Genomic DNA, 130,635 nt, shown 5'->3' with positions numbered 1-130,635 from the left:
TGTGCTAGAATATACAAGTCTGGAACTTCTCACGGACAAGTGTTTTTCCGTAATCTTGATTTTTTTCTTTGAGTTAAAGTACATCGGTATGGGGCAGTATCACATGCAATGCCAAACAAAACACAAATGGTCTATTTCTGCTCTATCCCAGATTAACTTGTGAAGGTATTTTGGCGGATGTTTCGGAAATACACGTTCATTCCGGCGTAATAGAAATTTTCATAATGATGCATGTATCAGTGAAGCTTTATGTGTCAGTCCTGAAAAACAATTGTTTATGGAGCCGGTGAATAACTATGAAAACCTAAATTATGAACCCATTTAGTGCATGTTAGATGCAGGCTTTTAGTAATAGTTGTTAGTGACTTTAAACGAGTTGTCAATTAATGGCGAGTACGCGCAGATCTGTTCCTTGTGTCTTTTTGTTGTTGGGATGTACATGTACCCAGCCACGTCCACTTATATTTTTGTCTATCTGATGAGTTAAGCCTTTTTCAATTTAATTTTATAGTTCGTTCTTATGGTGTACTATTATACCACTGTCCCAACTAATATGTTTAACCCCGCCACATTATGTATGTATGTATGTGCCTGTCCCAAGTTAGGAGCCTGTAATTCAGTTGTTGTTGTTTGTTTATGTTTCACTCATTTGTTTTTCGCTAATTTTTTTTAATAAATAAGGCCGATTGTTTTCTCGTTTAAATTGTTTTACATTGTCATTTCGGGGACTTTTATAGCTGACTATGCGATATGGGCCTTGCTCATTGTTGAAGGCCGTACGGTGACCTATAATTGACAATTACTGTGTCATGTTGGTCTCTTGTGGAGAGTTGTCTTATTGGCAATCATATCACATCTTCTTTTTTATACCTACTAGTTCAAATAACTATCACGTCTTGAAAGGCTTTCTTTGACGCCTTACATCGTCGCACTAGGGCGTCAAAGCAAGCATTTAGAATAGCCTTCTCAGACGTCATAATTATTTTGACTAGAACCCTTCGTGCTATGAGGCCGAGATACTGATAGAATCCCACACATTTGCTTGTGGACTAATAAAGTATATCATTCTGTGATGTGTGATTAATGTACAAAGTAAGGAGAGTTGAACAACCATGCAGGCGGAGTAAACACATAGACTGATTGAGAAGATATGAGTTTCCATATATGTATTTGCGCACAAAAAGTCCGGTGCTAAAAACACAAAGAGTCCGGTGCCACAAATTTTCCAAATTAACCATCATTTAAGACCTTAATAGTGCATTAAACAGTTCTGAAAGGGAAATTGTCTACATTTAATGAATAATAACCAAATATTTACTTGGAGAAGAAAACAACAAGCTTAAAACACGCTTCAATTGGACATCTTTCCATGACAAATGTTTGTTTTTAAGTTGGGGTACCACATTGGTGGAAACAATTTAAAATAAATCGTAGCTTCCCATGAATATATGACTAGATATCCAGCAAAATAAATAATTTCCTCATTCCGTGGCATCAAGCTTATTTGGAAATATTGATTCTGCTTTAATACAAATTGAAAAAAATAACCACTTACGCACAATGTCGTCACCTGAAAACACGATAAGTCCGTTGCTGAACCCGATTAGTGCGGAAACGCCGAAAAACCCCCGATAAGTCCGTTACCATTCTACACCGTGAAACATGACCTTATTCAATTTCAAAATACAGGTATCGACAGATCGTAGAACCGTGAATGTGCATATGTATATGCATATATTAACAATAACATGAGTTTGGCGAGTTGTTAAATATATATAAACGCCGTTAGCTGGTTCAAATGAACACCACCATCCAAAAACAGGAATATTAACACTTGAAGACAATATATGAGTGAGAAAAATGCTGCAAAATATACTGAGCAATATGTCAAATTTGAAAGTACCCCAAAATATCATCCTGTCATTTAATTCATTACAGTAACTGGCAATGCAGATAAATAACGAAAATAAATTGTTACTGCTCAGCTGGTGCTAATCAAAGAGAAACAAGAACGTTTGACGCTTGATGGTTAAGATCCTTCAAATCAAAACAATTAAAATATTCGGTTAACTAGACGTGATTGGTTAAGGGTATCTTTCTCTTGGAATATAGCTTATAATTGGGTTTATCTTAAGACAGTTTCCTTGGGTTAGTTCTTTAAGTATATTTAAACAATTAACCAAGAATATCATAAATGTAAAGTGCATACTATCAACCGAGTGGTTGGTAAACTATAAGGATATATTGCACGAATTATTCGGCAAAATGAATTCTCATATTTGTCTTTCAGCACTGCAGTCATAAGGGAATGGTGATTAAGTACCTACAGAACAAATATATTTTATCCTGCACAATGACGATCAGTAAGACGCTTGATGAACGTTTATAGTGCAGGGATACAGGCGATCCCCTCTATATGGTAAATGACGTCATAAAGGCGCGCACAATTGACGAGTTTTTTTCGGGTGACGGACAAACCCGAAAGTGGTCTATTCATTTCAAATTGAAGAATGACGCGATATTGCTGTTAGCCAAGCAAAATAACATACATCTAATGTAATCATTTCGAAATGAAGGTTATTTTTAGAATTATTGCTGTTACCCAATAAAAATGACGTATCATAATGTAACATACATTTAATGTTATTATTCAAAAATCATTCCAGGCTCCATATTTTTATTCATCGTCTATTCTGCTAAAAATCAACATATATGTTTACATTGGATTCTTCTGCCAATGTTTACAAAATTTTAAACAAAAAAGCACCTATAAGGGTTTAAATTACAAACACGACGAAAATAATAATGTAAATCTTTTTCATTAATAAGTTGCACACGTAAATTTGGACTTTGTGTATTAAACATTGACAAACATTGTCTGAAAAATGTAAAACTGGTACCGTAAAACTCGTCCCATCCTTGAACAATATGATGCACTGTACCCCCCTTAGTGCTCACGTGATCTACGTCCGCGTTTCCATCGTATTTCCACGTGGTCACAAGAGTGGCAAACGGATATTCATTAGGGTTCCTTGTAGTTATAATGTCTTTAAAAATAACTTCAATTTGTTGCCATATAGACTTTATTATAATAGTACTTGAACCATTATCTTCAAATGTGACGAATAACTTTTTTGCCTGAGGTGCATTGTCTATCTTTGATATTGAAGCCACTGGAAAGTTTTTACTTGGATCATTTTGACTAATTATTATTGAGGAACCGTATGGAATTTCAGTTAGACGGTGCGGAGGAATCGGCAAAATATGCATTTCTCCTTGCCTTGATAGTTTGACAATTGGGCTATAGATGTTGATCCATTGAGATATATGTGATATTACTATTTCCGAAACATTTAGAATTTCCTGACTAGTATCTACATTCCTGACTGTCATTGTTTTTTGTTTTATATCTATCCTTCCGAATACGTCCGTAAAAACTTCAATTTTCAATTCAGGATCTATATATAGAACCTCACGATGCTTTGTATCTATCGCTTGATAATCCAACTTTATATATTCGATAGATGTTATAGATGTTATTTCAGAAGGATCAGTAAAAATATAAAACATAATTTCATTCTGAACCGACCAACTCTGTTTTGATATTATCCATTCATGCTTAGTTTTTTGTCGACTAAAGTATGTACTGTTCAGTGCCATCCATACTCCTTCAGCATTATAGGAACCTGATACAAGAAATATGTCTACCACTTCTAAAAATTTAAGAACAAGTCTGTAGTTAACATCATACTCCTTTATATTGTTAAATGATACGTTAATGAAATGAGACCTGGATGTACTTGATTGGTTGGCCGTGTTTAATACAAACACCAGAGTACATATCGTTAGTCGAAGTCTTATTTTGTGATTTGAGTTTGATATTTGATAATTTCCATACTGTCATATTGACCTTATTACAAAATATCTCTTCATTGTTAAAATTATTTTCAAAAGATTTGTACTTTGTGTTCATTGCAGTGACGACAAACATGCGCACACTTTTATGGTAGATTGGTAGGAATACATTTTTGGTACTCTGACATGACGATCGCAATGTTTTTCTTGTCAGCACTGCAGGTGGAATATCGTGACGGTTCTTTCCATTTGAATACATGATATTTCTGTCACAGTAAGACGAACATTTAAATGATTCTTCTATTAGATAATTGTCCGTCGTACTAATTGTAAGTTCGTCTGATTCAATTCCATAATAATCAGTGTAAATGATATTAACGGATAAAACATGTTTACCAGAAGATAGGGTCAAAGCTGGGCCAATTTGTCCAGTATAAACAAAATTGTTCCATCCGTGACCACCATTTCTATACAATTTCGTCGTTAATAGGCCTAGTTGTTTCCCATCTACGCTAAATGACACAGAGCCCCCTCCTTTGTCGTTCGAATATCTCACACTCTGTAGTCGCACCTCAGTTGTGTTGCGTAGACACAAATATATGGAAAAAGAATCTCCTGTTTTAAAGAGCGCCGATTTATATGCAGATGCTCGGCTCCTGCTCATAATAAACTTATCCACCACGAAATTTTCAATTTCAAATGTGAAATGTGAACATTCACATAAGTAACACAACTGTTGAACCAACATCAAAGAGATACTTACAAATACATACATCTCCACAGATATTTATAATTAACTAAATATTTCAATATTACCTGATCAAAATTAAAGTTTTATTGATAAAATACAGGTGAATATTTTTCTGTAAAAAATGAAATAAATGATTCGTATGATTCTTTCTACTTGTAAGGACATAAAAGATGTAAATAAAATAAAAAACGATATAAAGTTAAAAATGAAAAATAGATATGAAGATTTAATTCAAAATAAATTTCAAAACATCGATGATAAAAGTAAATTTTTTCTCTATAAAAAACTTAAAAAAGATTACAAACTAGAATATTATCTAAATACATCTAATTTTCAGATAAGGAGATTAATCACTAAATTTAGAATAAGTGATCACTCCCTCTTGATTGAAAAGGGGAGATATTTTAAAATCCCAAGAGAGGAACGTCTTTGCCATAAATGTAAAATACTAGAGGATGAGAAACATTTTTTACTATATTGTGAGTATAATAAAACTCTAAGAAATGACTTTTTCCATCACATATGTTCAGAAAATAATAACTTTAATAATTTAAATGAAGAAGAAAAAATTCATTATTTACTAAATCCATCATCGCCTTTACAAACAAATAAGTTAGGATCCTTCTTGAAAAAGTCATTAGAACTGAGGGCAGGGGACTCTTAACAACTTGTTTGTTGTTATAAATTTTAATGCTGTTGATATTTTGTATGTTTAATATGTATGTATATATGTTTATTGTGTTTATTGTATTAATATATGTTGGTCACAAACTGTAAAGTTTATATGACAATAAAATATTTGATTTGATTTGATTTGAATGTGTGGTATATTTGACATTTCAATTTAAGGCCGAGAAGATTTAGTTTCTTTCTTGTTGTTACTTACGATAAAACAACGAATGACAATTTAAACACATTATTTCGCTAAAAGCAACTCCTTTAGAATTAGTAGCAATAATGTTTACCATCAAAATCATATTTAGAATGTTAGTTGTTATTTTTCTGTTGGAATATTAGTAGAGGAAGTCTACTTCTATTTTGCGTTCTACACTATTGATACATATTTATTCGGTGGATACCGATTTTCATTTATTTCATGGGTACATGTGAACAACGAATTCGAATGTTCAACAAGTTTCAAATTTTCTAAAGGTATGTATGCAAATATCGTCAAAACCACGAAATCAAATATCCACGAAAATGCAAGTTTCCTCAATCAACGAAAATTGATACCCACGTAAATTAATGAATCCGCAGTATTTGAATCAAAAGACGGGCGACAGTTGCCATATGAAAATTCAAACCCATACATTAAAAGTAAAAGAGGAACGAAAGATACCAAAGGTACAGCCAAACTCATAAATCGAAAATAAACTGACAACGCCATGGCTATAAATGAAAGAGACAAACAGACAAACAACAGTACACATGACACAACATAGAAAACTAAAGAATAAACAACACGAACACTACCAAAAACTACAGGTGATCTCAGGTGCTCCAGAAGGGTAAGAAGATCCTGCTCCACATTTGGCACCCGTCGTGTTGCTTATGTTATCCGGTAAATTGTCTAATTCGGTAGGTCACATTCATGAAAGAGAAGGGGATTGTAGTTACGACGTAAGGAACATATTCGATATCATTGGTAAAACGGTTATTCGATAACGGTCAACCAACTCGTGATGGCGTCCGTAAAATTTACGAAGGGATGATTTCAACTTCACCATTTGGAACTCTTGGTTTAATAGCTTCCGTGTGAGCAGCAACCTCTATCAAGGAAATCATGGTAGGAAATGCAAGCATGGGAATATCGTATCAATTGGAAGATATATACCCCGTATGCAGGTGCTGCTGGAATGTTGCTACTTAGAAATGGAAAGTTCACAATTGGAAAGCTGAAATCATCTCTTTTGTCGTAAAGTTTTGTTTTCAACCGACCCTCATTGTCAATTTCTAGATGTAAGTCAAAATATGAGGCCGACTTAACTGTATCTGTAGTATCCTTTATCTTTTGTTCGATGGGATAGATGCGTTCCACATATAAACAATAAACTGACAACGCCATGGATAAAAGAGTAAAAGACAAACAGACAAATATTAGTATACAAGACACAACATAGAAAAATAACGACTATGTAACACGAACCCCACCAAAAACTGGAGGTTATCTCAGGTGCTCCGGAAGGGTTAGCAGATTCTGTTCCATTTGTGGAACCTGTCGTGTTTAATATCATGTTATTTCAAATCTGTTAAATAGTATAATTCGCTATGTCACATGCGTGGTAACGGAACGGGATGGTAGTTCCGATAAAAGGAACATATCCAATAGCATTGGTAAAACGGTTATTCCATAACGGTCAACCAACTCGAGATGACGTCCGTCTTGGTTTAGTAGCTTCCGTGTGAGCAGCAACACTCTATCATGAAATCTTGAAATACAAGCCCGGAAATATCGTATCAATTGGGATATATATATACTCCGTATGCATGCGCATAGTTTGGTTTGTAAAGTAAAGGATAGAATTTAAAAAAAATGTTAACACATTTTCCTGACCTTATGAAGTTTTTGCTTGTTTACCGTTTGCAACACCCTTCAATTCTATATCTTGTAGGGACTCGCATAAGAATGAACCATTTTCTTATTTCTCTTTCATTGAAGCCCAATTAAAGGTATATAATTATGGAAACCAACGGACTGATTTATGTATCACACTATAAACGAACTTTTGTCTTTCTTTTACAACGGTTTGGTCACAGAACACGTAGTATATTAATCATGTATTACTCCTTAACGACATGATACATTGTTCATGACCACATTACAAAGTGAACGCCTACCCTTTTTTTAAATCAATATTCACTATAAATGCTGACAGTAAATAATAATTATATATGAAGATTTATGTATCAAATTTATTGATGATAGAGAAGACCAAAAAAGGATAGATACACCAACTGCCTTCTTCTCAGATGTAAATATCTTTACAATTTCCCTTTAAACAAACTGTAATACTACATCGAAATTTAACATATCAAAGTATTTTCCATAAAATTTGAATCCGTTAGGATGTTGAGCTGATCCTGTTCAATTCCGTAATAATCTGTGTGACTCACATTGACAGAAATAAGATGTTTACCAGGTGATAAGGTTAAACTTGGGTCTTGAGGATAGTAATGCATGAACTCGTCCCATCCATGACCATAATTGCTATGATACGTTGTCGTTAGGTTGCCAAACATTATGCCATCTAAACGAAACTCTACATCGTCATCTGCCCCGTCGTTAGAATATACAACACTCCGTAGTTTCACCTTTGTCAAGTTTTGTAGACAAAAGTTGATGTTGAAATAATCCCCTTCTTTGAAGTGAGGTGATTTTTGTCCATTAGCTGAATCTCTTTTCATAACGAATCTATCAGCAACGTAATCTTCAATTTCAAATGATACAAGAGAATCTCCATATGAAAATGATAATTGATATAGCAGTATATAAGCACATTTCATAGATACGTACATCTCTTAAGTGAAAATAGTTTTACTCAAACTACAACGAATTGCATTTCAAATTATGGGGATAAATGTTATGTTCATTTGTCTAATTAGGTAAATACACGTGAATCACCGCTTCTTTGAAATCGACCAACCAGCTAAATGACATTTCAAAATTAGGCCAACGATAATATTTTCCTCGTTTTCTGCTCTTAAAAGGCTAGTATCAACAAAGTGCAGCTATATGCATCGCGTTTTTCTCTTTACTAATTAAGTTGCAAAAAACCTGTACCAAGTCAGGATTCATATGCCGTTTGTTATCCATTCGTTGAACTTTTTTGAGCTTTTGACTTTGCCATATGATAACGGACTTTCCGTTTTAAATTTTCCTAGAAGTTAAGTATTTTTGTTATTTCATCTTTATCTAATTAATACCAAAAAAATTGAAAGCATACACATCTAGTATCTTTTTGACAATTGTTTCGAAATGATACGGGTTAATGTTGTTTTCTTTTAGGAATGTTAAGTCTTTTTTTTTTTTTTTTTTTCCGATTTTTTTTTTGTAAAATCAAAATGTAATCCTTCATTTGTTGTAAAACCACAAATACAATGTACCAACTTTACTCCTTTTTAAAATTAAGTCGTGTGCACTCGTGACGAAACTTCAATGCTTGAAGCTAACGGTACATATATATTGACATGCAAATCTAAATTGTTCTTTTCGGAAGCTATCCTGTAAAATCTTATAGGAGTTATTTCCCTTCACAATTTTATTTTGTGTTATTCATAAACTCATCATAATATCAGGCGTAGTATTTTGTACTCCAGATTAACGTTTCGTCTACAAAAGACTTATCAGTTACATTCGATGCAACAAAGTTAAAAAGGGAAAACAAATACAAAGAAGAAATCTTTCAAAAATTCCGAAAGAATTTTCCAAATACAGCTAAGGTAATTGTTCGTGGGTAGAAAATCCTTCGAATTTAAAAAAAATCAAACTTTATTTCAATTTATAGTCAAACCCTTAGCCAGTAAAATTGCACTATGTCTTACACATTTATATTGGTCATTACACAATACGTTGAGTCTTGTATAGAAATAACGCACGTCAGGATTTCAAACCATAAGCCTGTCATCCTTGGTGAGATTTTACAGTTACTGAGTCGATGCCACTGCTGGTGGACGTTTCGTAACCGAGGGTCACTATATCACTTTTCAGCACTTTTGTGTTTACATGAAATATTATTGCTATGTTATATTCTAAACACGAAGGTTTTGTACCCAAACTTAAGGTTATGTGTTATGTATATGAAAAGATCGTCTGGCGTACAAATCATAAGCCTTGTATCTTTGATGATTTTTCACCCCAACTGTTTCGTAATTATCCTTTAAGTATATTAATAGCTATAAGGTTAACGTTAGGTTAACTTTTTTTAATTTTTCTGATAAGCAGCTATATAGTTAAATGTTCAAAAATCGTCATTTAAGGCCAAAAATCCTTGAAGGAAAAGCCTTAAATGACGATTTTTGAATCATTTTAATATTGCTGCTACAAATATAGTTCTTACAGGTTATATGAAAATATGAAGATATGGAAAGATTGCCAATGAGACATTTTACTGTTCACAACAAAGTAAATGACGTAGATTTGAGTCCCTCGAGTACCAGGTAGTTCTTAGTTATTAGGATTGTGTCACCAAATAAGCATACATACTTTAGATATGACGGTATCTCTCTAACCATAACATTTGTATTTCTGGTATTTACACATATTCTTGGTGTTTGTCTGGTGTTATTTCGTAAAGCTTTGATTATATAGTCGGGAGTAAAAATGCCAAACTTGCAAATAATCATCCTACGTAACAGAAAAAAGTAAAATCATAAAAATACTGAACTCCGATAAAAATTCAAAACGGAAAGTCCCTTATCAAATGACAAAATCAAAAGCTCAAACACATCAAACGAAAGGATAACATCTGTCATATTCCTGACTTGGAACAGACATTTTCTTATATACAAAATTGTGGATTGAACCTGGTTTAATAGCTATCTAAACTTCTTACTTGTATGAGAGTCGCATCAAATTCCATAATGTGAAAGTTAAAATTCGTATATTGTTTATTTGTTGTAGCGGTATTTTGATTTTTAAATTATTCATTATGTTTCAAATCATTCAATCTAATTAAAATATAGATCTCTGATTAAGTAATACTACACATGTAGTATAACGTAATCAGAGATCTATATTTTAATAAGATAGCAAATCATTAAGGTTTTTCTCTTTTTCTTAGCCCCGATACCTTTGATTAATATCAGGTAGAAAATAGCATGAAGACTTGAACCTGCATAGATGTAAGTGAGGTTGAACAAATTTTCGTGATTTGCTCTTCTTTTTTAAGCGTTGTTTGCTGTTACTTTGTAAAAAAAACCCATTCATATGAAACAATTTTGTGACATACTAGGAAAACAACTATTTAGTTATCGATGCATTTTTTTCTTTTATTTTTTTTTTTATGCTTTATCGCATTGTGTCCTTTATTTGTCTTTGTACTATCATGTTCCTGTTGGTCGTATACTAGTAAGTTAGGAATATGGCAGTTGTTATCAAATACATGTAGTCCGTTTCTATGTATGTTAGCGTTTGTTTCAGTGTTTCTGATGTTCCATTGTTTTCCTCTTATAGATGATGTGTATTTCTCGATTTTGGTTTAGGACCAGGATTTGTTTTCGCCTAATCGATTTATGACTATTACAGTTCAGTATGAATTTGGGTTGCGGTCGCATATGATTTGTATAGTGTTTTTTTTTCTTCTGTTGTATACCATTGTACACTGTATTTAGATTTTAGTACTAGTTCAGTGAAAAAGAACGTCACACTTAACTCAAAAACATATAAATGAACTTAAATTAAAAACAAACATACAAGACTAATAAAGACCAGAGGCTTCTGTCTTGGGACAGGCGCAAAAATGCGTTGGGGTTAAACAAATTTGTGAGCTTTCAACAATTCCCCTCTATTAAATATGGAATTAAAAAAAGGCATAGCAATACGCAAATTAAAACTCAGTTTAAAAAATCAAGTCCGATAACAAAAGAAACTACGCAAAATGCCAATGATACATACATTAACAAAGGACTCCTAGCAGTTACTGACATGCCAACTCCAGGCCTCAATTAACCTGATTAAAAGATTATGTTTTTCCGACGTAGTCGGTATAGTTTCGGTTTGTGCCCTTTGAACTTAGGGACGCTTAACTATGGCAACAGAATACGCATGCTCGAACATCCTTTCTGTGATTGGACAAAATGCTGTCATGGTGGGCTATTTGGTTGTGTTTGAAAACACGTCTCGTTAATTATATCGTGATGGAAAGCAAGTGAAAAACTATAAATATTTGAACTAGATCTTACAAAGATTTATATTTTTATTAAAATAATTGTTTCTCCAATAGCTCTTTGCATCCGTGACAGCTGTTTATTCGGGAAAATTATATAATTTTTAATGTAAACTTTCTTGTACGAACGTACATGACTTTTAGAACGCACTTACGCATGCGAGATTTCAGCGGGGTTTTGGTGAATGTAAACAGAAAGATACGAGGACCGAGAATACTAAACACAAACAGAGAAAACGTTATTTAAATGGTAGATCACTTATTTAAATATAATCGAAATATTCACAAAACAATTTGTAATATAACCAGACTCGGTAAAGAATTTCTTGTAGTTACATTCAGATGGAGATTTAATTAAAGAGGTCCTGCATCATTAAGTCATTGTGCTTTTGAAGGTTATCGAAATGATAGTTTTAAACATATACTCAAATTTAAATACGTTGGATATCTTTTTAAAGGTAGTTCTTGTTTATCATATGAAAATCAAGTACAATCCCTCCCGTTAGGGGTTTAGTATCATACCATCATAAAATACACATTTTATATTCTTTATATTTTTAATATACAAAACCCGTATCACATGCGAACAACTTGTTTTAGAATAAATGTGTTTATTTCCAAAAAAAAGATCCTATGAGTAAATCAATATTAATACCAAAATATGCAATCATTAATGACCTGACAACAGTAATGTTACTATGTAACCCACCGAAGTCCTGTACCAAGTAAAAAATACGATAGCTGTTTGTCAGTCGTTCCGAAAGTTGATATATTGAAGTATTTTGTTTTACCTTGATGTTAGATATTTTTATTGAACATTTTTGTATCAAATTGACAGAAGATCTTCTCAAATCTCTTTTTATCTTTTATTATTCGACTCAAAAAAGTCGTCTGAATAATCTTCATGTTATGTATGTGGGAAACAAATATGTTAGCTTCCGGGATATGGGTATATTTGTCTAAAACACCAATAAATTATGACTTCAATATGAAAATCCAAACAGAGACCACTAATATTTGTATACTACAGCAATGTAAGATACGTTTATACCTTCATGAAAGCCATTGAAAGGATACAAAAATTTGCCCACTCTATAATTTAGAATGGAAATTCTATATGCTCAATAGTCAATTTTCTTCTTATTTTATGCCCCACCTACGATAGTAGAGGGGCATTATGTTTTCTGGTCTGTGCGTCCGTCCGTCCGTCCTTCCGTCTGTCTGTCCGTTCGTTCAGGTTAAAGTTTTTGGTCAAGGTAGTTTTTGATGAAGTTAAAGTCCAATCAACTTCAAACTTAGTACACATGTTCCCTATGATATGATCTTTGTAATTTAATTGCGAAATTAGACTTTTGACCCAAATTTCACGGTCCACTGAACATTGAAAATAATAGTGCAAGTTTCAGGTTAAAGTTTTTGGTCAAGGTAGTTTTTGATGAAGTTGAAGTCTAATCAACTTCAAACTTAGTACACATGTTCCCTATGATATGATCTTTCTAATTTAATTGCTAAATTAGAGTTTTGACCCCAGTTTCACGGTCTACTGAACATAGAAAATGATAATGCGAGTGGGGCGTCCGTGTACTATGGACACATTCTTGTTAAATATATGAATTAAGTACGTATTTTATCATTCGCTATTTCAAATTCATAAAAAAAAGGTGTGAATCAATTCGTATGATATGTTTTCCCTTTTTTCAGTTGGTTTCGACAGTATGCATCATTGGAAAATTATAACAATATGATGATGTAGTACAAGTAAACATAGCAGTCAAATAAGGGATTCGGAAACAAGTCTAGAAAAACTTTAATAAATCAGTCTCTCAAATAACAACAATCATATAATACTATTAATCACTGTTTCAATTGTTATTTCCGGGGAGATACATTTCAAATTTCTCGCTGACTTGTATGTGTATTACTCAGTTGATTTCAATAAATATTATTGGATTGATGTGACCTAAAATAAGCAAAGAAGTCATTTAACAAAATTTACAAGTGAAACAAGACAGACAGCATAACTTATATGATTACAAATCCTTGCCTGATAACAGTTCATATTCCTGTCAATAGTATGTTCACAATGATAGTTTACTATTGGATAACAGATTAAAACAAACTTTCTGGTCATTCAAAAATTCGAAATTCCACTAACGTGTGTATATAACAAAACTATAAAATGTGCATACATAATATCCTTGTATATTATTCATTCGTCTGACTGTCTTCCCATTTAACTCGTCGAAACGCTTTGGCAAGTTCAGATTGAGGTTCAACGCTATTTACAGGGTTTGACGACTGAGGTCCACATTTTGTTTTTGATTTCTTCAGAACAAATGCTTTGGCAAGTTCTGATTCCGGTTCTATACTATTTACAGGACGTGACGACAAAGTTCCACTTTTTCTTTGCGTATTTTTAAACCGATTGAGTACACTGTGTAGCTCTAGCATGGCACCGGGGTTTTCACCGTCTTTTGATTCTGGCTTTTCTTTAATTATGCGCGAATTTTCCTTCAGTATTGGCTTTCCAGAGTTGATCCTCTTCATCATTTCTTCCAGTGCTTTGCCGTACCCCTTTTCATCTACACCTGCTTGCTGACCAGGTGCCGGTTTCTTCTTTTTGTTTCCCCTTATTCTTGCTAAGAATCCCTTTGACGTCGAAGTCGATGGCGGTGGTGGCAGAGGTGGCGGTGGCGGTATTGGTGGACTTAACGCCTCTTCGAGTTTCTTTTCCAGCTCTTTATACTGTCTTTCTAGGTTAGAATAAAGTTGTTCATAGTTTGACACTTTCTTTGTCAAATCCTCAATCTCGATAGACAGTTTATCCTTTTCCTCCTCAAGTTGTGTCAGAGCTTCTTCATTTGTTTCATTAGACATCTGTTCTTTTAAATCGCCCACATCCTTTTCTAAATTGGTTTTGTCCTCCTCCAACTCCTCAATTTTACAAAGAGCAAGAATCAGATGTTGGTCATTAGCAACTTTTGACATTAAAATTGTACTCTGTGTTTTCATTGCTTCATTTTGTGCTTTGATCTTTTGCATTTTATTCTCTGCTTCAGTCCTCTGTTGAGCTTCGATCTCATACTTGCTTTTCAAATGTTCATATTCTTCATACGCTGACTCTGACATTGTAGATAACTCCGTCATAGCATTTTGGTACTGCGTTAAAGTGTTCTCAGTTTGATTGAGGCTTTGTTTTAAATGTTCATTTTTCTGTTGAAGTCGAAAGTTGTTTTCACGTTCTGTAGACAACTCCTCTGTAGCTGTAGTGAGAGAGGTGACATAGAAAGAAACTTTTTCTTCTAGATCTTTGATTGTGTTGTTAAGCTTGTCTGTATATTCCTTGTACCCTGCGGTCTCCTCTTCCTCTTCTGGTTCCTCGAGAATTTCTTCTGGTATTTGTGTTATATCAATCTTTTCCAAATGGCAAAGTAAAGCCTGCGATTGACGTTTTAACGTAATGTTTTGTGAGGTCACTTTTCGGGCAATATTTTCAGCCTCATTTCTGCAGTTTACTTCAATGTCATATTTTACCATCAGTCGTTCATGTTCAGAAACGGCAGGTTCGATCAGACCTTTCATGTCATCCAACATGGCCTCCCTTTCTTTGAGTGTTTTGACAACTTCATCGTACTGCTGTTCGTTTTGCTTATACTTTTCCAGCAGTTCATCGTACTTTTTCAATACCTGTCTTGCAATAGCTTTAATCTCTTTTAACTCCCGACAATTAGCACAGTCATTTGTAGCCATCATTTTTTATTCTAACACGGAAACATATGTATTTTGCGGAAGAAACTTTTTCTATTTTCACTTGCTCTAATTAAAAATTTCAATTTGTTTGACGACAAGGAAGTGTCCTCTTGAAAGGTTTAGGTAAAGGGTGGATCACTGGGAACAAAATGATAATGATTTATAATTTTATAAATCTCCACTTGAATTAAATATAATATATATACAATAAGATGTTATAACATTAAAAAGTGATCGTTAAACTTTGCTTCACACCCTTCCCTTTTAAGACTGGGGATTGAAATAAAATCTTGACTTGAAGTGCCCCTTAACATATATTTACATTCATAAGGGTTCAATCACTGTTTTTGAAAGTGTTGAATTCTATTATTATTGAATTTTACATATACATTTTGATAGGAATACACAAAAAAATATCCAGGTGAATGCTTCGGCTAAATTAACCGTAATGAATACGTGTATTATATAATCAAAGAATTGAAAAATAATTTGAGGCTTTCGACAAAGAATATCAATTGACTCCACTCATTTGAAAATAAATAATATGATTAGTGAAAGAAAAAATAATAAACGTCATGGAATATCGGTAAATTCTCTGTAAAAAAAGAAAGAAACGCATAATAATTGTATTCCAAAATGATATTCTGTATCCTTTAAATCTATTTTTCACAGAACAAATTCACACATGAAAGTAATTACAGGATAATGGACAATAATTTGATAAAAACAGTCACAAACGATAAATTGTGTCAATTTCCGGTAACATCGATTGTAACCACCACTTGCGACTAACACTATTCCGCATCTCTGGCATGAATTGTATAAAATTTCGTTTGTTTGTGTATGTTAGTATCCTTGCGTTGTCCTACCAAAACATTTGCCTTTTTATGATTGTTTCCATAATGTTGAACCGTTAATTTCTTTCTCTGTTGCTTTTGTTGTTTTCCTCTTATAGTTGATGCGTTTCCTTCGGTTTTAGTTTGTAACCCGGATTTGTTTTCTCTCAATCGATTTAAGACTTTTTAACAGCGGTATACTACTGTTGCGTTTATTTGGTATGCACTAAGATTGTTTTGCGGTTGTTAGATATTGTTGTCCATATGGTGTTTAAAATCCAATAAGCTGTATTTGCTTACGGAAATAAAGTAGTATTATTAATCCATAGCTAAATATGAAAACTTCCGTACACAGACGGTGTGAAACCCTCATCTCGGGACAGTAGAAGCGGTTTCTGTTTCTCCATTTTTTTTTTAGAAAGATTCGTGACTCATCACTTACGAAATTTGGCACGGTTTATTTAATGTATGACACCAACGAACACGTGCACATACAGATCTGTACCTGATCAAAACTTGTTTATAACTTATACGAGGATTTCATGGCCATATTTCACAATCATCAATGCGACAATCTGTGTTTGAACTCTTCGTCGGTTAATCTTGAATACCTACTGCAGGTTTTGTAGCAATGGATGTGCGTTTATGTATATGAAACACACAAATCGAACTTGGGCTTGATAAGTGAGGCATGAAATACCACTGCTACTATGGCAATCTTATACTGAAGTCCGCCTCTGGATGCAGAATTTCCTCACTGCTGCATGTTTTTGGTCGGTTTGTTGTCTCTTTTGCAGATTTCCCGTCTCGTTCTCTGTTCTAATCTCTGTCAAAGGTTTAATGTAGCAAGGTGCATAGCGGCATTTTTTAGTCGTAGCGACAATCGCATTTTTGATACACAGGTTTATTACACAATGGTTTTAAAGGTGGCTTCGTTCTATAATTCTGCATTAATATATGAATGTTTTAACTCCTTGATTAAATACTTTGATATTCACTTATTAATTGTAACCGGTTTTTTTTAAACTAGTCGGACCTCTGTGTTTGGTTTATGTAGAGTGTAGAGTATCGACTTTTCTAAATTGTTTTTTTTTCTAAAATGATGTTTCGCTTAAGAGCTATAGATGAGGTACCGAAAGAAGCATATAAAAAAATAACAAACATATGAATGGTTGTATCATAAGAAGTCGTGATAAGTTATAATGAACTGACCATATCCAAACTATATAACAAGACTAAAAACAGCGAAAAATTTCGAGATATATTATTTATCCTATGCTGTAAATTCACATTCGCATTGTCCTGCCACAACATTTGCCTCCTTAGGATTGTTTCCTTAATGTTAAACCGTTAATTTGTTTCTCTGTTGTTTTCATTGTTTTTCTCTTATAGTTGATGTGTTTCATTCGGTTTTAGTTTGCAATCCGGATTTGTTTTCTCTCAATCGATTTATGTCTTTTGAACAGCGGTATACTACCGGACGCGTTGCGTTTATTTGGTGTAACAAAGTTTGTTTTCCTGTTGTAAGACATTGATGTCCATATGATGGTGCTTAATCCATCGCTAAATCTAAAAACTTCGGTACACAGATAGTGTGAAACCCTCATCTCGGGACTGTAGAAATGGTTTCCGATTCTCCTTTTTTAGCTCACCTGGCCCGAAGGGCCAAGTGAGCTTTTCTCATCACTTGGCGTCCGTCGTCCGTCGTCGTCTTCGTTGTCCGACGTCCGTCGTCGTTAAATTTTACAAAAATCTTCTGCTCTAAAACTATTTGGTCAAATTTAACCAAACTTGGCAATGATCATCATTGGGATATTTAGTTTAAAAAATGTGTCCGGTGACCCGGCCAACCAACCAAGATGGCCGCCATGGCTAAAAATAGAACATAGGGTTTAAATGCAGTGTTTTGCCTATAACTCAAAAACCAAAGCATTTAGAGCAAATCTGACATGGGGAAAATTGTTTATCAGGTCAAAATCTATCTGCCCGAAATTTTCAGATGAATCGGAAAACCCGTTGTTAGGTTGCTGCCCCTGAATTGGTAATTTTAAGGAATTTTTGCTGTTTTCGGTTATTATCTTGAATGTTATTATAGATAGAGATAAACTGTAAACAGCAATAATGTTCAGCAAAGTAAGATTTACAAAGAAGTCAAATTACCAAAAAGGTCAGTTGATCCCTTTAGGAGTTATTGCCCTTTATAGTCAATTTTTTACCATTTTTGAAATCTTAGTAATCTTTTAGAAAAATCTTCTTCTCTGAAACTACTAGGCCGAATTAAACCAAACTTGGCCATAATCATCATTGGGGTATCTAGTTTAAAACATGTGTCCGGTAATTCGGCCAACCAACCAAGATGGCCGCCATGGCTAAAAATAGAACATAGGGGTAAAATGCAGTTTTTGGCTTATAACTCAAAAACCAAAGCATTTAGAGCAAATCCGACAGGAAGTGAAATTGTTTATCATGTAAAGATCTATCTGCCATGGAATTTTCAGATGAACCGGATAACCAATTGTTAGGTTGCTGCCCCTGAATTGGTAATTTTAAGGAAATTTTGCTTTTTTTTGTTATTACCTTGAATACTATAATAGATTAAGATAAACTGTAAACAGCAATAATGTACAGCAAAGTAAGACCTAAAAATAAGTCAACACGACCAAAATGGTCAATTGATCCCATACGGAGTTATTGCCCTTCATAGTAAATTTTTAACAATTTTCATAAAATTTTTCGATTTTCACTAACATTTTCCACTGAACCTACTGGGCCGAGTTCATTATAGATAGAGATAATTGTAAGCAACAAGAATGGTAAGTAAAATAAGATCTAAAAACACATCACCATCACCAAAACACAATTTTGTCATGAATCCATATGTGTCCTGTGTTGACCAAGGTAAGCGACACAGGCTCTTTAGAGCCTCTAGTTTGAAACAGATACGTGACTCATCACTTACTAAATTTGCCACCTGTTTATTTGATATATGACACCAACAAACACGTGCACATACAGATGTCTTAATTACAGTCTGTGTTTAAACTCTTCTTCGGTAAACCTGGAACACCCTCTGCAGGTTTTGTAGCAATGGATGACAATGGATGTGCGATTATGTATATGAAACACTCGAACCGAAATTTGGCTTAATTAGTGATGATGACATACCACTGCTACTATGGTAATTTTGTACTGAACCAACGAAAGCCCGCCTCCGGATGCAGAATTTCCTCACTGCTGCATGTTTTTGGTCGGTTTGTTGTCTCTTTTGCATATTTCCCGTCTCATTATCTGTTCTAATCTCTGCCAAATGTTTAATGTAGCAAGGTGCATAGCGGCATTTTTTAGTCGTAGTGACAATCGCATTTTTGATACACAGATTTAATACACAATGGTTTTAAAGGTGGCTTAGCCCTGTAAGTTTAAATTACTTTTCCTTAACACAATAACTGTATTTTTCTTGCCATGCAATTTGTTCTTTCTATAATTCTGCATTAATGTATGAATGTTTTAACTCATTGCTTTAAAAATACTTTGATATTCACTTATTAATTGTCAACGGTTTTTTTTTTTTAATTAGTCGGACCTCTGGGTTTGGTTTATGTATCTCTAGTGCAGTGTATCGACTTTTCTAAATTGTTTTATTTCTAAAATGTTTCGCTAAAGAGCTATAGATGAGGTGCCGAAAGGAGCATAGAAAACAATATATACGAACATATGAATGGTTATATCAAAAGAAGTCGTGGTAAGTTATAATGAACTGACCATATCCAAACTATGAAACAAGACAAAAAAAAAGCGAAAATATCGAGATGTATTATTTATTCTATGCTGTAAATTGGCGATAACAATTGTATCTACACATCTAGATATGTATAATTTTTCAACAGATTACCTGTCTGCTTTGTGGTAGGACATTCTGGTAAATGGTTTAACATAGATTAAACAAATGATTGAACATAACTTTTTTTCCATTATTTTCAATTATGAAAAACTAAAATCAATTTGAAACTTGAAAAAAAAACAATTAAAAAATGACAAGTCTTGTAAGAAGGAAGTTAATAAAATATTTATTTTTTAAATGGAAAGAAAGTACATGTATATTGATTCACGATATGACACACTAACGCGTACTTCCCTGTTACAAAAGAAAGGATTTTTTTTATTGTTTTAAATAGTCAAAGATATTAAAGATTACTATAAATAAAAATAGCAAAACACTTGTTTGTAAGATATCTTCCTGCTCTTCCAATTTAAAAACAGTTTTTTTTTCTTCTATTCCTACATACAAAGTACAATAGTCGTTGTTATAATTTAATTTGTTGCTTTTGCGATTTATATTTTAAATAAGTGCAAAAATACACCCTTTTACTTATTTGTGAAGATTTATGATGATAAAGATAAAAACATGGATTTCAGAGTATTTTTTTTTTTTTTAGAAATGTACTTTATTTTTCAAATTTATTTTAAAAAAAATCAGAATATTTCAAATACGAAAAGTTATGATTGATTGTTGGTTGCTTTACGCCGCATTAGCATGTTGTAACAAGGCGAAAAGTTATGAGGCTTAATTAAAATAAAAATATTCAAATTGAATTACAGTACATGTAACACTGACATAGTAGAATAGGCAAAGACAAATTTAAATCATATATTACATTCATAACACTCAAAAGTGAAATTATGCACAGTACCAGAGCATCGCAACTACGACCCATAAATAGGACCAAGTCATGTACGTATTAGTCCTAGATCACAATGACTTTATATATACCCTGATTTTTTTTTATAAATATTCGGCATTTTTATTAATTTTCTAATGGTTCATGTTAAAAGAATACTTTTCCTATTTGGATTTTATGGATAATACTCAAAATATCAAAAGACATCAAATTGAATGTAGTTTTTTTAAGGCGTTTATTAATTGGTAAATTGCTCAAAAATAAGTTCACTTGCCATATATATGTTATTTAAAAAAAAAAAAAAGCAAGAATGTGTCCATAGTCATGACACAGATGCCCCACTTGCACTTTCATTTTCTAAGTTCAGTGGACCGTGAAATTGGAGTAAAACATCTATTTTGACATTAAAATAAAAAGATCATAGCATAGTGAACATAGGTTGATTGGACTTTAACTTCATTAAAAACTACCTTGACCAAAAACGTAAACCTGAAGCGGGACAGGCGGACACACAAACAAACGGACACACAGACCGAAAACATAACACAAATGAAACTGTGATAATATAAGGCATATTGTAAAAATTGAAAGATTTAAAAAAAATATGGCCGCGGCGTTCAATAGAGAGAGAGAGAGAAGAAAATCCTACCTTTTATGGTAAAAGTTTATTGGTTATAATCCTTTAGAATTAGTTTCGGTTAGATAGAAACTGTCATCTTTGTAATACTGGTAGCATTGGAGACGAATTTCATTATCTGCTAGCATGTCCATCGTTAACGCATTAACGCGAGCCAAAAATGTATTTGCTTTTGGATATTTAGTTCTCATTTTACCCTTATTTTAGCTCGAATGTTGCTTCATTGCAACATTACAGGTCAACCTAAATAATTCAAACGATAATGTTAGGCTGCATAAATGGTATTCATCTTCAATAGCCAAGGGTTACGATCCAGTCCCTTCCTCGTAACCCTTGGCTATTGAAGATGACGGGTATTATTCATGGACATTTGCTTTAAGTACTAATATATATGCTGGTAAACCGGATTGTATATAAAAAAAACAATATGATGATATACTAGTTTATAAAGATAACATATGTCAATGAGACAACTCTCCATAAGATACCAATTGACACCAACTATTGGTCACCGTACGGCCTACGACAATGAGCAAAACCCATACCGCATAATCAGCCGTATAAAAGGCTTCCAAAATGACAAATGTAACACAATATTCAATGAGAAAACTAACCGCATAATGTATATACAAAACAATTAACGAAAAACAAATATGATATACAGCAACAAACGAAATCCGCTGAATTACAGGCTCCAGATTTGTGACATACACATATGGAATATGACGGGGTTAAACTAGTCAAGTTGAAGCCGAGTCAACCCTCCTCTAACCTGGGACAGTGGTGTAACAATACAACATGAGAAAAAACTAAAAGTATCAGTCGTCAGATCGATACAAAGCAGAAATATATCTAAAAAAGACAGAGTGGACATGGCAGGGTACTTAACGTGGGTATACTATACAGATCAAACCATTTATGGAGGAAATTGAAATTTTAGGTGAAAGTTTGAAATCTAAGGAAGTACAAAATGAATATAATTATATGTGTAAGTGAAACTTATTTTTTTCCCATTAAATATATATGAACTCTAGCTTCCCTGCTAAAACAATTAATTTTGCTAAATTTAATTTAAAGTGAATTCTATCTGGCTTTTCAATAAAATAATTGGTAAAATCCAAATTCTGGCAACAACCGTAAATCTTGTGATATTCCGAACGGAATAATGACAAAAATACGCGGTGTATCATATCATCAAAAGGCTATTTTTAATCTCCGGTTTCCTGAGATTTCAAGGGAAATCCCACATAGTTCATAATTGATGTATCAACACTCATATCAATTTTAAACTGGAAAGAAAAACTTTGCATTAATTTCGTAGATTAGACAATTTAAAGACGATCTAATTAAAGATGTAAAAGATTTTGTCTGATTGCCAAGAGACAAGTCTTCGCAAATAATTCTTCAAATTTTAAGAACGGTTTATCATCGTTTATATAATGTAAAATTTGAACTGCAGAATATTCAGATCTCAGATTCAGACTGTGGTGTGATGATCGGCGTGAAAAGGTATGTTAGTCCGTAATGTGTCTTTAATAGGTTTGCATATACATACTTTCGACATGTACAGACTGCTTTAAGAATATAATGTTACAGTAAGACATTTCATCAGAGACATATATATAATACAATCTCGAGAATACAATAAAATGTATATTTGTCTCTGATTACACTAAATTGCCCAAAAAAAAGTGTGTAATAGATTTATTTTGGTCGACATATTGATATATAATTGCCGCTTGGATTGAGAAGTTAAAAGGTACCAATTCTACTTTAACTAAATAAATTTGTAATTTTGTAATCATTTCATTTTACAGTGATGTTTTGTAACAATAAAATGCAATTTATAGGGGGAAAAATACCACTTCGCTTTTCAATAAATATTTTACAGTGTAGTGAACTACATTTTGGAAAAAAAATATAGATTTTTTTTATATAGAAATATAACCGTTAGTTGCCGCTGTATATAAAAACATTTGCCATTTGGACATCTTCTAACGTAAAAAATTGTGGATGCCAGGGTAAATTAAAGTAAACTAGCAAATTCGCCATAAAGTAAAATATATACATAATCTCATTTCTGGCCATATTGAGCAATTTCATTAAATTTTAAATACTATACTTCCATGAAAATGGCACACTTAAAAGTACAAATGTGCATTACAATGGTTTTGTAAATGTAAAAAACAAACCATCTGACATAGATAAATAGAGTGTGTCAACCCCTTATTTCTTTTGACTGGTCATACTTTCTGTTACTTCATTTACATATTCAACTGGCGAGTGTCTTTGCATATGATAACATTTTAGCGATGAATGGTCTAAAGATCAAAGGAAACGAACCCGTTACACTGGATCAAATAGATTATAATAAATCCAATTATAACCGCCCAATTTCATATTTTTTTTCACATCCCAATAAATCGCGGGCATTACTCGAGAACATACATTCATTGCAAGTAGTCTAGTTTGTGTTAGGTTTGTAGCTTCTGAGACGATGCAGAGTGTCCACCAGTCCAAATAATTATGACGTCTGGCAAGGCTATTTTAATTTGGACTAAGTGTCGACCATATTTACCTTCAAGAAAACATGACTGTGTGTACATCGGTCCTTTTCATGGTGATTCAATAGTTTAACTACCCAGATAAAAATTTCACGACAAAGGAAAAAATATCAATAGGGAAATATTTTCCTCCGGATAAAAAATTGGCACTGGCTACGGTTACATGGAAATGTAACAATAATAAAAATATTATTGTTACATTGGAGACTAAATGCTGGAATGCGTGGTTGGGTAAGGACCTGTTTAATTACGAATGTAACAATAATTATTGAGGCTACGGTTACATTGCGTTATTGTTACATGAAAAAAGCAATGTACGATGGGACTAGTAATATGTACTAAATAATAAAACTTGAGGACATTTATTACATACATTTATAACATACAATTTATTTACTGTAATTTTTTATTTACAATGACAATTTCTACAAATCCAGTAAGTTGTTTTTAAAGTCCGATTTTTTTGATGAACGAAATTACGTCCTCCACGGATACGTGTACATACAGAATTTCTTAGTATTTAAGTTACAGTTAGCAAACTTTGCTTTTGATTATCAATTTGCGTCAAGTTATAAAGCTGTATGAAATGTAATGTCTTGATATTGTTTCAGTTTCGTTTAAAACGCATCACAAGTTTTATTTTTTTCACCATAAACAAAATTGGTCCAAAGTATAATGACAGTAATAAGAGAAGGTGTGCAGTTAAATACTTTAAGAAAGTGAAACCATTGAACTATATTTTTCGCCTTTGACAGTCACACTCCTAATCTTGAGTAGTATCTTTAAGAACATCAAACCCATTAATACGTAGTAAAACTATTCAAGTTGTACACCATTTGTTGAATAATAATATTTTATTATTTATCAGTATTAAATTACAAGTATTGTTTAGTACATATGAAAGAATGATGAAGCAATACAACTATAGAAGATTTAAGTTTAATCAATCTAGCGTACATTGCTGTTTTTCATGTAACAATAACGTAATGTAACCGTAGCCTCAGTAATTATTGTTACATTTCGGTTCCTCACCCAACTTTGCATTCCGGCAATTAGTCTCCAATGTAACAATAATATTTTTATTATTGTTACATTTCCATGTAACCGTAGCCAGTGCCTAAAAAATTACAACATCTACTGTGACATTTTTTCCACCGGATCAAATTTCTCCCGGATATAATTTTGCTTTACACTACTACATTATCTTTTATCAGTTTGGTTAGTGTGATCAGTGACATATGGCACAAAGTATTGTATGTCTCTGGTGCGACATAATTATATGATGATATTGGACTGGTGCAATTTTAGTTTTTCTCCACTAATAGTTGGTTACGTTGTCCGTTGTTGCCGTTCTCATTGAGTCAACGCTTTGTTTTCTTTAGATACACCCATAGATGGCGCGCTGAAAGTGAAAGAAGAACAAGATGTGAATGCATCAAAACAAACCTATTAAACTGAACTTTTCTGTTTGAATTATAAATCAAAGTCAGCATGAGTCGTTTAAGGGGCGAAATAACTATTGAGGAAATAGACGATTGGTTTGCGATAGGTGCCAAGTCCGTAAAGAACACAAAATCGGTTCCCAGAACAGCAACAGGAGGAAGATTTTTCAATACAGAAACACAGAGTGCACGTGTTCCACAAGAAAAAGTCTATGTTCCATCATATAATCAGTATGTTGCTTATATATGATTTTGAATTTGAAATAGGCTGTGACTAAACCGTGTGTTCAGGCCTAGGATAATATGATTTTCTAATTACGAGAATCTCAGATTTTCCCCAGTTTGTATTCACCATTTAAATTTAGTCTAAACGGAACAGTGGGTCTCATTGGGGTCTAAGCATGACATGTGAAAGTCAAATTATTGTGACGTGAAAATGGGAAATGAAGTCTAGCGGGACATGGGAAATTACAAAACAATGAGAATTGCTTACGTACATTTGTACATAGAGTAAGCAGGAAATGGGAACCTGACAAAACAGTAAGCAGGATCTGGGATCAGAACCTTCAATGAGACCCCCCAAATATGAGGCCCGTTCATGGTTTTTGCAGCCATAATTGAGGAATAAAAATATGTATTTATTAATACCCTAATCAGGCTTGTAATGTTAGCACAGGAAGACTGGTAATTGTCTGCACTGCCACCTTTTCAAGGCAAGAATCGTGTGTGATCGTATGCGGCCTTTTCATTGAATATTATAACCTGTTTTCATTTATGAAGAAGAATTTGAAATGCTTGTGAATGATTCTAGAACACTCCTCAAGTGTTATAAACAAGTCAAAATCACAAATAAATAATTGAGAAAGTTGTATTTCCTTTTCACCAAAAGGTGGATAGTTGGGATCTGTCTAACATGTTTATCTCTGCCACATTCTGTTCGTATGTGCCTGTCCCAAGTCAGGAATCTGTGATTCATTGGTTGTAGTTTGTTGCTGTGTATAATATTTGTTTTTCGTTCATTTTTGGTGATCCTGTGACTTTTGTTGCAAAAGCGAGACATATAAAAAAGAAGATGTGGTATGATTGCCAATGAGACAACTATCCACAAAAGACCAAAATGACACAGATATTAACAACTATAGGTCACTGTACGGCCTTCAACAATGAGCAAAGCCATTCTTTTTTCCGACGTTTATATCGTCATCGGCGTCCCCTAATATTCATTTTGTGAATTCAAAATTTTAATAACTTTCTTAAACTACATGTATCCTGGATTTCTACCTAATTTAGACAGAAGCTAATTATACCCCCGCTTTAAAAAAGGGGGGGTATACTGTTTTACCTCTGTCTGTCCGTCCGTCAGTCAGTCCGTCCCATGAAACTTTCGTCACATTTTTCTCAGGAACTACACATCCACCCTTTCTGTAATTTGGTATCAACATTTATATATGTCAGCCATACCGTGTGATGTGTTTTCAGATTCATCACTTGACAACTTCCTGTTTACCGAACACTTGTCTGATTTTACACATGATAGCCAAGTTGAAAATTTTCGTCACATTTTTCTCAGGAACTACAATACAAGGATTTCTGAAATTTGGTTTCAGGATTTATATAAGTCAGCTATACCGTGTGATGCGTTTTCAGATTCATCACTCGACAACTTCCTGTTTACCGAACACTTGCATGATTTAACACATGATAACCAAGTTGAAAATTTTCGTCACATTTTTCTCAGGAACTACAATACAAGGATTTCTGAAATTTGGTTTCAGGATTTATATAAGTCAGCTATACCGTGTGATGCGTTTTCAGATTCATCACTCGACAACTTCCTGTTTACCGAACACTTGTATGATTTAACACATGATAACCAAGTTGAAAATTTTCGTCACATTTTTCTCAGGAACTACAATACAAGGATTTCTGAAATTTGGTTTCAGGATTTATATAATTCAGCTATACCGTGTGATGCGTTTTCAGATTCATCACTCGACAACTTCCTGTTTACCGAACACTTGTATGATTTTACACATGATAACCAGGTTAAAAATTTTCGTCACATTTTTCTCAGGAACTACAATACAAGGATTTCTGAAATTTGGTTTCAGGATTTTTATAAGTCAGCTATACCGTGTGATGCGTTTTCAGATTCATCACTTGACAACTTCCTGTTTACCGAACACTTGCATATTTTTACACTATTAATATTATCCACTTGCGGCGGGGGTATCATCAGTGAGCAGTAGCTCGCAGTTTCACTTGTTTATAAATGTTTATCATATTTATGATCATAAGACACTGTTCAGAAGTAAATTTTGTAAAAAAAAAAATCCTGCTTATCTCTATTTTACTTATACAAAATGTACATTTTAAATGGACTTAGTTTTTCTGCCAGTCAACATTACATTCACTCTGTGGTTACAGATTTAATTTTTTTTTTAAAACTTTCTTGAAATAACCTTGATTTTTACCAAACTTGGACAAAGCATAAAATAGCAATCCTATATTCAGAATGACAAATTGATTACCTTTTGTAGTTCATACATTGTAATGCATAAGCTGACCAGCTGATTTATTTACTTTTTTCAAATTGGTAAAGTAGTAAATACATGTATCAGATAGATTCCAGTTCATGCTATGCAATGCTATGAAAAGTGATGAGTAACTTGTAATGAAGCATTTGATTTCAATATTTATCAGTTTATATTGGATTTTGAATTCAAATTGCATATTAATATGGATAAGGTAAATTATAAGTTTGGAAAATTAAAAGGATGTCCTTTGCACATTCAAAAATAAAGAATAGGGGAAAGTAAAATAAGCAAAACAAAGAACCGTAAACAAACCTTGCAAAATCAAGTTTTTCTTTAATTTCTTGCTTATGGTCGGTCCTCTGTGTGGCAATACTCATTTTTGGTATATATATAAATATAAAAAAAGACTACAATGTACAAATGTATGCAAACGTCAATTATTGACTTCAATTGTTACTGTTATATTATAAGAAATAGAGAGTCCCTTTATGAATTATTTTTCTGACCCAAGTGAAAATATAAGAATTAAAGTAAACACTTTTTTATCATTGATAAAAGTTCGATTTTAATGTTTAAAAAGTTCATTCATATATATTAATGTCCTGTCATCTTTAACCAGAAAGCAAATCATAGAAAAACCAAATTATAAGTGTACATATAACATTGTACAGCATCCAATGGAATTTGAAAGTTTATTAGTATAGACATTGTGGGGTGTTCAGTGCAATTTTGTATGGTGCAAATGTACATGGGTTGTATAGTCATTGTTATTTAAATTCGCTCAGACTGTAATCTTTGAACAAAGTTTGAAATCCAATCCTTAATTAACACACTTGGTCATGTTATAACAATACTACATGTACAAAAATGTACCAGCTGTTAGACATATTTATGAGCTGCAGGCCTGATATTACATGTAACATGGGAAACATATCTGCATATCATGTTATTGAGAAAAAACAAATTAATAAATTAAAGAAGAAAAAACTGTTTCAAACTTAATTTAAACAATATACCGGGTACTCAAAAGTGATCATAAAATGAAAAACAAGATTAAGAATGTGCAGGCAAGAACAATGTTAAAAAAATATGAAATTGTGACTTCCCGTAATAATTTTATCAGCTAGGCATCACAAAAATCACAAGGCAGCATTGATTAATTCACAGAAAATCTAGGGTGAAATTATTTTTTTACACTTATTTTAAACAAAATCATGAATGCTAGCTATAGGGTGATAATAAAGCTTTTGTCACAAGAATATATATAAATATATGTTACAGTGAATTTGTATAATCAGGGATTATGTAGAATCACTGGCTAGTTTAGGGATTCTATATAATCACTAAAATTTTCAGGGATTATGTAAATTCACTGTAACATATATATGTATATTGTGTAATGAGGAATGTGGTTATTGACTTCTCCAGAAATTTTCTAGGTTTTGTATCCCTGTAAAAATCTTCCTTTTCCAAAAGATCTTAAAGCAATAGGGAATCTTGAGTTGCCAACACAAATTTGTTGCATTTCAACTGCATTTGTAGTTAGGGTACACAAAAAAAAACTAATTCTTATTTGGATTGTAGTAGAACCACTTACGATAAGTCAATGATATTTGGTATGAAGTTATATACATTTTTGTAAGTATTAGCAATCCTGTGGAGGTTATTTGACCCTGCCACTTAAGTTATTGTTCATTGACTTTGAATGTGTTAGCATAGATTACTTGTTAACTTTCATCATTTGCATTTTACTGTCAATATTACAAAAAGCATGATATGTCTTTGTCTACAGTTTATTTCTATGATTATATTTTCAGACCAAGTTACAATGCTACAGCCTATGCAGAAGCTTACAAGATTGAAGAAGAGCAGGACCTTTTTAATAGCCAGTCACAAGTGAGCTTACAGTATATACTACTCTATTGGTCAAGATTTAAAAGCATCGACTCATTCAAACCCACATATCATTAATTAAAACAAGACATTGCTATTGTGGGAATTTCTCGCTGCATTGAAGACCTATCGGTGACCTTCTGCTGTTGTCTGTTTCATGGTCAGGTTGTTGTCTCATTTGACACGTTCCCCATTTCCATTCTCAATTTTATATATTGACTTGAGATGCCATATCCCTACTTACCCAGAAAGTATCTGTCTACTCAAAATCTTTTACTGTCCTGATGTGATTTTTTTAAAATCAGTTAGGCATGAAGAAAAAAGAAAATGCCTACCTAAAAGTACCTTCCCTCTGTCTCCATCTTTGGAAGGGGTTTTAGTAAACCAAAATATTTGTGGCCTAAGGTCATGTTTTATATTTTAAGTATGTTTTCATCTTTGTATTGTAGACAAATAATGATTTTGCTGGACTTAGTGGTAAAATGGAGCATCTTGACCTTGAGTCCATAGTATCAGGATCTGTGGCAGTGCCTGATGATTTAGTCCCAGAAAATGCCACAGATGTCTATAACAGTTACAACTTTGACCATAGATATGATCAGAAGCTACCAATTACACAGTACAGGGATCAGGTAAGTGGAAAATGGCTACTGTTAATCAAACATTGCCTTTAACACAAACACCAAAAGGTACTGATACACAATTCAGAAATAAATGTGTACATTTATGATTTACATGTATTTTTGTAATTCATTGATTACTGGTAAAACTATGAGAATACATGTAATAATGGGATTGCAAGAATTCTGGGAGGGAAAATATAGCTGAAATAACAAATGAAAGTTATTATTTTGGTAATCTGGTACTGTCATATATTGGCTTAAATAAAAATGCATAGCAATGATTTCTAAATTTACCCTAAGCACAATACAGGGGCCAGGTTGTGTTAATACTTGGTAAACAATAATCAGAAGGAAAAAACAACATTCATACAGAGTAAGAGAACAGGTAAGGAGGACATTGCTATTGTTGAGTTGTCCGGTACATAGTATAGGGACCATTTGAATATGACATGGTAACTTAAAAGTTGCTGATTACAAAGAAGCGATACCAGATAAGTAAGACTTTGTTTCTGTTGATCAGAAGTTGCCCACAATGCATACAGGAACCATGTAAAAAGGACTTGAACTAACTACACAAACTTTAGAAAAGATTAATCAAGCTAGAAGTCAATTATATTTCTCATAAGATGTTGAGCACAAAGGTTAAAGTGTGTAACTGATTTTATAGACACAATGTAAGTTAAAAATAATGTTGACATCTACATCTATTTTATTTTCTTATAGGTGTTGGCCACAATTGAAAGTAACCAAGTGACAGTTATTCAGGGGTCAACAGGATCAGGAAAGACAACTCAGGTCCCACAGTATATACTAGACCACTATGCTAGCATGGGGAAATACTGTAACATTATAGTCACCCAGCCTCGTAGAATAGCTGCTATGAGTATTGCCAGGAGAGTTTGTAGTGAGAGGAACTGGGATGTTGGAACCATATGTGGTTATCAAGTATGTAGAACTTGGATTTTATAAGAAACTGCTTAATTATGTTATAAATATTGGGGAAGATCCAGCCATTTTTATACGCCTGTCAAATTTTGACAGGACATATTATGGTATACAAATGACCATCGTCCGTCCGTCTTTCTATCTGTCCGTCTGTCCGGCTTCAATATTTTGCACCGTAACTTGAGAACCGCTTATCCAAATTTCATGAAACTTAACATAGTTGTTTCTTATGGTGGTCAAACAATCTGTAAACTTTTTGGTGAAAATAGGATTGAGTTACGGGACTTTAAAACTAAAACAGGGGGGTGTATTTTTCACATATTGCGCTGTATCTCAAAAATGGTTTCTGATTATTGCTTTAAACTTCACACACTTCTTAATTATATTAATCCAGAAATCTGTATACTTTTTGGTGATGATTGAAAATTTTATTTTAGAGTTATTGAGTTTTTTGTAAAAAAAAAAGAAGGAGGGGTTCACATGTCGCACCATATTTCATAAACAATTTATGATTATCGCTTAAAACTTTACACACTTCATAGTCATATTAATCTGAAGATCTGTATACTTTTTGGTGATGATTCAAAATTTTATTTTGATGTTATTGAGGGCTTTGTAAAAAGGGGGTGGGGTTGTTCACATGTTGCATGGTATCTTAAAAACCATTAATGACTATTGCTTAAAGCTTTACACTCTTCTTAGTTATATGAATCTTAAGATCTGTATACTTTTTGGTGATAATTTAAAATTTTATTTTAGAGTTGTTGAGTTTTTTGTAAAGAAAATAATTCACATGTCGTGCCGTATCTCAGAAACTATTTATGATTATTGCATAAAACTTCTCACACAAGACGTGTATTATGCGCTTATGGCGCAGCTGTTTATTAAAGGGGGTGGGGGTTATAACTGTATGTTCTTATTCAAAAGCATTGATCTTCAAATAAAAAGGGGGGTTCCAACCCCTGAATTCCCCCTGGATCCACCACTACATTTTATAATTTATAATTGAAAAAGAGAAAACATTTGATGAAGTATTAATTATTTAGTTCTGCAGAATCAAATGAACAAATGTTGGGTTGTGTCACTTTCATTGTTTTTGAGTTATGTCCTTTAACAAATGGGAAAATTGCTGAATTTGTGGTTTCCTCACTTAACTTTGCCTCGAAACTTATACACAATGCTTAATACCATTAGAAGTTCAAATTTAGGTGACAAAACTTTCTGTTTTTGAGTAATGTACTTTTATAAATGGATAATTTACTGTCAGAATTTGTGATTTCCACTCTAACATTACTTCTTCTGAACTTACTGTTATGAAATTTGATTTTCACTACCTAAATCAGATCCAGTTTGAATTAAGGTAGCGTCATTTCCACTCTTCTGCAGCCCCTTTACAAATGAAAAACTGCTGAACCTGCCATATATTTACAAGTGGTGGGGGGGGGGGGGGGGCAGGGCATCTGTGTCCCATGACACATTTTTCTTCCATTTCAGGTCTATTTTTATTGTGATATGTGTGATATATTTTTTTTAACAATAATCATAAGCTTGGTGTAAGTTCTAAAAATTATTTCTTAACTGTTATTTGTAGGTTGGTATGGACAGGACTGCTAATGAAGATACACGTTTACTGTATGTGACAACTGGAGTTCTTTTACGTAAACTTATCAAAACAAAAAATATGTTACAGTTTACACATGTCATACTAGATGAGGTAAGCATGCAGGTTTTAAGGTTGTACATAACATTACAGGGAGGTAACTCTGTAAAAATTAGCTGTACGTTTAATCATGTTCTATTGTTAAAGAAATATTAAGCTCCTCAGTGATCAAAATTAGTGTAAGTCAAACTGCTATATATCCAGCAAAATTTTTCCGATATAGTTTGATAATTTAATTTTGGATGTAACACGTCTTCTGATTGACTGACGTCGTTTTGTTTATCATCCCATAGACATAATTTTGTCATGTGACTGTGACGTCATCAACATTTTTTCATGATTTACTCGGGTTAAAATGGAATTAAGAATTAAATTATAAGAAATGACTACATGTATAATATTTTTTCTGCCTATTCGAAATAACATAAAGAATGTGGTGCACACTTTAAATAACCCACATAGGTTATTCAGTGTGCACCACATTTTTTATGTTATTTCTTCATAGACAGAAAAATATTACAGTCATTCCTTAATTGTTACATTTTTGGAAATTTTTATATTATTGTCAAAAGGTCAAAGTTTTATGAAAATAAAACTAGCCAAATTAATTTTTGTCAAGGTGTTTGGTACCATGTGAATGAAATTTAAGACAATGAATTTAAAGATGAAGATATAAGTGTTTGGAAAAGTACAAGATCAATTTCAAAATCTTTTAATGAATAGATATTGAACAACAGATTTTATCTATGATATAATAATATTAGCATTGCCGCAAAAGAAATTGCTGGGAAGTTTACAAAATGTGAAAGTCATCCATGCATGAAAGAGTTAGAAATTAAATGATATAATCAAATTATGTTAATGTTATGTTATTTATAATCAGGATGATAAATATCCTTGACATTATGTTAATTTAATATAAACTAGATATTGTTAGCGAAATTGCAGTACAATTGGGCAAAAGTTTTAAATTTTGCGGGCCCAAATATTTCTAACTTTGTATGGATTATGGAGAGTTTCGTCTTAATGAAATGTTCTCTTCCTTTAGTAGTATAGGTTTCTGTAATTTTTCTGTTTTTCTTGTAGGTTCACGAGCGAGATCAAGAAACAGACTTCTCATTGTTGATTGTCAGAAAGTTACTCAGGTCAAATTCTCGTCATGTAAAGGTTGTGATGATGTCTGCTACATTTGACTCTGACATGTTTGGCCAGTACTTTGCAGTACCCATAAGAGATAGGTTAGAACCAGCACCTGTTGTCTGCGTTGAAGGAAAGGCTTACAATGTATCAGAATATTACGCTGATGATCTTACTCAGCTGGGAGAGGTAGGTCTGGCTTTAATTCACCATTTCCGAATCTAATTGCATTTTGAGTAATATCATCAAAATGTTGTGATTGGTTAAAAACAACATAAACAATGGAAACTCAACTGATGATTTAACATTGTTTTCCTTTTGGTGTATGGACAATGAGATTCGAAAAAAAAGGTAAATTCCCAGAAACAAAGATGATGTAATTATGGTTCATTATACATACCACAGATAAGGCTCAATAAGAGGGTATATTTATATCATTTGGGAACTACTAACCCCTTTTTTTCTGCATTGCTATTATAGACCATCAAAACTAGACCAGGATTTCTCAAAACAAAAAAAACAAAAAAACTATGGTAAGAATTTAAACCAAAAAAAATCAAATTAGAAATTTGTGAAGAAAAATGTCCAACATATATAATCAAAATTCTACAAGAAAACTATGTTAAACAAGAATTTTTAATATATTGAGAAATTTGTATTGAACTTTCTTGTAGCTCATGCATAGAGGACAGTCATTAAACATTGTAAGCTTCATGTTTCATATGTTTATGAAATTTATCATTCAATTTTTTACCTTAGATACCCCCATTAGATGAAACAAGACCAGAAATATCAGAGCTGGCATACATTCTGGCATGCAGACTTATACAGGAGTTCGATAATCTGGACATTAAAAAGCAAGGGTAGGTAAAAACTTTCATGGTAGGTTTTTGATGACAACTGATAGCAGATACATATTTAAAATGAGACATCTCTATGAGTTTGTGATTACAATATAAAAATATGGAGATGTGGTATGATTGCTATTTAGACAACTGTCCACCAAGGTTTAAATAAAGTAGATGTAAGCAATTAAAGGTAACCATACAGCCTTCAACAATGAGAGACCCCATACCATATAGACACCTTTAAAAGGCCCAAACATGAAAATTTGAAACTATTCAATTGAGAAAACTAATGGCCTACTTCTTAACAAAACATCATAAAAGAACAGAAATGACAGAAGTGAACCAACGAGGACCACTGAACCACAGGCTATGGACTTTGGACAGGCACACAAGGTCATTTGTGATTTAGAGGTCAACATGTCTATGCAAACCTGCAATGTTCTATGAATACATTTTTTTTTTTTTTTGTATGTGACTGTTTGAAAATTGCAAATATGATGGTATTTTCTTGATTGAGCCTTTATTTTATAAGAATAGAAGAGTCTTAAACAAATATATTTTCCTGTATAATATATAATTTTTCATGCCTGCATCGATTTAATCTTGATTGTTATTTTCTATTGCTATATTTTCATTTCAGAATAGTTAAAGGAAATAAGTTTGCTCCCTACAGAGGTACAGTGTTAGTGTTCTTACCTGGTAAGTAGAAATAGGATAATAATGTGATATATAGCTTGCACTTCTGTAAATAAAGACAATTCAATTTCTCATGGAACATCCTTTAGGGCTAAAACTGTGCCACTATAACTATGAAGTTTCATAATAAATTTATATCCTAGGCTGGAAATTTCATATACACTACTATTTTATTTAAAGGTCAAAACATAGGGCTGTGTGGCATATTTTCTACATTTATATGCCCTGACTTTTAAGAGTTTAAACTGATACTGAAATTCTGTACTACTCTGTCCCTTCACTTTGAGTCTTCCTTGGAATTCAATTTTCGGCGCTACCATGTCTTATTATAGTACTGTTAACATTCCCAAGTTGTGTCTATGAAATAACACATAGAAATCATATTTGGGAACAGGTATGTATAAACAAAACAAAATATCTATGAATATTTTAGATCTCCCCAAAAGAGGTGTGGTTTGTGTAATAGCTGTATTTACAAACTTCAACCTATTGGAATTATGATTACATAGTCTGTAGATTTTTCTGAAGAGAAAAAATACTCTCCTACTGTTTGTTCCACAATATATATCTGTTTAGGCCTTCTGAAATACTCTGGACATTTTCTGGAGACAGTGAATTTGAAATTTTGATAACAGTTAAAAATAAAACCTACCAGTTTCATAGCGAAAAAACAACCAACATTATTAGTACAAACGCAGTAATAGAATGCTGTTACTAGAAACAAAAGCTATGCTTACAATTTTAATGAATAAAGGATTTTTCAGATTTACGATATATATCAGTGTTTGTAAGTTGATAATTATAATGTATCTTAAGTGTTTTGGAAAATCATAAAAATTGCATATAAAACAGACATTTTACATCTATTAAGTTCAGTACCTATAAGTCCATTCATTTACACTTTTTTGTAATATTATTTATCTCAGGTTATGCTGAAATAGAAAATATGCAGAAACTACTGAAACAGGTTGAAGATATCCATAAGTAAGTTTATCTACCTTGATTAGCATAGAAAGATAGATCCTATCATTGCATCAAGTGTGATACCATAATTTTGCACTGTTGAGAGTTAAATTTTCAAATTTTAAACTAGAGGCTTTCAGAGGAAACTAGGAAAATGAGACATTATAGTCGAATTTTGACCAATAGCCATCTGAGATCAACCGAACCACACTTTGTTTAAATAAAGATAATCAACAGGTCAGAAAAGTATAAATCGCGTAAGAATTAGAGAAATATATTTATATAACTAAGCTTACATCTTCGAAACTATATCTGTGAAAAAAGTTCTGTGATTTCAGATGGGTACTCCTATTCAGCCTTTTATGCATACATATTGAAATATAGTTCTATAGCAATTATACAAATCACACATAAATAATATTACTTTTGTATTTTCAGTCTTGTCATATACCCACTGCATTCGTCAATTACTTTAGAGGAACAGTCTAGAGTATTCAGAATGCCAGAAGAAGGTGAAAGAAAGGTATAAAGATGTTGTCTAAGGAATTATTGTAGGAATTGATATATTATAAAAGGGATTAGAACATTTTATTATAAATCTTTGATGCAACAAGTAAGATTCATATATAGATACACTCCTTCTTTTTGAGATACATCAGTTTTATGCTTTTAATAGAGTCTTAAGACAGGAAATTGCCAGTGGGATTCCAAGTTCTTTTAGAATTGTGCATAGATTCTTGTCGTTGCAGTCACATTGTCATTTTAAGTTTTTGTATTCTTAAATGATAGGGGCCTTGGTGGCCGAGTGGTCTAAGTAGTTACTACTGTAATAACTAGCCAGTCAACACTGAGTTTGTGAGTTCGAATCCCCCTCGTACTGGTGCACTCTACTCCAATCTTAATTGATTAGGATTGTCAGTTTTCCTATCAAAGGTCGGTGGTTTTCTCCAGTGGTTTTCTCCAGTGGCTTTCTCCACCAATAAAAACTGGACGCATTGTTTAAAAGTGGTGTTAAAACACCAAAAAAATCAATCAATCAATCTTAAATGATAAAATGATTTGTTACCAAATATTCTGTAACAATGTACGGTAGAATATTCTTTGTCCAAATAAGTATTAACTGACATAATGTTTTTATATTTTCCATTTCAGATTATTTTATCTACAAACATTGCAGAAAGTTCCATCACAGTTCCTGATATTAAATATGGTAAGTAGCTAATGAAAATTATAGATATGAATCACATAATAAAATTTAAAGTAATATGATATTTTATGTCTTTACACTTACATGACATAGTTAAATACATTAACAATATGAAGGTTGAATTCCCGTTTTAAGGTAGAAAGGTTTGAATAACATTAATATTTTATAATTTTTATTTGGTAGTCTTTTTCACCAAACAATTTTTAAAGTTACTTTCAGTTTTAAAGCCATATCATTTTGTGGTAGTGTAATTTGAATATTTTGTTAATATGACCACAGTAAATAAATTTCTAAAGATTTACAGTGTAGTTCTTTGAAAAATAAAATACATGTATGAAACTATGCATTCTTTAATATTTGTTGGATACTAATTTTTGCAGATTTTGTGGGAACAGAGAACAACAAATTTAAATGTTCAATGAATTGCAAATGTTCTAAAGGAATGTATGCAGACTTTGCTAAAGCCATAAATTAACATCCATAAAAATACAAGTTTTCCTGAATCCAGTAAAATTGGTACCCATGAAAAAAAATATGAATCCAGTCTATTGTATTATCTTGTCACTTGATTAACAGTTTTACATGTTTTTCAGTGATTGATTTTTGTCTGACAAAGTGCTTAGTAAGTGATCCAGATACAAACTATACTAGTCTACAGTTGGAATGGGCTTCTAGAGCTAACTGTACCCAGAGAAAAGGTAAACCGGTAACAAGTCTATCACAAAAACTTCATGTTGAATATGTATCATAGTTGAAATAGCCTATTTTGAACAGGGATGTATTTCTTTCTGATTTGAACAGATTGTTTCTTTAATGTAAGATTAATGTTAAAAGTAGACATTTTCATTGCTAGAATGGTAAAAGTGCCCTTGGTTTCCTGTTTTAAATATAAAATATAAACTTGAGCCACATCATAAGGAACCAGTTTTTTGTACCAATTATTTGATACACATATTTTAGTCCCCAACCCAATGTATTGCTGGAGACATATGAATACCGGCTGATGTTCAGAACTTTTTTTTTTTTATCTTTTAACTAATATTTAGCCAAGTTTTATTAACGCAATACCATTAAAACAAAACTTTTATTTTTATTTATTTAATTAATAGAGAGAACCAAAGAGACTCTAGGAAAATAATTTTACTGTGATTTTTTTTTTTGCACTTATAATAATATATTATTTTCAGGAAGAGCTGGTCGAGTGTCAGATGGTAGAGTATACAGAATGATAACAAGTTTTTTCTGGGAGACTTACATACCGGATTATGGAATACCAGAGATGCAGGTACCCAAAAATAACAACTAGGACATTTCTATTAAATGACCAAGAATTTTAAAAATTGATATGGATCTAACATTGATGATAATATAGATAAATCTAGGCATTAAGCCACCAACAACATTATACAGAATCTGTAATTAGTTTTGAGAAAAGGTTTAATGTACTTAATTTTAAAGATTATTTTATAAATGCCTGAAATATTTGCAACTGAACATAAGGAGTTGTGGCCTGATTTCCAATGAGACTATTATCAACCAGATCCTGATGATGTGAACAACTGCAGTATAGCACAAAAACAATTAACTTGAGCCAACTATTTTAAAAGATTTACTGAAAATAACTGTTTATTGTGGACACAAAGTATTAAACAAAATATATTATTCTATTCCCCATTTGACTAAGTAATGCTTTCTTTTACTTCAGAGATGTCCTTTGGAGCAGTTGATATTACAAGTGAAGCTGTTGGATCTTGGTCAGCCTAAGGCTATATTGGCTTTAGCTCTGACACCACCAAACCTCAATGACATTGAGAAAACCATACTTCTATTGAAAGAGGTAAGTAGTTTTGAATTACCTGAAGAATTTCTTCAAAAATAGATGGATAAAGAATCATTCTATAGTTTAGTGATAAATCTTGTCAGAACCTTTGATTTCCAAAAGAAGTTAAAAAGAGATAGAGGGCATGCATACTCTAGAAAAGATTAATAGTTCGATAAAAAAAAAGAATTACTTAAAATTCAGCAGAATTTTACTAATAGTTCATGGCCAGTTGGAGAGGGACTTTTATAATCACAATTATTTAAATTAGAATTTGAATAATTTTGTTGTCCATTTTCACACATTCAGATGAATTTATTGAGATATTATATTAGATTAACACACAAACCTATGTTATATTTTTATAATTTAAATGAATTTAATCTGTATTTAGGTTGGTGCATTATCCGCCCCATCTACAGGTGTTAAGAACCCATATGATGGTCAGCTGACATTTGTAGGGCGTGTCTTAGCAGAACTTCCTGTTGACATACGAATTGGTAAACTCTTGATGTTAGGTCATGTGTTTGGACTACTGGAAGAATGCTTGATCATTGGTTAGTTTATATATCAAGAATATATTTGATATTCCACACTCAGTCACCAGAGTCAATAGTAAATATTCTAACAGCTTAAATTTATACAAGAAATGAAATGCAAAGATCTTGAATAAGAATTTTGTTATTTTGATCATAATTATACCACATGTCACAGAATAGGCGGTACAATGTAATCACCTTGTTGTTCAATATGACACTTTATTCATCTTTGACTTTGTTACATATCTCTAAGCTGCTTTTGTATTCATAAAGAAGGATCAATGATTTGATGAAATTGAACTGAGTTAGCAATTTTTAGATTTGCCAGACTGTCATGATACTGTGAGTTTTAATAAAACACCAAAAGAATAAAGTTTGTCATCATTAAAGCAGCAAGTAAGGGTAAAATATGCACATCAGCACATACAACTTGTGTCGAGATAAATTGACCATCATTTTATAAACAGTTATTCCTTTATAGGTGCAGCTCTGTCTCTAAAGTCTTTGTTTTCCAAGCCATTCAGGGAACATCTGAATTCTTTCAAGTAAGTTCACAATTCCATTCATCATTTCAGAGAATCATAAGAATCTCTGCTTTCATGATCTGCAAGTTTATCAAATCTTGAAAAAATAGTAAACTTGATATAAAATGTCTAAATCCTTTGTTTAATTAGTTCGAATGTAATCCATGTTTCCGTTTGCAGTTCTTTCTTGGTTTAAACATGAAGTAATATTCTATTTTACAATCTTTCAAGGTCATTTAAATGCTTAAAAACTCTGTATAGTTTTGATAATAGAATAATGTGTATATTTTGATTTTTGTTGTTGTTAGTTTGCTGTCTAGTATAATTGACTCTTACATTTTCTGTTCAAAAGTGTGTATATTTTAATTTTTTTATTTTTGTTATCGTTAGTTTGCTGTCTGGTATATTTTGACTCTTACATTTTCATTTTTACATAGAAATGACAATAAGTTAACGATTTTTTTTCAGACATAAACTAGATTGGTCCCATGGTTCACTCAGTGATCAGCTGACCATACTCAATGCTTACCAGGTATGTTCCCCCTCAAAGGTGGTAAATTCTTTTAAAAAGTTTGAAATTTTGGCTAGTTTTGGAAGTTACAATTACATTAAAATTGTAAATTATCTTCTCTTACAAATTTTATCTTATTAAAGTTAATCTAGAAATGGGGACTAGTAAAACATAAAAGTAAAACCGGGAACTGGCTTATCCAATATCAAATTTTAACCTCACCTAAAATATACCGTTTTACAGAATGCTGCTTGAGTAGTAGATATAATGAACAGTTTTATTTCTACAAACCAAATAGATGCAATCCAGTATGTTAGCGATTTGATATTTTAGAATTAATAGATTTAGTGTATATCATAAAATGTCGTTATATTGGTCTGAAGATAAGGGAATATGTACAATAAGTTGTTCTGAAAAGAGCTTTTAAAAGTGTTTAATATAAAAAGTACCATAATGAAATTAGCAGAGACTTTGTTATATCAAAAACAAAAAAACAATCATGCTATCATCAGAAGGTCAGAGTACAATTGTAACTATGACCAACAAGTGAACACATTTAGAATTCATACTGTTTAATGTTATTTGTTATTTGGAAAACTTTTTTTTATGCCCCACCTACGATAGTAGAGGGGCATTATGTTTTCTGGTCTGTGCGTCCGTTCGTTCGTCCGTCCATCCGTTCGTCCGTCCGTCCGTCTGTCCCGCCTCAGGTTAAAGTTTTTGGTCAAGGTAGTTTTTGATGAAGTTGAAGTCCAATCGACTTCAAACTTGGTACACATGTTCCCTATGATATGATCTTTCTAATTTTAATGCCAAATTAGAGTTTTGACCCCAATTTCACGGTCCACTGAACATAGAAAATGATAGTGCGAGTGGGGCATCCGTGTACTATGGACACATTCTTGTTAGTTAGACTATTACTCTTCAGTTTTTCCTGCCCACATTAAACACATGTTTTCACAGTAAAACTTTATAAATGCAGGAATGGGAAAGACTAACTAACATGAATGGATTTAGATCTGGACAGAATGAAGTTAAATGGGGTAAAATGCATTACCTACAGGTCAGACGTCTCAAAGATGTGAGATTACTAAGTATATGACTGTAAACCTATAAATATATCAGTAAAAAATTCTGAAAATGAAGTATGTAAATATTGTTCATCATGATATTCTTATATGATAATCATTATATCAGTGAAATTTCCATTTGGCAAAAAAATACTTATATTATATTTTGAAATATTTCTTTATTAATTCTTCAAAAATTTAATCATCATGTTAATTGTGCATGTTAGGCAGCTACACATTCTGAGTTTAATTATTGATTCTTGCTATACTTACTATACTTGAATGTTTGTAACATTTCTCAGTCACTTATTAATGAATTCTGAATCAGCTTCATATATTAACTTACAGACAAGGGAGTTGATAAAGGACCTTGAAATGAGGCTGAATAATTTCAACATACAGAAACACAGGACAACTCCTAATTATAAGAAAAAGTACAAACCAGATCAGGAGAGACTATTGTTAAAGGTACTATTTTTTCTGGTTATTAATATATTCATCAAAGATGGTCATTTGGAAAAGTAATTTTCATTGAATATTTAGTTGTTAAAACTTAAACAAAGTGTCATGACAATGTTTAGCAATTTAAAAATGAAGAGAGTAAAGCTTGTTAATTTAACCAAACACTACTGAAAACTTGTAAAAGATAAAAATGAACAATTAAAGACAACATCTTCTTAACCTTGTATCAGATATCTTGTACTAACTTTATGTGTCAGGCCAAATAAAAACATATGTGTGGTTCCAGTAACCCTACCGTCCCTACTTTTTCGGCTTAAAAATAGCCTAGCCTAAATATTTTATGGTCATTTTATGTTAAGCACTGTTAAAGTCAGAATGTTGCTCCCATAGACTCAATGTAAAAAAAAAAACATAAAATAAAAAAAAATCCCTACCTACCTACCCTAACTTTTTTTCAGATGTAACTGGAACCACATATACTTTTTTATTTGGCCTCATTAATAATATTCTTCTGATAATCTGATGTGAATGTAAGGTGAAGACACTTCACAATAGAATTACTAAAACAGACCTCAGTATGTCATCCTAAGGCTTTTAACGATGAACAAATTGCAAATCATATCCCAAGCTCCAAATTTTCCACAATCAATATGTTACCTGTTATTTCAAATATCCTTTTATTTTATAGCTGGTAATGTGTGGAGCCTTTTATCCTAATTATTTCTTGAAAGGAGAAATAGATGAAGAGGATGCTGTTCGTATGATGTCTGGTCACGATCCATTGGAAACAGTCATGGTAATGCTTACATCACAGTATCATAGCAAAACAGAAATAACACCTATCTTGCAGACTTATTTTGAAAATATAAAAGATCTTATTTTTTTTCTCAAAAGTTGCAAAAGAAAGATTTAGTTTTAGAGGAACCACTTTTGATTAGAAAATATAGCTAATAGCATCTGAAATCACCTGAATGGCTTTTATAACTAATAAAATAGCGCTATCTTACATTTTGTTGATTTATGTATCATGCATAATTGCACATGTTTATTTTTATGTGAATGTATTTTTGACTGACTTTGGATTAAATACACTTTTGGCATTCAGTTTTGATCTTTTTATAAAACATTTGTTCATCTACAGGTGAAAGGTTTACCAGCTAACCAGGGTAGTTTGTACAAGCAAGCATTGGAAGACCAGTTTAGATCTATTTCTCCTCACCCTACTGCTTATTTTGAGGAAACCAGGTAAAATATAAGCCAGTATGTAGAGATTATTAAGTTGAAGCCATATTGATACTGTTAAGCAACATATATATAACTTGTAAATGACTTAACATTGATCATCACATTAATATAAACTTTTTATACCCCCACTTTAAAAAAGGGGGGTATACTGTTTTACCTCTGTCTGTCAGTCCGTCCGTCCGTCCATCAGTCCGTCCATCAGTCCGTCCCATGAAACTTTCGTCACATTTTTCTCAGGAACTACACATCCACCCTTTCTGTAATTTGGTATCAACATTTATATATGTCAGCCATACCGTGTGATGCGTTTTCAGATTCATCACTTGACAACTTCCTGTTTACTGAACACTTGTCTGATTTTACACATGATAGCCAAGTTGAAAATTTTTGTCACATTTTTCTCAGGAACTACAATACAAGGATTTCTGAAATTTGGTTTCAGGATTTATATAAGTCAGCTATACCGTGTGATGCGTTTTCAGATTCATCACTCGACAACTCCCTGTTTACCGAACACTTGTATGATTTTACACATGATAACCAAGTTGAAAATTTTCGTCACATTTTTCTCAGGAACTACAATACAAGGATTTCTGAAATTTGGTTTCAGGATTTATATAAGTCAGCTATATCGTGTGATGCGTTTTCAGATTCATCACTCGACAACTTCCTGTTTACCGAACACTTGTATGATTTTACACATGATAACCAAGTTGAAAATTTTCGTCACATTTTTCTCAGGAACTACAATACAAGGATTTCTGAAATTTGGTTTCAGGATTTATATAAGTCAGCTATACCGTGTGATGTGTTTTCAGATTCATCACTCGACAACTTCCTGTTTACCGAACACTTGCATATTTTTACACTATTAATATTATCCACTTGCGGCGGGGGTATCATCAGTGAGCAGTAGCTCGCAGTTTCACTTGTTAATCCTATTGTATGAAAAATATTTGTGGTTGCTCTAAACCTTTTAGTTTTACTGAAACAGTTTATGCTTATAGTCACAAGCCCCATATGAAAATTTTTAAAAATAAATTTTGATTAAAATCTGTAAACCACCAATTATTTTATGATACATTTTATAGTAATCATTATATACCTCTGTCAGCATACAACTTATTTGTTTTGTCAATCCTGATATAATCCTTCCAAAGGAGTATCTGATATTATTGCTTATGTATAAATTTGTTCATTTGTAATTCTTTTTTTTTATTTCAGAGCATACATAAAATTCCCAAGAAAGCAGGAAAACCGACAGACAGTACATCCTGGTGTTTATCTTTCTGTGAAGCACAGGTAGGAGATCTTAATTGGCAATAATAGATCAGTATACCAAAGTTCAAATATCTAATACAAAATTTAACCTTTATACAAAAAGCTTCTCTAAAAAATCATATGATTCTTCTTGACATCTGTTTTTTCGCACCGTAAATAGGCCTATTTTTGGCCTCAAATCTAGTGCAGATTTTAAAGTAACCATACATAATCTTGAATTTGCTCTACTATGAGTTCAGTAATACAAATTATTGTGATTATTTCATGTAACATTTTATGTACAACTAAATATAAGTATCAACAGTTTGTGAATGTGTTGAAGGGTTTAATTTTACAATTACTAGGTCCAAACCTGTTTCTAAAGATTTTATATTCACTGTTTCATATCCTTAATCAGGCTGATAAGGGAATATTTGTGCAGTTCTATCAAATCACAAAACTAACCAGCCCCCCCAAAAAAACTCTATAATTTTTTGTCTCTCACTTTACACTAATGATATACATTCAACTGATGAAATCATTTCAATGTGTCCTAAATGTTATCTGTTCTGGTCAAAGGTAAGGTGTACTCTCTATATCAATATATTGGAAAGGTGCACTTCATTGAAAACTTCTGCAATGAAATTTGTATGAATTTATTTTCCTCATAGAAATTTATCAAACACTTTTTTATATTGCTTTTTCAGACTACTCAATCAGAAGATAGAAATTACATTGTATTCTCCAGAGGACGCAAATGAAAAAATGGATGAAATAAGGAAGCAACAAGAGAATGCCAAGGGAAGACTCAGAAGTAACAGGTATGAATATTCATGTAGGAAAATCATCATTCTGTTATTTCTGTAAGCCAACTAATTTTTGCAAGTATTGTATTTTTCGTGACCTTCACGGACAGAAGAATAATGTGAATATTAGTTCTTCCGTTATTTGAAAACTAGAAAGTCACTACTAGATTACAATGAATTGTTTAGAAAGGACTAAATGTCCACAAATATGTCTGCCAAATATGTCTGCCAAATAAGTTGGTTTATGAAATACCAGGTTATCAGATCTACTTATCTTATACAATCTTTTAAAAAACTTATTATTTGAAAGACCGGTGTACTGTCCAACCTCAAGTTTGTGCGTTTCCCATTTTGATACATGGCATAAGTGACCTAATGTGAGGTAGAATTAAGTCAACCAATTTTGCAAAACCTACCTGTATGAAATTTACTTTATTCAAATTTTCTAAAATATTTTCACTGAGAAAAAAAAGAAAAAAAGAAAATACTTTTTAAATGTAAAGTTTGTATTCTTTACCACTGTTTGTTACTTTGTGGATTTTAGAATTGTGTTATGATCATACATGTCAACCTCTGACAATGGGAAATCATGTAGATTTCCATTAGATAAACATGTTAAATTCTTATTCAAATAGCTACATTGTATTTCTCCTCTCACATGCATTCTTTTTTTTATCATTGCAACATAGAATGCACAAATTATGCGTAACTTGTCACTTGATCATTTAAACTCAAACTCCAAAATATAATTTATAAATCTTGAATCTTGCCGTACACATCGTTTTGGCTTAACAATCGGCACTTTAGACGACGGTACAGGCCCTGAAAGTGACCTCTTTCTCTGCACATTTCCCCTATAAAGTGAATTTGAAAGAAAGTCACAAAATTGTTAAATAAATCACAAACTACTTACCTTTTACTGTTTGTTCATATAGAAAAATAAACAATTTTTTTATGATTGCAGCCAAACAATTACTTCGAATTTTTCGGTATTTATTGTCGAATAAGGAAAAAACCCGAGAATAGAGATATCACTAATGACCAAAAAATGAAAAGAACGAAAAAGCGTGTAATTGTGTGTAAAATGGTGAAAAGCGTGTACACGCCATGTGACAAAATCCTCGCGTGTAAATCGTTAAAAAAGCGTGTATTACACGCGAATATCTTGTCACTTGACATGTATGGTTATGATATTGAATGGATACAGTTGGTCAGTATGGTTGCTTAGGACAAAAATTCTATATCTCTCTTTATTTCAGGTTTACTGTAGGTGATGTTGGTTTTTCAGAACAAAAATTACAGAGGGAGCCACCACCTGCAGAAACTACTATGGTTGTACTCCATGTTACTGAGGTAATTATGTCGGCTTGCATTATCCTGTAGTCATCTGTTCTCGATAGTAATCAGTTCTCGATAGCAATACACGTGGTTAAAATAAAAGTAGTTCGTGAAATCGCACATGTTTTGTATTTGTCAGGAATTTCAAGGACAGAACAAAAACTCGGTTTAAGCAAGCAATAATTTCAACATTTCAAGTTTTCCGACATTTTACAACAGTAAAAATAATATTTTCCCATTTTAGCCTACTTTCCTTATTCCCAAAACAACCCCAACTCATAAATAGCATGTTTTCAAATGTAAACAAAACTTAGCTTGAAAAGAAGGTCAAGTCCACATACGTAATACACAATTGTAAGATGTGATGTGACATCTATGGAATGCAGTTTGGGCCATATCTTATCAACTATAAAAATTAATTCAATTAAATTATCGGAAAAGTAATGCCCTTAAGTATTTTCACTGTGACAGAAAAATATTCATTAAAGCTGTGACAACATCTTCTAACATATAAGAATTGGTTCAATAATTTAAAATCATCTCAAATTAATATTCAATGCATATTTTTGTCCTTGAGTGATAATTCCAAGGATATCAGTTAAAGATGCCTTAATTGATCGATAATGCTAAAATTCATAAAAAAAATATGTTCTCTAGAGACAAATGGTAGTTAATTGATACTTTTTTACAATTTGTGTAATTTTAAATCTTCTATTAATATCAAACATGCTTACCATACTATACTTTTCACAACTATCAAGAACTGATGACGTATTGCACATAATTTCAAATTTGAGCACAACAACAGATGTTTTGATTTTTCTTGATTTACGTAAGAGAACATCGTGAGGATAATAAAGAAATGAATAAAAGTATCTTCTTAATTAACACAATCAGCTTTGACCACATTTATTTGAAGAACTGGCCATAAGGAGAAAAAGTTTGATACACTATCGAGAACCGATAACACTAGGATATAGAAGGTTATATTCGTTTTTTAGCTCACCTGGCCCGAAGGGCCAAGTGAGCTTTTCTCACCACTTGGCGTCCGTCGTCCGTCATCGTCGTCCGGCGTCGTCCGTCGTCGTCGTCGTCGTTAACAATTTACATTTTGAACTTCTTCTAGAGAACCACTGAATGGAATAAAACCAAACATGGCATGAATGTTCCTTATGAGGTGCTGACCAAGTGTTGTTACTTTGTAGCCGATCCATCATCCAAGATGGCCGCCAGCGGGGGACTTAGTTTAACATAGGACGCTATGGGAAATGCATACAAATGACTTCTTTTAGAGACCCATTGAATGGAATGAAACCAAACATGGCATGAATGTTCCTTATGAGGTGCTGACCAAGTGTTGTTACTTTGTTGCTGATCCATCATCCAAGATGGCCGCCAGCCGGGGACTTAGTTTAACATAGGACCCTATGGGAAATGCATACAAATGACTTCTTTTAGAGAACCACTGAATGGAATAAAACCAAACATAGCATGAATTATCCTTATGTGGTGCTGACCAAGTGTTGTTACTTTGTAGCCGATCCATCATCCAATATGGCCGCCAGCGGGGGACTTAGTTTAACATAGGACCCTATGGGAAATGCATACAAATGACTTCTTCTAGAGAACCACTAAATGGAATGAAACCAAACATAGCATGAATGTTCCTTATGGAGTGCTGACCAAGTGTTGTTACTTTGTAGCCGATCCATCATCCAAGATGGCCACCAGCGGGGACTTAGTTTAACATAGGACCCTATTGGAAATGCATACAAATGACTTCTTCTAGTGAACCACTGAATGGAATGAAACCAAACATGGCATGAATGTTCCTTATGTGGTGCTGACCAAGTGTTGTTACTTTGTAGCCGATCCATCATCAAAGATGGCCACCAGCAGGGGACTTAGTTTAACATAGGACCCTATGGGAAATGCATACAAATGACTTCTTTTAGAGAACCACTGAATGGAATAAAACCAAAAATAGCATGAATGTTCCTTATGGGGTGCTGACCAAGTGTTGTTACTTTGTAGCCGATCCATCATCCAAGATGGCCGCCAGCGGGGGACTTAGTTTAACATAGGACCCTATGGGAAATGCATACATTAATGACTTCTTTTAGAGAACCACTGAATGGAATGAAACCAAACTGGCATGAATGTTCCTTATGAGGTGCTGACCAAGTGTTGTTACTTTGTTGCTGATCCATCATCCAAGATGGCTGCCAGCCGGGGACTTAGTTTAACATAGGACCCTATGGGAAATGCATACAAATGACTTTTTTTAGAGAACCACTGAATGGAATAAAACCAAACATAGCATGAATGTTCCTTATGGGATGCTGACCAAGTGTTGTTACTTTGTAGCCGATCCATCATCCAATATGGCCGCCAGCGTGGGACTTAGTTTAACATAGGACCCTATGGGAAATGCATACAAATGACTTCTTCTAGAGAACCACTAAATGGAATGAAACCAAACATAGCATGAGTGTTCCTTATGGAGTGCTGACCAAGTGTTGTTACTTTGTAGCTGATATATTATCCAAGAAGGCCGCCAGCGGGGGACTTAGTTTAACATAGGACCCTACTGGAAATGCATACAAATCACTTCTTCTAGTGAACCACTGAATGGAATGAAACCAAACATGGCATGAATTTTCCTTATGTGGTGCTGACCAAGTGTTGTTACTTTGTAGCTGATCCATAATCCAAGATGGCCGCCAGCGTGGGACTTAGTTTAACATAGGACCCTATGGGAAATGCATACAAATGACTTCTTTAAGGGAACCACTGAATGGAATGAAATCAAACATGGCATGAATGTTTCTAATGTGGTGCTGACCAAGTGTTGTTACTTTGTAGCCGATCCATTATCCAAGATTGCCGCCAGCGGGGGACTTAGTTTAACATAGGACCCTATGGGAAATGCATACAAATGACTTCTTTTAGAGAACCACTGAATGGAATAAAACCAAACATTGCATGAATGTTCCTTATGAGGTGCTGACCAAGTGTTGTTACTTTGTAGCCGATCCATCATCCAAGATGGCCGCCAGCAGGGGACTTAGTTTAACATAGGACCCTATGGGAAATGCATACAAATGACTTCTTTTAGAGAACCACTAAATGGAATACAACCAAACATGGCATGAATGTTCCTTATGAGGTGCTGACCAAGTGTTGTTACTTTGTAGCCGATCCGTCATCCAAGATGGCCGCCAGTGGGGGACTTTTGAATGAAATTAAACATGTTCCTTTCCTTATAAATGAGGTTGTGTTGTCACTTTTAGCCAAATTTTATATTTTTTTATATGATTTCAAAAACCCAAGTAGAATCAGGTGAGCGATACAGGCTCTTGAGAGCCTCTAGTTATTCATATATGGTTAGTGTTGCAGTTCAAATAAGTAGATTCTCATTTTTTATTATTTAGAAAAAATTAAATGCATTATCTTCTGACATCAGACTCGGACTTCTCTTGAACTGAATTTTAAATGTGCGTATTGTTATGCGTTTACTTTTCTACATTGGCTAGAGGTATAGGGGGAGCGTTGAGATCTCATAAACATGTTTAACCTGGCCGCATTTTTACGCCTGTCCCAAGTCAGGAGCCTCTGGCCTTTGTTCGTCTTGTATTATTTTAATTTTAGTTTCTTGTGTACAATTTGGAAATTAGTATGGCGTTCATTATCACTGAACTGGTATATATGTGTTTAGGGGCCACCTGAGGGACGCCTCCGGGTGCGGGAGTTTCTCGCTTCTTTGAAGACCTGTTGGTGACCTTCTGCTATTGTTTTTTCTATGGTCAGGTCATTGTCTCTTTGACACATTCCACATTTTCATTCTCAATTTTATCTTGAAATAGTTTGCAGTTAAAAAGCCATTTCAGTTTTGAACTGTAAGGTGAGTCATGTCAAAGCTCAGTTCAGTGATTCATTTGTGTTTTTGTTTTTTCAGTTTCAGATCAGAGATTCAAATTTAAGGGTTTAATTGAAATTAGAATAAAAGATTGTTGATTAAAACTGAATTTATAACATAAAAAGTTGTATGATTCATTATACCTAGTTCAGGCCTTGCGGTCATAACACTTTCAAGTCAGTTTTTATGTACTCCTCGAAAAATCAACCAATCAAAATTGTGGATTTCATGTTTCGAGCATGATTTATGTGCTCTAAGCACTGAGCAAATTTTTTTTATGACTTCAATCACTGTACTTCTGGCTGTTTAATTGTAGTGTACTATGGATTCATTTATTATAATAGGTACATTTTATTTTTACATTTTGCCAAATTCTGCTTGCAAGCCTATTGAAAAAAATTATTGAATATTGGTTCACTAATACTTTATATGATACAATCATATTTAAATCACTATCCTATTAATAATAACGAATTCATAGTAATATGTGAAAGTATAAAAATTTGAATTTCCTAATTTTCTCAGAAAAAATAACCCAATTTATAGCAAATAAAACATGTAGATAGATCTAGAGTATGTCATAAAATACTTGACCATCCTGTTTTCAAGTTGGACTCCAATTTTAATAAAATGGGTCTTGCCAAGTCATTCATAATAATTTAAGATCTTTTTCCTTAAGGTAGATGGGGTGTCTAAATTATAATCCATAGAATCTTTTAATAATTTGCCAAAATGTAGTTCATATCCTGCTTGTTTAAAAACATTAATAAAAAGAATGGGTCACCGGACTTATTTTCACGCTACAGGTTGTTCAAAATTGTCAAGATTTTGTATAGTTTATGCATGGAAAACCCATTTTTCCGCCATAAAACGCAAACCACAGCATAGAATTTTGAGATAAAATATGAGAAGATAGCTTCAATATTATGCTTTCAGAAAGATAGCTTCAATATTATGCTTTCAGATAAGAAAAAGAAAAAATGGGGTCACCGGACTCGTTTTCTTGCTACATGTAAAAATGGGTAAATTCCTAACACATTCTATCGTAAAAGTAACACTATCTGAATTATCTGCCCTTGCATTTGAGTTGCCTCCCCTTATTTGACAAAGTTGGAAAAAAATGAATCAAACAAAAGAATTCTTTATTTTGTAAAATACAATCATATATATGATCAAACATGGCATTTTCTATATTATAATGAAAATTCTTATACATGAATTACCTACTCCTATAAAAATTTGCACATTTCATCAAAGATCTAGACCTTGTTTTCTAGTATTTCAAAATCCAAGATGGAGGAAGACACCCTATCTACCTTAAACGATTTTTTTCAGGGCTGTTGCCAGTAGTAAATGTGACAAATGTTTACCAGCAGTGCAATTAGATTAGATTATTCAATCTAGTTATAGACAATATTACTTTATAATTATAGGTTGTTGATTGTGGACATTTTTGGGCACAATATGCTGAAGAAAAGACACAACATGATTTGTTTTGTGTACAAAATGCCCTGAACAATGAAAATGTTTTGCCAGTAAGTACAAGTGAAAATTATTGACTGATTATCTCTCAGTTGTCTGTTCTTACTGCTGTTTTTCAAATGCTCCATACATTTTTAACCAAAAGATATTTAACACCACTTTTATTTTTAAGTTCTTTCTCTATATATTTGACTAGTCTCATGATTTTTCTATGGTCTTGCTGTTCATTATATTAGTACAAAGATGGTAAGTTAATTAGTACTTATAAATTGACAGTTGTTTATTTGGATTTTTTGTTCAATCTGATATTTTTTTTAAATGTGTTTACTGACTATTTCACTTATACAGAGATGGAATCAAGATGTCAGTGGCTAAAAAGTACAAAGTATGAAATCTGCTAATGCTATATCATTATAAGAGTTTATTTTTTAAATTTCCCAATGTGAATGATCAACAATATATATCAACCTAAGTCATTTAACTTGTATACATGGAAACTTATTTTTTTTTAGCAAATTAAGCCTGACCCATATCTACGTCGGGGAATGTTCTGTGCAGCACCTTTTGAAGGAGAACTTTACAGAGCCAGAGTAGAAAGTGTGGAAAGAGAGAGGGATGGTCGTAGTAACCAGTGGATTGAAATTGTAGAGGTAGGGTTTAACATACAAAAATTAGACAAAAATAAAATAGTAATTCCAAAAAATAGCAAAAAGTATAATATCAAAAATACCAAACTCTTAGGAAAATTCAAAACAGAAAGTCTGTAATCAAAGGCAAAATTAAAAGAACAAACACATCTAACAAACGGATAACAACTGTCATATTCCTGACTTGGTACAGGCATTTTATTAGGTAGAAAATAGTGGATTAAACCAGGTATTATAGCTCTCTAAACCTCTCCCTTGTATGACAGTCGCATCAAATTACATTATATTGACAATGATGTGTGAACAAAACAAACAGACATTATAGGTTAAATAAATTTGAGGTCTCCATGTACATGTACTGCATAGCCCAACATAAAAAATTAGCTTTTTTATTACCAGGTTTTCTTTGTGGATTATGGGAACACTGAAAAGATGAGAAAAGAAGCTTTGAGAGAAATGCCAAGTGAATTCTTATCAATTCCCTTCCAGGTATGTCAAATAGAGATATCATCTTGTTCACAGGTTTGTTGTAATTATTTCATCACACACACCACTTGGAAGACAATTTACTTTTAAAGAGACCCATTACCAACAGATATAAATTAAGTACTGTGGATTCATTAATTTTGGTTAGATACTTATTTTTGTGGATTTCGTGGGTACAGGAGAGCCACAAATTTAAATGTTCAACAAATTGGAAATTTTCAATTGGCTTGTATACAGACTTTGGCAAAACCATGAAATTAAGTTTTCCTCAATTCGTGAAAATTGATACCCACGAAAATAAATGAATACACAGTATTATAGACTCAGAAATTTTTCAAATGTTTGTGTTATAGGGAAAATTGTAACAGGATAGGTTAAGAAACAACAAAAAAGTTGAAATCTTAATTTTGATGGCATTATTTGTATGCAGCATTTCATAAAATTTCAATAAATACTCTGGCATGTTTCTTCATTGTTAAACAATAGCAATACTAATACACATGAAAATAATTTTGAATTTCTCTGGAAATATGTAAAAGATTCAGTAACCAAAATAATGTATCTTTGTATTCTTACAGGCTGTTGAATGTAAGCTTTGTGAAATCCGTCCTTCACCAATTAAATGTCCTGATGGAACCTGGACAGTGGAAGCTAAGGAACAGTTTAAACATCTAGTTATAAACAAGAATTTCATTGGTCAGGTAAGTTGATGAAAATACTTTGGAACCAGTTAAATGTCTTGATGGAACCTGGACAGTGGAAGCTAATGAACAATTTAAACACCTAGTTATAAACAAGAATTTCATTGGTCAGGTAAGTTGAGGAAAATGATTTGAAACCAATTAAATTTCCTGATGGAACCTGGACAGTCAGAGCTATAGAACAGTTTAAACACCTAGTTATAAACAAGAATTTCATTGGTCAGTTGAGTTGTTAAAAAACCTTTAGAACCATTTGAATATCAGGATAAAGTTGAATAACTGTATTAATTGGTCAGGAAACATCTTGTTTATGTGCTTATGGAAGAGACTTTGTCCTTGTGCATTGATAGTTGACCAATCACTTATTTGAGATTTAGCTCAAAATTAATTTTATGAAATAATCAATTAGTAATTTGTGTAGTTCATTGCTAGATATATGTTGTTAGTATAAGACAGCTGCAATGTAATGATAAAATTCTGCAAGTTCTCCAGTTAATTAGAAGATAACTGTATTTTGTATTTTAAGCTCTGATGGCATCAATTGGTGATTTGATGATCGCAAATTAATTTTACTGGCGTCGCTTTAGCCCTTTTACAAAGAAAGCTTTGAAGGTAAACAGGAATCATTCTACAGGCGCATATTGATGTGTCTTCACCTCCTCCTAGACAATACAGATGGTGGATATTGATGAAACTTTACCCACAGGAATATAATAAAATTGAGAATGGAAAAGGGGAATGTGTCAAAGAGACAACACCGACCATAGAGCAGACAACAAACCTGGTTCATTTTGTACCAAGGGAGATAATCGAATTTGCAAGCTGGGCATAACATTTTTAAAGTTTTTGTTCTCTTTTTTTACCCAACAACGGCTTAATTTTTGTAGAACTTTGCAACCTAATGTTTTATGAAATAGTGCCTAGTATATTACTTTTCGTAATCAAGTCACCTTTTAGTAACTAGAACTTCAAGTGAATCTACAAAAGGTCATCCTGTCCAAATTGCTTTTCTGGATTTACCTTCATCAGGTGTTTTTCCTAGAAAAATTTGCAGTGTCAAGATTTAAAAGTCATATCCCTTTCATCAGGTTAAACTTTGAACCTTTTGGTGGTTTGAATTTACCTTGACAGTTTTATTAGCTATTTATATAGAAATCTGTGTTGGTAGCAGATCTTTGGTAGTTTCTGCTCAATTTATTCACTACTTTTCTACATTAGGTAAATTAGAACTTGACATATTGTTAAGAAAGCTGGCTATTGTTGAAGATCATATGTTGACCTAAAATTTTGTTGTTGGGTAGCTGTCACATAGACTATACCAAACACCACTTTTTATTGATGCATGTGTACACCTTTCATTTTGAAGGGAAGACATGTATATACTACTTATCTTGATAAAATAAAAATAACCTGTTTCTTCAGCTGTACACGTCACCTGACAACATGGATTTTATAAGATAAAAGGCATTACAAATATTGTTTTATATTTTATTCAGAGATAAGGAAGCCAGAAAACATGGTATATTGATTGCTATCACTGTAGATTACTTGTGTGTAGTTATGATGTTTAACATATACACGGTCTCCTTTCTTTAAATTGAGAACAATGCTAGCAGAACCTGTTTTATGACCTTGTCCAGCGTATAACCCTACATTTTTTTCATCATTTTTCCATATAGATGCATGAAACCATTTCCCACTCTGAGACATTATTGTTGCAGTTATTTGATAGTACCCTTTCTTTGCTGCAGTAAAAATTCCAGAATTTGGGTCATATCCTGTACCAGCATTTGTCCAAACTTTGTTGAATTTAATTGTTTCTAGAGGTCCAATGGATTTAGTAGCCGTCAGAGAAGCTGTGAAAGCAATTGCTGGTACTTTCTTCTGGCATTTACATGTAGACAGTTCTGCAAAGAAAAATGATGGCATTATTGTCATAAAACTGTGATATTAGATTAGTTTTGACTTTTTATTATTTGAAGAGATGTAGACACTATAATGAGTTGTGATGAAAACATTTTCTGAAAGGTTAAAGGGACATAATTATGAATGAACTAAAAAGATTATATTGAATCCGCATACAGTTTGTAACATACTGTCAACTCTTATTTGGCCCAAATATAAGTGCAAATTTAAAAGTTATCATACCGCATCTGTTTCCACAGCAACAAAACATGGCAAGATTTGAATACATTGTTTTTTGTTAAAAAAAAATTGGATATACTGCGTTTACAACAATTTTTAATAGAGAACATATTAGTTTTTCAAAGTTTGACATGCAACAAACAACTGCATGTTTGGTGAGATAATGATGAAAACTGAAAAAATTCTGCAGTTTTATTGTTTTCATGAAAACAGTGCATATTATAACATCCTCAGATCAAGTTTTTCTTTGTTGTGATGTTATGCTATTGTTTCAGAAAAAGGGAGAAGGTTTGGATCCATTAAAACGTTTAATCCCGCTGCAAATGTTTGCACCTGTCCTAAGTCAGGAATCTGATGTACAGTAGTTGTCGTTTGTTTATGTAATATATACGTGTTTCTCGTTTTGTTTATATAGATTAGACCGTTGGATTTCCCGTTTGAATGGTTTTACACTAGTAATTTTGGGGCCCTTTATAGCTTGTTGTTCGGTGTGAGCCAAGGCTCCGTGTTGAAGGCCGTACTTTAACCTATAATGGTTTACTTTTTAAATTGTTATTTGTATGGAGAGTTGTCTCATTGGCACTCGCACCACATCTTCCTATATCTATATATGTTATTTATTAAAATTTCTTGACTTTCTGCATTTCCAAGCATTTATGTGCAAATTTTAAATAAATCACAATAATTTTATTTTCTGATGCTTAAATCAAGCTTAAATGCTTCTAGTCCTTTCTCTGATTTGTAATTCCTGACAAATTGAAACAAAAACTTTGTGCATGGCTAGTATGGCTAAGAATATATACATGTATTGATATTCAGTAAACAGAAAGTCCTTGAGACATGAATATGAAAACTCAATCACACAGTACAGTGTGCTCACATGAAGCTCTATATATATTCCAAATTTCATGAAATTCTGATTTTTAATTCCTGAGATAAATCAAAGCACATAAAAATGTGATCTCAAAAATTTCATGGGATGGAATGTAGGACATACTGAAGGATAGACTGAGTTCAGTTAATAGACCTTTCTGTTAGAGTTTGGGTCTTCCAAAAAGTAAATAAAGAAATCAGAATGTAAACTGCTGTTCAAGTGTTGAAAGTTCAAAATAAGTTTATCAAATGCTGTTAAGAACATACCTTGATTGGAACCTTTAAGTTTCATCATCATGTTAAGAAGATCTTGAAAGAGGCCATTCTCTGCAAATGAAAAAAATATATGCTTTATATACAAGGTGTTACAGAATATATACAGTCATACTTTGAAATGAGTCATTTCCTTTGATGTGTATGCTGCTACCATAGTGGGGGGGGGGGGGGGGGGGGGGGTAATTCAGTTTTATCCTTGTTCGTCTTGACGTAGATACGTCCATACATCCCAAAATTGGTTCGAGTTTCCTAACTTGATTTTGCCTTAACCAAATGTTATGAAGAGTATTCATTATGCTAATTACCACAAAGAATTTAGCAACGAAAAATTTGGCATGTCAATACATAAATTGAAACTGATGGGGTGTATATGCAAACCCTGACAAAACATAAGGGTGTAAACTATTAAGCAATAGAGATACAGCGCAAAATGTGATAAAAAAAAAGACTATATTTTTTACCAACAAGCTCAATAAAAAATTCAATAACACTAAATGTAATAAAAAATCATCACAAAAAGTATACAACTGTTCAGATTCATTAGATAACAAGTGTGTGAAGTTTTATACAATAATCATATCATAAATAGTTTCTGAGATATGACGAAACATGTGAGACTCCCCCCCCCCCTCTTTTTTTTTTTTACAAAAAACTGAAGTACTCTAAAAGGAAAATTTTTTGAATCATCATCAAAAAGTATTCATATCTTTAATTTAATATAACTAAGAAGTGTGTTAAGTTTTAAGCAATAATCATTATTATCGCTATTTTGTGCATTTTTCCTTTGATCTTTTTTTGTGATAATTTTCATATCATGCTTCTCGCTTGAGATGGAAAAATTATCGCTAGAAACTAAGGAGGCCACGTGGCGTTGCTAACGAAATTGACATGAAATTGACAACGTCGTCATAGGTAAAATAGCGATAAACAGATTATCATTGGTCATCTCAACTCGATTGCTTTTCTCGCTTTCACATTACCAGCTCAAGCGAGAAAATCAATCTTGTTTGTATAAATCTTTTTTGTAATACGGCACAAATATGAAAAAAACACACCGCTATTTTTAGTTACAAAGTCCCATTACTCAAAAAAGTTTAATCTTATTTTCACTAAAAATTATACAGATCGTTTGACCATCATAAGAAATAGCTATGTAAAGTTTCATGAAAGGAGTAGGTTCAGTAAGAGCCCTTTTTGGCCCCAAAATATGGCAGTTTTACAAAATTGTTAAAATGTAAACCTTTAGTTATTTATTGGACAGTAGAATGCTTCTGCTACATAAATATGGGCTGTTTTTGACAATACAATGCACATATATCCGGTACTAGCACCATTAAGTCATGCTAAATTACTGAAATCCTCATAATTCTAGCATTTTAGTTAAATTTTAGACGGTTTTCGTGTAAAACAAAAGTGGCCGCATTCGTGTTCATCCTTAATATTGAAATGTAAGTTGTATTTTATGATAATACATAACATATATAAAGGTTGAGGATGAACACGGATGCGGCCACTTTCATTTTTACCAAAAACCATCTGAAAAGTGACATTTTTCGGCATATTAGGTAGATTTTTCATATTTGAGCTTGAATCGGATCGTTTTTAATGACTAAATCTGTTAAAATCTTTCACATAAAGTAATTAATTCAAATAAAATAGACACTTAAGTGTTTAAAAAGTGGTCAAAATCTTTTGTCAGATGAACCTGAAATTTGAGGCCAAAATCGGTCCTTACCGGACCTACTCCTTTGGATAAGTTGTTCTCAAGTTACGGTGCGAAAAGTTCATGACAAACAGAGGGACCCAGGACAATTGTATAACTATAATATGTCCCATCAAAATTTTACGGGCGTATAAAAATTAATATTTTCTGTTTTGTAACTTAGTTTGCCCAAACCAAATAATATGAAATCTATACACATTATTTATTACCACAAAACTCAGATTAAGTACAAATTTGGGTATCGTGAATCATCACTTTTATTGTTCTTGATATATGTCTCTTTATAATGTTGTATGTAAGCGGGAGCATCATCTGTGTCCATGAGGACACATTCTCCATTTATTTTTCTACCTCATAATGCTAAACTAAATTGAAATTTGTCTTAATTAAGTGCTTACGAAGTTCAGTATCACATGCCGACTCCACTTTAACCATCATCATCAAAAACAAGAAAACTGTCACAGTTGTCCTAAACATTGTGTTCATGGGAAGTAACCTGTTTTCTTAAATGAATGTTTTTTATGTTTATTTTGCAACTTTTATTTATACTTAACTGAAACCTAGCAAGCTGTTTTATGTGTCTGTCATTAAATGAAATATGATTCCTATTGGTAATATACTACATGCAACCTAACTAGTTCCAAGAATTTGGTAAAATTACTTCTCTAGAACAATTAGTCACTACTAAAAATAAAACCATAAATTTCAATGAACCCATGATTTGAAGAGGTTAAAACTCAAAATGCAAACTGCATTGCATTCAAACTTTATAATATTTAGTTATGAACATTGTGCAAATTTCATATTATGATTGCATTGTATTGAATCTTAATAATATTTAGTTATGAACATTATGCAAATTTCATATTATCATAACTAGAGATTTAATTTGTGCAGACAATTGAGAAATGACATTAAAGTCTTTAAGGGGGTTCCAGGGTCTAAATCATTTATATAGGATTTCTCTATATTTTTCTATAAATGAACTTTATCTTATAGTTAATAGGAAAATAAAATAAAAAAGTGGGGTCACCGTTCATTTGCGCTCACAATCTGTCTTCGAAAGAAGCATACATTTTTGTAAAGGTGTTTTTTTTCTGTTGAAGTAATAGGAGAAATAAAGGTAATATCGAAATAAAAAAAAGAAATTTATTACAGAAATCGCTAAAATTTTACAATAATTTAGTTTAAGTACAGCTTATATGGAAATTATATTAAAAGAGATAGGTCACCGATGAGTTGAAAAAGATATTTCAATTTTAGAGTAAAAAAATGGCATTTTTCCACCAAAGGGAGATAATTTGGAACTTTTTCAATGATGTATACATTTTGAAAGTCATCTGAGGCCAACACGAATTGATTGTTTTGAATGATTTTTGTACCATATGATAAAGTAACAACTACAAAAGGAAATAAATAAAATTTGTAATGAAAAACAAATGTTTGATTTTTTTCTGAAATTTTTATACCCTCGAGCCTCCTTAAGGCTTTTTAACAATGAAAACTGTAATGAACTTGAAATTTAATGTTAATTAACATATCTGGGGAGAAATTATCACGTTTTTGTTTGCATTTGGTTGTAAGAAATATTAAGTTTGCAATTAAACATGATCATGATTATAAACTAAACTTATCAGAATTATTTTAAACTTTTTGGAAAGAAAACCTTTGTAAAAGGGAAGACAACTCTTGATATTGTCTGGTTTTTCTATAGAGATAAATTGAAAAAAACTTATACGTATCATCTGTATTTCTTTCCAGAGCAAGCTATTATACTCTTGAATAAGACTTGTTCAAAATACCAGTAAAAATCCTAAATTTCATAGATGTATATGATTATTTAGATGTGCATGTATAGTGCATTCATTGGTTAACAAATAACCTGATTTCAAGTTTTCATATTTAGTTTAAACATATTTTATTTGCTGAATTAAAGCAAAATTGATTAGAAATAAGTAAATCATACTTGACTTGTAAAGTCTTCTCCACAATACAATATAAAATTACAATCATAGTATTGTTCACAGTAGATTAGAGAAGGGTTTAGGATAATTACCTTAATACATCCTGTTGGAAAGATGCATGGTTTTGTCTTCAGGTGAATCCTCCTTCCTCTGCTGTTTCGACACTGTCCACTACAACCTCCAGAGGTGCCCCGACTGGGATGATCAAGTCCCAGCCCGAAACCACATGGCTATCCATCCCTGCCTCTACACTAACTGCTTCCTCTGTTCTGACCTTTTTCTCCATAACCACATTGATGCTGTCTCTACCTCTTTCTTTTCACATCAACTTAAACTTGGTATCACACTATATATATGTCAAATTAGGGTTTTGACCCAGATAATTTCATGATTCATTAAACATGAAAATAAGATAGTTCAAGGGCTTGGTGTCCTATGGAAACACTTCTTTGTCTTTTATGGGTTTTTTTCCAGGTTAAAATATTTGATTATGCCAAAAAAAGGACATTTTTTTTTTTAATTGTAAACTAAACAAAAGTTCTGATTCAAGTGATTTCTCGTTTTAGTCAAATGTCTTTTTAATCAGAATTACTTCTAAAAACGTGGCTTAAAGTTGTCCCTCTAAATGTGATGTGTAACAGACAAACTGATGCTTTCACCTTATAATTCAGTGTACAATATGCAGCAAAAAAATACCTATTGTCTGGGACCATTCAAACATTTAAACTGTGTTGCTTTTAATTTAAAAGTAGTTTATTTTTGTGAAAAGGACATAACTTAGTCTAGTTCACATTTTTATTTAGGGGCCAGCTGAGGCCCACCTCCAGGTGCTGGATGGTCTCCTTGCTTTGGAGACCCCTTGGTGACCTTCAACTGTGTTCTGCTGTTTGGTCAGGTTCTTGTCTCTTTGACATATTCCCAATTTCCATTCTCAACTTTAAACACTTCTTTTGTAGTTATATTCAATTGTTGGAGGTATATTGAGATTGGAATTAATGGAGTCCCCAGACAGAGGAATACAACTTTCTATCAATAAAGAACTTATAAAGAAAGGGTTTGCTGATGAAGCTGAGGAGACCTACTTATCAAGAGTAAGTAATAAACATTTGGTTAGTAAGTACACAAAATAATTCTGTGTGTGTGTGTTGTGTTGTGTGTTGATAAGATATTTAAAGATGTATTTTCTGATATATCCTTAATCGGTTTCAAATTTTCAATATAGTTTGCTTTAAAATTACAAGTCAAACCAATGCTCAGTTTGGAAGTGCACAAAAAATGAAAATAATCTTAAGTTTTAATAAAAAAAAAATACTTGTATACCAGTAAAATGTATTGTATTTACTTTTGTTTAGAATTCTCTAAATTTTGATTTCAGAAATAAATGTTTATACATTTCAAGTGTTTGCATTTTGATTTTCTTGATTTATGTACAATCAAGTACATATTTTTTTGGGATACGATTGCTTTCAAGCAATCTGTAGACTTATACCAGCGGCTCAGGACAATGCCCTCACGTCAACCGTTTTATTCTAAACATTAAGGACCATCTCAGATTCTTATGATTGTCTTGGTTTCAAAGGTAAAAACAAACAAAGGGATTGAACTTAAACAACCTTCCTTTAATGTTCTTTTCATAATCTTCATGTTTGATATTTCCCTCGACTTTTATGCATGTTTTTAACAACACGGAAAATCAGAATCAAGCAGTTTTATATTTAGTGTTTATTATAAATTTAGAAACACGTCAGAGGGAATTCCCCAGTTGTGATGAAAATGTAAGAGTTCTTTGAATTCCGATAAATCTATTTCTGTCATATAAGAACTGAAGTGGAGTTTTACTTAAATGTCACCGTTATTAAACTGATATTTGATATTGTACTTCCATAAATAATAGAGAACCATTTAGGTTTAATATATGTTCTTTCTACAGGGTTTGTTTAGGTAATTATGCGCATGCGTTAAGTTTTCTTGACTTCAAGGGGTACTAGGTTAAATGGTTGCTCTGGATTTCCCACTCAATTGATTAATTTATAACTCATGCGATCCTTTCTATGTATGTCTGCTATTGAGCGTTATTGTTGTTGCATAATTTTAAATCATATGCATCATTTAAATTAAAATAAATTAAAGGTTTACTTTCAACACCCCTTCAGGCGAAATTGTGTCTTCCATAGCATCGTTTCGAGTTGTCTCCCTTCCGGAAGTCACTTCCATGAATTCTAAATCAAAATAACGGACAACACGTTAAGAAAAATTATCTCGTTCTGTCGATAAACGTCGTAATATATTAAAAACGATCGCAATTTAAACCGAGGAATGTTTACGGAAAGGAGTCATGATCACTGACTCAAAGGAAATTAAATATTTAAAGAGTTAGGAATGGGGTTCCTCCTAGAATTAACGTAGGAAAATAGGTGATAAGATACGAAGGAAAATACTTCTCTCACTCTTGAGTCTCAGTGACTGCTGTGGAAAGTAAACTTGGAATTGATAGTACAAAAGTAAAACACATTAGGCCTAAGTACATTGTTCATACACTTTTAACCGGGATTGGCTATTTTGTAACTATTTAGATTACGTAAATTACATTTTACATGTGAAGTTGAATTAGTTTTGAAAATAATATTATCAAGCTACATGTATACATGTGTCAATGAAAACAATGGCAATCTTATCCCTCAGAGCAATCTGCTCTTTGATTTTATCTGCCATGGAATCAAATTATAACAAAAAATCAATTGGATAAGAAGAAGTGTTAATATTTATTTATTTTTATTTATTTATTTATTTTTATTTATTTTTACTTATTTTCTGTAGCAAAATCATGAACAGCGAGAAATGGAAGCTATTAGTAACTCTGTTGTGAGTCCTAGTAGAAAACTTCTGCAAGATGAGAGACCAACATTTCAGGATAGACAGAGTGATTGGTTCTCAGTATCTTTAGGAAACAACAGGCCAGCATCTTCTAAAGGAAGAAGGACGGTGAAGGTAAAACTTGGAACAAACTTTTTATTTTTTAACTTTCTAGTCAGTTTTTTTTACAATTAATTATACCTTGGATTCATTCATTTTCATGGGTTCTAAATTTTCTTGGATTGCAGAAACTTTGCATTTTCATGGATATTTGATTTCTTGGTTCTGCCAAAGTCTGGATACAACTTTATAGAAATTTGTATTTCGTCGAACATTTATATTTGTGGTTCACTTGTACCCACAAAACCCACAAAAATTGGTATCCAACAAATAATAATGAATCCACAGTCTATAAATAGAACCCGGCCAGTCATCCAATATGCCCACCATCACAGTCATGAGACAAAATATCTATTCAGGCTCACTAATACTTAATTTTGTATTAACCAAGGTAAAAGACTGTCATATTTGGATAATAAGGAATAGATATTTTTATGCCAATACTACTATGTTATATGTCATCCGTGTTGTCAATGACAAGTTTGTTCATGTCCTATTATATTTGACAACATTTCACTAAAAACACTGTGCAGTACGTTGCAACAGTACATCCGAAACACAAATTCATATTTGGAAAAGGACAGTGGTTTGGGCAGTACCAGAAAAAGTTTTTATTGTAAATATTTCAGAGGTAGATTAATACATTTTATATTCAACTTTATAGATTAAAATATTTTATGAATTTTCAATAGTAAGATACATTCTATTAATTATTTCCATATTTTTCTGTGAAGTTCATGTTGATTTAATCAGATAATCATTCTATAATTGTATTTCAGCAAAAGTTGAATGGACCACATAATCCTTATGAAATGATGTTCAACAGTTTGACAAATGTTGGAAGATTAAGGTAATATATATTTTTATGCCCCACCTATGATAGTAGAGGGGCATTATGTTTTCTGGTCTGTGCCTGCATTCGTTTGTTTGTCCGTGTGTCCGTTCGTCCCACTTTAGGTTAAAGTTTTTGGTCAAGGTAGTTTTTGATGAAGTTGAAGTCCAATCAACTTGAAACTTAGTACACATGTTCCCCATGATATTATCTTTCTAATTTTAAGCAAAATTAAAATTTTGACCCCAATTTTACAGTCCACTGAACAAAGAAAAAGTTAGTGCAAAGCTCAGGTTAAAGTTTTGGTTAAAGTTTTTGGTCAAGGTAGTTTTTGATGAAATTGAAGTCCAATCAACTTAAAAACTTAGTACACATGTTCCCTTGGAAATGATCTTTCTAATTTTAATGCCAAATTAAAGTATTGACCCCAATTTCATGGTCGACTGAATATGTAAAATGATAGTGTGCGTGGGGCATCCATGTACTATGGACACATTCTTGTTTTTTGATATGTTACACTTGTCCTTGACCAGTAACTGTCACCTAGCATTTATTGAAAAAAGAAAGCTTGGTGTAATTAAGACATACTGCTGTAAACTTGACACAAATAGTGTTACCACATTTGTAAATCTCTGGTTTATTTGATCCAATAAGAAAATGCTGACTTTTGTTGACTTTGTTAACACATCAAGAATGTTCCTATAAGACAATTTTAAAGAAAAAATATTGTGAATCTGTAAGGGTAACTGGTATTAGACCAGTACACCAGACTGAAATGAATAACTCCCGTTACAATTATTGTATCAGTGGTGTATAGAGATGCCTTAATCACAGCAAGCATAAATATATTCAATATTTCACTGTAAAAAGTAAAATCACAAAAATACTGAACTCCGAGGAAAATTCTAAATGGAAAAATGCTTCTCAAATGGCAAAGTCAAAAGTTCAAATACATAATGAATGGATAACTACTGTCATATTCTTGACTTAGTATAGGCATATATGTAGAAAATGGTGGATCGAAAGATTTAAATTGGAAACTCTACTTACTGTTTAATTTTAAAGTTTTTTTCCCCTCATACGTTAGATTTGATGATTTTTTCTGAATTAATCTGAAATCAATGCACATTCTACCACTTTCTTATTTCAGATCTGTTAAGACTGACCCAGATAGTGTGAACTCTGTTGCTATTGACAATGAACCTCAGGATCGTTATGACAGATTAATGGTATCAGGATTTGTAGGTCTGAATCCTGCAGGATCTACAATGATGGCCAGGGATACTACAATAATGCCAGCCATTTCTGGTCTGCCATCTATAATATCACTGTTGTTCTGTCCTGTTGCTGAGCTAAGGTAAAAGATCAGCGGCTTAGGAAAAAGTAAAATCTCAAAAATACTGAACTCCTAGGAAAATTCAAAACAGAAAGTCCCTAATCAAATGGCAAAATCAAAAGTTCAAACACATCAAACAAATGCATAGAAATTGTCATATTCCTGACTTGGTACAGGCATTTTTATATGTAGAAAATGGTGGATTAAACCTACATACCTGTAAGGGCCAATATTTTTGTACAATGATAGTTGTTGGTGTGATTCATGCTTGATTTCCTTTTAATGAATGATGGATTCATAAATACTCATAGATACCAATTCTTGTATATTTCATGCGTGGTAACCCACAAATTAAATTGTTCTAAAAAAACACTGTCTCTATGGTTTTGGGTGCTTTTAAACTTTACAAAACCACAAATCAAATAACCAAGAAAAAAAAATTGTTCCTCAATCCATGAAAATTCTAACCCATGAAAAATAAAGAATCTACAGTACACAATAAGTGTCCTTGGTTTCCCGTCGATTATACAAATACAAAGGATTTTACTTTATCATGTGATCTTTGTAAAAACACCTCTACATCAAAAAATTTATACTTTAAAAGCTTACAATTTTACTTGATGTTGTGTATGTAAATATTAGGATTTTTGTCTGTAATTGCTGTACATTAGACTCAAATAGACAAAGTGTAGTACAAGAGATTGCTGTAGAAATTTTTGGTATGCATGTAGTCTGCGACAAGTTCATGAGATATAATGTTTAAAATGTAAAATTTCATATTGAGCTCACCTGAAGCAAGTGATATGTCAACTTTATGTATTTTGTTTAGGAGGGACAAAGAAAACAAAAGGTATATTGGATCTATTTGTGGACTTGGTGTGGACAGAGATCAGAGACATTCACTATTTCCTGAACATGACATGGAAATCACATTTGATGTTGAAATAGATAACAAAGACATCTCACAGGTAAACTGAAAGAATAAGTAGTATAACTATGTAGGCAATTAGGATGCGAAAATACTGTGGAATCATGATTATTCGTTGGATACCATTTTTCATGGTTTTTGTGGGTATAGGTGAACCTTGTTTTTAAATGTAAAAATTTTCTACCAGGTCGAATGCACACTGACAAAACCAAGAAATTACATAACCACAAAAAGGCAAATTTTACACAATCCACAAAAATTGGTACCCATAAAAGTATATGAATCCATAATAGATAAAATAGATATTAATATATAATTTGTTCATTGATTGTTGGCATCTTAAGGTGGTACCTAACACTACAGGGAGATAACTCTGTAAAATCAGCTAAACGTTTTATTTACGTTGCATTGTTAAGGGAATAGTAGGCTTCTCAATGATCAAAATTAGCATTTATCAAACTGCTATATAACCAGTGTATTTTTATGCCCCACCTACGATAGTAGAGGGGCATTTTGTTTTCTGGTCTGTGCCTCCGTTCGTCCGTCCATCCGTCTGTACCTCCGTTCATACGTCTGGTTAAAGTTTTTGGTCGAGGTAGTTTTTGATGAAGCTGAAGTCCAATCAACTTGAAACTTAATACACATGTTCCCCATGATATGATCTTTCTAATTTTAATGCCAAATTATAGTTTTGACCCCAATTTCATGGTCCACTGAACATAGAAAATGATAGTGCAAAGTTCAGGTTAAAGTTTTTGGTCAAGGTAGTTTTTGATGAAGTTAAAGTTACATCAACTTGAAACTTAGTACACATGTTCCCTATGATATGATCTTTCTAATTTTAATTCCAAATTAAAGTTTTGACCCCAATTTCACGGTCCACTGAACATAGAAAATGATAGTGGGAGTGGGGCATCCGTGTACTATGGACACATTCTTGTTTCTGATAAATTGGTTGGTTCAAATTTTGAAATTTTTATATTTTTGTCAAAGGTTCAAAGTAAATACTTTGCCAAAATTTTATGAAAATTAAATGAGCCAAATTAATTTTAGTGAAAGTGTTGTGTACCACCTTAATTGATTGTGAGCATCTTAATCCAACCTTACCACATATGTTGTGAACACAAAGTCATGATTATCAGTGATCTGAATTGAGATGATAAAAACATTTAACAGGTACATGCCTTTACATAGAATTTTTAGGTACTGGTATATCATTTTTAAAAGCTTAATAAGAAACGATCACAGGAGCTGTCAAACTTGGCTCTCTTATCATTCTGCTAATTTGTTATATGTTTTGCTTTTTCAACATTTATAGAAACACAAGAAATAACATTTTAGTAAAAGTTAAAAAAAAAAAAAATGATTATGTACAATTTCAGATAAATGGTGTAAGATCAGCCATAAATCTGGCTATTGGTAATGAAGAGAAGGTATCAGCATGGGGACCTGATGCTATCTATAAAATACAGGAAGCAGCAAGGAAAAAACTTTTGGAGTAAGTCAAATTTTCTTTGTTTGTCTTTCTTTACTTATTTCTAAACATTTATACTTACATATGCTACCAGTGTTCCTTTAAGACTCAGTGGTTTCTTTTGGTTACATATGTTGAAAGAAAGCTGTGTAATAAAAATCCATGACATCCCACATAAGCCAAGTCAAACTGACCTTAAATGTTTCTCCATCAAGTACGACATATGTAGCAATTAGAGCTAAAAGATGTTATACAACTTATATTATTATTATTTTTTAGAGTTGTATACAAGAAACGAGAGCGTGTTGATCCTGTAAATTACAACAACCCATATTCCTGGAATCAGGTATGTTACTGGTAATGAATTGTTTTTATAACCTATATATCTTGTTTCCAAAAGGATGCAACTGTGCTCCTTGTGTAATGTTGTTTAAAAGTTGCTTCAAAGGATTCATTTTTACTGCGTTTTATGATTCTTATCAAAAGTTTTATATCAGATGTTGTCAATCATTTACAAAGTCACATTATTATTGTGAGGTGTATCTTACACATGGTCATAATAAGTACTAACATTTTAGCTTACGTGTTCAAATAAAAAAAGGACTGCATTACATTGCTTATAATGTAGACTATAAATTTACTGATCCCCATGTGCAAACCCGTTGTTAATCAGTTTTAGTTGTTTCTTGTATATTCCTCCATTAATTGTGGAGCACTACCCAAAGGGTATAGTTTTAGCAACTATGTACACCTTAAAACATAATGAAACATTTAATTATATACAGATGACTGAATTTGGTTATAATAATCACTAAATAATAAATATCATAATTAATTCATAGGTTTGTCATCATAAAGTTTTAAAAAATAAATCAAAAATTCATATGTGCTGGAGTGTAAGATAACGTTAAGTAACAACTGCATATATTTACAAATAAGAAAAGATGGTCTCAAATTAAATTTACTTATAATTATTAGTTAAGAGTGCTATACATACATCAGGATCTATAATGAAAATATCTATAATACTAAAATTACGAGGTCCAATTTGTCAGCAGTCATCACGTAAAAACGACGAATCAAAGAATTCAACTTTATATACAACTAATATAGTACAAAGGTGTAGATTAAAAATTACACCACTCCAGGCCCTTTTGTTTTCCACGTAATTAATATTGCCAATAATTAGGAAGTTCCGGGTCGAGTCCGATACCGAGACCAATAGTATAATCACCTGTTACCTATTACCTTATCTGTACGTTCCGCATCTGACAGGCGCACCACCAAACGGTGTATTCAGGATTAATATGCTATATACACGGGTCATAATCACAGGGTTGACACTACTAAATTGTCAAATTGTTACCTATTGTAGTATTTTAATCCGTAAGACTTTCTAAGATAACAATACGAATACTAAAAATCTGGACTAAAAATAAGTTTCAATTTGTTAGCGGGCATGACGTAAAACAGCGAATTAAAGAATTCAACTTTATTTATAACTAATATAGGACAATGCTGTTGATTAAAAAATACTCCATTCCAGGACCTTTTGTTTTCCAAATAATTATTATTAGGCCAGACTTTTTATTTTATCTGTTTAACAAGAAAATTTGTAAAAAATTAGGGTCGAGGGGGTGAAATAAAAAAAAAATAAAAGTGCAAAATTGGTCCAGTCGACACTAAAAATAAAAATAAAACCATTTTAAGTGACTTTTTTTTTTTTTTTTTTTTTTTTTTTTTTATAGAATTTATCAAAATACAAGAACAATGAAATGAGAACAGACCAGTATATTAACACAGAGAAATATAAATACATATAGTTTATATATGTCTCTGGTTAACCCTTCTATTAATATAAACATAAAAACTATGTTTTGATTCTGTATTTCCACTAATATAGATCCATGGCACCACTCAAATATATCAACCTCGCTGCATATACACTATATATGTATATACCAGTCACCCAGTCAGGAACCTCTTAGTGTATGCAGAGACAAATGTATGTCTCTGGTGTAATAGTCCCAGAGTTAAGCAACTTTAACCTATAAATTGAAACAATGCTTATACATGGAAATATATACATTAATCAAGAAGATCTAACCAAAAGTATGTTAATGCGCGTGGAATGCGTAATTTTTCCTTTTGGGATCAATTTTTGTCTGTCAGCAGTGCCATTCATGCGTCTGTAGTCATTATCGCAAGAATCCGGATTTCGGTCATAGCGGGTCCGTTTCAGATGAAATCCCGATTCCGATCCGTAGTTCTACAAATTTAAATGTCGGACGAAGAAAAATTTACAAAAATAAACGATGTTTGATACGCTATTTGGAAAGGAATCTGACGTTTCTAATGCAATACATGGATGACAAGTATACTTTAGGCTAATTTCATCAAGTTCTGATGAAGTAATAACTGATTTTGCCGAAAGTTAGAATGATTTGATGTACGCTCTCGTGTAACAAGTATGAAAAGCATGCCACCAGCTTAAAAATCTTTTAGAAGAAAATATATCGTTTATGCCTTGAATTTCTTTACTTTTAAATGAAAATTGCTGTTTCATTGACTTGGTAAAAATTAAATATTACCGATAACGAAATTGACTGAAAGTGAGTATCGTGAACAACACATTTTATTTTTTTCTGAGGATTTCATAACAGTCGGCGGGAAAAATAATAATAAAAGTAAGAAGCACTACTTTTATTTTTATTCTAAAATCGGGAAAGGTGGAGTCGGCGGATCTCGTTAAACAGATAATAAAAAAAGTCTGGCCTTACCAATAATTGATAAGTTCCAGTTCGACGGGTTCAAACAGAAAGATTTGAAAGCAGAGAAAATTGTGTATCTTATAATCGGCATGACTTTATCAGATGACAGTACTTATACTAAGATAAGGCTTGCGCATAGTTATATACTTTAATTCAGTCACGGACCCGCGATATCACGGGTGTATTCTAGTTATTTTATAAGATTTTAATTAAAGTTTGTCCAATAATTTAAATCAATAAGTTTTGATAACATGTACAGATTTTTTAATGAATATGCTTTTTTTTGTTAATTTTAAAGTAGATTTGAACAAATTTGTTGCATGATTAATATTTCCTGTGACATTTCATCAATTAACACAATCACAAACGACCATTCTTGCTTTCATAAACATCAACATATCTCATTATTTCGCCCTGGATTTTGGTCATATATATATATATATATATATATATATATATACAACTCGTCTAAACATCAACCCAACAATGTTAGATCTGTAAATTTGCTTTCGCAAATTTTTTTTTTTTTTTTTTTTTTTTTTTTGGTTCTTCCCTCGCCGGGATATATATATCCCTATAACTTTATATAAAACTGGGAAATCTCATTTTGAAATAGGTGAAATTGGGGTTTAAATAGTTAACCCTATAAGAGAAGTCAAGTTCATTTTAAAAAAAAAGGTATATTTCCGCAAAATTGGACTATTCCAAACAGCTCATTCTATTTTGATTAGTTGAATAACACTGGGAATGGTATGTTCCAGAGAGACCAGTCCATTTTAAATACATTTTATCCAAACCACAGTTAATCATAAATGATATGATATAGTATTCAGGTACTGAGTAAAAGTCAAGGTTGACAACATTCATCTTGCAGTCATTTTAGTTATACATGATCACGTTTCATTGATTAAATTTCAGTTAATATTGCAGGTTGTTTGCAAAACATAAGATTTGTGTTCACTTATGATAAAATTTAGAAAGTTGTTCACTTGAAGTAAATACTTAACAGTAATTATTTTATTTTCTACATAAAGACTTTTATGTGTGTTATCTAGTTTCTTTGAGGCAACCTAACAATATTTACAATGAACCATATATGTTATCTTTCAGAATATATACTATGTTTGTTGTCTCACTTCTATTAAATAGTTTTATTGTCATGTATTGTAATTTCAAATAGTCCAATGAAAGAAAAAAAATCACCACAATTATTTGTTCACTTTAATTTAAACTGTAATTGTACTGCTCCTCGGGGCGTCTTGATTGACAAATAAAAATTGTTGTTGTTATGTTTTAAAGCTTTACACCCAAAGAATAAGTCTTATGTTTATAGTACATGTCTCTATTGGCTTCAAAATATAATTAAAAGTACAGTATTGGGCATTTGTTAATAAGACAGCTGTTAAGAGCACTCTGCTATATATCAATAAATGAAAGTCTTTTTTTTGTTTTTTTTAGTTCCAAAATTCATAATAGAAAAAGAAAGGATACATTGTTTAGAATTACGGAAAAGAGACCCCTTACGATACTCCACAGAATGAAGTGAAACATATTATTACATTTATTTAGTTTGATTGGGATACCATATTGAACTATTACCACTTCTTGCAACAAAATCCCTAATTGCATCTTACAAAGCCAAGAGCAAAAGGAACACCCCTTTTGTGCTGCTTATCATACCAAAGTCTCAGGAAAGCCTTCAACACTAAGCAAATATTTACACCTCACTAAAAATTGAAGTTTATAGTTTTCATATTTTAATTAGAAATATCAAGAGTTTTATGCATGCAGTAATGCATTTGGTACCACCAAAAGATAGAGGAGTGTTCAGCTTTTGTCAAAGTATAAAAAAAATATTATAGACAAATCTTGGCCCTTTGGTTTGACATGAAAATTGAATTTGTTTGCCATAACTATTGTGCTCTTTACTAGATATTGCTGTTGGATCTGAAGTGATGTACAGAATTAATCAATCTATAAATATTTGTAGGTGGATCCTGATGATTTGATAGAGACGTCATTAGAAGGAACTCCTGCTGATGCCCCACATCTCCTTAACCTACACAAAGCTCAAATGTTAGAAGAAGAGGTCTATGTGGATAAAGCAAGTCCTGAGTATTTGAAAGAACATGCACAATGGTTGAAAAAGGCTTCAAAAGAGTGAGTTGATTTCTTGTGTTTAATTATAAGCAATAAATAGTCTTTAGAAAAATCACTAATTCAGATGTTCAAGGAAGTCAAAATTTGACAAAACCATGAAGTTAAATATTTGCAAAAAAAATCAATTTTACCTGAATCCATGAAAATTAACGAACCACTGTAATTTCAAGCAAAAAATCAGTGGAACACACAACAAAACAGCAGAAAAAAATTGTTTATTATAATAGTTTGGATCTGTGTGTTTTCTGAGCATTATGGTAAAGATCAACAAAAACAACAGGATATATATACATTACCATTTTATTGAAGCAGGTCTTATAAAACAAATAACAGTTTTCATTTCAGTCTGTTCTTTCATTACATTTACTGAACATATAGTTACTTTTTTATGTATTTATATTCTGAAAATTCCTGAAATATTTACCACTGGCAGTTAAGCAAACATCAACTAATCAACTTTTCAAATTAACAATGAAATGGATAATTTGAACCTTACCATGCTATATATTTTCAGCTTCACAAAGAGAGAACCTATCACGTGTGAGATCTGTGAAATGACATGGCACACACCACAGCTGTTAGCAATACACATAGAGACACGCAGACATCAAGAAAAAGTAGCGGCTTTGTACCAGAAAGAAGATTACTGAACAATATTCTCAAGTTCTGTAATGTACCACGAACAGAAATCACTATGATGATTTAAAAAGTACCAACATTCCTGCTTTGCTTCAATGATTATGTTCAGTCCAAGGTCTCAGTGACCTTGTGGAAGGGATGGTCTTATTTTGGAGGACAAAATTGTTCAGATTGTGATATAGAAACTTGTTGAATTCAAAGGTTCCATTGTGTGAAAGAAATTGGTCAATCAATGATGAAGCACCAATTAACTGTTGAATATTTTAAATTCACTGTTGCAGACGGGCTTTTTGTTTAACGTTATTGTAATGGAGGGAAAGAAATACATTCTGTTGAGTTTTAATTCATAAGTATAACTATATAGAGTTATAGGAGCAAAAATCAAAGTATAATCCAACAGATGGCTAAAAACTACTGTAAAAGTTTTACTTAAATTCCTTTGCAAATGATATCAAGGTCTAAGATAGTTGTTTGTTTCATATTTTAATATGTTTATATTTTTTTCTATTTTTATTACTCTAGTCATAAACAAAGACATCTGTATATAATCTTAATTCCATACATGAAAGTGTATGTGAAACAATTGATGATAAATGTTTTATATATTAGAGAATACTCATTGGTATCATTTTGAGGGAAGTTTTGATATATGGGATTGTCAATTTTTCATTTTCATTGCTATTCTGTTAAAGAATTATGATTTCAACCATGTGGGAAATTGTATGGGAAATGAATTATCTTATTTCTTTTTAATGTCATTTTGAATTTATAGTTAAATTTTGTCAGTTTTTTGTTTAAATGCATATTAAGGAAAATATGTATGGATTGTTTTGTTAAATGATAACATTGTTGAAAGATAAAAAAATGTCAAAAAAGTATTCTCAAGAGTTTAACTCTGTCTTTCATGTTTAATCAATCATTTGTTTTTTTGTATCAAGTTCTTGGAAAGGAACTTTCAATTTCATGGAAATTCAATAAAAGTATCAAATAAATTTTCTTAATTTCCTTAACAAAGTATTATATATTCTATATTTGTAGGGCAAATGTATTATTAAAACATTTAAAATAGAATAATGCCTTCACAAAAACTACAGTTTATCACAGTTTTGGCATTTCATGATGAGCTTCAATAATGATGATGAATGGCTAACATCTAATGGCAAATTAAATACATATTCAGGAGGAGAACAGATTTGAAAATGCCATATGAATATCAACCCTGCTATATATAAAGGCATAATAAAGCCAACATTCTGTTCGATGTGAGCCAAGGCTATGTGTTGAAGGCTGCACTTTGACCTATACTGGTTTACTTTTACAAATTGTGACTTGGTTGGAGTGTTGTCTCATTGGCACTACTACCAAATCTTCTTAGTTTTACTAGCCAGATTTTTTAGGTGCTAGTTCACAAGGTAACTATCTGCAGGAAGATGTGACACATTATTCTGACATATTATTCTGACTGTATAATGCAAAAACAGTCTTTACTCTTACTCTTTAATAATTTGTGCTTAACAAAGAAGAAGCAAATCAAAGTTAAGTCTTTAGTTCAACCAGAATGGAAAAAGTAAAATCACAAAAAAAATGAACTTAGAGGAAAATCATTCGGAAAGTCCTTAATCACATGGCAAAATCAAATAACAAAACGCATCAAAAACGAAGGGACAAGAACTGTCATATTCCTGACTTGGTACAGGCATTTTCAAATGTAGAAAATGGTGGATTAAACCTGGTTTTATAGCGCTAACCCTCTCACTTTGATGACAGTCTCATTGATCACAAACTCTATGCCAGCACTAGACCATCCTGGTAAAAAAATTCAGTCAATGAGACAGCAGCCTTATGACAAAAACTAAAAGAGAGTTGTTTTTTATCAGAATTCCTGGAGGTTTTTTTAAATAACAAAAAGGGAGTATTTGTGACTAGTATTTTCCAGTTTCATAGTCAATACTTTTGCATGAAAAGGGTGCTTATTCTTCCTGTCAGTCTTTAACATAACTATTTATTTGGTTATTCTTATTTCTTTAAAAAAAATGAAATCTAGTTGAAAGCAAAAAAAAAATGTAGAACACACTAAATAAGTTATTTAAAGAATATAATGCCGTATTTTAAAATATAAACTTGAAGATTTATACTACCTCCACACAGCTGTCTTTTCCTGCTCTAGTGTTATATGAAGAATTTAATATATAATATTGAATTTATAACAGAAAAGTAAAAAAAAAACGTACTATTCTTCAGGGCTATTGTGATCACTGTTGGTATCATCTAACTTATGATTCACGGATTTTGTTTTATTTCATTATCATTTAAATTATTTGTTGGGTTTTAGATTTGTTGAAAATAGTTTTCTGGCATGTTGTATTCTTGCAAATGTGCCAAATGTGGAGCAGGATCTGCTTACCCTGACGGATTACCTGAGATTATCCCCAGTTTCTGGTGGGTTTTGTGTTGCTTAGTCTAGTTTTTGTGGAAAAGTTGCAGAAAGCTCGACAGGGATAGTGATCCGGCAGTGGCGGTGTTAGCTAACTTCTTAAAAGCTTTATATTTAAGAAGGTGGAAGACCTCCTGGTTGCTTCATACTTTGTATATGGATGCCTCATGTTACAAAGTTTCCGTCAGTCACATGTCCAATGTCCTTGACCTCATTTTGATGGTTCAGTGACTACTTGAAAAAAAGTTATGTTAAATTCTCTCTTATTATAAGTAATAGGATAAATATATTTGGTATGTGTGTACCTTGCAAGGTCCTCATGCCCGCCAGACAGTTTTCACTTAACCTCGACCTCATTTCATGGATCAGTGAACAAGGTTAAGTTTTGGTGTTTAAGTCCATATCTGAGATACTATAAGCAATAGGTCTAGTATATTCGGTGTATGGAAGGACTGTAAGGTGTACATGTCCAACTGGCAGGTGTCATCTGACCTTCACCTTATTTTCATGGTTCAGTGATTAAAGTTTAAGTTTTTGTATTTTGATCTGTTTTTCTTATACTGTATGCAATAGGTCTACTATATTTGGTGTATGGAATGATTGAAAGATATACATGTCTAGCTGGCAGGTGTCAAATGACCTTGACCTCATTTTCATGGTTCAGTGGTTAAAGTAAAGTTTTTGAGTTTTGGTCTTTTTTTCTAATACTAATTGCAATAGGTCAACTATATTTGGTGTATGGAAATATTTTATGATCTATTTGTCAGTGGCACAGGTTTTACTTGACCTTGACCTTATTTTTACGGTTCATTGCTTAGTGCTAAGTTTTTGTGTTTTCGTCTATTTTTCTTAAACTATATGCAATAGGTCAACTATCTTTGTTGTATGGAAGAATTGTTAGCTGTACATGCCTGCCTGGCATGGTTCATCTGACCTCATTTTGATGGTTCATTGGTCAATGTTTAGTTTTCTTGGTTAAGTTTATGTGACAGTTGTAATATAAAGCTTTATATTTAGGACTATGAACATAATATCAATGGTTAGTAAAGAAGGCGAGACATTTTGTGTGTGCATCTTGTTTATGTTTTGTCTTGTGTACTTCTGTTTGTCTTTTTCTTCTTTAGCCATAACATTGTCAGTTTTTTTTATCTGTGCCACTTGTATCTTTCACCCCTCTTTTATAGACAAGAATTCCATTTTAAGGAAAGTTTGCAATGAACGAATACTGTTAAGAAACAACTCTTCAATCACATGAATTTTTCACTTTTCTTGGTGCAAAAATATAAAATGTCAAATCACAAAAATACTGAACTCCGAGGAAAATTCAATGCGGAAAGTCCCTAATCAAATGACAACACACATTAAATGAATGAACAAATAAAGGCAACAGTAGTATACCGCTGTTAAAAACTCATAAATCCATGGACAAAAAACAAAATCGGGGCAACAAACTAAAACTGAGGGAAACGCATTAAATATAAGAGGAGAACAGCTACACACCATTAAAATGTAACACACACAGAAACGGACTAAGCATTAGACAAAATCCTATGAGAAAAACAAATATAACATCAAAACTAAATACATGAATTTGTGAAAATCCCAAGATACAACTGGCATATTCCTGACTTGGTACAGGCATTTTCAAATGTAGAAAATGGTGGATTCAACCTGATAAGTATAACGTAATCAAGCATTTAAGATTTTTTTTTGTCTATGCAACATAACAGTTCACCAATCAACAGGAATATATAAGATAAAATTTAACAGAATGCATGCTGCATAATTTATTAAGAAATCAGGAAACCAGAAAACATGTTCCAATGAGCGCCATCACTGTATATTTCCTCTGTGCCGCTTCGATGTTTTATGTACACACGGTCTCCTTTCATAAGTTGTAGTACAATGTTGGCTGAACCTGTATGATAGCCAGCTCCAGGGTACATTCCGACAGTTGTTTCATTATTTTTTATAAGATACGAATGGAAGTATTTTCCTCTTGGAGACATTGTTGTTGCAGATATTTGATAGAATCCTTTCATTGGTGCTATGAAAATTCCAGAATATGGGTCATATCCTTTTCCCTCATTGGTCCAAACTCTATCAAACTTAACAACAGCATGGGAGCCAATGGCAATGGCTTTTGTAGTTGACAATGAAGCCGTGAAAGCAATCACAATCTTCTTGCAATTACATGTAGACGGTTCTGCTAAGAACAATAAGTTAATGATCATACAATAAACGTGACCGTTGCTAAACAGAAAATTTAATGAAATAATAAAATAACAAAGCCGGATAATTTAGATAATTTGTAGATTTAGTATAGATTGATTACAGACTTGTACTGTACCGTCATATATATATATATAGTAGATCATTGGTTTAATGTATACGGTTACCTATGCATCGTTTGTAAGTTAAGTAGTATCTTTGTTTCAAATTCACAATTTCCATTGAAATCAAATTGCTAAAGAACAGTTACAATTTAAGGTTAATTAAGCAGGCAAGTGTAAATAATTGTAAATTATCGGTATGGAGTTGTATAGTATTTGTACTACTGTGCTTAATCCAGAAGGCTGTGTCCTATCGGCATATCCTAATTGCAACAGTAATATACCGCTGTTCAAAAGTCATTAATCGTTTGAGAGAAAAACAAATCCGGGTTTCAAACTAAAACCGGGGGGAACATATCAGCTATAAGAGGAAAAAAACGAAATATCAGAGCACATAGGTGCAAAAAAAAAAAAAAAAAAAAAAAAAACTTAAGGTGGCTCGTGGGTACAAAAATTTCAGCAAAAAATTGAACCTTTATTTTTTCATTACAAATTTTATTTATTACACTATTAGTTATTACTTTATGTTATGGTAAAAAAATCAACCCAAAAAACCGATTCGGTTTGGCCCCAGATGACTTTTAAAATGTTTATATCATTGAAAAAGCTCAAATTATCTCCCTTTGGTGCAAACATGCCATTTTTTGGCATTAAATTTGAAATACCTTTTTTAACTCATCGGTGACCTATATTTTTTATTATTGTTTTCATATAAGCTGTACATAAACTAAATAATTGTAAAATTTAAGCGATTTCTGTAATTAGGTTATTTTTTTATTTCGATATTACCTCTATTTCTCCTATTAGTTCAACAGAAAAAAAGGACATTAACAAAAATGTATGCTTCTTCCGGAGGCAGATTTTGAGCTTAAATGAACGGTGACCCCATTTTTTTATTTCATTTTTCTTTTAAATATATGATAAAGTTCATTTATAAAAAAATATAGCGAAATCCTATATTAGAAAAAAAATTGATTTATACCCAGGAGCCCCCTTAACATACATAGAAACGAATAATTAGATAAAAACTGCCATATTCATGACTTGGTACAAGACATTTTAAGAAAAAAATGGTGGATTGAATCTGGTTTTGTGGCTAGCCAAACCTCCGCGCTTTATGGTAATATTAAATATACCGTAAAAAAGTTTTAGCAAATTTGAGTATGTATTCACATCTGTAAATAGATCAACTGCACTTCGGTGTTGACATGAATATCAATAATGTGGTCATTTTTTTTTTTATAAATTTCCTGTTAACAAAAGTTTAAATTTTTCGAAAAACTAAGGATTTTCTTATTCCAGGCATAGATTTCCTTAGCCGTATTTGGCACAACGTTTTGGAATTTTGGATCCTCAATGCTCTTCAACTTTGTAATTGTTTGGCTTTATAAATATTTTGATATGAGCGTCACTGATGAGTCTTATGTAGACGAAACGCGCGTCTGGCGTACTAAATTATAATCCTGGTACCTTTGATAACTATTTACACCACTTGGTCGATGCCACTGCTGGTGGACGTTTCATCCCCGAGGGTATCACCAGCCCAGTAGTCAACACTTCGGTGTTGACATGAATATCAATAATGTGGTCATTTTTTTTTATAAATTTCCTGTTAACAAAAGTTTAAATTTTTCGAAAAACTAAGGATTTTCTTATTCCAGGCATAGATTTCCTTAGCCGTATTTGGCACAACGATTTGGAATTGTGGATCCTCAATGCTCTTCAACTTGGTAATTGTTTGGCTTTATAAATATTTTGATATGAGCGTCACTGATGAGTCTTATGTAGACGAAACGCGCGTCTGGCGTACTAAATTATAATCCTGGTACCTTTGATAACTATTTACACCACTGGGTCGATGCCACTGCTGGTGGACGTTTCGTCCCCGAGGGTATCACCAGCCCAGTAGTCAACACTTCGGTGTTGACATGAATATCAATAATGTGGTCATTTTATTTTATAAATTTCCTGTTAACAAAAGTTTAAATTTTTCGAAAAACTAAGGATTTTCTTATTCCAGGCATAGATTTCCTTAGCCGTATTTGGCACAACGATTTGGAATTTTGGATCCTCAATGCTCTTCAACTTTGTAATTGTTTGGCTTTATAAATATTTTGATATGAGCGTCACTGATGAGTCTTATGTAGACGAAACGCGCGTCTGGCGTACTAAATTATAATCCTGGTACCTTTGATAACTATTAACAGTTTAGCTCACTGCTTTTGTAAAAAGTTGTTTATGTGAAGTTTATGTGAAGTGATTTCAGCGATACAGAAATAATGCTTACCGTACCAAGTCCAGTTATTTAATGTCTTTGTCTTGAAATTGAAATAAAATAATCACCTACTATAAAGAATAGGACTGGTTTATTTTGGTTATGGAAATTTTTATCCTTATGAAATACATGAATAATTAGGTCCATAAACGTCTTTATCATTTGATATAGTGATACGGCAAAGCCAATTCGATTTTAGTTTGTTTGCCTTGACATAATTAGTTTGTTTTCGACTTTTGAGTTTAATTGCACATTTGTTACCTTTTGCATCACTTATATACCAGTATAACTCAATGGACAGGCATTTCATGTCCATAATCACATTTGTGAATTTCGTATACATTTGCTTACAAGTAAGCTTCATTTATATATTATGATTTATCATATCTAGTGATACTGTACACACATTTGAATATCCCTTTGTTACCTTTCGTCTCACTTATATATTAGTAAAATTCAATGATATATCATTTCATGTATTGTATTTGTATATACATTTGCTTACAGAAAAATCAACAATCAATAAGGCTAAATTTGTATATCATGATATATATTTAAGATGATTGTAAACAAATTGAAACAATTGGATAAACAAATTCCTATTGACCTCTCAATAAACGAAAACACGACAAAGGGACGTACTATGAAATAAGTATCCAAACCTTATATTGAAAATATCACATCAGTTTGCAAAATGCTATTGACAGTAGAAAATGAGTAGCAAAATGATGTTTTATGTAGAAAATGAGTATGCAAAATACTGTTGAAAGAACATACCAGAACTAGGACCTTTTATCTTCATCATCATATTAAGAAGATCTTGAAAGAGTCCATTCTCTAAAAAAAAATAGACATACTTAGTTGTTATAGAAAAAAAGACTTACTTAGTTGTTATAGATTTTTTTTTAAATATGTGTACATTTCCTTTCATATGTTCTTCTTTTCTTCTTTGAAAGACAAAGTAATCTTTTTAAATAAATACTTACGAAGTTCAGAATCACAGGTAGACTCCACTTTAACCATTTGTGCCCATATCATAAGAGCAATCACTGATGTCCTAAACATTGTGTTCAAGGAAAATGTAATGAAGTAAATGCTTTGGATGTTGTTTTTTTTCTAATGCATCTCAACTAGTATTTATACTTTACCGAAACCTTGCAAGCTGTTATATGTGCCTATCATTAAATGATATATGATTCATATTGATTAAGTGGGACATGCAACTCAACATTTTCCAAGAATTTTTCACATAAATATTTCTCTAAATCTTGTCATTCTGAAAATGATTCCTATGAACACTTGGTTGATACCACTGCTGGTGTATCCCCCACCCCCGAGAATATCACCAGCCCAGTAGTCTGCACTTCGGTGTTGTCATGAATTATTGATATGGTCATAATTATAAATTAACTGTTTACAAAACTGAATTTTTGAAACTAAGCTTTACGACCTCAGGATTTTATTACCTTAGCTGAAATGATGATTTTGCAGAGCTTTTGGAAATGTTTGGTCCTCAATGCTCAATGCTTTATTTGGCATTTATAACTTTTGTTTTATTCGAGCGTCATTGATGAGTCTTTTGTAGACGAAACGCGCGTCTGGAGCAAATACAAGATGTCAATCTCAGTATTGATAATGAGTTTATTTCCTCTGTGTGTCAGTTTGTGAATGAAGGACTTTCAAAACTTTTCTAACTCTGAAATGATGATTTTTCATATGAATACATTATGAAAGTGGATAATAACAATAGAAAAAATTAAATGATAAATGACCCAAGAAATTGATTAAATTAAGACAACCGGAAGATATGCCATTGTTTTGAAGTTATTGTAATGAAACTTACAAACACATAAGTAATAAAAAAAAAACAAGTGAAACTGTGAGCTACTGCTCACTGATGATACCCCCACCGTAAGTGGATAGTTTTAATAGTGTAAAAATATTCAAGCGTTCGGAAAACAGGAAGTTGTTGAGTGATGAATCTGAAAACGCATCACACGGTATAGCTGACATGTATAAATCCTGAAACCAAATTTCAGAAATCCTTGTATTGTAGTTCATGAAAAAATGTGACGAAAATTTTCAACTTGGCTATCAGTTGTAAAAATGTAAAATGGTAAGTGTTCGGTAAACAGGAAGTTGTCGAGTGATGAATATGAAAACGCATCACACGGTATAGCTGACTTATATCAAGACTGAAACCAAATATCAGAAATCCTGGTAGTGCAGTTCCTTAGAAAAATGTGACAAAAAATTTTCAACTTGGCTATCAGGTGTAAAAATGATACAAGTGTTCGGTGAACAGGAAGTTGTCGAGTGATGAATCTGAAAACGCATTACACGGTATAGCTGACTTATATCAAGACTGAAATCAAATATCAGAAATCCTGGTAGTGTAGTTCTTGAGAAAAATGTGACGAAAAATATTCATGGGACGGACGGACTGACTGACAGACTGACGGACTGATAGACTGATGGACTGACGGACTGACGGAAGGACAGACAGAGGTTAAACAGTATACCCCCTTTTTTCAAAGCGGGGGTATTAAAATAATGCAAAATGGTAAGTGTTCGGTAAACAGGAAGTTGTCGAGTGATGAATCTGAAAACGCATCACACGGTATAGCTGACTTATATCAAGTCTGAAACCAAATATCAGAAATCCTGGTAGTGCAGTTCCTGAGAAAAATGTGACGAAAAATTTTCAATTTGGCTATCCGGTGTAAAAATGATACAAGTGTTCGGTAAACAGGAAGTTGTCGAGTGATGAATCTGAAAACGCATCACACAGTATAGCTGACTTCTATCAAGCCTGACACCAAATATCAGAAATTCTGGTAGTGCAGTTTCTGAGAAAAATGTGACGAAAAATTTTCAACTTGGCTATCAGTTGTAAAAATGTAAAATGGTAAGTGTTCGGTAAACAGGAAGTTGTCGAGTGATGAATATGAAAACGCATCACACGGTATAGCTGACTTATATCAAGACTGAAACCAAATATCAGAAATCCTGGTAGTGCAGTTCCTTAGAAAAATGTGACAAAAAATTTTCAACTTGGCTATCAGGTGTAAAAATGATACAAGTGTTCGGTGAACAGGAAGTTGTCGAGTGATGAATCTGAAAACGCATTACACGGTATAGCTGACTTATATCAAGACTGAAATCAAATATCAGAAATCCTGGTAGTGTAGTTCTTGAGAAAAATGTGACGAAAAATATTCATGGGACGGACGGACTGACTGACAGACTGACGGACTGATAGACTGATGGACTGACGGACTGACGGAAGGACAGACAGAGGTTAAACAGTATACCCCCTTTTTTCAAAGCGGGGGTATTAAAATAATGCAAAATGGTAAGTGTTCGGTAAACAGGAAGTTGTCGAGTGATGAATCTGAAAACGCATCACACGGTATAGCTGACTTATATCAAGTCTGAAACCAAATATCAGAAATCCTGGTAGTGCAGTTCCTGAGAAAAATGTGACGAAAAATTTTCAACTTGGCTATCCGGTGTAAAAATGATACAAGTGTTCGGTAAACAGGAAGTTGTCGAGTGATGAATCTGAAAACCTATCACACAGTATAGCTGACTTATATCAAGCCTGAAACCAAATTTCAGAAATCCTGGTAGTGTAGTTCCTGAGAAAAATGTGACGAAAAATTTTCAACTTGACTATCAGTTGTAAAAATGTAAAATGGTAAGTGTTCGGTAAACAGGAAGTTGTCGAGTGATGAATCTGAAAACGCTTCACACGGTATAGCTGACTTATATCAAGACTGAAACCAAATATCAGAAATCCTGGTAGTGCAGTTCCTTAGAAAAATGTGACAAAAAATTTTCAACTTGGCTATCAGGTGTAAAAATGATACAAGTGTTCGGTGAACAGGAAGTTGTCGAGTGATGAATCTGAAAACGCATTTCACGGTATAGCTGACTTATATCAAGACTGAAATCAAATATCAGAAATCCTGGTAGTGCAGTTCCTTAGAAAAATGTGACAAAAAATTTTCAACTTGGCTATCAGTTGTAAAAATGTAAAATGGTAAGTGTTCGGTAAACAGGAAGTTGTCGAGTGATGAATATGAAAACGCATCACACGGTATAGCTGACTTATATCAAGACTGAAACCAAATATCAGAAATCCTGGTAGTGCAGTTCCTTAGAAAAATGTGACAAAAAATTTTCAACTTGGCTATCAGGTGTAAAAATGATACAAGTGTTCGGTGAACAGGAAATTGTCGAGTGATGAATCTGAAAACGCATCACACAGTATAGCTGACTTATATCAAGCCTGAAACAAAATTTCAGAAATCCTTGTAGTGTAGTTCCTGGGGAAAATGTGACGAAAAATATTCATGGGACGGACGGACGGATAGACTGACGGACTAACGGAAGGACAGACAGAGGTAAAACAGTATACCCCCTTTTTTTCAAAGCGGGGGTATAAAAATATAATTTCCATTTCATATTTTTGAAAATAGTTGGGATGTCAACGAGTACTCTGGTACTCGCTCGGAAGTCGGAGTACTCGAGTACAATTTACACGTACACAAACAATAACTGATATCATGATAGGTTATTTGTAGAAACGGCGGTCGGAAATTCATTGATTAATTGACACAAAAGAACAGAGGAATAAGCTATGTTTGTAGTACGACGTTTGCCTTTTGTGAATATGTTTATGAAAAATAATAGCAGAAACACTGCATCCCACCTAAAATCTAAACTTTTCAATAGACGTTTAGATTCACCCGAGTACTCGAGTATCACGACCGAGTATCCGAGTATTAAATTTTAGATCTTTTGACATCCCAACTTATTAGAGAAAAAAAATGAATTCAACACTTTATTAACATTCTAGTTTCGAAGCACTTTTCTGCATTTTTTTTAAATTCAATTTCTGGTAGCTAGGATGTTGTACCGAATGTAATGTGAAACATCCGACCAGAGGAAAGAACTGTTTGAATAGAGAGATGGAGCCAATTTCCCAAAACAAATTAACACAATCCTTCGCTGGCATGGATTTTTTTTACTTATATTATTTCAAAAGAGGTTAGGGCCAATTTTGATTTTAGTTCTCTATAATTCTTTAGATACTCTGTCTGCATCAATAAGATGGTTACCTTCTGGAAACTATTAAGCATTATTACTCGGTTGTACTTTTTGAAGATTTCACAAACTTTGCTTTGACATTGACAAAAAGCTCAGCAGAATCTAAATGCGTTTTTTCGATTTCATTTCAAGATTTATCAAGTCAATTCATTTAAACGTGTTATGGGGTAACTGGATCCCTGCATCTTTGGACTGATGAAGTGATTGTGAGTGTCTGACATTTTTTCCAAAAACTCGTCGTTATTCTGATCTACATAGTCTAACATGCCAAAAGAAAAATAATAATTGTATCATTCAAAAATCAGTTATCGAGGCTGTCACAATGAAGTTATCTTCCATTTGAATATTCACCCTTTAGCCCAACCTACAAACGTAGATTTTATGCCAAACAAACGCACAAATGACTTCAAATAACGTCATCTTAAACCAAACACTTTAACGGGTGGATTCCGATTGGAATCGAGCTTATTGCTCCACAAGAATGAATATGACATTTTAATTGCTGATCATTTGTATCAACAATACAGAATCAATATCAAAATATTACAGTTTTTTAAATAAAATTAGTTTAAACACCTAAAAAAGAAACACATTGTCGTTTGAGGTAAGTTCACAAAAATTCTTTGGTCTTTACAATCTACTGGAGATCTGGTTAAGTCTCCTGAATGTTACTGTAATACACACAAAAAAGAAAACATCAATTCGTAAAATGTGAAATAAGAAACCCAATATTTTTTCGATTTCGAAAAATATGTGTTTTTAATAATTTTTATGCAAAAATCTGATCTGTTGTGGAATGCTAAATAAATTGCCTCAGCTTTTTTGTCGAGCCTGCGAATTTTGTCGAAGAAAGCTCGACATAGGGATAGTGATCCGGTGGAGGCGGCGGCGTGAGCTAACTTCTTAGAAGCTTTATATTTAACAGTGGCGGATCCAGGGGGGGGGGGGGGGGGTTCCGGGGGTGCGCACCCCCCTTTATTTTTGCCGATCAATGCATTTGTATCGGGACATATGTTTTGCACCCCCCTGCACCCCCCCTTTGCCCTGGGTTAGCACCCCCCCCTTTCGAAAATTCCTGCATCCGCCCCTGTATTTAAGAAGATGGAAGACCTGGATGCTTCATACATTGTATATCAATGCCTCATGTTACGAAATTTCTGTCAGTCCAATGTCCTTGACCTCATTTTCATGGTTCAGTGACTACTTGAAAAAAAAGTTAAGATTTTTTGTAATGTTAAATTCTCTCTTATTATAAGTAATAGGATAAATATATTTGCTATGTGCGTATCTTGCAAGGTTCTCATGCCCGTCAGACAGTTTTCACTTGACCTCGACCTCATTTCATGGATCAGTGAACAAGGTTAAGTTTTGGTGTTCAAGTCCATATCTGAGATACTATAAGAAATAGGTCTAGTATATTTGGTGTATGGAAGCACTGTAAGGTGTACATGTCCAATTGGCAGGTGTCATCTGACCTTGACCTCATTTTCATGGATCAGTGGTTATAGTTAAGTTTTTGTGTTTTGGTCTGTTTTTCTTATACTAAATGCGATAGGTCTACTATATTTGGCGTATGGAATGATTGTAAGGTGTACATGTCTAGCTGGCAGGTGTCATCTGACCTTGACCCCATTTTCATGGTTCAGTGATCAAAGTTAAGTTTTTGAGTTTAGGTCTTTTTTTCAAATACTATATGCAATAGGTCAACTATATTTGGTATATGGAAATATTTTATGATCTATATGTCAGTCGTGCAGGTTTTATTTGACCTTGATCTTATTTTCACAGTTCATTGCTCAGTGTTACGTTTTTGTGTTTTGGTCTGTTTTTCTTAAACTAGAGGCAATAGGTCAACTTTATTTGTTGTAAGAAAGAATTATTAGCTGTACATGCCTGTTTGGCATTGTTCATCTGACCTTGACCTTGACCTCATTTTCATGGTTCAAAGGTCAATGTTTAGTTTTCTTGGTTTATGTGAAGTTTATGTGACAGTTGTAATAAAGCTTTATATTTAGGACTATCAACATAATATCAATGATTAGCAAAGAAGGCGAGACATTCCAGTGTGTGCACTCTTGTGTAAACATTTATTACTAGTATGTACAATAATTTTGTTAAATGCTTTAAGAATTAACCATATATAAAACACCTCAATCTAAACAAAAAAAATGTCACATATATAAACTTTTTTCACTTATAATTGCAGGGTAAAAACAATCAAATTTTTAAGTACTTGAGATTCATTCAAGGCCTACAAGTTTCCTGCATATTGTACATTTTACCTGGGAGTGTTGACCTGAAATTCATGGTTAATTGTTCAACACTGAGTTTTCGTGATATGGTCTGTTTCTCAGTCACTTCAATCAAAATTTCAACAATACTTAGTGTATGGAATAATTATAAGATGTGTATGTGTTTGTTGGGAGATTTATCTTACCTTGACTTTGTTTATGGCTCATCGCTTAATGTTTTGTCATCTGGTCAGTTTGCTATGACAGCAAGACAACTATATTAGATATATGCAATGAATGTTAGGTGAACATATCTGCTCAGCAAGGTTTATCTGACCTTGATCTCATTTTCATAGTCCATTGATCAACATCAAGTTTTGTTATGGTTAGCTCTATTAAAGCCATGTTAACTATATTTGGTGTATGAAATGAATGAAAGATGTACATGTATGTCCGACAGAATGCATCTGATCTTGACTTACTTTTTAAGTATCATTGATAAGCTTGTTCACTTTTAACATCAACTTCAATCACCCTCAGAAGAGCAAGCGAGAAATTTAAGCGTGTGTATTCTATTTTAACATGTAAGTGAAAGTTTAAGGCATGCTTGTTTTAACAAGACATGGATGTTTAATTTTCAATCATAATTGCATGCCATTTATACAAAAGCCATTAGGTATTCATCATTTTCGCACAAAACTGTATTCCATACACCTCTCAAAACTTATGTTTGGAAACAACTATTACTAACTCTCATTCAAACCAATACAAACTTACAGCTGACATTTCGGATATTGGACGTCACAGAAGTTTCAAACCAGTTTGCATTTGAAAAGATGAAAAAGATTCTTTCTTAAACTTTGCTTTGCCAACAAAGGTTTCGATGCCGTCAACTTGGACTTCAAAATACTAATGAATTTTCTGATTCAGTCGAGGATTATGCCAGGCAATGGGCTAAACGCGAGAAAAAAAGACGTAGATACTCTTGTCGAATGGTATAAGGTTGTGAGGTCGTTGATACAAATTAGATTAAAACAACTGAAAAGGTCTATCAATACCCATACTACGATACTACGTCAATCTACAAAGTCCCAAATGTTGCAAAACACTTGTCCTACCTCTATGACAAACATGTTGTTGTCCCCACAGACAAAGCCCCAATTAACATAGTTTGTGTGTTATTCTCAAAAACAAAAACTGTTTGATAAATGAATTAGGTATTGACAATTCACCCAGACACTCAACATATACCCTAACAGACTTGGGGTCAATTACATTGGAATGTAATTAATTAAATTACACATTACAGACATTACATTGCAAAAATAATCAATTACATTAATTGCCATTACTCAGGTTTTTTTAAAAATGTAATTAATTAAATTACAATTACTTTACTAAAGTAATTAATTAAATTACAATTACTTTACTAAAGTAATTAATTGAATTACAAATTACAATTTATCATAAACAATATAGCATGTGTAAAATATTCATGTAAGCTTAAACAATTTGCATTTGATCTTTATTAGTAGTTTTAATGTTTTGTCATTTAGTCTACATCTCTCTGGTCTTAACATGTTTACTTTGCCAGCAATTCTTAATAGTCTTTCGACAGGAGATGATGTGGCAGATATCACTATATCATAAGATTTGTTGATAGAAGAGGGAATATGTTCCTATTAACTTAATAATACATTAAGGGGTATTTAGATCTTAGAATGCAATCATTCAATAAAAATAAGAAGAATAAATGAAAAATGTCTTCATTTTTTTTTTTACTTATAAATATTAAAAAGTGCTCTTGTCACAAATTGAAAATAAGTTTTAGTTCAATGATGTATGATGTTTAAATATTAGCCAAATATTTCTAATTAGATTAAATACATGTAATAGTGGCATTGTCCCTAGGCTGTTTTATTACACATTTTAATCTGATTAATTGCTGGGTTTTTTTTTACAGCAGTTACTTTTATTTCTGTAATCCTTTTGTGTGTACTTATTTGACAAAACGGTTGTGTGCAGTGATTTAAAATTCTAAATGAACAGTTTCAGAAAGATTATTCAACAATGTTTACACTTTTATTTTACCATGCCTACATGTATTGATGGTACATGTATAGCGTTTTAGCCTAGGATTTTTGTTTAACAAACGGATTAAATACTAATCAATCAATTTAGATCTTTCTTAAAAACAGAACAACACTAATATATGATTCTCACCTTATTATCTTGAATTATTAAGCAAACGTTTCTGTATGTCAAATGAATAATATGAAACTTTAGAATAAGTATTTACCTGATATATCAAGATTTGTTGAATAAATATCATTTTACAATTACACGTACATGTAATTGAAATGTAATTCAATAGTAGTTCAGCATTGCATGCTTTTTTCATGCTTATTAATTAAATTACCATTACATGTAATTTAAAAAATGCTCAATTACACATTACATTCAATAACACGAAAAATTGTAATCTATTACACTCAATTACCATTACATTTTCAATATCCCGTCCCTGTACCCTAACGACAATTACCAAATAGGAAATCCTGGATAATCATAGATCTGTTATGAGTTCCTTTTGAAGAACTGGATCTTACATCACTATATTGGATACCTAAACTACATATGAGTCCTTACAAACAATGGTATATTGCTGGGTCTTCCAAGTGCTCCGCGAAACTTTTTTCTAAATCATTAAGATCTATTTTATCAGCAATAAAAGCCGAATTCAAAGTTATTGTGAAACTGCTTATTCTAGAGGTGACCTGAATCAGATGTGGATATTCAAAATTCTTGAGCCCTGTTATAGAGTACATACAATCTAAGACTCTTTTATCTTGCAATAGTATTAAAACATTTGACTTTTCTACACTTTAAACAAGTATTCCCCATTCCGAACTAAAAGACAAATTGAAAGAGTTGGTATTGCTTTGTCTCATGCGAATGGCTCACGTAGGTACAAGAATCTAGTCTTAGGGAGGTATAAATATAAAAAAGAAGATGTGGTATGATTGCCAATGAGACAACTCTCCACAAGAGAACATAATGACACAGAACTTAACAATTATAGGTCACCGTACGGCCTTCAACAATGAGCATAGCCCATACCGCATAGTCAGCTATAAAAGGCCCGAAATGACAATGTAAAACAATTCAAACGAGAATACTCAATAAAGCCTTCTTTGTAAAGAATCACTCTGATTCAAACGAAAATTTCTCTGACACTGACATTTTCAAGATGCTTGATTTCTTGATTGATAACATATTTGTTACGTTTGGAGGACGTGTTTTTCAACAGACTGTCGGCATTCTAATGGGAACCAATTGTGCCACTCTTCTTGCCGACTTGTTTCTTGATTATTATGAGGCTGACTTTAAACAGGAACTTCTTAGGAAGAAAGATAAGAAATTCGCAATATCCTTAAAATTTACTTTCCACTATAAACAATGATGTTCTCTCATTAAATAATTCAAAATTTGGTGACAATATTGAACGCATCTATCCCGTCGAACTAAAGATAAAAGGATACAACAAGAACAGTCAAGTCAGCGCCTGCATACGGAGTATATATCTCCCAATTGATACGATATTCCCGGGCTTGTATTTCCTATCATGATTTCCTTAAAAATGGGTTGCTGTTCACATGGAAGCTATTAAACCAAGATTTCAAATGCTGAAGTTGAAATCATACCTTCGTAAATTTTACGGACGCCATCACTAGTTGGTTGACCGTTGCGGAATATCCGTTTCACAGATGATATTGGATATGTTCTTAATGGCGTAACTACAATCCTGTTCATTTTAACGAATGTGACATTCCGAATTATACTTTTGACCGGGTTAGTGATAACATGTGCAACTCAACGGGTGCCACATGCGGAGCAGGATCTGCTTACTCTGCCGGAGCAACTGAGATCACTCCCAGTTTTTGGTGGGGTTCCTGTTGCTAGGTCTTTAGAATTCTTTGTTGTGTCTGGTGTACCATTTTTTTCTGTTGTCTTTTTCTTTTTAAGCTACGGTGTTGTCAGTTATGTTTTTATCTATTGAGTTTGACTGTCCCTCTGGTATCTCTCGCCCCTCTTCTATATACCCAGGGGTCGAAATAAGCGCTGGTCCGGTGGTCCGAGACCAGTAGAATTTGTGTCGGACCATTAGATTTTGTCAGTTAGTGGTCAAGCGAACCAGGAGAAATTTGTCGATAAAAATCACTGATTGCAAATAAATAAACCTGCGAAATCAATTACACGGTACTGTGGGTACTAAGTATAACAATTGATCAAGTTAATTAATATATCGGGTGAGCGTCCTTCACAACACAAAATGTGGAAAAAAATTTAGGAGTGAAACCGCCTGACAAAAATATTTATTTGATCTGGTCCAGGCTATTGAAATGTGGAACATATCTGGACGGCACTCTAGACGACCAAGTCAGGCACCCTATGGTCGTCACAAGGATTGTGATGACGTGGAAGACAGATAGTCACAATGTTGACATTTTCTGTCCTTCATCTTGATTTTGATTAAGAAAATCATTAAGATTATCAAAGCCTTGATCAAAACCAAGATCAAGACTCTCCGTTTCTTGTCTTACATATGCAAAAGAAAGCATAAAAGTAAAAGTATACAACTATCATTTATAATATTGTGTGTCAAATGAATGTCATTTAAGCTGAACAGTAGATTTGCAGCCGGACCACTAGATTTGCAGCCAGACCAGTAGACTTTTCAGTTCACTGGTCCGGCTGTCCAGTACACAAAAAAAGCATAAATTCGATCCCTTTATATACCATACTATTCCCGCAACTTGTTTTCTTATCCCTGAAGTTGCAGCAATAGCTATTGTATTTCCTAATGTCTTAGAACTTTTTTTAACTTATGTAACCATTTTAGCAGATGGTATTCATTTATATCAATACTATAGTTATATAAGGCAGGCATTTCGTTTTGTTTTAAAACCAACATATCAAATGTATGTTTCATCAAAACGCTGTACCACAAATTTTATTCATAAATTAATTGTATGAAAAAAATATTCAAATAAACTCGTTTTATTTGGACTTTTCTCTCACCTTAAGTAGAATACTTGGTGGGTTGGTATCACATTTGTAAACCTACCAGTGCTTCCACATTTTCTTATTTCTATGTTGTGAGCTGCACATTGTTAATTGAAGCATTTTCACTGGGAATATTCGAAAGTTATTTTATCTTATGAACTCACACACAATAGTTTTTTTTTTTTTATATCTAAAACATGTAGGAGGTAGGGAGAAAGACAGCACTAATAAGATGTAGTAAACTACTTCATCAGTTTTTAACCAGTTACTTGATCTTTTTATAAGTTTGCACGCATGTTGAAATTGTGCACTTTCTATTATAGAGTGGTAAACATTTTATTTTCAACTTTTTTTACATTAGTGTTGCCATGAATTTCAATGTTAAATATGAACTACCTTTGTCAATTGCTTAAGACATTTTTAGTGAAACATGACCATTTCAGTCATAGGATTTTTTTATAATTATTATTTATGGTCTGATTGAAGTAAAAATATCATTTTTTATCTAATAGTATAAAACAATAGCTGAAATGACCTCATTCAATTATGACTTTTCATCGCAAACAAGAAGGTCTGTATCATATCTTGAAATTGACAATGAGTGTCGGTATAGAAAAAACTTTTTTAGATTAATTTAATTTGAACAATCATAACTTAACACACTTTATCTAAAAGGAAAGACAAGTATTACGTATGTAAGAATCTAAGAAAGGAAATGCATTGTTTGCTGAAAAAACACCAGACAATATGAATAAAAGATCAAATGTAATTAGAATGTGTATTCAGTGGTAATGATGCCATAAACATGCTCCAATTATTACAAACTACTGTTGATTTCCTCTGTGCTTCTAAGATGCTTAATTCGAACACGGTATTTCTTTGATTGAGTACCGTTTTAACTGAACTTTGTTATATCTTTTTTATGGATCTTAAGTTTATTCTTAGTATATAGAGACATTTCGATGTTTTCCTCGGTTGTTTTTTTATAATCATGATTTTTTTTTCTATCAATCGATTTATGACTTTTGAACAGTGGTATGCTACTGCTGCCTTTATTCAACGCTCTATTATTATTAAAAGAAACATTAAGAATTTAACTTGAAAAAAAATGAGCAAAAAAAAACCCAACTCATGCAATTTGATGTTTTGTCTGCCTTTAGTCATATATTTGATTTTTTGGTGGATGGTTGTGTCATTGACAATCCGGGTACTTCTCATTATTGTTGTGTCAATTATTTTCACTAGGGAATTGATCCCAAGTTTGTCTTATTAAATCATACTACAGTTTTAATCCATAACCATCAATTCACATATATATTGAAGATGTGCACCTAGTGTTATAGGATTTTCTTATCCCAGGCATAGATTACCTTAGCCGTATTTGGCACATTTTTGGGAATTTTGGATCCTTAATGCTCTTCAACTTTGTACTTGTTTGGCTTATAAATATTTTGATATGAGCGTCACTGATGAGTCTTATGTAGACGAAACGCGCGTCTGGCATACTAAATTATAATCCTGGTACCTTTGATACCTATATAGAGTTGTTTTAAGATATTTTTTCTCTTTCAAAAAATTGGTGCACGAAAGATAGTACCAGTAGGGTATAATAAACTCCTTCTGTAGTTTACAAACAAGATCCTTGAATTGATATAGGACAATGAGGTATGAGGGCCAATGAGACAACTCTCCATCCAAGTTACAATTTATAAAAGTAAACCATTATAGGTCAATATAAGGTCCTCAACACGGAGCCTTGGCACACACCAAACAGAAAGATAACTAGAGGCTCTTAAGAGCCTGTGTCACTTACCTGTGTTTACTGATGCTTTGAAATCATGTAAATAAGGTTAAAATCGTAATTAATAGTATTAGATATTATATCTTATAATGATATCGTGGATAATAACAAAAAACTGCAAAATTTCCGTAAAATTACTAACTCAGGGGCAGCAATCCAACAACGGGTTTTCGGGGTGGTCTGAAAATTTCAGGGCAGAGAAATCTGTATCTGATGAACATTTTTGCCACCTGTAAGATTTGATCTAAATGCTTTAGTGTCAGAGATATAAAAAAAAAACCCTGCAGTTTACCCCTATGTGCTATTTTTTACCATGTCGGCAATGATGTTTGGAAGGCGAGGTCATCGGACACATTTTTTTAAACTAGAAACCCTAATAATCATTATAGCCAAGTATGGTCAAATTTGTCTCAGTAGTTTCAGAGAAGGTTTTTGTAAAAGATTACAAAAATTTACTAAAAATTGTTAAAAATTGACTATAAATGGCAATTACTCCGAAATGCGTCTACTGACCATTTTAATCATGTCGACTTATTTGTAGATCTTACTTTGCTGAACATTACTGCTGTTTACAGTGTATCTCCATCTATACTAAAATTCAAGATAATAACCAAAAACTGCAACATTTCCTTAAATTACCTATTCAGGGACAGCCATCCAACAATGGGTTGTCGCATTCGTCTGAAAATTTCAAGGCGGATAGATCTTAACCTAATGAATATTTTGAATTCATGTTAGATTGCTAGAAATGCTTTAGTTTCAGAGCTATAAACCAAAACAGCATTTTACCCCTTTGTTCTATCTTTAGCCATGTCGGCTATGCTGGTTGGCATCCGGGTCGTCAGACACATTTTTAAACTATATACCCTAGTGATGATTGTTGCCAATTTTTTTTTTAAATTTGGGCCATTAGTTTCAGAAAAGAAGATTTTTGTAAAATGTTAACAAACGACGACGACGAGAACGGCGTACGCCTAGTGATGAGAAAAGCTTACTTGACCTTTCAGGTCAGGTGAGCCAAAAAAGGCCCCCAAAAATCACTAGTGTTAAACCATTCAAACGGGAAAACCAACGGTCTAATCTATATAAAAACAAAAAACGAGAAACACTTATGAACCACCAAAAAAAAACAACTACTGAACATCCGATTCACAGGTGACTTGAAGTTTATAAAACGTTTGAACACATATTGATGTTGATGACCTCCTAATTAATAAGTGTGTTTCACTGTTTTTTTCCCGACATTTTTTCCATTTTATAAATGTGTTGAAATGATCCCTATAATCAACCATTTTTAATTGTTTAAAAAATACCTGTTTATTTCAGTCATAGAAATATTTTGGCTGGAATGTTGTCTGATTGAGGTATACACTCCATCATCCATATGTCTTGTTATATACAGTACAAAAATTTAAAAGTCAAATACCTTCATAGCTCTTTAAATTGATTAAAGTTTTGAAACTAATATCTGTATGGGTAATGTAAGGTATACCACTTAATTCAAAAGGAAAGACAAGTTTTAGGTATGTAAGAATTCATAAATGAGAATAATTTGTTTGGGCAACATAACAGCTCACAAGCCAATATAGATATACAAGTTAAAATAAAATTCTTGTCTCAAATTTTATTCAGAAATAAGAAATCCAGAAAACATGCTATAATGATTGCTATCACTATAAATGCTCTCGATGTTGCTTGCATGCTTAATGTACACACGGTCTCCTTTCTTTAATTTAAAAACAATGTTTGCTGCACCTGTATGATGACCTCGTCCCGGGTACATTCCGACAGTTTGTTTATTATTTTTCATAAGATATGAATGGAAATATTTTCCATTCGGAGACATTATTGTTGCAGATATTTGATAAAATCCTGTCTTTGGTGCTGTGAAGACTCCAGAATTTGGGTGATAGCCGTTTCCCTCATTGGTCCAAACTTTATCAAACTTTACAACTTCGTTTATGCCAATGGATTTTGCAGCCGACAGCGAAGCTGTGAAAGCAATTACAATCTTCTTCTTGCAGTTACAGGTAGACGGTTCTGATAAAAATAATATGTTGATTATTATACAATAAACGTATCGGTTTCAAATCAGAAAAATAGATTAAATTATATAACAAAGATAAATCATATATTAAGTTTAGTTTGATTTAAAAAAGAGTGTTGCTGTAAGGTTATAATTATAGTAAATCATTTGTGTGATAAGAGATATCTATAGTGTGATGTATACAGGTATGTATGCCCCCATTTGTCAGTTAAGTAGTGTCATTGTTTTGAATTCACAATTTTCCGTGGAAACTCGAATTGCTCAAGAGCAATGCAATGGAAATTAACAAAGCAGTAAAGTGTAAATAGTTGTATGGACTTATATAGCATTTTTGTTACTGTGCTTAATTCAGAAGGCTGTGTCCTAACAATATACAAATTGCTCAAAACGTTTCAGCAAATTTGAGTATGTATTCACCTCCACAAATAGATCAACTGGTAAAACAGTGCAAGTCACTGCTTGAGTAAAAGGTTGTTTGTGTGAAGTTATTTCAGTGACACAAAAATAGTGCTTACCATCTTTATAGAGTCAATTTGTTAATGTCTTTGTCATGAAATTGAAATAAAATAATCACCTACTAAACGATCGGGAACTGATTTTAAAAAGGTCCAACTCCGATATAAAAACTTTTATCTAATTGAAATTTTATGAATAATTAGGTCAAAAAACGTCTTAAGCAATTGATAACGTGATAAGGAAAAGCCTCCTTGCTTTGCACAGTAAATAAATTTAACAAACCATCGACAACAAAACATTTTGAGACACTCATATAATTCTGATGTTTGTCTTTTGATCTTTTTATTAGGTTTTTATCCCATGGTATTTAGTTTAAATACCCGTTTGGTACCTTTCGCCTCACTTGTATATTAGTAAAAGACTAAATATGGACAAAGACCCCGCTTTTCTGATCTGCCATATGCATTCGATTAGTTCGACGTTTTTTTTTAGATTTAATAAACAGTGGTGTTGGCTGCAACTTGAAATTATTATTGCTGTCTCTAGGTCACAAATGATTCCCCCGCCTGACAATAGGAAATTATAAGTTAACATTATTTATGATGATGTAACTATAAGAGAAGATAGCTTGACAACTGTGATCTCTTATGAAGCTAGTACCAAAACAAATGACTAAGTCCAACTAACTGTCATTTTCCGAATATTTGAGAGAAAAAAATCATGTGAGCATGCACACCTTCATTTTATGTATAAACATCCTACAAAATATTAAAGCTATGCGTCCAAAACTGTAGAAGGAGATAGCCGGACAAACAATGTATCCTAATCAGGATACACGGACATACAGACGGACGAACGGACAGACAGGGGTAAATTATTATGCTCCTCGACATTTTGTCTGAAGGGAATAAAAAAACAGCAATTAACCTTCAGTTATATATCATGATATATATTTAAGATATTGCTTGCAAACATTGAATTCAAAGAAATTAGATAAATAAATCCCTATTGACCTCTTGATAAAATTACGACAAAATGGCGTACTGTTAAATAATTATCCAAACCTGCTATTGACAGTATAAAATGAGTATGAAAAATGCTATTGAAAGTAGAAAATGAGTATATAAAATGCTTTTATAAGTAGAAAATGAATAAGCAACATGATGTTATAAGTAGTAATAAGTATGCAAAATGCAACCATAAGTAGAAAATGAGTATGCAAAATACTGTCGAAAGAACATACCAGAACTAGGACCTTTTATCTTCATCATCATATCAAGAAGATCTTGAAAGAGTCCATTCTCTGTAAAAAGATGTATTCTTAAATGTACCTATTTGTTATAGAAATAGAGAGATTTGTTATTCAATCATTATACATTTCATTACATATTTTCTTCTTTAAATGGTAAAGTAATCAGTTTAGATAAATACCAAAACGTTTTGGCATATTTGAATTTACCTCAAAAAATAGATCAACTGGTAAATAGGTTGTCTTTGTAAGGTGATTTCAGAGATATAAAAAAAAAATTGCTTACCATCCCAAGTCCATTTATTCAATGTATTTGTGATGAAATTGAAATAAAACAATCATCAACTTTAAGATTAGGAACTGGTTAAAAAAGTCTAACTTGGATATGAAAACGTCTATCCTAATGAGATGTTATGAATAATTCGCTCAATAAACGTCTTTAGTAATTGGTATAGTAATAGGGAAAAGCCTTTTCCATTCTCAATGTTATTCTTGATAATCACATTAAATGATTTTGTTAAAACAAACCATTGACAGCAAAATATTCTAAGGTAACAACACTAATAATACTGTTGTTTGTCTTTTGATCGTCTTGTTTATTAAATTGCAATCCTGGTACCATTGACTATTAGTTTGTTAGCCATGGCATTATCAGTTTGTTTCGACTTATTTGTTTGGATTTTCCTTCGCCTCACTTACATACAGGGATGGGGTCGATTACCTCATACTGTAATCGATTAAATTACAATTACTTTGCTAATAAAATGTAATCGATTACATTACAATTAAAACTTATTTCAAATTTAATCGATTACATTTCTTTAAAGTGGTCATGATAACTTTGGATTACTTGTGATTACATTGTATTTTGCAATATCAAGGAATTTCTTATAACTTTTTATCCTAACGAAAAAGCTAATTTTGTTGATTTTTTTTAAAGGCTTTATTCATTCATATTATTTAAAAGAATATAGACAAGTACAATGCAACATGTGTACTTTGATAACATAGCTATAGACAAGTGTCCTTTCTCTATGTAAAAAATATAACTTTGGGTTTTTTTTCTACAAATTTTAACCACGTGTCAATTAACAAAAAACCTGAACAAATAATGAAAAGTTAATGAAGTACAGTTTTATTGTCTGTGGTGACATAATTGACTAAGAGGCTAACAAAACCTTTAAACAGACTTAATAAGAAGGGATATAGTTACGATACTGTTGTCTGGTCATTAAAGATTGCATATTTTGGCTTTAATATTGATTCACTTATATGGCCTTTGCATCGAAACTAAACGCATTTATTTAAAAACCAGTTGTTGGCATGACACGGGTTATGTTCTTCTCATATATTTTATGATTTTATAATACTAAACCCCTAACGGGAGGGATTGTACCTGATATTCATATGATGAAGACATAATCTTTCAGTCAGTTTAATTGAGATGTGGAGCTGGCATGTTGGTAACTGCTGGTAATCTGTTGTTGTTTATGTATTATTGTCATTTTGTTTATCTTTTTTTGTTACCCCTTCTGACATCGGACTCGGACTTCTCTTGAACTGAATTTTACTGTGCGTATTGATATGCGTTTACTTTTCTACATTTGGTTAGAGGTATAGGGGGAGGATTGAGATCTCAAAAAACATGTTTAACCCCGCCGCATTTTTGCGCCTGTCCCAAGTCAGGAGCCTCTGGCCTTTGTTAGACTTATATGATTTTTAATTTTAGTTTCTTATGTATAATTTGGAGTTTAGTATGACGTCCATTATCACTTAACTAATATATATGTGTAAAGGGGCCATCTGAAGGACGCCTCCGGGTGAGGGAGTTTCTCGCTGCATTGAAGGTCTATCGGTGACCTTCTGCTGTTGTCTGTTCTATGGTGGGGTTGTTGTCTCTTTGACACATTCCCCATTTCCATCTTCAATTTTACATCCATGATAAATGTTTTTACAGGTGTTAATCACTACTTCCATGTTTTAACACACAATAGATGAGCTAGGGTATTAAAATTGTATTGCCTTAATTGCAATATCAATAAGGTTGTAAGTGGTTAATTGAAAATGAGTGTAAAAAATTAAATTTGCAACGACAAAACGAATAATTTGAAAAAATAATTAAAGACTGGAATAAAAGAAATTTAACTATGTTAGGTAAGATAGCTCTTGTTAAATCATTAATCTTACCGAATATTACTTATGTTGCGTCTGTAACCGAAATTGATAAAGAATACCTAGCAAATTTTAAAAAATAATATATAGTTTTATATGGAATAATAAACCAGAAAAAGTTAAAAGGGATATAATAAGATCAGATCAACTATCATATAAACAAATTAGACAGCAATTTATATGGGGCAATAAACCTATCAAATTATACGGTAAATGTCTCATTTACACAAAAAAACTGGACAAACAGTAAAATTCTATTTGTAAATGACATTATTGATAATAAAGGAAAATTAAATCAAAACATGATTTTAGATAAACTATCCTGCCACGCTAACTGGTTTTCGGAATATTCTAAATTAATGAAAGCAATACCAAAACAGTGGTTACAAGAGCTAACTAAAGAAGAATCGATTAAAACAAAAGTTGCTATTGACTCCGAATATAAATTTAAAGATATAAAAGGAAAAATTTTATCATTTAAAAACATTTCTTCCAAAGACATTTACATCTCCCTCTTAAATAGATATTATGAAAAACCAACAGGATTTCAAAAATGGAACAACATGTTTATCTTAGAAAACAACAGAAGCAAAAGACAACAAATGCTGAACTATATCTGTTGTTATATACAAGATAATAAATTCATAATGTTAAGATGGAAATTTCTGCACTACATTTTACCAACAAAACAATTACTTTTCTCTTGGAAAATAACTAAAACTCCGCTATGTAATATTTGTGATGTCATCGAAGATTATGAACACTAATTTTTGACATGCAAATTTTTGAAATCACTTTGGGATCAAATAAAACTATTACTTGATAAACTTAGAATAGGACATCATATAATATCAATTAGATCACTTTTGTACGGATACAAAATAAACGATACATGTTATTACAGTATTAATGATTTAATAACAATTATAATTTTTACTGTATACAAAGGATACTATATATCCGAACAAAAAAACAAAACACATTAATGTGTTTGAAATTTTTAAAAAAGAATTTCTTCAATATCATGAAATATTGATAAATAAAGAAGGCAAATATGAAAAATTCCATAATCTGGTTGCAGCAAAAATTATATATATACAACTCGTCTAAACATCAACCCAACAATGTTAGATCTGTAAATTTGCTTTCGCAAATTTTTGGTTCTTCCCTCGCCGGGATTCGAACCCATGCTACTGTGATATCGTGACACCAAATCGCCTGCACTGCAGCCGTCCCGCTAGACCACACGACCACCTGGGCTCTCATAAAAAGAGCTTTCGCTGGCCGTGTGTTTCCTTTCCTCGTCAGTTTTAATCAAGCGGCGTACTACAGTACATGATATATAAGGCATGAAGATGTTATTGTTACAGATCAGCTAAATTATCTATAGTAAAGGATCCTACAAATTAATGTAATATACAGTCACAGAAAATAATTATATTTATAAGTACGTCTGAGTCAGTGACAACTCTACAACAGATGTATCCATCGGATCGCCATCAATGATGGTGATACATGGCTGTGTACATATAAGTCTGAAAATTACTCCAAACAGTGTTAGAGTTAGATTTTCTACTGACAATTTTTTTGTTCGTCCCTCAGCGGGATTCGAACTCACACCTTTGATACACTACAGTACCAATCGCTTAGCCTCATGTCCAGCGCTCTAGACCACTCGACCACATCCGCTATATGAAATATAACTTCAATAGTCGTAGTGTTACCTTGTCACGGAAGGCTAATCTAGAGATAGACATGAGACACGTGTTTTTTAAGCGTGTGTAGATGTTATATTATTATTTTCATACACAATGTATTTTTCATTTGTCAGTAATCTAACTCAACAATTTTTATATATCATATGGGATCATGATACATTTCATTATACAGTCACTAGAAATAAGTATATCATACAAACAAGTCTAAACAAGTGACAAACCATACAATATATATGCCCACTGGATCTCAGAGTGATAGAGATACATGGTTAATACAAATATTTATATAAGTCTGAAAATTACTCCAAAGAGTGTTAGAGTTAGATTTTCTACTGACAATGTTTTTGTTCGTCCCTCAGCGGGATTCGATATATATATATGTTGCACTAACAAGTACTAACAATTACTAACCTTATCACTGAAATGCTATATACTAACGTTAACGAGGCCGGGATAAGGTACCGGTACTTTATGTATCTCTAACAAATGTAGAATTCAAACAAAATATTATACCACTTTCAAGGCATATTCTTGTATCGTAAGAGCTCAATCTCACAACTAAACATTGGAAAGGCAAATTCCTTTAGTAAATTGTTAACAAAATAAAACACTTGGTTAGACAAAACTTGTTATATAGATGATATAATTTATCCCATTTAATAAAGTCCCATCATAGTGAATACTAGTTACATAATTTTTCATTAATGCTTTATATTTTCTTATATCCATATTGTCTCTCAAAAACTATTTTCATATATATATACAAGATTTGTAATCAGCAAGTAATCATATGAATGTAATCTTAAAATAATCTAAAAGTAATCATGATTAAACCTAGATAATCGATTACATTATGATTACTTGTAATCGGAAATGGCATGATTACTGATAACATAGGATTACACTGCAACATGTAATCGATTACAGCTGATAACGATTACTGATTACGATTACCCCATGCCTGCTTACATATCGGTAAAAATTCAATGAACAGTCATGTCATGTCCATGGCCACATTAAATTTGCATATACATTTGCATATAGAAAACCAAAGCTTCATTTATATATTATAGGACATATCTAAGATTAGGCTTGCCGGGGCGGATCCAGTCATTCTCAAAAGGGAGAGGGGGTCCCAACTCAGGATAAAGGAGGGGGGTTCCAAACAGATATCTTCATTCATATGCATTGATCGTCCAGAAAATGGTGTACCAACCCACAGAACCCCCCCCCCCCCCACCACCACCAAAAAAAAAACTTGATCCGCCACTGGCTTGTAAACAAATTGAACAATGGATAAAAAAAATCCTATGGACCTCTCGATAAATTTAAACACGAGAAGTTAGCGTACAAAGAAATATGTATCCAAACCTGCTATTGAACGTATCAAATTAGTATGCCAAATGCTATTGAAAGTAGACATTGAGTATGCAAAATGAAGTGAAAAAAATATAGTATGCAAAATTCCATTATAAATAGAAAATGAGTTGAAAGAACATACCAGAACTAGGACCTTTCATCTTCATCATCATATTAAGAACATCTTGGTAGAGCACATTATCTGCAAAAAAGGTATATCATACTTAAATGTACTTAGTTGTTATAGAAAATATATTTTTCATAAAATATGTGTACATTTCCTGTCATATTTTCTTCTTTAAATTGTAAAGTAATCTGCTTTAATAAATACTTACGAAGTTCAGAATCACAAGTAGACTCCACTACAACTATCTGTGCCCATATCATAAAAGCAATCACTGGTATCCTAAACATTGTGGTCAAGGGAAATGCTTTGAAGTAAACGATTTGGATGCTTTTTTTGGCATCTCAACTTGTGTTAAAAATTAACTGAAATATTGCAAGCTGTTCTGTGTGTATGTTCTCATTAAATGATATATGATTCGTATTGATTATATAGGACATGCAAGTCAATTTTTTTTCCAATAATTTGTTTCAATATTTTTTCTGTGAATCTTGTCCTCCTGAAGGACCTTCCGAACTTTACTAACTTTTATTTGCATGATTTTTTTTTTTATATAAAAACATTATGAAATAGTGATGCTTGGTTTCTTGATTGACAACATAATTGCAAAAGAGGGACGAAAGATACCAAAGGGACAGTCAAACTCATAAATCGAAAATAAACAAACGACGCCATGGCTAAAAATGAAAAGACAAACAGACAAACAATAGTACACATGACACAACATAGAAAACTAAAGAATAAACAACACGAACCCCACCAAAAACTAGGGGTGATCTCAGGTGCTCCGGAAGGGTAAGTAGATCCTGCTCCACATGTGTGGCACCCGTCATGTTGCTTATATGATAACAAATCCGGTAAATAGTCTAATTCGGTAGGTCACATTCATGAAAGGGAACGGGATTGTAGTTACAACGTAAGGAACATATCCGATATCATTTGTGAAACGGTTATTCCATAACGGTCAACCAACTTGTGATGGCGTTCGTAAAATTTACGAAGGGATGATTTCAACTTCACCATTTGGAACTCTTGGTTTAATAGCTTCCTTGTGAGCAGCAACCCTCTATCAAGAAAATCATGATAGAAAATACAAGCACGGGAATATCGTATCAATTGGGAGATATATACCCCGTATGCAGGTGCTGTTGGAATGTTGCTACTTAGAAATGGAAAGTTCACAATTGGTAAGCTGAAATCATCTCTTTTGTCGTAAAGTTTTGTTTTCAACCGACCCTCATTGTAAATTTCTAGATGTTAGTCAAGATATGAGGCTGACTTAACTGTATCTGTAGAATCCTTTATCTCTAGTTCGATTGGATAGATGCGTTCCACATAGTCACCAAATTTTGAATTGTTTAGTGAAAGAACGTCATCTATATAGCGGAAAGCAGAGTTAAAGGATATCGATAACTTCTTATTTTTCTTCCTAAGAAGTTCCTGCACGAAGTCAGCCTCATAAAAATAAAGAAACAAGTCGGAGAGTAGAGGGTCACACTTTGTTCCCATTGGAAAGCCGACAGTCTGTTGGAAAACACGTCCTCCGAACGTAACGTATGTTGTCCATCAAGAAATCAAGACTCTTGATAATATCTGTTTCAGAGAATTTTTTGTTTGAATCAGAGTGATCCTTTACAAAGTAGGATTTATCCCTCGCTAAGAAAAGATACTTGTATCTACGTTGGCCATTCTTTTTAATAAAGCAAAGCAATACCAACTCTTTCAATTTGCCTTTTAGTTTGGAATGTGGAATACTTGTGTAAAGAGTAGAAAAGTCAAATGTTTTAATACTGTTACAAGATGAGAGAGAGTTAGATTGTATGTAATCTAACGTTTGGAAGACGTGTTTTTAATAAGGTAAAATTAAAAGAAGTAAGCATTAACTTAAAATTCACGTTCCGGTAGATATATATAGGTGATGTCCTCTCATTGAATAATTCAAATTGAAGTGATAACGTTAAACGCACCCCCCCCCCCCCCCCCCCCCCCCCCGCCCCAAATCAAGTTTGAAATTTACAATGAGTGTCGGCAGAGAAGAAAAATTTACGACAAAAGGGTTGATTCAGCTTTCCAATTGTAAAATTTCCATTTTTATATAGCAATATCCCAGCAGCGCCTTGCATATAGGGCAGATATATGTAAGTTAATACGATATTCTGTTTCTCTGTTCGTTTTTGTCTGTTGTTTTCGATTTATGCGTCGAAATGTCCTTTGGTGTCTATTTCTTCTCTTGATTGAAGTGAAGTTTTATCAAAGATTTTTATTGAAAGGATATGTTTATGGTTCATCCTTAGTTTTGTGTAAACCAATCCCACCATTTTTCTGTTAAGTAGTGTCTGTGTTTCAAAGTCACAATTTTCCTTGAAATCAAGTAGTCAGTGCTGTCAGTGATATAACAGATTTTGTTACCGTGAGTATCTGTTCTGATGAATTTTACGAAATTTGAACATCGATTGACTACTGGATCTAGCTTGATATTATCATAAAGGGATCTCTGATTTATTTTTGACGTTATATTTATGAAAAATTCATAACGTTGTAATAAAATATTTGCACCCATTTTGAAGTTGTGCACTGCATATTATTGCATTGAGTTGTATAGGGTTTGCATTCAACTTTTTTCATTTTATTTCTCCATTTATTTAATTGCTTATTATAAAAAAAAAAACGTTCTCGATTGTATTTAGTGTTATTTGCCTTTTTTAATCTTAGATAAACTGTAATGCAATTGCTTTCTGATTGATGTTTACCAACATCACCTTTTAATCGTGTTATCAAAAAACTTGAAAGTCAAATGTTAAAAAAGAGGGACGAAATATACCAGAGGGACAGTCAAAATCATAAATCGAAAATAAAGTGACAATGCCATGGCTAAAAAACAAAAACAAAAACAAAAAACGATAGTACACATGACACAACACAACAAACAAAAGAATAGGCAACACGAACCCCACCAAAAACTAGAGGTTATCTCAGGTGGTGCTTCGTATGGGTCAGCAGATTCTGCTCCGCATGTGGCACCCGTCGTGTTGCTTAAGATTTATAGATTTATAGATTGATTGAGTTTGAACAAATGTTAGCTATATGGATGCATGTTTTGTCATCTGTAACAACTTATAAAGGAAATATTTCATCTGTTCAACAGAACATCTCACCAGACTACATGGATATAAGATAAAAATGTAACAGAATTCTTGCTTCATATTTTATTCAGAAATAAGGAAGCCAGAAAACATGCTCCAATGATCCCCATCGCTGTAAATAGCCTCAGTGCCACTACGATGTTTAATGTAAACACGGTCTCCTTTCTTTAATTTGAGAACAATGTTAGCTGAACCTGTATCAGAGCCTTCTCCTGAGTACAATCCTACGGTTTTTTCATTATTTTTCATAAGGTATGAATGAAAGTATTTTCCATGTGCAAGACATTGTCGTTCCGGATATTTGATAGAATCCTTGCCTTGGTGCTGTAAAAATTCCAGAATTTGGGTCGTATCCTTTTCCCTCATTGGTCCAAACTTTATCAAACTGAACAACTGCACCAGAGCCAATGGTTTTTGTGGCTGACAGCGAAGTTGTGAAAGCAATCACAATCTTCTTGCAGCTACAGGTAGACGGTTGTGCTAAAAAAATCGTTAATTATCATACAACATGTGTGTCGGTTTCAAAACATGAAGTTAAATGAAATGATATAACAAAGATAATCCATAAATTTAGTAAAGTTTGATCAAAGATTTTATCTGTTATGTTATATTTAAAGTAGATCATTGGTTTGGTGTATACTGTTATATGTGCCACCATTTGTCATTTAAGTTGTATATGTTTCAAAGTCAAAATTCTGTTTGGAATTCGAATTGACATGACAAGTAGTATATAAAAAAGAAGGTGTGGTATGATTGCCATTGAGAAAACTGTCCACAAGAGACCAAAATGACACAAATATTAACAACTATAGGTCACCGTACGGCCTTCAACAATAAGCAAAGCCCATACCGCATAGTCAGCTATAAAAGGCCCCGATAAGACAATGTAAAACAATTCAAACGAGAAAACTAACGACCTTATTTATATAAAAAAAAATGAACGAAAAACAAATTTTTAACACATGAACAAACGACAACCACTGAATTACAGGCTCCTGACTTGGGACAGGCACATACTTAAATAATGTGGCGGGGTTAAACATGTAAGCGGGATCCAAACCCTCCCCCTGACCTGGGACAGTGGTATAACAGTACATCATAAGAACGACCTATAAAAATCAGTTGAAAAAGGTTTAACTCATCAGATGGACACAAATACGAGTGGACGTGGCCAGGGAACTTTTACATCCCGCCAACAAAAAAAAAGACACTAGGAACAGGTTCTGGTCTATTGCAGAGTTTTTAAGTTAAAGAATAGAATATTGGAACTCTTTTCTTCAAGTGTGGTTTATCACAAAGTTTGCATTTGCATGAGTAACACGGTGTGATGTGTTATGTATACTGTTTGTTTTGATTTTTCGACTTATGAGTTCAATTGTCCCTTTGGTACCTTTCGCGGCACTTATAACAGAAAAACGCAATGGACAGGCATTTCATGTCCATAATCACATTTTTGAATTTTGCATATACATTTGTTTAATTCAAGCGGCAATTAAGCTTCATTTAAATATTATGATATACATCTGATGATGCTTGTACACAAATTGAAACAAATTTGACTAACAAATTTTTATTGCCATATAAATTAAAGAAAACACGACCAAGGGGCTCAATTCAAAAATTGCTATTGAATTCATATAATTAGTATGCAAAATGCAGTTATAAATAGAAAATGAATATGCTTAATACTATTATTAAAGAACATACCAGAACTAGAACCCTTTATCTTCATCATCATATTTAGAAGATCTTGAAAGAGTCCATTTTCTGCAAAAAATATATACTTAAATGTATAAGTTGTTATAGAAAATATATTTATTCAAATATGTATACATTTCATTTCATATTTTTTTCTTTAAATAATAATGTAATCTGCTTTAATAAAAAAAAACTTACGAAGTTCAGAATCACAGGTAGAGTCCACTTTAACCATCTGCGTCCAAAACATCAGAACAATTATAAATGTCCTAAACATTATGTTCAAGGGAAGTGACGTGTGCTATCAAATAAATGTTTATAATGTTGTTGTTTTTTTTTGTTTGTTTTGTTTTGTAGCTCAACTTGTATTTATACTTAACCGAAACCTTGCAAGCTGTTCTATGTGTTTCTCATTTAAATGATATGTGATTCGTATAGATTATATAAGACATGCAACTCATGACACGAATTCCTCATCGTTGCAGTTTGCGAATGAAGGACTTTCCAAACTTTAGTTACTCTTATATATGATGGTGTTTCTTATGAAACAATTATGGGAGTGGTTGACATTTGCTCCAAAAATGAAATAAAATCGTACAAGTTTAAGCAACCTCCCTTATTTGTGGTATTGAAACTTTCAAATGTATTAGTTATCTTACCTCCTAAAGATTTATGGAGATATGATTGGTTTACGGACTACACGTGGTGACTATATATATTTGGTATAGGATGCCTAAAACACATGGCTAGTTACCATATTAGATATGCTTCAATGGATTGGCTATCTTCTGGAACCTAATACGCATCAGAACTATGTTGTTCGTTATGAATATTTTGGAAACTGCTTGAAATTAACCAAAAGGTCTGAAGAACACGAATTGCTCACCTTGCAAGAATATAGCATTTTGATATCGATTTTGCAATTGCTAATCATGTTAATTAACAATACAAAATTAAATATCAAAATAGTCTGACCGTCTATTCTAGTTTTTTGGGATAATGGACATTAAACACTAAATATAGAAAAGCATTGCCATTTAAGGGCAATAACTCATATAAGAAGTCATGTGTTTGTTTCGTCATTGAGTCATTTGATAATTTTGATGTAGATTTTTGCATTCTGAATAGTTTCCCTCCGTTGTTTGTTCTCTGTGTACCATGGTTGTCAAGAACTAAGACAGATGATGCATGCAATTTATGTTCTATTTCCATTGAAGGTGTTGATGTTTGTTGATTCGGTGACAGGAACAAACAAAACAAAAAACATGTTACTATCAACATTTTTCTTCTGGCTGATGTTGATTGATATTTGTCAAGTGCTTTCTGAGAAAAAAGGTATGTTGTAGCCCACCTGGTCTTAATGACAAGTGAGTTGTTCTCATCACTTGCCTGTGTGCATGTTTGCGATCGTCGTCTGTTGGTATTTTAAAAGAACAAAGCCTTTCAAATATGCACAGTACCTCTATATCTTACCGCTACGATATTTCATTAGTTTCCTTCAAATAGTTAACTTTCCATTACTTTATTTTTGTTGATTTTCTTTGGCTTATGCAACTTATAAAATGCGTATGCCTCAATTGGTTAGATATGTTCGTATCTCATTACTTTATTTGTTTTTAATTGGTACAAACTTTGATTGAATTTAATCACAACGCGATTCTCTATCATGATCTTCTTAATACTTTTCTGTTTACCAGGAGATTATGAACCAAGGATTCATATACATTGACAATTTGATATTCGGGATGGGGGATAAAAAATTAATATTCTGGCCTAGTATTAAGTGGGAAAATATATAACTTTACCCAAAACACGAAGAAAACAATATAGGAAATAGTTATGTTCAAGAGTAAAATAAATAAGCCATATTACAGTGACTTGACTGTTGGTGTTGCTCTTCAACTATTGCAACCCATTCAAAACTCTAAGCGAATTGTAATTGTAATTTTTATCGCCATGGATGCAATATTCATCATCACCTGTTATTACTGAGACTTGACTGTTAGTGTTGCTATCCACCTATTGCAACTTATTCAAAATTCTGACCAAATTGCTATTTGTTTTATAAAACCAAACTGTTCAACTTGTCACAATTTTGAACAAACTGTTGAGTCAAATTGTGAAAGTGCAAGGTGATAAAATAAAACATACTTACAATCCTATATAATATTCATCCACTTTAAGTATGTTGTGAAAAATCAGTTTGACAGTTTGTATAGATATTCTTTAGTCATTCTCATGCTAAAGGTGAACTGTTGTAATTTTGAATTGCTATAAAAATGTCCTTACTATAAGCTTTCATATAGTTTTTCTTGTGAAAAGTCTTCTATATTCATAAGAATCAGATATCATTTGAATTAAAACAACATATATTCATTAAACTATGTGTAATTTAAGTCTTATAGGACTGTAAGTATGTTTTATTTTATCATCTTGTACTTTCATGACTTGGCTGTGGTTTTCTACAGCAGTTTGTTCAAATTTCAGACCAGGTGAACAGTTTGTCATCAGTAACTGTGAATATTATACTCACATATCTGTATTAAATCACGGGGGGGGGGGGGAATTCAGTACCTATACGCTTCAGTGATTCCCTATCTAAGCAACCAAATTTTTTCCCCAAAAGGGGGGGGGGCCGGGCTCAAATTTTTAATCCCGCCACATCTTGCCGGTATGTTCCTGCCCCAAGTCGATGGCCTGTAATTAAGTGTTTTAAGTGTTATAGGTCGTTAATTTTCTCATTATAATCATTGTTTTACAATTGATATTTCGGGGCCTTATATATCAAACTATGTGGTATTGTCTTTGCTTATTGTTGAAGGCTGTACGGTGACCTAAATTGTTAATGTCGATGTCTTTGGCCTGTTGTGGGGAGATGTCTTAGTGGCAATCATACCAAATCTTCTTTTTATATCAACACTTTCAAAATAAAAATGTTGTTGTAAATATTAAAATCTTATAAAAAAAATTAATATCTCTGTAAACTTTTATGGAAAACTTTCTTTTATGTATTGGTCGACATGTGTAAAGACAGTTATTATGTATATCCCCTATTGAGAGGCCCCTGAAATACTGTAATTGCGTAAAATCGTTCTTGACAGCAGCCAGTGAAACACCAAATAACATTTGTTTTTAATTAATTAAAATGGCTGTGTTTTTGAAGAGTAAATATCCAAGAAAAAACAAATAAATATACTACTGATATTCCCACCAAACGACATACATACAAGCTTACTTTTTTAATCAAATGTTCCCTCCTCCCCACCCTCACGTAAAAAATAACCAACATGTGCATGATAGATTTGCAGCAGGCCAAGTTTACGAGCATATTCCATCTACGCCAGGGACTTACAACCTTACGACTTTTCAAGGTGCGCCAGAGGGTTGCATCCTGTTCTGCAAATCATGTTCTGCTAAATTTAGATATATGTATTTATATAGCCAAAACGAAATAGTAAATGTTGAAATTCCCATATACATATGTCGTTTGAGGGTATACATTTATTTATTTTTTTAACATAAAAACAGGTATAAGCATTTAATCACAATAACAAGAAGAGTAAAATTTAGAAAAGTAAAAATACATACAAGTAACAAATTGCAAATTCAGTAAAATATTTTATATATGAACGTTAGTGAAAATAGAGAAAGAAAGTCAAGAAAATAGTTCATAGTTCAAAGTTCATAGTTCGTGACTATTGCCATTTTTGCAGTTCATTGGTAATCCTGTAAAAAAGTAAAGTAAAGTAAATGTAAAGAAACATTGTTATCATTGGTAATTAACAAAAGGCATACATTATACACATTTATATGTAGTGCTAGATAAGAAAACTTTATATGTCTTTAAACGCTGTGTCGCTCAATCTTTTTGGTTTTGTTCTCTGTTTATGTGTATTGATCTCCTTCAATATTTGAACTAGACCCACAATTTATTTACTTGGTAAAATTTTAATTGCAGTTCATGACCGTCAAATTTTAAAGAAAAAAAAAACAACATATTTATTATAAGGGTTAAGTATACTCCTTAATTATTTGTCTTTTTGTTGTGGGGATACAAAAGTACCCATCCACGTTCACTTTGTATTTCCATTTGTATCCATCAGATGAGTTCAGCCTTTTCACATGATTTTTATAATATATTCTTATGTTGTCCTGTTAAAGCACTGTAATCCAGTTGTTGTCGTTTGTTCATTATTTTGCACATAAATTAAGCCATAATTAAACAATAAAGGTTGAATTGTTTTACATTTGTCATTTCGGTACCTTTTATAGCTGACTATGCGATATGGACTTGCTCATTGATAATGGCCAAACGGTGACCAATAGTTGTTAATTTCTGTGTCATTTGGTCACTTGTGTATGGGAAAGTTGTCTCATTGGCAATCATGCTCCATCTTCTTTTTTATATCATAATGGCGTCAGATTTTTAAAAAAGATATTTACCTTTTAAATCCATAAGCCTTGATGAGTTTTCAAGAATGTCTCTGGCAATGCTTATCTGGTGATGGAGGTTCTCACTTGTCTTGTTTATTCGTTCAGCTGTTTGAAAATAAAAGCACAAATTTAAAGCTAAATTTTGAAAATGAGTATACATTACCGTTAACGAGCATTTAAGTAATGTGCAAATATAAAAGCAACCTGTATTTTCTATCTAATAAAATAACTTATTTTTCTTTAAAACATATAGTATAAATAGACTAATCGTATTGGGTTTTGAAGACATCAATCATATGATATACATACAGAACATTTCCATCAATTTTCACAGCTTTTGATAACTATTTTACTTTTAAAAATTCGGCGAGATCTTAAAGAAAAAATCAAATTAGTTTCACAAAGGATTACAAATTTGATATTATCATTTAAAAAGGAACCAAACAAAGGCACATTTTTCATTAATTATACATGATATAATTACTTTTAAGAAAGCAATGATGAAAATACAAACACTTACCAGCGTAGAGCCCAGTTCGTTGGATTTTCTCCACGGCAACGGTTTTATCTTTCGGATTCAAAAGGGCTTTGTTTAGACTTCTCAGTTTTCTTGTGTTGTCATTAATTGTTGTTTTCCAACTGTTAATTTCATGTGCTAATTTATTTTTAGCGGAAAGTCTTTCATCTTGTTTAATAAAAATTTTCTGTAAGTGTTGAAGGATGTCTTGAGTTCTGGTGGTTTTGTTCTTTTGTAGTCGCCAAAGAAGAGCTACAAAGGAGAGGAAAATCCAATTGACAGAATATAGTTATGAAAATTTGATCCCCCCCCCCTCCCCCACTAGTCTTTTGTGATATTAAAAAAAACTTACCGCTGTAATGGCGAGTCAACTTAAAGATGTTAATTTTTTTTATGAAGCACTCTTCAACTAAATATTTAATAAAACGTGTTTTTCTATTAAAAAAACGAAAAGGCGACAGATAATTGTATTTAACTTGGCATGCCCAAAAGGACAAATAGCTAAACATGGTTTTACTCATTGATAAAGGCATTACGGTGACCTACAACGTCATTTTGGTATATGGTGGATAGTTGTCTCATCAGTGGCAATCAGGCCATATTTATAATATCAGGTCAGTCTAGACTCCAAATTTAAAAGTATTGTTCAGCAAATATTTTGGACGTCATTGAAAACCCAAACTATAAAAAACATTACATGTATTAAAAAGCCAACGAAGTATGTTTATAGGATTAAAAAAAGTATAGAAAGAGGCTCTTTAAACATATAAACTGCTTTTTTCATCGAGTTGACCGTGAGGGCATCGATGTATGGCTATCGCCTAAATTTCCATTATGCAAATTAGTTTTGGGTTTTCAACCGATCTATGGAAATTATAGATCCGCGGACATTATCTAGAGCAAAATAATATTCCTTATCGCTTGTTTTAAATTCATTTTTCCAATGGATACCCCTATAAATATTCATCCGATGTTCAGTACTTCAGTACTCTGATTTTTCTTAACAGTTTAAGTTGTAGACTGCAAAAAAGATATTGGTAACACGCGCTTAACTTGTTTTAAATCTAAGAGGAAAATGTGTGAGACACCAACTGTATGATAAAAAAGATATTATATGAGTGCCGTTGAGAAAACTCTTCACAAGAGACAAATTGACACAGAAATAAACAACTATAGTATAGGTCACCGTACGACCTTCAACAATGAATAAAGCCAATGCTGCATATTCAGCTACAATGTGTCTGTTTTGTATATTTTCCCTGATAACTTACCATTCATTTCATCATTAGATTCATCTATTTGCCATTGTCCGTGTTTTTTCAAATTGTGTAAAACTCTCATTTCTGCAAATTTATTGAATATTGAATTCATATAATTAGTATGCAAAATGCAGTTATAAATAGAAAATGAATATGCTTAATACTATTATTAAAGAACATACCAGAACTAGAAGATCTTGAAAGAGTCCATTTTCTGCAAAAAAATATATACTTAAATGTATAATATGTTATAGAAAATATATTTATTCAAATATGTATACATTTCATTTCATATTTTTTTCTTTAAATAATAATGTAATCTGCTTTAATAAAAAAAAAACTTACGAAGTTCAGAATCACAGGTAGAGTCCACTTTAACCATCTGCGTCCAAAACATCAGAACAATTATAAATGTCCTAAACATTATGTTCAAGGGAAGTGACGTGTGCTATCAAATAAATGTTTATAATGTTGTTGTTTTTTTGTTGTTTGTTTTGTTTTGTAGCTCAACTTGTATTTATACTTAACCGAAACCTTGCAAGCTGTTCTATGTGTTTCTCATTTAAATGATATGTGATTCGTATAGATTATATAAGACATGCAACTCATGACACGAATTCCTCATCGTTGCAGTTTGCGAATGAAGGAATTTCCAAACTTTAGTTACTCTTATATATGATGGTGTTTCTTATGAAACAATTATGGGAGTGGTTGACATTTGCTCCAAAAATGAAATAAAATCGTACAAGTTTAAGCAACCTCCCTTATTTGTGGTATTGAAACTTTCAAATGTATTAGTTATCTTACCTCCTAAAGATTTATGGAGATATGATTGGTTTACGGACTACACGTGGTGACTATATATATTTGGTATAGGATGCCTAAAACACATGGCTAGTTACCATATTAGATATGCTTCAATGGATTGGCTATCTTCTGGAACCTAATACGCATCAGAACTATGTTGTTCGTTATGAATATTTTGGAAACTGCTTGAAATTAACCAAAAGGTCTGAAGAACACGAATTGCTCACCTTGCAAGAATATAGCATTTTGATATCGATTTTGCATTTGCTAATCATGTTTATTAACAATACAAAATTAAATATCAAAATAGTCTGACCGTCTATTCTAGTTTTTTGGGATAATGGGCATTAAACACTAAATATAGAAAAGCATTGCCATTTAAGGGCAATAACTCATATAAGAAGTCATGTGTTTGTTTCGTCATTGAGTCATATCGTAGAGTGGTTGTATCGGACACAAATTAAGGCTTAGTAAATAAGAACGTCTGCTTGCAATGATACATGTATTGAACTCTGAAAAGCTAACGTCACAACAACGGTGACGTCGTGTACATAGAGAGCGGTAGCGGGAACACCTCATGTGCAATTCTTAACATTCTGGGGGCCCGCAAATGAATTTAATTACAATAAAATGAAAATAAATAATGAAAATTTCACTTTGAATTACTGTCTCTGAAAACTTTGAATAGCTTTAACTGTCTTTGATCATGAGCACGAATAAAATAAAATTATTTCTATAATAAAGCACGAAAAGTTAACAGTCCATGAAATTAAACGATAGTCTCATTTGGTCCACATCTTTATCTTTTCCTTTGCATCGGTCTTCGCTCGTCTGGCGGGTAGTATTTCATCACACGGTCCTGTGTATTCATTAGATGTTAGTTCTAGAGGATATAACTTGCTAATAGGTCTAGACGTTTGACCATTTTTAGTCCGTAAAATAGCTGATCTGCTAAACCCATCTCGTCCTTGAATCAATTTGTCGATGATCCCTACATTCCAAGTTGTTCTTGAAGTTTCATCATGTATTAGAACTACCTCTCCAATATTAATGTTCTGTTTGTCCACTCCTTTAGTTCGATATTGTTCTCTAAGTGATGTAAGGTATTCACGTTTCCACCTTGTCCAGAAATTGTCAATGATATGATTTTGAATCTGTAACAATTTATTAGCTGATGCGTGTGTTAAGTTTTTTGAATTTTCAATGTTTCCATCTAAAGTTCCGGTGTACGGTAAACTCGTAATTCTTCTTCCGTAGAGTAAATGTGAGGGTGTCAATGGTTCATTATCCGATGGATCAGATGATAGGTACGTCAACGGACGATCATTAAGAATAGCTTCCACTTCTGTGACGATAGTTTCAAGTACACGTAAACTCACAAATGCCTTTCCTAAAACTTTTTTAATACAATTTTTTGTCAAACCTATTAATCTTTCCCACCAACCACCGTACCATGGTGCACGTTTCGGTATGAACTTCCATACTGTTCCATACGAATTTAATTGTTCATTTAATAACGGTGACTTGGTCAGAAACTCTATTTTCTTTGCCGAAGCTACATAGGTTGTACCATTATCTGATATCATGATTTTTGGTAACGACTTCCTGCTAGTAAATCGGCGAAACGCTAAAATAAATGTCTCTTCTGTAAGATCTTCTACAATTTCTAGGTGTACGGCCCTTGTATTCGCACAAGTAAATAGGCAAATGTACGCTTTTCCTCCAACTCCATTTTTAGTTTTAATGCTCAATGCACCAGTAAAGTCAACGCCTGTTACAGTAAACGGCGGTGAATCTCTTAGTCTGTCTGCTGGTAGAGGCGGTGGGTCCGGAGTAGGATACGGTCTTCCTGTAACCTTTCGGCAAGTGACACATTTGTGAATAATTGTTTTCACATATTGTCGGATTGCTGGAATCCAGTAAAACTGTCGTAAAGAAGTGACAGTACTTTCTAATCCGGAGTGAAGTAGTCTATTGTGGGCATCCATTATAATTAGAGTTGATAATGTATCCTTATTTGGCAATAATATCGGGAACTTGGCTGAAGCGGCAATAGGTGCGTTGTTTAAACGTCCGCCACAACGTATTAACTTTTTCTCGTCCAGGTACAATTTCAACTGCTTTACAAGATTATTTTTTGACGTTTTCTGTTGTAAACTGTGAAACACATCCGGGTAATTTCGAAGCTGTGAATCCTGTATCCAAGCAACGGATGCTATCTGAATTTCTTCTACATTTAAATTCCCAATACGTTTTTTCTCATTTTTACAGTTGTAAATAAATCTGTATACATATGCTGTTACACGTAAAAGTTTCTGGTACGCTCCATACCTATCTATATACATGATTTTATTTATTCCCACTGTAATACTTGTCGCTGTATCGTTTGTGTTTGTTGATAAGTTATCTTTGGTTAGAGTTGTAAATATTAGAGCTTCTTTTTTCCACTGAGGCCATTTTGTAGTATCAACAATCCATCCGGGGCCTTTTATCCATAGATCACAATTTTTAAAACTTACAGCTGTCATACCTCTTGAAAGTAAGTCTGCGGGGTTCGAATCAGTCGGACAGTATCTCCAGGAAAATCCATGCGTAAGCTGATTTATTTCCGTAACTCTGTTTTTGATGAAAATCGGTACTTGTTTCTTAGTCATTAACCAACTCAGTGTAATTTGACTGTCACTCCAAAGTGTTGCTTGTGAAAAGCTTATATATGACTTCAAATGTTTCAGTAATCTACTCCCTATCACTGCTGCCATGAGCTCAAGTTTCGGAATTGTCATGTTTTTCAAGTGGGCAACTCTGTTTCTAGACATAATCAGCGTAGACTGGTTCCCGCAAACTACATATGCACATGCTCCATACGCCTTTAAACTTGCATCTGTGAATATGTGTAGTGAAATATCTTCCGTTGATCTCCTTTCTTTGAAATACGGTCTTGAAATTTCAGTCTCTATACATTCATGTGTGTCTCGTTGAATTTCTTTCCATTCCATTATAGTTTCTGACGATAGCGGTTCATCCCAATCCAGTTTTTTCTCCCATAGGGTCTGCATGAACATTTTGCTCCTTACTGTTATCGGACTTATAATTCCTAGAGGGTCGTAAATTTTTGAAGATTGTCTAAGAATTTCACGCTTTGTAATCAAATGATCCTCCATTTCGACGTATTCCTGTTTTGCGAAAGTAAGCGTGTCCTTGTCTGTATTCCATCTAAGTCCTAATACTTTGATAAGTTTGTCATTATCAAGTACATTTTCTGACGTTGCACGATCTTGTAAAGTCTTGTTGTTTGATGCCCAAGAGCGTAAATTAAATCCCGCTTTTGTAAATAAGGTACGAGATGTGTCAAAATATTGTAGTAATTGGCTCTCGGTTGGAAAACTTGAAATTATGTTGTCAACGTAAAGATCCTTCTGTATGGCATCAGTCCATTCACATGTATTTTCACTTAGGTGCTTTTGAACAACGGCATTTAAAATAAATGGAGAACAGGTAGCTCCAAATAAGACGGATTTGAATCGATAAACTGAGAGCGGACTTGAAAAGTCTGTAGGATTGGAAAACCAAAAAAATCTAGTTACATCACGGTCTTTCTCTTCTAATCCAACATTCAAAAACGCCTTTTCAATATCTGTTGAAACTGCCCATTGATTTAATCGAAATCTAAGTAAAATACCTGTTAACTCGTTTAGATCAGGTGGTGTATCCATTAAACAGTCGTTTAAGCAAGGAGTGTCTTGTCTTGCTCTACAGCTACAGTCAAACACTATCCTAATAGGTGTAGTCGACGATTCTTTTTTGACGGCATGATGCGGTATGTAGTGCACTGTGTTACTAGTCACTGTGTCTTCGCCTATCTTCTCTATAAATCCTCTTCTTTCTTGTTCATCTATTATTTCTCCGTATTTCTGTAATAAATGCGGTTCCTTCTTCAGTCGTTTAATTACGTTTTCTGTTCTGCGATGGGCTATCTCTTTGTTCATTGGTAATGGTGGATGCTCTTCTTTCCAAGGTAATGTAGCAAAATATCTATTGTCATGGAAACTGATACATGTCTTCTCATATACTTCTCTTAATTCCTTATTCCCTGTTTCCTTCTCATCTATTTGCTCAATTCCAAGTGTTTCTAACTTCCAAAACTTCTCCAGGTCGCATTCTTCTGTCTTGATAATTTTGATGTAGATTTTTGCATTCTGAATAGTTTCCCTCCGTTGTTTGTTCTCTGTGTACCATGGTTGTCAAGAACTAAGACAGATGATGCATGCAATTTATGTTCTATTTCCATTGAAGGTGTTGATGTTTGTTGATTCGGTGACAGGAACAAACAAAACAAAAAACATGTTACTATCAACATTTTTCTTCTGGCTGATGTTGATTGATATTTGTCAAGTGCTTTCTGAGAAAAAAGGTATGTTGTAGCCCACCTGGTCTTAATGACAAGTGAGTTGTTCTCATCACTTGCCTGTGTGCATGTTTGCGATCGTCGTCTGTTGGTATTTTAAAAGAACAAAGCCTTTCAAATATGCACAGTACCTCTATATCTTACCGCTACGATATTTCATTAGTTTCCTTCAAATAGTTAACTTTCCATTACTTTATTTTTGTTGATTTTCTTTGGCTTATGCAACTTATAAAATGCGTATGCCTCAATTGGTTAGATATGTTCGTATCTCATTACTTTATTTGTTTTTAATTGGTACAAACTTTGATTGAATTTAATCACAACGCGATTCTCTATCATGATCTTCTTAATACTTTTCTGTTTACCAGGAGATTATGAACCAAGGATTCATATACATTGACAATTTGATATTCGGGATGGGGGATAAAAAATTAATATTCTGGCCTAGTATTAAGTGGGAAAATATATAACTTTACCCAAAACACGAAGAAAACAATATAGGAAATAGTTATGTTCAAGAGTAAAATAAATAAGCCATATTACAGTGACTTGACTGTTGGTGTTGCTCTTCAACTATTGCAACCCATTCAAAACTCTAAGCGAATTGTAATTGTAATTTTTATCGCCATGGATGCAATATTCATCATCACCTGTTATTACTGAGACTTGACTGTTAGTGTTGCTATCCACCTATTGCAACTTATTCAAAATTCTGACCAAATTGCTATTTGTTTTATAAAACCAAACTGTTCAACTTGTCACAATTTTGAACAAACTGTTGAGTCAAATTGTGAAAGTGCAAGGTGATAAAATAAAACATACTTACAATCCTATATAATATTCATCCACTTTAAGTATGTTGTGAAAAATCAGTTTGACAGTTTGTATAGATATTCTTTAGTCATTCTCATGCTAAAGGTGAACTGTTGTAATTTTGAATTGCTATAAAAATGTCCTTACTATAAGCTTTCATATAGTTTTTCTTGTGAAAAGTCTTCTATATTCATAAGAATCAGATATCATTTGAATTAAAACAACATATATTCATTAAACTATGTGTAATTTAAGTCTTATAGGACTGTAAGTATGTTTTATTTTATCATCTTGTACTTTCATGACTTGGCTGTGGTTTTCTACAGCAGTTTGTTCAAATTTCAGACCAGGTGAACAGTTTGTCATCAGTAACTGTGAATATTATACTCACATATCTGTATTAAATCACGGGGGGGGGAGGGGAATTCAGTACCTATACGCTTCAGTGATTCCCTATCTAAGCAACCAAATTTTTTCCCCAAAAGGGGGGGGGGGGCCGGGCTCAAATTTTTAATCCCGCCACATCTTGCCGGTATGTTCCTGCCCCAAGTCGATGGCCTGTAATTAAGTGTTTTAAGTGTTATAGGTCGTTAATTTTCTCATTATAATCATTGTTTTACAATTGATATTTCGGGGCCTTATATATCAAACTATGTGGTATTGTCTTTGCTTATTGTTGAAGGCTATGTACGGTGACCTAAATTGTTAATGTCGATGTCTTTGGCCTGTTGTGGGGAGATGTCTTAGTGGCAATCATACCAAATCTTCTTTTTATATCAACACTTTCAAAATAAAAATGTTGTTGTAAATATTAAAATCTTATAAAAAAAATTAATATCTCTGTAAACTTTTATGGAAAACTTTCTTTTATGTATTGGTCGACATGTGTAAAGACAGTTATTATGTATATCCCCTATTGAGAGGCCCCTGAAATACTGTAATTGCGTAAAATCGTTCTTGACAGCAGCCAGTGAAACACCAAATAACATTTGTTTTTAATTAATTAAAATGGCTGTGTTTTTGAAGAGTAAATATCCAAGAAAAAACAAATAAATATACTACTGATATTCCCACCAAACGACATACATACAAGCTTACTTTTTTAATCAAATGTTCCCTCCTCCCCACCCTCACGTAAAAAATAACCAACATGTGCATGATAGATTTGCAGCAGGCCAAGTTTACGAGCATATTCCATCTACGCCAGGGACTTACAACCTTACGACTTTTCAAGGTGCGCCAGAGGGTTGCATCCTGTTCTGCAAATCATGTTCTGCTAAATTTAGATATATGTATTTATATAGCCAAAACGAAATAGTAAATGTTGAAATTCCCATATACATATGTCGTTTGAGGGTATACATTTATTTATTTTTTTAACATAAAAACAGGTATAAGCATTTAATCACAATAACAAGAAGAGTAAAATTTAGAAAAGTAAAAATACATACAAGTAACAAATTGCAAATTCAGTAAAATATTTTATATATGAACGTTAGTGAAAATAGAGAAAGAAAGTCAAGAAAATAGTTCATAGTTCAAAGTTCATAGTTCGTGACTATTGCCATTTTTGCAGTTCATTGGTAATCCTGTAAAAAAGTAAAGTAAAGTAAATGTAAAGAAACATTGTTATCATTGGTAATTAACAAAAGGCATACATTATACACATTTATATGTAGTGCTAGATAAGAAAACTTTATATGTCTTTAAACGCTGTGTCGCTCAATCTTTTTGGTTTTGTTCTCTGTTTATGTGTATTGATCTCCTTCAATATTTGAACTAGACCCACAATTTATTTACTTGGTAAAATTTTAATTGCAGTTCATGACCGTCAAATTTTAAAGAAAAAAAAAAACAACATATTTATTATAAGGGTTAAGTATACTCCTTAATTATTTGTCTTTTTGTTGTGGGGATACAAAAGTACCCATCCACGTTCACTTTGTATTTCCATTTGTATCCATCAGATGAGTTCAGCCTTTTCACATGATTTTTATAATATATTCTTATGTTGTCCTGTTAAAGCACTGTAATCCAGTTGTTGTCGTTTGTTCATTATTTTGCACATAAATTAAGCCATAATTAAACAATAAAGGTTGAATTGTTTTACATTTGTCATTTCGGTACCTTTTATAGCTGACTATGCGATATGGACTTGCTCATTGATAATGGCCAAACGGTGACCAATAGTTGTTAATTTCTGTGTCATTTGGTCACTTGTGTATGGGAAAGTTGTCTCATTGGCAATCATGCTCCATCTTCTTTTTTATATCATAATGGCGTCAGATTTTTAAAAAAGATATTTACCTTTTAAATCCATAAGCCTTGATGAGTTTTCAAGAATGTCTCTGGCAATGCTTATCTGGTGATGGAGGTTCTCACTTGTCTTGTTTATTCGTTCAGCTGTTTGAAAATAAAAGCACAAATTTAAAGCTAAATTTTGAAAATGAGTATACATTACCGTTAACGAGCATTTAAGTAATGTGCAAATATAAAAGCAACCTGTATTTTCTATCTAATAAAATAACTTATTTTTCTTTAAAACATATAGTATAAATAGACTAATCGTATTGGGTTTTGAAGACATCAATCATATGATATACATACAGAACATTTCCATCAATTTTCACAGCTTTTGATAACTATTTTACTTTTAAAAATTCGGCGAGATCTTAAAGAAAAAATCAAATTAGTTTCACAAAGGATTACAAATTTGATATTATCATTTAAAAAGGAACCAAACAAAGGCACATTTTTCATTAATTATACATGATATAATTACTTTTAAGAAAGCAATGATGAAAATACAAACACTTACCAGCGTAGAGCCCAGTTCGTTGGATTTTCTCCACGGCAACGGTTTTATCTTTCGGATTCAAAAGGGCTTTGTTTAGACTTCTCAGTTTTCTTGTGTTGTCATTAATTGTTGTTTTCCAACTGTTAATTTCATGTGCTAATTTATTTTTAGCGGAAAGTCTTTCATCTTGTTTAATAAAAATTTTCTGTAAGTGTTGAAGGATGTCTTGAGTTCTGGTGGTTTTGTTCTTTTGTAGTCGCCAAAGAAGAGCTACAAAGGAGAGGAAAATCCAATTGACAGAATATAGTTATGAAAATTTGATCCCCCCCCCCCCTCCCCCACTAGTCTTTTGTGATATTAAAAAAAACTTACCGCTGTAATGGCGAGTCAACTTAAAGATGTTAAATTTTTTTATGAAGCACTCTTCAACTAAATATTTAATAAAACGTGTTTTTCTATTAAAAAAACGAAAAGGCGACAGATAATTGTATTTAACTTGGCATGCCCAAAAGGACAAATAGCTAAACATGGTTTTACTCATTGATAAAGGCATTACGGTGACCTACAACGTCATTTTGGTATATGGTGGATAGTTGTCTCATCAGTGGCAATCAGGCCATATTTATAATATCAGGTCAGTCTAGACTCCAAATTTAAAAGTATTGTTCAGCAAATATTTTGGACGTCATTGAAAACCCAAACTATAAAAAACATTACATGTATTAAAAAGCCAACGAAGTATGTTTATAGGATTAAAAAAAGTATAGAAAGAGGCTCTTTAAACATATAAACTGCTTTTTTCATCGAGTTGACCGTGAGGGCATACCGATGTATGGCTATCGCCTAAATTTCCATTATGCAAATTAGTTTTGGGTTTTCAACCGATCTATGGAAATTATAGATCCGCGGACATTATCTAGAGCAAAATAATATTCCTTATCGCTTGTTTTAAATTCATTTTTCCAATGGATACCCCTATAAATATTCATCCGATGTTCAGTACTTCAGTACTCTGATTTTTCTTAACAGTTTAAGTTGTAGACTGCAAAAAAGATATTGGTAACACGCGCTTAACTTGTTTTAAATCTAAGAGGAAAATGTGTGAGACACCAACTGTATGATAAAAAAGATATTATATGAGTGCCGTTGAGAAAACTCTTCACAAGAGACAAATTGACACAGAAATAAACAACTATAGTATAGGTCACCGTACGACCTTCAACAATGAATAAAGCCAATGCTGCATATTCAGCTACAATGTGTCTGTTTTGTATATTTTCCCTGATAACTTACCATTCATTTCATCATTAGATTCATCTATTTGCCATTGTCCGTGTTTTTTCAAATTGTGTAAAACTCTCATTTCTGCAAATAAATAATTAAAACAACATCAAAATTATTGTATTTTGACAGTACTTTGCGATATCTAAGACTGATATAGTTTTTTTTTTAAAGATAATGCTCCGTAACCCCACAACCCCGCATCGTAGTATTTTTTATATTTAATGTTAGGATGTTGACATTCAGCCGAGAATTCCATGTACTAATAGAAGTGCTAGGTTCCTTCTTTAACTTCGATAGGGTATATAAACCTTTTCTACGCATTGAAGGTTTAAGCTTTGCCTTGGCATGAAGAACGACAATAAAGTAGTTGTTCCATCTCTTAAGGTTTCATTAGGTGCATGTGTATCAAGATTTTGGTTATTAAAACGCCACCTATACTTTCTTACAACTAAACAATTATAAAACAATATTCTAGTCATACAAACCTTTCAGTAACTTTGAGTTGGTCAACTGCTCCTTTAAAAGGGTAAATACGAAATATGTGGCCAGGATACAGAGCACATACTTGAGTTGTAGTTTGCCAAAAACACTGAAGCTGTGAGAAAAGAAATGAAAAATGTAAAAAAAAACAACACATCGATAATACACAAAGCAACACAAATGTATAATGTTTTGTTTTTCTTCAATCTTGTTTTTTTTTCAAAATGCAATTACTAGTATTTATCAAGAAAAATTTAGCAAAAATCATTATTTTTTTTTTATATTGATCAAGTAAACTTAACTCATATATTGTAAGAAGTCTATGATTTTTTTACCATTTCCAAATACTTAAATTAGAAACTCTTACCTAAACACATCCCAATTAATTATTGGACGATCCTTTACTTTACTGAAATCTATCGGACGGCAAACAATCAAATTTGAAAGCATCAAAATAATTACTGCAGCATACATCTTTCGAATTGGTGACATCTTTAACGTTACTAAGATGGTAACGTTTACATCACAAACAATGCGCCGACAGCAACGCCACCAACGTCAAATATACTTCTTTTCTAAACTGTGGTATTTTGTGATAGTTGCTTTTTACGGTAAAAACAGCCAAATAGAAGAATAAATAAATCATGTAGCCAAAAGTGTGCCATTTCCGTGTTTCAACTATAAAACCAAAATGATGCATTGTTGGATATACAATATAAATAAACGGAAAATTCACAAAATGAAAACTGACGCCATGGCCTGAGAATAACTTGCTATGTTTCCGTGAATGATTACTCATCATCTATATATATATATATGTAGGAATCTAAAGTGCGATGGTACTATAAAGTGCGATGGTCACGCTAAAGTGCGATGGTCTACGCTAAAGTACGATGGTGTCTCACGCTAAAGTGCAATGGTTGTTTGTTCGCTAAAGTACGATTGTATATCACGCTAAAGTGCGATGGACCAATAGGGTAAGGTTCTAGGCCTTTATAAAAAAACGTTAAAGAACACTTAATGTAAAAATAGTCCTTTTGTATAATCTAGTATTATAAGGTATACCATATGTGAAAGGCATTATAATTTAACCGTAGTCTTAAGTGAATGATTCTAAAATACCGACCACGTAATAATTGCTAAAAAGTAATTTAGGTGGCACAGAATACTATATTTTTTGTACTAGTCAATGATTTTTTTACAATTTGGGCGTATTTACAAATATTGTGATAATTTGTGTAGCTTGCGTTCACACGTAGTCTATCACTTATTGGAACACCTCCTCTTACAATCGTCCTTATAATTAAAGATACAAAATGTACTTATTATTTAATTTAGGTATGTAGGACTCGAAAGTGCGATGGTACTCTAAAGTGCGATGGTCACGCTAAAGTACGATGGTCTACGCTAAAGTGCGATGGTGTCAGACGCTAAAGTGCGATGGTTGTTTGTCTTTTAACTTCGATCAGAAATCACGCTAAAGTGCGATGGTATGACAAGCTAAAGTCCGATGGTATAACGGGAATGTGGTTCAGGCAATGGTTTTCGTTTTTTTGCTGACGTCCTATAACATTTTCGTTTATTGTTTTAATTATGTGTCAAGTCGTAGTCTTTCTCTTTTGAATTGTTTTACACTGGTCATTCTATACATTGTAACCTTATATAGCTAGTTACGACATGGACCAAAACTTTACGTTGACGGCCGTATGATTATTAGCTGCATACATGACATGAACAGCATTTGGGATTGGATGGATAGTTTATTCTACATCTTCTTATGTTTATTTAAAGTACGATAGTTGTCCAAAAGGTGTAATGGTTACACTGTAAAATAGTTAGTACATCCGGAATTTAGTGGAAATCGTTTTTCAGCAATAAAATAATATGTTATAAGACAATGCCCCGTGTTAAAGGTCATACTTAAAGTTGCACATTTCAATGACATTAGGTCGAAGATAGATAGTTGTCGTATTGACAATCATATACACATCTGTTTGTTAGGTTGCTCTCTAATTGACGTATATTTATTATTTAACAGAAATAACAAACCATATAGTATTTTTTTTTTGTATTGAATAATTCAATTAGAAAGTGACTGTTTTTGATTAAAGTTATTTCTACAATTTCACAAATTAAGTTAACCTCTTCCAGCAACGACCAAAAATTCCAGATTGTGCATGATTATTTTTTTTTCTCTTCTTGTCTTGCTTTTCTCGTGTAATAAAAATCCTTAATCTGGACAAACATTCTCGTCATAATGCTGTCGAACGTTGCTAACGTCGATGCATGTATTTGCAGAAAAACGCACTTTAGCGTATCAAACCATCGTACTTTAGCGTAGGCCATCGCACTTTAGCGTGACCATCGCATTTTAGCGTCCCCATCGCACTTTAGAGTCCTACATATATAACCAGACTTGTTACGATTGCAAATTAAACAACACTACACCAGAGACCAAATGACATAAAAACGTTCCGCCTTCAACCAGGAGCAAAACCCATACCATGCCTATGGCAAGCTTGAGTACCATTTTGTGTACTTGTGTACTTGTTTGCCTGTTTATATTTTTTTCCCTTCTTGGTAAGTGTTGTTTGTTTGAAATTAATTTCATTTCTCCATCGTCCCCTTGAAATCGTCTTTTTAATGCGTAAGAATGAATCAACTTGCAAGAATCTACTAGTAATAAATAGTTATGTTGAAACTTTCGCAAATGTATGTTTTATGGAAACATAAAAGTTTAGAAATGATCTTTTGGGTCTCTTTTAGATTAAAAAAGATTATTAATAATTGTACTGTTTATCACTCATTACGTACGATGACAAGTCTTATTGCGGAATTAACTTCAAGTCGGTATTTATAATTTTAAACACTATTAAAAGTTTCTGCATTGAAATACTGAAATGATTTAACATTGGAATGTGCAAGTTCGTGTCTTCCTTGTACTTTCGTTGGTGTTGCAATTTTGAAAACAGCTGAATAATTCTGAAGCCAATATTACAGAATAGGACGGCATAAATTCATTTCGGTAGATCAGACACCTTTTGTTTGCTTTCAGTAACTGAAAACATTTTTTGATATTGTACTGTTTTAAAATGTGTGCATGTAGTTGTGTGTTTCTTGCCTGCCACGAAATTCGTAAAAGGAAAGACTTGATGAACCTTAATTAATTTTAATCCTTTTAGGATGAACTTTTTTTTTACAGTCACACTTTCACACTGAACAATTTTTTTATGATAAAAATAGCAACATAAGTAAATGTCACGAAAATTATCATGTAACGGAAATGTCACGAAAATTTCACGTTCAAAATCAAGAGATACCATGTAGATTAAAATCTTGACCCTCATTAATCTGTTGGTGGTCTTAGTTTTTAAATTGTAAACGTCATTACAAATTTTGGAACAGTAACTGACATTCTTTTTCAAACACACAAGGGATTTTACAAAACTTTCATCGTAATGGAAACCAGGAGATAGTATTTTGAGCGGAAACAAATCATACTCGTCTTCTTTTTTCAGTGTTTTTTTCTCGCCCGTAACGACAGTCTCGCAGACGAGACGAAATGATCCTACATGTGTCAGCGTCATTCAGGACGGTTCGTGGTTGAATATGCTATTGGGCATCATAAGTCCTCATGAAATTTAACCAAAATTGGACAATTTTTTTTAAGCGTCTTTATCAAAATTTTGTTATCTCAGTTTTTTATGTGTTTTGTTATTATTGTTTGTTGGTTTTTTTTTGCAGTGGCTATTTCGCCAGCTCTGATTAAAATGTCCTTATTTTAAAGCCGACAAAATAGACTATTTT

At 32.6% G+C, this 130,635-nt stretch overlaps 8 protein-coding genes across 9 annotated transcripts; 1 reads left to right on the top strand and 7 right to left on the bottom strand.

Annotated features, from left to right (window-relative positions):
• Positions 1 to 13,281: 13,281 nt before the first annotated feature.
• Positions 13,282 to 15,354, bottom strand: LOC139516527 (shootin-1-like). Its single transcript, XM_071306694.1, has one exon. The coding sequence runs from the start codon at positions 15,241 to 15,243 to the stop codon at positions 13,696 to 13,698; it is 1,548 nt and encodes a 515-aa protein (XP_071162795.1). The 5' UTR covers positions 15,244 to 15,354; the 3' UTR covers positions 13,282 to 13,695.
• A 9,773-nt stretch (positions 15,355 to 25,127) lies between these two features.
• LOC139516554 (ATP-dependent RNA helicase TDRD9-like) lies at positions 25,128 to 75,802 on the top strand. The gene is made up of 37 exons (XM_071306728.1): positions 25,128 to 25,629; positions 29,753 to 29,831; positions 30,278 to 30,460; positions 31,175 to 31,396; positions 32,988 to 33,110; positions 34,143 to 34,382; positions 34,953 to 35,056; positions 35,682 to 35,740; positions 36,664 to 36,721; positions 37,139 to 37,223; positions 37,853 to 37,910; positions 38,501 to 38,605; positions 39,095 to 39,192; positions 39,613 to 39,744; positions 40,121 to 40,283; positions 40,747 to 40,810; positions 41,258 to 41,321; positions 42,283 to 42,381; positions 42,719 to 42,838; positions 43,521 to 43,628; positions 43,974 to 44,077; positions 45,302 to 45,379; positions 46,045 to 46,158; positions 47,403 to 47,496; positions 52,834 to 52,935; positions 53,395 to 53,532; positions 53,929 to 54,018; positions 54,594 to 54,716; positions 62,654 to 62,788; positions 64,515 to 64,685; positions 65,450 to 65,520; positions 66,653 to 66,859; positions 67,668 to 67,806; positions 69,149 to 69,264; positions 69,520 to 69,586; positions 74,002 to 74,171; positions 74,686 to 75,802. The coding sequence occupies exons 1-37, from the start codon at positions 25,448 to 25,450 to the stop codon at positions 74,819 to 74,821; spliced, it is 4,401 nt and encodes a 1,466-aa protein (XP_071162829.1). The 5' UTR covers positions 25,128 to 25,447; the 3' UTR covers positions 74,822 to 75,802.
• On the bottom strand, positions 56,190 to 60,237 carry LOC139516557 (complement C1q-like protein 3). Its single transcript, XM_071306735.1, has 3 exons — positions 60,132 to 60,237; positions 58,002 to 58,061; positions 56,190 to 56,623 (listed from the first exon to the last, which is right to left on the bottom strand). The coding sequence occupies exons 1-3, from the start codon at positions 60,217 to 60,219 to the stop codon at positions 56,205 to 56,207; spliced, it is 567 nt and encodes a 188-aa protein (XP_071162836.1). The 5' UTR covers positions 60,220 to 60,237; the 3' UTR covers positions 56,190 to 56,204.
• A 3,199-nt stretch (positions 75,803 to 79,001) lies between the features above and the next one.
• On the bottom strand, positions 79,002 to 82,945 carry LOC139514860 (complement C1q tumor necrosis factor-related protein 3-like). Of its 2 annotated transcripts, none has more exons than XM_071304457.1 (3): positions 82,839 to 82,945; positions 82,630 to 82,689; positions 79,002 to 79,453 (listed from the first exon to the last, which is right to left on the bottom strand). In XM_071304457.1, the coding sequence occupies exons 1-3, from the start codon at positions 82,915 to 82,917 to the stop codon at positions 79,035 to 79,037; spliced, it is 558 nt and encodes a 185-aa protein (XP_071160558.1). In that variant the 5' UTR covers positions 82,918 to 82,945; the 3' UTR covers positions 79,002 to 79,034. The 2 variants fall into 2 exon arrangements, with proteins under 2 accessions (XP_071160558.1, XP_071160559.1); XM_071304458.1 differs by having other exon boundaries at positions 79,002 to 79,450.
• Positions 82,946 to 97,675: 14,730 nt separating this feature from the next.
• Positions 97,676 to 110,099, bottom strand: LOC139515258 (uncharacterized). The gene is made up of 6 exons (XM_071304821.1): positions 110,042 to 110,099; positions 108,407 to 108,814; positions 105,403 to 105,535; positions 105,210 to 105,269; positions 99,813 to 99,872; positions 97,676 to 98,106 (listed from the first exon to the last, which is right to left on the bottom strand). The coding sequence occupies exons 2-6, from the start codon at positions 108,698 to 108,700 to the stop codon at positions 97,691 to 97,693; spliced, it is 963 nt and encodes a 320-aa protein (XP_071160922.1). The 5' UTR covers positions 108,701 to 108,814; positions 110,042 to 110,099; the 3' UTR covers positions 97,676 to 97,690.
• A 2,578-nt stretch (positions 110,100 to 112,677) lies between these two features.
• On the bottom strand, positions 112,678 to 116,322 carry LOC139514858 (uncharacterized). The gene is made up of 4 exons (XM_071304456.1): positions 116,255 to 116,322; positions 114,987 to 115,235; positions 114,476 to 114,571; positions 112,678 to 113,758 (listed from the first exon to the last, which is right to left on the bottom strand). The coding sequence occupies exons 1-4, from the start codon at positions 116,259 to 116,261 to the stop codon at positions 113,715 to 113,717; spliced, it is 396 nt and encodes a 131-aa protein (XP_071160557.1). The 5' UTR covers positions 116,262 to 116,322; the 3' UTR covers positions 112,678 to 113,714.
• A 1,509-nt stretch (positions 116,323 to 117,831) lies between these two features.
• On the bottom strand, positions 117,832 to 121,524 carry LOC139515257 (uncharacterized). The gene is made up of 2 exons (XM_071304820.1): positions 121,515 to 121,524; positions 117,832 to 121,274 (listed from the first exon to the last, which is right to left on the bottom strand). Exons 1-2 carry the CDS (start codon positions 121,522 to 121,524, stop codon positions 117,832 to 117,834), a joined length of 3,453 nt encoding a protein of 1,150 aa, XP_071160921.1.
• Positions 121,525 to 123,106: 1,582 nt separating this feature from the next.
• LOC139516526 (uncharacterized) lies at positions 123,107 to 128,883 on the bottom strand. The gene is made up of 6 exons (XM_071306693.1): positions 127,196 to 128,883; positions 126,834 to 126,943; positions 126,358 to 126,429; positions 125,086 to 125,334; positions 124,575 to 124,670; positions 123,107 to 123,856 (listed from the first exon to the last, which is right to left on the bottom strand). The coding sequence occupies exons 1-6, from the start codon at positions 127,318 to 127,320 to the stop codon at positions 123,813 to 123,815; spliced, it is 696 nt and encodes a 231-aa protein (XP_071162794.1). The 5' UTR covers positions 127,321 to 128,883; the 3' UTR covers positions 123,107 to 123,812.
• Positions 128,884 to 130,635: the final 1,752 nt, after the last annotated feature.

The sequence above is a fragment of the Mytilus edulis genome, chromosome 3, assembly GCF_963676685.1.
Source record: "Mytilus edulis chromosome 3, xbMytEdul2.2, whole genome shotgun sequence".
NCBI classification, from domain to species: Eukaryota; Metazoa; Mollusca; class Bivalvia; order Mytilida; family Mytilidae; genus Mytilus; species Mytilus edulis.
Note: the sequence above shows the minus strand (reverse complement) of the source record. Positions and strands in the feature narration are given on the sequence as shown.

Bases quoted from the DNA above. Each gene is read 5' to 3' on its own strand.
- LOC139516527 (XM_071306694.1), bottom strand. From the start codon at position 15,243: ATGATGGCTACAAATGACTGTGCTAATTGTCGGGAGTTAAAAGAGATT.
- LOC139516554 (XM_071306728.1), top strand. From the start codon at position 25,448: ATGAGTCGTTTAAGGGGCGAAATAACTATTGAGGAAATAGACGATTGG. The intron at 36,722-37,138 runs GTAAGTTTATCT...TTGTATTTTCAG, and splicing joins CAGGTTGAAGATATCCATAA to TCTTGTCATATACCCACTGC. The intron at 40,284-40,746 runs GTTAGTTTATAT...ATTCCTTTATAG, and splicing joins GGAAGAATGCTTGATCATTG to GTGCAGCTCTGTCTCTAAAG.
- LOC139516557 (XM_071306735.1), bottom strand. From the start codon at position 60,219: ATGAACACAATGTTTAGGACAACTGTGACAGTTTTCTTGTTTTTGATG. The intron at 58,062-60,131 runs GTAAGCACTTAA...TTTCATTTGCAG, and splicing joins GGCATGTGATACTGAACTTC to AGAATGGCCTCTTTCAAGAT. The intron at 56,624-58,001 runs GTATGTTCTTAA...TTTTCTTTGCAG, and splicing joins ACTTAAAGGTTCCAATCAAG to AACTGTCTACATGTAAATGC.
- LOC139514860 (XM_071304457.1), bottom strand. From the start codon at position 82,917: ATGTTTAGGACATCAGTGATTGCTCTTATGATATGGGCACAAATGGTT. The intron at 82,690-82,838 runs GTAAGTATTTAT...ATTTTTTTTTAG, and splicing joins TACCTGTGATTCTGAACTTC to AGAATGGACTCTTTCAAGAT. The intron at 79,454-82,629 runs GTATGTTCTTTC...TATTGTTCTTAG, and splicing joins GATAAAAGGTCCTAGTTCTG to CAGAACCGTCTACATGTAAT.
- LOC139515258 (XM_071304821.1), bottom strand. From the start codon at position 108,700: ATGAGGGAAAAGGATACGACCCAAATTCTGGAATTTTTACAGCACCAA. The intron at 105,270-105,402 runs GTAAGTATTTAT...CCTTTTTTGCAG, and splicing joins TACTTGTGATTCTGAACTTC to ATAATGTGCTCTACCAAGAT. The intron at 99,873-105,209 runs GTATGTTCTTTC...ATCTTTTTACAG, and splicing joins GATGAAAGGTCCTAGTTCTG to AGAATGGACTCTTTCAAGAT.
- LOC139514858 (XM_071304456.1), bottom strand. The intron at 114,572-114,986 runs GTAAGTGTTTGT...ATTTTCAAACAG, and splicing joins ACGAACTGGGCTCTACGCTG to CTGAACGAATAAACAAGACA. The intron at 113,759-114,475 runs GTAAATATCTTT...ACTTTTTTACAG, and splicing joins AAGGCTTATGGATTTAAAAG to GATTACCAATGAACTGCAAA.
- LOC139516526 (XM_071306693.1), bottom strand. From the start codon at position 127,320: ATGTCACCAATTCGAAAGATGTATGCTGCAGTAATTATTTTGATGCTT. The intron at 126,430-126,833 runs GTTTGTATGACT...ATTTATTTGCAG, and splicing joins CAACTCAAAGTTACTGAAAG to AAATGAGAGTTTTACACAAT. The intron at 124,671-125,085 runs GTAAGTGTTTGT...ATTTTCAAACAG, and splicing joins ACGAACTGGGCTCTACGCTG to CTGAACGAATAAACAAGACA.